This window comes from Sus scrofa, chromosome 14 (genome assembly GCF_054392235.1).
Source record: "Sus scrofa isolate SSC_HxYL_T2T_F1_AM1 chromosome 14, Sscrofa_HxYL_maternal_Yorkshire_Landrace_v2.0, whole genome shotgun sequence".
Lineage (NCBI taxonomy): Eukaryota > Metazoa > Chordata > Mammalia > Artiodactyla > Suidae > Sus > Sus scrofa.
The window spans coordinates 51,932,409-52,068,003 of record NC_139396.1 but is presented as its reverse complement, the minus strand read 5'-3'; the positions used below and the strand labels follow the sequence as shown (position 1 = coordinate 52,068,003).

Genomic DNA, 135,595 nt, shown 5'->3' with positions numbered 1-135,595 from the left:
CCTAACAGGTGTGGAGTAGCTCGGTGTGGTTTTGATTTGCATTTTCCTGATGATTAGTGATGATCTGCATCTTTTCATGTACCTGTTTGCCATCTGTATGTATGTCTTCTTTGGAAGAATGTCTGGATCTTCTGCCCATTTTTCAATCAGATTATTATTATTATTGTTGTTACTTTGTTAGTGTGTTATGTGGGTTCTTTATATATTTTACTTTATTTATTTACTTTTTTCTTTATGTATTTTAGACATTAATTCTTATCAGACAGATGCTGTGTAGATATTCCCTCCCATTCAGTAGGTTGCCTTTTCACTGTGTTGATGGTTTCCTTTGCTATTCAGAAGCTTTTTATTTTTATTTTATTATTATTATTATTTTTTTTTTTTTTGTCTTTTGCTATTTCTTGGGCCGCTCCCGTGGCATATGGAGGTTCCCAGGCTAACCTCATGGTTCCTAGTCAGATTCGTTAACCACTGTGCCACGATGGGAACTCCCAGAAGCTTTTTAGTTTGATATTGTTCCTCTTGTATATTTTTGCTCTTTGGTGTCAGGAGCCTTTTTTTTTTTTTTTTCTTTTTAGGGCCGAACCCATGGCATATACTCGTTCCCAGGCTAGGAGTCAAATCGGAGCTGCAGCTGCCAGCCTATACCACAGCCACAGCAATGCTGGATCCTTAACCCACTGAAGGAGGCCAGGGATTGAACCCAGTCCTCTTGGGTACTAGTCAGGTTCATTACCACTGTGTCATGATGGGAACTCCTTGTACTGTGTTTTTAACCAAATGGGCCCATGCTGTGCTTGAGACTGTGCCTTGCTTTTTTCATTGCAATTATGAGAGTATTTCTTTATTCTCTATCTGTCCCTGGGTCAACACACTCTTTATTTTATTTTTTTGCTTTTTAGGGCTGCACCCACAGCATAGGGACATTCCCAGGCTAGGGGTTGAATCAGAGCTGTAGCTGCCTGCCTACACCACAGCAACGCAGGATCCGAACCGCTTCTGCAACCTACAACTCACCTCATAGCAATGCCAGATCCTTAACCCACTGAGCAAGGCCAGGGATGGAACCTGCATCCTCATGGATACTAGTCAGGTTTGTTACCACTGAGCCATGGATGGGAACTCCTGCCTTTTTTTTTTTTTTTTTTTTTAATACAGAAACATAGATGATCTTGGCAACTTATAACCACATCATTCAGTCTAACATTTCCACTTCTCAGATGGGAAAACTGACAAAAAGCAAGAAAGTACCTGACGCTACTCTCCACTTTCCTTGCTCTCTTCCATGTCTTTCCCTCCCGACCAGGACCCCCCCACCCGCCACCTTCCTCAGCAAAAACCTGCCAGGTACCTAGGCCACTCTCAAGTTTCCACCTCCTCCAGGAAACCTTCTTGGAACTTTCCAGCCCCAGGTCAGATGTTCAACTGCGTGGCTGCCGTGGGGCAGCTTTAGTCAAAAGCTATCTAGTTAGCAAGTGGCCAGGCAGCGCTGGAACATGAACCAGGTTATTCGAACTCCAGAGCCCCCACTTTTCATGGCTGTGCTGCCTTCTCAACAAATGGGAGATAGCAGTTTCCCCACCAGACAGGTGGGGAATCTGAGACTCAGAGAGGGCACGTGTGCCCCTAAGTTTGCAGAGCTGGTGAGAACAGAGAGCCAACCTCTGAAGCTGGACCCCCTTCCACCAGCCCACACACCTTTTTCCTTCTTTTCTCTGTCTTCTGGGCAAACCCGGAGGCAGGCTAGGTGGCCCCCGCCTTCTTATTTGGTCCCTGCTGGGCCTGTCCTCCCTCCATGTCACCTTTGGTCCCCTGGGTCTAGGTTTCCAACTCAGAAACGGGAGCGAAGGTAGCCCAGGGTGGAGTGCAGAGGGTGGAAGTTTCCAGGAGCTCAGTGCAACCCCCCATCCCCCAGATAAGAAGGAACGCCTTGTCCTCCCCTCGCTCGGAGCAGCCAATGCAAACCCCTACTCCCGGAACCTGGCCTGGCTTGTGTCCTGGGCACAAAGTCAATGTTTGCCCAATCAAGGAAGCATGTCAGCAGCAGCCTTGAGGGCCGAAGGCAAGTGTGCGACTCAGCTGCCTAGGGCTGGTGTCTTCGTCCCTCCCACCTGCTGGACTTTGCTTCTGAAACACAGTGGGTCTCAGTCATACTCCAGATACATCCTTAGGCACCTCTCCCATCTTTGGAGCCCCTGTGTCCCCTCCCAGATGCTCCAGCTCCGGCTGGGCCAGGCTGGAGAAGAGGTTAGCAGTGGCTGGGGGTGGCTGTCTCAGCTCTCTGTTCCTGAGTAGCCAGTTTCTGTCCACCCTCTGCTAAGGGCTGGGTTCCAGAGGCCTTGCTCAAGGAGCTCCCTCTTCAGGTGGGCTCATAGGACCCACCCTCCACTGTGCCCTGGTATGTGCGAAAGAATGAACACAGCAGGCTCGAGGCTGCTCTTGGTAGGAAGGCCTCCTTGCAAGGTTGAGCCTTGGTTGGCATCAAGGAACTTGGAATTCAGGAAGGTTCCCAGGATCCCCAGAAATGGGCATAAACTGTATGTACAGCGTGACCTCTGCCACACACCTGCTTTTCTCCTGGGATTTTGGTAATAGCTGTGCAGTGGGTGCCTATGTGACCAACCTCCAGTCAAAACCCTGGAGTCTTAGGCTCAGGCCTGCTTCCCTGGTAGACATTTTCATAACCTCTTGTTGGAGGAATTAAGGACATCCTGGGGGACCCACTGGGATGGGGACCCCTTGGCAGCTTGCCCCTGATTTCCTCGCACCCTACTCTTTTCCTTGGGTTGAGTTGGCTCCAGGTCCTTTTGCTGTAGTGCATCTTTTTTTTTTTTTAATTTTTAGTTGTATTTTTTGTTATTAAAGTGTAATCGATTTACATTGTTGTACCAATTTCTGCTGTACAGCAGTGACCTGGTCATACATATATACACATTCCCTTTCTCATATTATCTTCCATCATGGTCTATCCCAGGAGACTGGCTATAGTTCCCTGTGCTATATAGCAGGGACCTCATTGCTTATCCATCCTAAATGTAGCTGTGAGGCATCTTAACCATGCATATGACTATAAGCTGTGTCCTGTGAGCCCTCCCAGCACATCATCAGACCTGGAGGTGGTTTTGGGAACCCCTGACACAGGGATGGCTATGGTGGGGATTTGCCTGATGGACCCTGACTCAATGAAAGATGATGGAAGCATTGTTTGGGGAAAGGAAGGATGAATTGGCAAAGGATGTCCTTCCTAAGATGAGAATGAGGGAGTTCCCTGGCTGTGCATTGGGTTAAGGATCTGGTGTTGTCACTTTTGTGGAGTGGGCTCAATCCTTGGCCCAGGAACTTTTGCATGCTTCAGGCATGGCCAAACAAAACAGAACAAAACAAAAAACCAAAAAACCAGAACATCTAAGATGTGAATATCAGATTCCTCGCCGTATAAACACAGGCCGTCATCTTCCTTACGACCATGACCCAGTTGACCTTGGCCCTGAGCTCCTTTCTGAGGACCTTGCTGAACACTCAGTATCTTGCCCAGGGATCTTGGGGTGGCCTCCTTGGCCTCCTGGAATGGTCAGCCAACCTTTGATGCCTGGGTGGCTGTGGCGTTAGCCCTGGTGTGAGACAGCAAGCAGCTTAGCTGCAACTGTGTCTGTTGTGAGAGGTGAAAATTACTGTTGGGATTGGACAGCGGTAGATGGAGCTTCCTGGGAGTTGACAGCTGCATCCCCAGGGTTTCTGGAGCCCAATGTGGATGATGCCTTTGGTTTTTTTGTTCTCTTCTCAAGGTGGAAGGAAGAAGCCCAAGCATTTCTAAAGGTGAGCCTTAGGTGGCCCCAGATGTTGAGTTTGCATTATTCTTTCCTCTCAGTGGGAAGAAAAGTTAAATCTGTTCCCAGAGCTGGAGAAAAGCCTTTAGATAAACCAGGGAGGAAAAAAGATCAGGGGGTGCCCTAGCTGCTGCTACTGTTAGAGAACCCCCCTACCACCAGCCCTGCTGCCACTGTCAATGTTGAATTTACTGCTAAGATTTTTAAAAATTATTTTAATTTTATTATTTTAATTTTTGGCCACCCCGCAGCATATGGAGTTTCCAGGGCCAGGTATCAGATCTGAACCACAGCTGCAGTGTAAGCCACAGCTGCAGCAGTGCCCGATCCTTTAACCCACTGTGCCAGGCTGGGGATCAGACTTGTGTCCCAGTGCTGCAGAGATGCTGCTGATCCCATTGCTCCACAGCAGAAACTCCTTATTTATTTTTTTATTAAATTTTTTTTTAACTGCTAGGGGTTTAAATAAATTTGTGATAAAAATGAAAGGGGGAGGAATTTTTTTTAATGGTTTTGTATTTTGTAGCTATTACATACAGATATATGATTAATCATGTAAAATGTTATATACTTGTAATGCCATAAGATTGTCACAATTAGGGGGAGCTGGAAAAAGAAGAGGAAAAAAAGCATCAGCATCCCTGGGACACAACTTTCTTGAATTTTGCATGTGGGTGGCTTGGAATTTGAGTTCTTTGAGTATTGAAAACAGAACAGTTCTTATTATGATTTTTGAATTTTGGATCCTTCTGGGGAAAAAAGACCACAGGAAAAAGAGAGGCAATCTCTAAATGGAGAGATGCTTTTGCTAATGGGCTCCTGTGAAATTACCTGTCAGACCTTTAGAGATGATTTACTATGACTTGCATATTTTTGAGGGACTCAGCTTGTGTTCTAAGACCAATGCGACAAAAAGGCCCCTTAGGGCCCCGCCTTCGGCGTATGGAAGTTCCAGGCAGTTCCAGGGCCAGGGGGTTGAATCAGAACTGCGCTGCTTACCTACACCACAGCTCGTGGCTGGATCCTTAACCCACTGAGCAAGGCCAGGGATTGAACCCGAATCCTCACAGACGCTAGTTGGGTTCTTAACCCTGTGAGCCACACAGGAACTCGGTTTTGAAATCTTTGAGTCTGTTTCTGTTTTGTAAGTTCTATTGTATCATTTCTATTAGATTCCATATATTGGTGATCTCATATGATATTTGTCATTCTCTTTTTTTTTGTCTTTTTGTTATTTCTTTGGGCCGCTCCCGCGGCATATGGAGGTTCCCGGGCTAGGGGTCCAATCGGAGCTGTAGCTACTGGCCTACGCCAGAGCCACAGCAACGTGGGATCCGAGCTGCGTCTGCAACCTACACCACAGCTCCCGGCAACGCCGGATCATTAACCCACTGAGCAAGGGCAGGGACTGAACCCGCAACCTCATGGTTCCTAGTCGGATTCGTTAACCACTGCGCCACGACGGGAACTCCATATTTGTCATTCTCTAACTTCCCAGTTGCCTTTGAACTTGGGACATGGCTAATCTGCCTTGGTTGCAGCAGAAGAGAAGCTGCTGTCTGTGGGGTGGGGGGTGCACCCCCCAACTTTATTGAAGAGTAATTGACAAATTACTGATAAGAGAAGCCAATCAGGTCTCAACTGTACAATGTTGAGATCACTTGCTTGTCTGTGGAAGTCTGAAATTTTGCTACATTGTACCAGGCAGAGGCTTCACAAGACTTCTGAAGATGTCCATGACAAAAGAAAAAAAAAAAAGCTTAAGATCTCATGCTATAGATAATACCCATGTGAATCTCCACCCTCATTTATATGTCACTTCATTTTTCTTGGTACATCTACTATGGTAGAAAATATTGTAAACAACCTAAATGTCCATCAGCAGGGGATTGGTTCGATACAAGGAAACATTAAATAACTATTCAAAAGAATGAAGAAACTTTCTATCTGGTGATGGGGAAAGAGCTCCAAGATAAACCGTTAAGTTAAAAAAAAAAAAAGGCAAGCTGCCTCGTTAGCACAGTAGGTAGCGCATCAGTCTCAAAAAAAAAAAAAAAAAAAAAAAAGGCAAGGCACAGAACAATGTTTATAAGCTACTATCTGTATTTAAAAAATTACAGTTAATAGGAGTTCCTTCTGTGGTGCAGTGGGTTAAGAATCCAAATGCAGCAACTTGGGCTGCTGTGGTGGCTAGGGTTCAATTCCCAGCCCAACTCAGTGGGTTAAAGGATCAGCTCGTGTTGCTGCTGCAGCTTGGATTCAGGAACTTTCATATGCCCCAGGTGCAGCCATAAAAAACAAAAACAAAAACAAACCTGTTAATGAATCTTTTAAAAGTTTGTCTTTGTAGTTTTGCAATAAGTTTGCAGAATGTATTTGAATTTTCCACAGTGCAGAACACGTCCTTGGTTGTCAGCCACTGAATGGAGTTTAAAGAGAACCACTTCAGCCTTGCCACTTGAAATCTTCTTTTGAGAGCACCCCAGGCTATAGCGACCAAAGAGTTTATTTCCTTCTTTTCCTGTCAAATTGCCCTTCCAGTTCTGCAGCAAATAATATTTGCATGATTTACACAATTTGGAAATTTGTAAATAGAGCTTTTTGAGTGTCATCGAAGTGTGATTTATATAGAGTGACATTCACCCCTTTCAGCATCCAGTTCTATTGAGTTTTGAAAACATATACAGTCGTGTAGCTATCACCACAATCAAGATATAAAACAATTTCTTCCCCGGAGTTCCTGTTGTGGCTCAGTGGTTAATGAATCCAACTAGGAACCATGAGGTTTTGGGTTTGATCCCTGGCCCTGCTCAGTGGGTTAAGGATCCGGCGTTGCTGTGAGCTATGGCGTAGGTAGCAGACGAGGCTTGGATCTGGCGTTGCTGTGGCTGTGGTGTAGGCCGGAAGCTACAGCTCCCTTTAGATCCCTAGTCTGGGAACCTGCATATGCTGCGGGTGGGCCCTAAAAAGACAAAAGAGAAAACAAAAAAACCCAATTTCTTTCTTCTTATAGCCGCATCTGTGTCATATGGAAGTTCCCAGGCTAGGGGTTGAATTGGAGCTGCAGCTGAGGCCTGTGCCACAGCCACGCAACACCAGATCCAAGCCACATCTGCTAGCGACACTGCAACTTGCGGGAACCTGGGATCCTTAACCCAATAAGTGAGGCCAGGATTGAACCCACATCCTCAGGGACACTGTGTCAGGGTCTTAACCCCTGAGCCACAATGGGAACTCCCTAAAGCAATTTCCATTATCCAAAAACATACCCGCCCATCCACTCATCCACCACTGTGTACCTTTGCAATCAGTCTCTCCCTACCCCAGTCCCTGACAACCACTGATCTATTGTCTGTCCATATAGTTTTGCCTTTCTGACATGTTGTATAAATGAATCAGGCAGTATACAGCCTTCTGAGTGTGGCTTCTTTCACTCAATATAATGCATTCAAAGGTCTCCCATATTGGTGCCTGTATGTGGACTGTGTTGCTTTTTTTTTTTTTTTTCTTGCTTTTTATGGCACACCTGCAGCATGTGGAGTTCCCAGGCTAGTGGTCAAATTGGAGCTACAGCTACTGGCCTACACAATAGCCACAGCAATGCCAGATCTGATCTGCATCTTTGCCCTACATCATAGCTTACCGCAACTCCGGATCCTTAATCCATCGAACTCACATCCTCATGGATCCTAGTTGGGTTGGTTGACCACCGAGCCACGAAGGGAATTCCTATGTTGCTTTTCATTGCTGATCAGTTTCACGTCATTTGTCTACCAGAGTTTGTTAACACTTCTTAATTTACTCTTTAAAATCAACAGATTGACAAACCAAAGAAAACTTGAGTCTTGGTTATAATATAAAAGTGAGGCTGGGAGACATATTCTTTCATGTTACAAAGAGGAACGTTTATACCATGTTCTCTAAAGACGATGTCTCAAGAAACAAGTTTTACTGGGTCACTTTTCTGTACAGCAGAAATTGACAAAACATTGTAAATCAAATATGATTAAAAAATTAAAAGAGAGTTCCCACTGTGGCGCAGTGGAAATGAACCCAGCTAGTATCCATAAGGATGCAGGTTCAACCCCTGGCCTTGCTCAGTGGGTTAAGGATCCGGTGTTGCCATGAGCTATGGTGTGGGTCACAGATGCAGCTCCAGTGCTGTGTTGCTGTGGCTGTGGCGTAGTCTGGCAACTACAGCTCCGATTCGACCCCTAGCCTGGGAACCTATATATGCCTCAGGTGCGGCCCTAAAAAGGCAAAAAAAAAAAAGTTTTAGAATTGTATTTAAAGCAATAAAGAAAAGCAATCAAAACTAACTAAAATAAGCTGTGTGGAAGCAGGTAGTGGGAAGAAGCAAAGCTGGTGTGACAAAATCCTTTTTCTTTAAAAATAATTCTTTGGAGTTCCCTGGTGGTGCAGTGGGTTAAAAAAAAAAGTCTTTGTTTTTCATAATGAATTGCTAATGAGTAGGTAAGTCCAGCAAAATGAGAAAGTCCCAAATGGTGTGTTCTCTAAGAAGAGGAAGGGGGTTTATGGAAGCAGGGAGGAAAGCTGTTCCTAGTTTTTAAAATTCCTTTAGAGAACAGTGATCACAAGGGTTACAGTGAGGGTTTCTGTGGTGCTGGTCATGTTAGGTATGAAGTGTATTCACTTTGTGGAAATGGAGTTCCCGTTGTGGTTCAGCAGATTATGAACCCGACTAGTATACATGAGGTTGTGGGTTTGATCCCTGACCTCGCTCAGTGGGTTAAGGATCCAGCATTGCCGTGAGCTGTGGTGTAGGTCGCAGATGTGGCTCGGATCCTGCTGTGGCTGTAGTGTAGGCTGGTGGCTACAGCCCCTATTAGACCCCTAGCCTGGCAACCTCCATGTGCCATGGGTGTGGCTCTAGAAAAGGCAGAAAAACAAAAAACAAACAAAAAGATTTGTTTAAGTTTATTGTAGTACAATACACATAATGTGAAATTTGCTATTAATGACATTTAGCATATTCACAATGTTATCCAAGCACCACACTATACTTCCACAATGTTCTTATTACCCCCGAAAGAACTCCTGCACCCCTTCGTGGTCACTCCCCAGTTTCCCTGTCCCTGAGCCCTAGTCAACCACTAATCCGTTTTCCATCTGGACGGATTTGCCTTCTTTGGAAATTTTCTGTAAATGGACTCATGCAGTATGTGGTCCTATGGATCGGGCTTCTTTCACTCAGCACAGCATTTTCAAAGTTCATCCAGTTCATTCCTTTTATGGCTGACTCTTCAATCATATGCATGTATTACATTTTATTTATCCATTATCATCAGTCGGTAAGTTGTTTTCCACTCTTGGCTATAATGAAAAATGCTATGAATGTTAGCATACAAATTTTTGTGTGGACATGTATTCTCATTTCTCTTGGCTACATACCTAGGACGGGAATTACCAGGTCATATGGTAACTGTGTTTAACATTTTGAGGAATTGCCAGACTGTTTTCCAAAGCAGCTGCACCATTTTACATTCCCACCAGCAATGTACAAGGGCTCCAGTTTTCTCCACGTCCTCACTAACAGTTGTTCTCTCTCTTTCTCTTTCTGGCTGCACCTGCAGCATATGGAAGTTCCTGGGCCAGGGCCAGGAAATGAACCCATGCCACAGCAGCAACCCAAGTTGCTGCAATGACAGCGCCGGATCCTTAACCTGCTGAGCCACCAAAGAATGCCTGTCATCTCTCTTTTTTATTCTAGCCATCCCATCTCGTATTGCCATGATAGGTCATTGTGGGTTTGATTTGCATTTCCCTAATGGCTAGTGAAGTTGATTTTTATGCACTTATTGTCAGTGTGCATATCTTTGGAGAAATATCTACTCATATTCTCTGCCTACATTTTAATTGTATTATATGTCTTTTTATTTTTGAGCTCTAGTGGTTCTTCATATAGTCTCTTATCAGGAATCATGTCCCTTATTAGATAGGTGAGTTGCAAATATTTTTTCCCATTCCGTGGGTAGTCTTTTCACTTTCTGGATGGTGTCATGGGGAGCACAAAATTTTTAAATTTTGATGAAGTCCAGCTTATTTATTTTGTCTTTTGTCATTTGTGCTTTTGGTGTTGTATCTAAGAAGGAGGGCTGATTTTTTAACTTAAAAGATCTTCAGCTAGAGAAGTGTGATCTGTCTCAAGTTGTCACCTTTGGAGGCAAATTGCTTTTTCAAAGTAATAATAATAATAATAATGGAAGCAACAACAATAAAAACGGATTTTCTGGTCATTTTGTGTGCCAGGCATTGTGCTAAAGACACTAGATCCTATGTCCTTCTTTTTTCTTTTTTATTCTCTTTTTTGGCTGCCCCACAGCATATGGAGTTCCCGAGCCAGGGATCAGATCCGAGCTGCAGTTGTGACCTAAGCTGCAGCTACAGCCAAGCCGGATCCTTAATCCACTGTGCTGGGCCCGGAATCGAACCTGTGTCCCAGTGCTCCCAAAATGCCACTGATCTCTTTGCAGGATAGCGGGAACTCCCCTATACCCTTTAATGATTAAATCTTCAAACAATCCTGTGAGGTACTATCATTCCTGTTTTACAGGCTGGAAAATGGAGGCTTAGAGGGGCGTCCAGAGAACACAGCTGAGAAGTGACAGAACTGAGAATTAAAACCAAGCCCAGGAGTTCCCGTCATGGCGCAGTCGTTAACGAATCCGACTAGGTTGCAGGTTCGGTCCCTGCCCTTGCTCAGTGGGTTAAGGATCCTGTGTTGCCGTGAGCTGTGGTGTAGGTTGCAGACTCGGCTCGGATCCCGCGTTGCTGTGGCTCTGGTGTAGGCCGGTGGCTACAGCTCCGATTGGACCCCTAGCCTGGGAGCCTCCATATGCCGTGGGAGTGGCCAAAGAAATAGCAAAAAAAAAAAGCCAAGCCCAACTGTCTCCAAAATCTATATGCTAGCCACTTCCAGCCGTGCTGTCATCACTTTTGGAAAATGCTTTGGAAATGACCCCCAAGCCCATTTTCAAGCAGCAGGAAAAAACCAGCCCCCTGGCTTTCTCACTAAGACCCTGGAGAAGCTTCCTCTTCCTTTGGCCTGTGACTGAGTGGTAAGGGTTGGCTTGGCAGGGGTGCAGGGTGGGCAAAGGAGGAAGGCAGGAACATTGCAGGCATGCAGGGGGCTCTTTGAAAGAGCTAGAGAGGAGCAAAGCCCTTGGGTAGGTGGGAGGTGGGGGCGGTGACGCTCCTGCTGAGCAACCTTGAACAAGTCACTTCATCTCTCTGAGCCTCAATTTCTCTAAAATGGGAATTTTAGTAGTACCTCCCTCATAGAGTTGTTATGGGGATCATCTGAGCTAAAGTATATAGAGTGCTTTGCTTGATGCCTGGCACATGATGGACTCAATTGTAACTGATTATGCTCTTTTTTTCTTTTTTGGCACCCTCAGCATGTGGAAGTTCCTGGGCCAGGGATCGAATCTGAGCTGCAGTTTCGACCTATGCCACAGCTGTGGCAATGCCAGATCCTTAACCTGCTATGCCACACTAGGAACCCCTCTGCTCTTTTTTATTTTATTTTATTTTATTGCTTTTTTAGGGCCGCACCTGCGGCATATGGATGTTCCCAGGCTAGGGGCTGAATCAGAGCTATAGCTGCCAGCCTACGCCACAGCCACAGCAACGCAGGATCCGAGTTGTGTCTGCAACCTATACCACAGCTCATGGTAACGCCGGATTCTTAACCCACTGAGCAATGCCAGGGATTGAACCTTCAGACTCACGGATGCTAGTCAGGTTCGTTAACCACTGAGCCATGACGGGAACTCCCCTATGCTCTTTATTATAAGGAATGTGGGAAGGTCTTGGATTTCAGGTTAGGGGGTTTGGACTTTACCTTTGAAGCAGTGGGGAGTTGCTGAAGGTTTTGCAGCAGAGTTGCAACATTATCAGGACTCAAAAGGCTTCTCTGCTCAAGGTCAACATAGGGGAAAGCTGAGCCAGGAAACCTACCTGTCGATAGCTGCCGTGCTGGGATTGGAGTGGCTCAGTGGCTTCTTTGTGATTCTTTATTACATTTGGGGAACATAAATAAACTAACCAAAAAATAAAAGTAAATAAACCAAGAGAATTTTGTTATATTTTAATACTGGACTCCAAAACCATCAAAGAGTCCTGTGCCCTGCTTCCTAGAATCTACAACTACAGACCCCCAATCAGACAGAACTAATGAGGATTCAGAGGTGTAAGCCCATGGATAGTACTTCCCATCCTCTGCCAGGCCCTACAGATCCCCCAGCAAGGGTGGAAATAGCAGTTAGGGAACTAGGGTGTGAGGGCTGGCTAAGGTGCCCAGCTATTATCAGGGCTAGGGCAGCTGGGCAGGGTCAGCTGGGTGGGACTGCTCTTTATCTCCTAGGGCACAGAGCCCATGTGCCTGAGCTTTGGGGTGACAGGCAGCTATATCACCAGGCATCAGTGATGGCCTGGGTCGGGGGTCGGGGGTCCAGAAAGTTGATGGCCTGGGATACAGGAACCCTGAGCTCTGGAGACCATGTGATCTTAGGCCACTTCCGGTTCCTCTCTGAGCCTCAGTGTCCCGAACTGTGTAAGCAGTGGGTGCCCAGGATCTTTGTGTCCAGGACAGAAGGCTGTCGTCTGTGCTTGGCTTTGAGGCATCGAGGAGTTGTTTTTGCCTCTCCAGCATCCATTCCTCCTCTAACCACAGCATTTACTTTTCCTTGGGGGAACATCCCTTCCCCTTCTTTCTCTGTCCCTGTAGTTTGGGGCCATGTGAGGCAGGACTGGCTGATGAGAATCCCTGTGATTGGTTCGAGTTTGGGTGCCTGACCAGAGCCGGCCAGAGCGGATTTGCCCTGGGACTCTTGCTTGAGAAAGAGCCTCTCTGAGCTCTGGGTTTGCTGAGCTAACTGAATGGTGCTGCGGTGCTCGTGTGTGACTCCACGGAGGGCAGACTTGCCTTTGTGTGAGGCAAGGCCCAGCACAGAGAAAGCCGGGATGAGAGGAGATAGATTCCTGATATCTGAGTAACCTATTCCAGGCATGCTTCGTGGTGAGCCAAAATTGCCCCTCTTTTGCTTAAAGCTACGTTGAGTTGAATTACTGGTATTTAGTCGCTCATCCTGACTAACACAAAGCCAATAAGAGCAAGAATAATAGCAGCAGCAACAACAACAATCTCCATGAGCACTTACTCACTATTGGGCAGTGGGTGGTGTCTGTTCAGCAAGTGGCACTGACACTGTTTAGATTTGCTGGCACAAAATGATAAAGTCAATAGGCTTTTAGCACTTTTTGTTATCATTTAAACATTCTCTGTGGTGGCCCTGGGGGTATGCTGCTCCATTTCCCTGCTGCCTGTGTGTGTGTGGTGGGGGGCGGGGAGGGAGTGGCTGGCGGACAGCTCCTGTGGGATCTCCTGGCTGCACAGACTTGGCCCCAGGCTGCCTCTTCCTGAGGCAGTCCCTGTGTGGTGGCTGAGTATGACAGGGGTAGAGGGTGGCCATTTCAGCCCAGTGGGGAACAGCTCTGACCTGCAGGGTTGTCTCCAGAGCCCCTGGTGGGGGTTGGCCAAGACCTGTTGGGCCTCCATCACTGATTGCCCCTTCTCCCCTTCATTTCACTGATGTGGAGCCCTAAACACATCTTGCACCCCAAGCTCTGCGCCAGCCTCTGCTTCTGGATTACCCATTCCGTGACAATCCTTACTACCTGCACCTGGGCTGGACAGCACCACTTGCCTCTTCCCACTCAGTGTGCCACTCCCATGCCCTGTGCCTGTTTTATCTTTTCAACTCACTAGTATTTCTCCCATTTTGCAGATGAGGAAACAGACTCGGGAAGATGAAGACTTGCTTAAAAAATTTCCACTGTGGTTAGAAAATGCCGAAACAGGGAGTTCCCATTTGTGGCTCAGCAGGTTAAGAGCCCAAGTAGCATCCATGAGGAAGGATGTGGGTTCAATCCCTGGCCTCACTCAGTGGGTTAAGGATTCTGTGTTGCTGCAACCTGCAGCGTAGGTGGCAGATGCTGCTTGGATCCAGCATTGCTGTGGCTGTGGCATAGGCCGGCAGCTACAGCTCCAATTTGACCCCTAGGCTGGGAACTTCCATATGCCATGGGGTGAGGCCCTAAAAATAAAAACCAAAACAGAACACTGCACCAGAACATGGATCCAGACCACATTTATATAACTGTGCTTATTGCTGTCCAGATATAAAATCCGTCCCTTGTTTCAAGCTTTCAAGGAGTTTAGCACCCACTGGGGGAACATGTATGCGAAGGCTGTGATCTGAACTTTACTTTTTTTTTTTTGCTTTTGAGGGTTGCACCTGCGGCATATGGAAGTTCCCAGGCTCGGGGTCAAATGAGAGCTACAGCTACCAGCCTACACCACAGACATAGCCAGATCTGAGCCACATCTATGACCTACACCACAGCTTGTGGCAACGGCGGATCCTTAACCCACTGAGAGAGGGCAGGGATCAAACCCACATCCTCCTGTATACTGGTCGTGTTTGTGATCCCCTGAGCCACAACAGGAACTCCCTGAACTTTACCATTTTAAAAGTCTAAAACAGGTCTGGGCTGGTATTTTCTGTAAAGAGCTAGATAATAAATATTTCAGGCTTCGAGGCACATGGCCTCTGTTGAAACTATTCAACTCTACAATTGTAGTATAAAAGCAGAACTGTGTGCATGGTTGTATGCCAGTAAAACTTTATTTACAAAAACTATTTGTGGAGTTCCCATCGTGGCTCAGTGGTTAACGAATCCGACTAGGAACCATGAGGTTGCTGGTTCAATCCCTGGCCTTGCTCAGTGGCTACAGCTCTGATTAGACCCCTACCCTGGGAACCTCCATATGCCGCGGGAATGGCTCAAGAGAAGGCAAAAAGACAAAAAATAAATAAATAAATAAATAAATAAATAAATAACTATTTGCAAAAATGGGTGGTGAGCAAAAAATAAAAAATAAAAAAATAAGCATCTATATTTGCATCAAAAGCCCATAGTTTGTCCACCCCTGTGCTAGACAATCAATAAAACAATTAAGCCTTAGTTTGTAGCAGTTGCTGAATTCTGTGGTATAAATACTCCCTATGACCAATTTCAAAACTACCATAGTAACGTCACTGAGCTTGGGTTTAAGAATGGTATGGGCAGTAACATATCACACCGATATAATAAATAAAAGCCTAGGTAGTACTAAAATGCAATAAAATAATTAGGAAGTGATGAGATTTGAGTATTTGTTACCTTTGTTTTCATTATAGCTTACTTTGAAATGTGTATTATTTTTTGCTGCTTTTTAAATATAATTTTAAATATGCATAATTTAAGTAACCTGATGTTAAAAAAAAAAAACCAAACCGGTTCACAAACTTCCAGAAGAAGTCACAAAGGGCTCTCCTAGCATGTAGGAATTGCTCCACTGCTGGTTGCCTGAGGATGGGGGGTGGGGGTGGGAGGCCCCCCATGGTGGGGACTGGGCAGAGGAGATGAGTGGCCCTGGAGGAGGAGCAGCTGCTATGATGTCAAGGCCTGGGCACATCAAAGCGTTTTCTCTTTCCTCTCAGGTCAAACTGCTATCATGTCAGTGGCGTCAGTGCCTCCATTACTTGCATAAGTCAAGGATGAGGTTACTCAAGATCAACCATTGACCCCTTCCAGGCTGAACCTGCATCCCCACCAAAGTTCCTAAACTTTCAAACATCTGCCAGCCTTCAGTTTGGAGCACTGATGTTCATTTTTCATAATGGTGACAGGGAGTTAGCTTTGGCCTCTGATTTGCTGTGTTGCCTTCCACACATTGCTTAACTTCTCTGAACCTCCTTTTTCCACATCTGAATATTAAGGAGAGATGTTATGAGTACTCTGATACCTACAGGGATAAGGGTAACAATGTGTCCAATGCTTTCTATTTAATATAACCACCTTAGGAGGTAGGCACTATTATTGTACCCATTTTACAGTTAAGAAAACTGAGGCTCACAGAAGCTGAGTGGTTCATACTAGTAAGCGATGGAGTTCAGATTTATTCACCCTACTCTGGGTCCAATTTTCTCATTTTTTGCTGGTGTGTCTCCCTGCCTCTAGATGTCTTCAAGAATTTTACAAACAATAGGGGTCTGAGAAGTCATTAGGGACTTGAGACCTAAATGCCCCAGAAGCCAGGAGAGTGACATAGAATAGAGAAGATCTGTGTAGGATCGTGAAGTTCTACCCTCACACTTGGTCAAGGGCCATGATTACTCAGCTCCAAACAGTTATCGCCCATGTGATGTGGGCATAGTGTGGCCAGATTTTGTTCAAGGGAAGCTAGAAATGTGAATTTTTATGTGAAATCCATTGACTTAAAATTAGTTTGGGGGAGTTCCCATCGTAGCACAGTGATTAAGGAATCCGACTAGGAACCATGAGGTTGCAGGTTTGATTCCTGGCCTTGCTCAGTGGGTTAAGGGTCCGGCATTACGGTGAGCTGTGGTGTGGGTCGCAGACACAGCTCGGATCTGGAGTTGCTGTGGCTCTGGTGTAGGCCGGTGGCTACAGCTCCGATTCAACCCCTAGCCCGGGAACCTCCATATGCCACGGGAACAGCTCAAGAAAAGGCAAAAAAATAAAAAATAAAAAATAAAAAAAAATAAAAAAATAAAATAAAATTTGTTTTGGGTCCTGCTGTATAGCACAAAGAACTATATCCAATCACTTGTGATGGAACATGATGGAAGATAATATGAGAAAAGGAATGCATATATATATATATATATATATATATATATATAAAACTAGGTCACTCTGCTATACATTGAAAGTTGACAGAACATTGTAAATCGACTGTAATACAAATTTTTAAAAATAATTTTTTAATGCCATTCATAGGAAATAACCAGGCTGAGAGGAGGAAGGAATGAGGAGTGAGTTCTAGTAGGTACAGGTATTCTTTTTGGGCTGATGAAGTGTTTTAGAGCTAGGTAGAGGTGGTGCTTGCACAACATTGTGAATGTACTAAATGAATTGTTCACTTAAAAATGGTTAATTTTGGAGTTGCTGTTGTGGCTCAGTGGAAACAAACCCGACTAGTGTCCATGAGGATGCAGGTTCTATCCATGGCCCTGCTCAGTGGGTTAAGGATCTGGTATTGCTGTAGCTGTGGTGTAGGCTGGCAGTTGCCGCTCCCATTGGACCCCTAGCCTGGGAACTTCCATATGCCACAGGTGCAACCCTAAAAACCAAAAAAAAGTAGCATACTCTATGTTGCTGTCTGCATCTTACTTGTCCAGGTATTAAATAATAGCATCAGTGCTGGACAGCCTGTGTGTCCTTCCAACATTCTTCCTCTCTGTCCTACTTTATGCCCCGAGAGATGAGAGGAGAGAGAGGGGGCTCCCCTCTGCCAGATGTTGTTTTAGCAGCAGCTCTGTTCCTCTACTGAAGACCACAGTCCTATGGGTGGCTACCACCCTCTCTAGGATCCCCAACTGCTCTGTCCCCTTGCCCCTTTACATCTGGGGTGATATTCGACCCCCATGGTTGCCAGTCCTAAATGATTTCATTACCCCTTGTTTGCTCCCTTAAACTTGCCCGTGACCCTGTAAATAGCCCTTTCATTAAACATCCCTTAAATAGCCTTCTGAGCAGGTAGGCTGTTTTGTGATAGACACTTGTCCTAATTTAACATTCTTAAAAACTCTCAGTGAACCAACTCATACAAAACCTGCCACAATTTAGACCTTGGAGGCCAGCCTCTTGGTTTATAGATGCAGGTACTGAGATTAAGTGACTTCCCAGTTTGCCCAGCTCCAAGGAGGCTGGGGCAGAGGAAAAATATGGAAAATTTTCAGAGTCCTGGAGGCCAGCAGTATGATAGTGACCACCCAGGTCTTGCAGGGAGCTCTTGCCCCCTGGCCCTACTTTCCAATTCCTTATCTCTTGGCCTCCTTCTTGTTCCAAAAGAAAAATATGTGGATGTTTGGAAGAGGCAAACAATGTAAATTCTTCCAGATATTAGCAGCTATGTTGGCTACCTGTGGCCATTGGAGGTAAACTGAACCAAAGCAGCTGGAATGGGGAAGGCACAGATTTTTCTGTTCTCTTAGAGTTTTGTTTGTTTGTTTTTGGTCTTTTTAGGGCTGCACTCATGGCGTATAGAAGTTCCCAGGCTAGGCGTAGAATCGGAACCGCACCTGCTGGCCTATGCCACAGCCACAGCCATGCCAGATCCTAGCCACAACACCGGGTCCTTAACTCACTGCGTGAGGCCAGGGATCAAACCTGAATCTTCATGGATACTAGTTGGTTTCATTACCGCTGAGCCACAATGGGAACTCCCCCTTAGAATCTTTGATTAAACACTCACCTAGTCAAACATCTGAAGCTGAGCCTCAGTCCACACCCTCTGAGTCCTCAGTGCCTGGGACACACAGGTCAGTGTGCATTTAGGATCCCGGATGAAAAGGGCCGTGGATAGTGCAGTTTTGGGGCAGGTCAGAGAATGATTCCCAGGAGAGGTAATGTTTGAACTGGGCAGATCTTGAAGGGGCACTAAAACCAGCCTGGCCTGAGATGGTGTCCTAGAGAAGGGGTAAGCAGGTGTGCTAAGACTCATTGCCAGAAACTGCTAGAAATTCAGTGTGACTGGAAATGATGTGTTTGTTGGGGAGTTGGGGTGTGCTCAAAAGGTGAGCAGGGGAGTTCCCGTAGTGGCGCAGTGGTTAACGAATCCAACTGGGAACCATGAGGTTGCTGGTTCGATCCCTGCCCTTGCTCAGTGGGTTAAAGATCCGGTGTTGCCGCGAGCTGTGGCGTAGGTCTCAGATGCGGCTCGGGTCCCCCGTTGCTGTGGCTGTGGTGTAGGCTGGCAGCTACAGCTCCAATTAGACCGCTAGCCTGGGAACCTCCATATGCCGTGGGAGCGGCCCAAGAAATGGCAAAAAGACAAAAAAACAAAACAAAACAAAACAAAACACACACACACACACACACACAAAAAGGCGAGCAGGGATCAGAAGAGTCTTGAAGGATAAGAGAAGGTGCTGGGAGTTCCCGTTGTGGCTCAGTGGGTTAAGAATCTAACTAATATCCATGAAGATGTGAGTTCAATCCCTGGCCTTGCTCAGTGGGTTAAGGATCTGGCATTGCCGAAAGCTGCAGTGTAGGTTATAGATTTGGCTTGGATCTGATGTTGCTGTGGCTGTGGCATGGGCCTCTAGTTGTAGCTCTGATTTGACCCCTAGCCAGGGAACTTCCACATGCTGCAATGCAGCCCTAAAAAGGAGAGAGAGAGAGAGAGAGAGAGAAAGGTGCTGGAAGGTTCCATTGCAAGCTTTTAAGCAGCAAAGTGAGAGTGTTAGTCTTTGGGTAGGTTATTCTGGCTGCTGTGTGGAGAATGGATAAAGGAGTAGCTAGGACCTGAGACAAGTTCTGAGGTCTCTGAAGTCTGGTGGGGTAAGAGTAGAGGTGGAGGTGATGGAGTGGCTTTGAGTGCTATGAAGGCAGTAGAAGGGACAGGATCTAGGTTCATTATAATAATAACATTGACAGTAACAACATAATCTAGTGACTTAAACAATAACTCTGGTTTCTGACTGTATAGGTGAGAATCTTCTCTTTTTATCTGGAAAAAGAGTCTTTTCTTTATATCTGGAAAAATTTCAAACCTCAAAAGTGTTGCAATATAGTTTCCATGAGCACCCATACACCCTCACTGAGTTTTAACTCTTTTTACATTTTGCTTCTTTTTTTTCCCTCCTCTATTTTTTATATGTGTGTGTATATAGCTTTTTTCCTGAACTACTTACAAATTTGTTTCATACATCCTGACATTGCAGCTCTAAACAGTTCAGCATTTGTCTTCTTTGAATAAGGAGTTTTCCTTATATAATCACAATACTATTATCTTACTGAGGAAAGTTAACGTCGATACACTATAATAAAAAGTTCATATTCAAACTTTAGCACTTGTCCCCATAATGTGTTTTAAAGCTGCTACTTTTTCTCCCCCTTTTTTTGGCCTCGGTGGCATGCAGAAGTTCCCAGGTCATGGATGGAACCTCATCCTTAACTGCTAGGCCACCAGGGAACTCCTAAAGCTGATACTTTTTATTAAAAATTCAATCAAGGGAGTTCCCGTCATGGCGCAGTGGTTAACAAATCTGACTAGGAACCATGAGGTTGCGGGTTCGGTCCCTGCCCTTGCTCAGTGGGTTAACGATCCGGCGTTGCCATGAGCTGTGGTGTAGGTTGCAGACGCGGCTCGGGATCCCACGTTGCTGTGGCTCTGGCGTAGGCCGGTGGCTACAGCTCCGATTCGACCCCTAGCCTGGGAACCTCCATATGCTGTGGGAGTGGCCCAAAGAAATAGCAGAAAGACAAAAAAAAAAAAATTCAATCAAGGATCATGCATTGCATTTATTTATTGTGTCTTTTTGTTTCTTTTTTTTTGGTGTCAATGTTAGAAATTTTAGTTTATATAAAAGAGATAATTGAACAAAATATAAGAGGCCTAATGTAATCAGTGCTATTTTTTTGTGTGTGTAAAGATTATTTTAGCAACTTTTTATTTTGAAATAATTTCAAATTTACAGAAAAGTTGCAATGATAGTACAAAGAATGTTCCTCTATGTTTCACCCGGAGACACCAATTATTTACACTGTCATATTTACATTTTCATTCTCTTGTCTGCAAATATATGTATGGACTTTTTTCCAAACCATTTGAAAGTAAGTTGCTTCTTTTGCCCCTAAATACTACAGAGGTCATTCTAAGGACATCATCTTAAATAACTACAGGTATCAAAATCAGGAAATTTAACTTTGGTACTATATTATCCATATTCAAATTTCCCCAGTTGTCCCAAAGATGTCTTTTATAGTTTGTTTTTTTTTTTTGAGGGAACCAGGATCCAATCAAGGATCACATGTTGCATTTAATTAGTTAATTGTTATGTCTCTTTAGTCTTTTGTTTTGTTTTTTGTGAACAATGGCATTCAGAAGTTCCTGGGCAAGGGATAAAACCCGAGCTACAGCAGTGACAACACTGGATCCTTAACCCATTGAGCCACCAGGGAACTCCTCTTTAGTCTTTAATCTAGGCAATTGCCTAACTTCTGTGTGGAAATTTCACAATAACGACCTTTTTGAAGAGCTTAGGTCAGTTGTTTGGAATGTCTCTCAAATTGGGTTTGTCTGTTTTTCATGATTGGATTCAGGACAAACATGTTTGACTGCTACATAGTGATGCTGTGTCCTATTCAGGGCAACATATTAGGAGGCACATGTTAAGATGTCACCGTTTGGGAGTTCCCGTCGTGGCGCAGTGGTTAACGAATCCGACTAGGAACCATGAGGTTGCGGGTTCGGTCCCTGGCCTTGCTCAGTGGGTTAAGGATCCAGCATTGCCGTGAGCTGTGGTGTAGGTTGCAGACGCGGCTCGGATCCCGCGTTGCTGTGGCTCTGGCGTAGGCCAGTGGCTACAGCTCTGATTAGACCCCTAGCCTGGGAACCTCCATATGCTGCGGGAGCGGCCAAAGAAATAGCAACAACAACAACAAAAGACAAAAAAAAAAAAAAAAAAAAAAAAAAAGATGTCACCGTTTGATTAAGCTGGGTTCAAATTTGGGCTGCTTATTTTGCTAGTTGGGCAAGTGGGTTATTGAGATAGTTTTTTCAGCTGTCAAATGAGGGTAATAATAATAATCCTGGTTTTATGAGTTTGTTGATTAATACATATGGACAGTGTGTGATGCATTATGAGTATTTGATAAATTATTATTATTATTGTAGCACCTGCAGCATCTGTAAGTCCTGGGGCTAGGGGCTGAATTGGAGCTGCAGCTGCTGACATATACCACAGCCACCAGTCATACCCACACTCCACTAGTCACCACAGTACCAAGTGTTCCAGCAGGGTGTGGCTTCCGGTGGCACCGCCCTCTGACAAGCCACGCCCCTCTTTTCCTGGCGCCTGCGAATGGCGGTGGTGTTTTGGCCCGCCGGTGGAGCCGTAGCTACAGTCTCCTCGGGCGTCCGCAGCCGGAAAACCGGCTGTCCAGGATCCCGGACCGAGGTCCACAATGTCGGAGCAGGAGGCTAGGCAGAGCGGAGGTTCCCCGGAGGCCAGCGGGGTGACTGTAAGCGACATTCAGGCGCTGATACGGCGCAAGGAGGAGATCGAGGCGCAGATCAAAGCCAATTATGACGTGCTGGAGAGCGTGAGTGTGGGCACGGGGCTCCCGGGCGGGCGTGGGAGGCGCCCCAAGGCCTCCTGACGCGGTCCTGGGAACTGGGAGGCCTGGGAGGCCTGGGAGCTCAAGCGGTCGGTCCCTGCTTGAGCTCTCATGTGTGGATCTGGTTCTGCTTGGGAGGCTCAAGGCGCTGCAAGTGCGGCCTCTGTCGGTAGCAGGCAGTGAGGCAAATAACGTGAATAACTGGGACAATTAGTATTGACGTTCTAGCAAGCATTTATGGAGCCCTTGCTGGGTTCTGGGCGCTGTGTTAAGCGCTAAACATTGGTTAACTCGTTTAGTCCTCCCAGCGATCCTTTGGAAGGCAGCTGTGCTCACCACTATACCACCAACGCCACTGCCAACAATCCTTTGAAATGTGTTCTGCTGTTTACCCCATTTTAGGGTTGGGGAAACAGAGGCATTTCTTAAACCTGCCTCAGGTCACAGAGCTAATTAGTTTGCACAGGCAAGGTGATAATCACCTCTATCAGCCCTTGTTGTGTCCTGAGCTTTTTTAATCACTTTATGTTGGAGCTTCTTAAACTTTAATGTGTGTACGAATCACCTGGAGACATTGTTAAAATTCCGATTCTAATGGGGAGACAGTGTGCGGAAGCAGCTATGCATTTTTAGCAAATTCCCAGTGATGCTAACGGCGCTGGTCTCATGACAGAGCTTTGAGCGACAGGAAGTTCTCGTTATCCTTATGGTATAAGGAGGAAAGTGAGGCCTAGAGTCATGCATGTAGGAAGTGGCAGTGGTGAGGCTAGTTCCCAGGTCTCTCTGGCTCCAAAGCCACTTAATGTAAAACCACAAATCAGTTTGCAGAGGAAGAATAAATTAATCACATCTTATAAGGGGCAAATGGAATGCATTTTAGGTGATGGGAGTAAGGTGAAGTATCATATGGAGGCTGGGGTACTGTATGCTGAGTATTTACCTGAAGGGTGCTGGTTTATGTGTTATGTCATGGAATCCTCTCAGCTACTTTGTGAAGTTGGTATGTTACCCTTAGGCTCAGAAAGGGGAAGTCACTTGCTCAAATTCACAAAGTGGGATTCAGATCTGATGCTTATTGAATCCAGAATCAGTGCTTTTAAGTTGTGCCAGCAATTTCTCACACCTTAGATATTTTTTTTTACTTCAGGTGTATCTGTAAACCACCTGTACTATTATTCCCTTGATATTTTTCTTTGAGTTGACCCACCTTTTTTTTTTCCCTCAGGGGCCAGGGATTAGATCTGAACCACAGTTGCAAAGTAAGTCGCACCTGTGACAATGCCAGAACGTTCCACTGTGCCGGGCCTTGGATTGAACCTGTGCCCTAGCACTCCCAAGTGTGCCACAGTGGGAACTCCAAGTTGACTCTTTTTTTTAAAGATCATATGTCAGATTGTGGCATTGTGTGCTTTTTTTGTTTGATTTTTTTTTTTTTTCCCTTTTGGTTTTTAGGGCCACACCCGAGGCATATGGAAGTTCCCAGACTCTGGACTGAATCAGAGCTATAGCTGCCAGCCTATACCACAGCCACAGCAACTTGGGATCTGAGCTGTGTCTTCTACCTACACCACAGCTCATGGCAACGCTGAATCCCCGACCCACTGAATAAGGCCAGGGATTGAACCTACATCCCCATGGATCCTAGTTGGGTTCGTTTCTGCTGAGCCAGAACGGAACTCTCTGACCCTCCTTTTTTTTTTTTGGTCTTTTTGTCTTTTCTAGGGCCGCACCCTCGGCATATGGAGATTCCCAGGCTAGGGGTCTAATTGGAGCTGTAGGTGCCAGCCTATGCCATAGCCACAGCAATGCAGGATCCGAGCTGTGTCTGAGACCTACACCACACACAGCTCATGGCAACGCCGGATCCTTAACCCACTGAGCAAGGCCAGGAATCGAACCCACAATCTCATGGTTCCTAGGTGAATCCGTTAACCACTGAGCCACGATGGGAACTCCTGACCCACTTTTTTACTTAGATAATTTTATTTTAAAAGGAAATTTTGCAACTCAACAGCATATAAAAAAATGAGAATCTCTTCTCTTAAACATAAGGTGAAAGTGTATATCAAGGTGATCCATCCAAATATCTGTCAACTGATGAATAAATAAATAAAATGTGGTCTAACCATACAGTGGGATATTATTCAGTAAAAAGGAATGAAGTGCTAACACATGTTGCAGTGTGCATGAACCGTGAACATTTTGCTAAGCAGAAGAAGTTCATCACAAAAGACTACATATTTTGTGATTCCATTGATTGATTGACTGTGCCCGAGGCATGTATGTGCAAGTTCCTGGGCCAGGGATGGAATAAGAGCCACAACAGTGACAGTGCTGGATCCTTAAACTTTCTAGACCACCAGGGAACTCCTGTGATTCCATTTTTTTTTTTTTTTTTTTTTTTTGGTCTTTTTAGGGCTGCACCCATGGCATATGGAAGTTTCCAGGCTAGGGGTTGAATCGAAGCTCCAGCCGTTGGCCTGTGCTACAGCGACAGCAATGTGGGATCCCAGCTGCATTTGCAGCCTACACCACAGCTCACAGAAATACCTGATCCTTAACCCATTGAGTGAGGCCAGGGATCGAACCTGCATCCTCATGGATACTAGTCGAGTTCATTACCCCTGAGCCAGGATGGGAATTCCCTATGATTTCATTTATGTGAGATATCCAGAATAGGCAAATCCATAGACAGAAGATTGATTAATGGCTACTAGGGCTTGAGAGGAAGGGGGAATGAGAATGACTCCTAATGGGTTTGGGGTTTCTTTGGAAATGTTATAAAATTGATTATTGTGGAGTTCCCGTCGTGGCGCAGTGGTTAACGAATCCGACTAGGAACCATGAGGCTGCAGGTTCGGTCCCTGCCCTTGCTCAGTGGGTTAACGATCCGGCGTTGCTGTGAGCTGTGGTGTAGGTTGCAGACGCAGCTCGGATCCCGCGTTGCTGTGGCTCTGGCGTAGGCCGGTGGCTACAGCTCCAATTGGACCCCTAGCCTGGGAACCTCCATATGCCGCGGGAGCGGCCCAAGAAATAGCAACAATAACAACAACAACAATAAGACAAAAGACAAAAAAAAAAAAAAATTGATTATTGTGATGGTTTCATGACTCTGTGAATATACTGAAAAGCTTTTGAATTGTACACTTCTTTTTTGGCCACGTCTGAGGCATGTGATGCTTCCTGGCCAGGCATCAAACCCACACCACAGCAGTGACAATGCTGGATCCTTAACCTGCTGAGCTACCAGGGAACTCCGAATTGTACATTTTAAATGGGTGCATTATATGGTATGTAAATTACTTCTCAATAAAGCCGTTAAAAACAGAACAAAGGGGGAGTTCCTGTTGTGGTGTTGTGGTGCAGTGGAAACGAATCTGACTAGTATCCATGAGGATGCGGGTTCTATCCCTGACCTCGCTCAGTGGGTAGGGGATCTGGTATTGCCCTGAGCTGTGGTGTAGGTCGAAGATGTGGCTTGGATCCTTTGTTGCTGTGGCTGTGGTGTAGGCTGGCAGTTGTACCTCTGATTCAACCCCTAGCCTGGGAGCTTCCATATGCCTCCAGTGCATCCCTAAAGAGCAAAAAAACAAAACAAAACAAAAAAACCCAAAAAACAGAACAAAACGAAACAAAAATGGAGGGAGTTCCCGCTGTGGCACAATCAGATTGGCAGTGTGACTGAGTGCTGGGACTTAAGTTTGATCCCTGTCCAGACAAAATGGGTTAAAGGATCTGGCCTTGCTACAGCTGAGGCATAGATCTCAACTGCTGCTCAGATCTGATCCCTGGCTCAGGAATTCCTCGTTCTGTGGGGTAACCAAAAAAGAATAAAACAACAACAATAAAACAAATAGGAGTTCCCTGCTGACTCAGCAGGTTAAGGGTCTAGCATTGTCACAGCTGTGGCTCACGTTCAGTCCCTGGCCAGGGAACTTCTGCATGCTGTGGCCATGGCCAAAAAAAAAAAAAAAGAAAAGAAAAGGAAAGGCCCTGAGTTAACATGTCATCTGGAGGTGATATAAAGCACAAAATGGGGACTTTCTCCTTGATTATTGAAGGGTTGAAGATAACTAAAAGGGCACTTTATTTTTATTTTTTTGCCTTTTTAGGGCCTCCCCTGTGGCATATGGAGGTTCCCAGGCTAAGGGTTGAATTAGAGCTGCAGCTGCCAGCCTACACCACAGCCACAGCAATGCCAGATCCGAGCTGTACCACAGCTCGTGGCAGCACCAATTCATATGCTTCAGGTGCAACCATTAAAAAAAAGAAAAGGGGAAAAAAAAGATTCAGTGTCTACAAAAGGATATAAAATGGAAAGTCTCTCTCCCTCCCTTGTCCCCCAGCCACCCAGTTCCTCTCCCCAGATGGCAGCTGGTGATATCTGGCGATATCAGTGTAGCCTGCCAGGGATGAAAAGCCTGTTTGAAGTCCCCTTTAGATCTCTCTTTATTTTCAGAAGATCCAAAGTCCTGCCTCAGCTCGGTGTTCTTTGGGGTTATCACCCCCTTCCCCCCAGGTTCCAAGGCCACCAGCCAGGTGTCAGCTGCCCATAGGAAGGAGGATTTGGAGGAGTGGAGGAGAGGCTGGCCTTGGGGATGGTGCTCAAAGAAATCCTTAGTTTTATCTGCACTGCATTAACTTCAGAAAAGGAGAGTGGCTTCATGCTTTGCTTGTGTTATTAGAAGTCAGTTAAAAAATAGTGCCCACTTCAGAGGGCAGATGGGAGAGGGTGTGGAAACATACCTCGTTGGCGCACATTGAGTAGTACCTGGCAGTGTCATTACTGTCACCTTTATTAGGAGTTCAGAGGAAGAGTGTCTGGGGAAAGAGGGCTGGAGGACTGCACACTTGTGAATCTTTCTGACCTTGTTTCTCTTCTCCAGCAAAAAGGCGTGGGGATGAACGAGCCGCTAGTGGACTGCGAGGGCTACCCCCGGTCAGATGTGGACCTGTACCAAGTCCGAACAGCAAGGCACAACATCGTCTGTGAGTGGCCCTCGCTGGGGACCTTCTCCCACCTTGTAGCCGGAGATGCTTAGGGCACACAGAGAAAGCACCAGTGCTCCACATTATCCTCTCCCCTCACTTTGGCCTTGATGGGATTACCTCATCTGTCCCCATTGAGAGCCTGCGGACTAAGGGAATGGGTTAGACTCCAGGGCTCTGTGTCCATGGTTTCATTTTTCTTTTTCTTTCTTTTTTTTTTTTTTTTTGTCTTTTCTAGGGTTGCACCCACAGCATATGGAGGTTCCCAGGCTAGGGGTCTCATCAGAGCTGTTGTTGCCGGCCTACACCAGCCGAAGCAACACCAGATCTGAGCTGTGTCTTCGACCTACACCACAGCAATGCTGGATCCTTAACCCACTGAGTGAGGCCAGGGATCGAACCCTCAACCTCATGGTTCCTAGTCGGATTCGTTTCCAATGTGCCATGACAGGAACTCCATGGTTTCATTTTTTTTTTTTTTGTCTTTTTGTCTTTTTGTCTTTTTTGTTATTGTTGTTGTTGCTATTTCTTGGGCAGCTCCCGCGGCATATGGAGGTTCCCAGGCTAGGGGTCGAATCGGAGCTGTAGCCACCGGCCTACGCCAGAGCCACAGCAACGCGGGATCCGAGCCGCGTCTGCAACCTACACCACAGCTCACGGCAACGCCGGATCGTTAACCCACTGAGCAAGGGCAGGAACCGAACCCGCAGCCTCATGGTTCCTAGTCGGATTCGTTAACCACTGCGCCACGACGGGAACTCCATGGTTTCATTTTTCATTTTGTTTTTAGGAACTTTACCGTGGAAACTTTATCACAATAACAATAGAAACCCAAGTCAAATATCGCTTACAGTCCTAATCAGATCAGTTAGAGTTAGGAAACAGGTTTAGTCGTTAATGACAGTGCCCTCAGCACGGCCACTCAAACGGAAAGGAGTTCAGTTCCTCGGTAAAGACATCTGGAGGACGGAGTCCCGGGCCGGTCATCAGAAACCCAGGCTCTGCCATCCTTAGGAAGTGTCATCTATCTTGAGGTGGGGTCACCATGTCCCTGTGCCAGGCAGGAAGGACAAAAGCTCCTAGGCCAGCTGGCACCCCTCCGTTAAGGATCTGTCCTGCAAATCCCACCCCCACCCCTGCCATAGTTTCTGCTTTCCTCTCATAGGCTCCTCTGCCTGGAAGAAACGTTGGAGAATGTGCCCCATGGTGCATGTTGCTGTCCTAAATAAAATCCCCTATTTCTGTATGTGTATATGTCTGTCTCTCTGTCTGTATTGATATTCAAGGAACAAACAGCAAGAGTAGAGGTTGGGTGGTATATTAGTTTTCTGTTTCTGCTGGCTTAGTGTCTTAAAACGTCCCAGATTTATTATTTTACAGTTTTGGAGGTAAGACGTCCAAGTGGGTCTCAGTGGCTTAAGGTCAAGGTGTCAGCTGGGCTGGGTCCCTTCTGGAAGCTCTGGAGAAGAACCTATTTCCTTATCTTTTCCGGCTTCTGGGAACTGCCCACATGCCTTGGCTTGCAGCCTGTCCCATCTTCACAGCCAGAAGTCAGGTTTCTCCAACTTTTGATTCTGTCATCATGTCTGTTTTCCTCCCTCTTTGATTTATAAAGACCGTTGTGGTTGCACACCCCCACAACCTGGATAATCCAGGATAGACTTTCCACTTTATGGCCTTTAACCTAATCAATCCACAAAGTCCCCTTTGCCATGTGAAGTAGTAGATTCACAGGTTCTGGGGATTAGGATGTGAACATCTTTGGGGCCATTTTTCACGCTGCTGTAGGTGAGCAACCAGCCCACAAAGGGATGTAGAATAGAATTTATCATCCACATTTCCCCCTTAATGACTTCTGTTTTACCCTTTTTTTTTTCTTTTTTTTTTTTTTTTCTTTTTTCTTTTTTTTTAACCTCTTTTGGCTGCTCCATGGCATATGGATGTCCTGGGCCAGGAATCAGATCTGACCTGAAGTTACAACCTATGCTGCAGCTGCAGCAATGCCAGATCCGTAACCCACTGTGCTGGGCCAGAGATTGAACCTTCATCCTGCCGATCCTACTGCACTACAGGAGGAACTCCTGTTTTATGTATTTGAATCTTGACTTCATCTGCAGGGTGCTTTGGTATAAGACCAGGCTTCTCAATGAGGGTATAGGTAACCCTGGGGTGGGACACAGCCTCAGATGCCAAAAGTTCCTCTAAGTATGATCACAGAACTTCTTTGAGCATCACTTTTCCTTGAAGATTTTGGGAGAAGAAGCATGCCACTTTATTACTAAAACAAATAGGAAGATACAGAGTAGGGAATAATTAGGACAATTAAGACTGGAGGGAAATTTAGGGCTTTAGGCTAAACCCTTAGGCTCCTCAGGGAAGCAGCCCATTTGCTTCCCAGTTAGGTGGGTTTGGGGGAAATTTGAGAAGCTGTAGCCCTCGGTGTGAAAGGCGGGCAGTGACATATTTTTTTCCCCACAGGGTTGGCCTGGTGTTCCAGCTCCATTTATTAGTCTATTCTTTCTCTATTAATTTGAAATGCTATCAGCATTACATGTTAAATCTTTAGATGTGTTTACATGTCTTTCTGGGCTTTTTGCATCCGTCTTTCTGGGGTGCTGATATCACTCCATCTTAATGACTTTAACATATGTAAGAGTCTGGCTGAGCCCTTCTTATAGGTCTTTTTTTTTTGAAAAACTATTCTTGCAAGTTTTTTTTCTTTTCATTTTTTTAAATTTTCTTTTTTCTTTTTTTTTTCTTTTATAATGATTTGTATTTCTTCCATTATAGCTGTTTTACAGTGTTCTGTTAATTTTCTATTGTACAGCAAGGTGACCCAGTTACACATATATGTATACATTCTTTTTTCTCACATTATCATGCTCCATCATAAGTGACTAGATATAGTTCCCAGTGCTATACAGCAGGATCCAATTGCTTATCCATTCCAAAGGCAATAGTTTGCATCTATTAACCCCAAATACCCAATCCATCCCACTCCCTCCCCCCATTTTCTTTACAGAAATACACTTTTTTTTGGGTCTTTTTAAGGTTGCAGGTGCGACATATGGAAGTTCACAGGCTAGGGGTTGAGTCAGAGCTGGAGCTGCCAGCCTACGATACAGCCACTGCAATGCCAGATCTGAGCCTCGTCTATGACCTACACCATAGCTGATGGCAATGTTGAATCCTTAACCCACTGAGTGAGGCCAGGGATCGAACCTGCGTCCTCATGGATACAAGTTGGGTTTGTTACCTCTGAGCCCGATGGGAACTCCAAATAGACTTAATTTTTAAAGAAGAGTTTTAGATTTTTCTATAAATCTAAATAACCTAGGAAGAATAACCCAGAGAGGCCCCATATATTCTATACCCAGTTTCCCCTATTATTAACATCTTATATTAGTATGCTGCATTTGTTATCATTGCAAGTTTGGGTTTTTTTAGATTGATTTTTTTTTTTTTTTCTTTTTAGGGCAGCACCCACAGCATATGGAAGTTCCCAGGCTAGGGTTCAAATTGGAGCTACAGCTGTGGGCCTCTGCCACAGCCGTAGCAACTCGGGGTCCAAGCCGAGTCTGTGATTGACACCACAGCTCACGGCAACGCTGGATCCTTAACCCACTGAGCGAGGCCAGGGATCGAACCTGCATCCTCATGGATCCTAGTCAGATTCATTTCTGATGAGCCTCAACGAGAATTCAGATTGTCTATTCTCTCTCTCTCTCTCTCTTTTTTTTTTGCCTTTTCTGGGGCCGATCCCAGGCTAGGGGTTTAATCAGAGCTGTTGCTGCCGGCCTGCACCACAGCCACTGCAACGCTAGATCCGAGCTGTGTCTGTGACCTATACCACAGCTCACGGCAATGCCAGATCCTTAACCCACTGATCGAACCTGCAACCTCAAGGTTCCAAGTTGGATTTGTTTCCACTGCGCCACGACAGGAACTCCTACTTTCTTTTTTTAATATTTTTTCTATCATGTTATATCCCAGGAGATTGGTTATAGTTACCTGTGCTGTACAGTAGGATCTTGTTTATCCGTTCTAAATGTAATAGTTTGCATCTCCTAACCCCACACTCCCAGTCCATGCCACTGCAAGTTTGTGTTTTTAAATGCACTTTGGAAACATTTTGTCCAAGGAAAACATGTTTTTTAGATTCCGATTAGAATTGCAGTTTATGGTAAATAAAATCATTCATTCTCTTACCCAGCAGCTATAGCTGGAGACTTACTGTTGCCGGCCTTGCTGAAGGCTCAGGGGTCCTCGTGGAACTTACTGCCTGGAGGATCCTTACTAGTTCGAGAGTGACCGTGTATTATACACTGACACCATTTTAAGTCTTCCTTCCCAGGTTTATGTCTCCACTTATTCAAATCTAGTCTCTTGTGTCTGCTCCTGTGGGTTCAGTGCAGGAGGCCTCTGATGTCCAAGGGCCTCACCGAAGCAACAGGAGTGGAGGAGCCAGGTCAGGTTGGTGGCCAAAAAAAAAAAAAAAAAAGTTAAAATCCCAGCCATTCTGCTGGACTGGACTGCAGAGTTGACTTACTGTACTGGCACAGTAGTTCACCACATTTTGAGTGAGCCATCAGTACTGAAAAAACTCAGAGGATTTTATCCCCAAACTCATAATTTCCAGCTTTTCTTTCTGTTGCCTCTCCTGGACTGAACCTCACCAGACATGTGTTCATAGACATGGCATCATGTTTTCTTCTAGCGGTGTCAGGAGAAAAATGAACTTCCTACCCCCAGCCTGCCTCACTTGTTTGTCTGGTTCTTGAGCTTGCCCTTGTGTGCCTGTGAGTTTGTGGCCAGTGGTTCAGCTGGACTGCTCCTTCCTCCTGCTCACCTTTCAGGTCTAGGCTGAAACAGCGCTGCCTCTGGGAAGCCTTCCCTGATTTCCTGGACCAGCACGGTCAGGTCCCCCGGCTGTGTTGGTCCTCATCACAGTCATCATATGTCACTTTAATGATTTGTCCTGCAGCTGCCTTCCTTGCCAGACTGTAAGCTTCATGAGGGCAACCCCTCTGTCTTGTTCTCAGAGGCGTCTTCAGCCTCTAGCACAATATCTGGCATCTAATAAACACTCATTAAATATTCAGAGAATGAATAGGGGTGGGGGTTGCATGTCCTCAGCTGTCTTCCTTGGCCCCTGATATGGTGCTCTCCGCCCAGGCTTGCAGAACGATCACAAGGCAGTGATGAAGCAGGTGGAGGAGGCCCTGCACCAGCTGCATGCCCGAGACAAGGAGAAGCAGGCCCGGGACCTGGCTGAGGCCCACAGGGAGGCCCTGAGCCTTGGCCTGGGCCAGAGCCAGGGCCTCAGCCTCCCTCAGGCCTTCGCCAAAGTGAACAGCATCAGCCCCGGCTCCCCCGCCAGCATCGCGGTAAGCCAGGCTCCGCCACCCAAGTCCACACCAAGAGGGCGCCTTGGGGTTTGGTGGGGGACTTTGGGCAGAGGGACCCACCCTCTCTCCATGCTGCAGCTTCACTTCCTGTGCGGCAGACACTGAGGGTGACCCCTGGCAGCCCATCCAGAGTCACCTCTGCTGCTCCAACCAGTTGGGGAGACCCCGGGACACAGGGTAGAAGGTGATAAATGTCCCAAGAGAAGGAAAGAGGATCTTCTGGTTTTAGCTAAGCATTGAATAATGGATATGAGAGTGATAACAAGAGCTGCCACTTAGGAGCCCTTGCTTTGCACCACATGTCCTGCCAAGTGAGTTATATACCTCATCTGCTGTGTGTTTTTAAAAGTTTTAATAGCTTTATTGGGGTATTATTCACATACCATAATTTTCACCCATTTAAAGTACACATATAGACATTCCTGCTGTGGCACAATGGGATCGGTGGAGTCTTGGGAATACCGGGACACAGGTTTGATCCCCATTCTGGCACAGTGGGTTGAGGAACCAGTGTTGCTGCAGCTGTGGCTTGGATCTGATCCCTGGCCTGGGAGCTCTGTATGCAAGGGGTGGCCAAAAATTGGAAAAAAACCCCAAAAAGTACATATGTGGGAGTTCCTTATGTGGCTCAGCAGTAATGAACTCAACTAGTATCCATCAGGTCACAGGTTCGATCCCTAGCCTTAGTCAGTGGGTTAAGGATCCAGTGTTGCTGTCAGCTGTGGTGTAGGTTACAGACACAGCTTGGATCTGGCGTTGCTGTGGCTGTGGTGTAAGCCGGTGGCTGTCGCTCCAGTTCTTCCCCTAGCCTGGGAACTTCCATATACCATAGGTGCGGCCCTTTAAAAAAAAAAAAAAAAAGTACATATATGACTCAGTAGCTTTTAGTGTATTCACAATAAATTTTAGGATATTTTCATTATCCTAAAAGGAAGCCGTGTACCAATTAATCGTTATGCCTCAAGCCCACATCTGCTTTCTGTCTCTGAATTTGCCTGTTAGGGACATTTCATGTATATGGAAATGGAATTATACAATACGTGGTCCTTTGTGTCCGGCTTCTTCCTCTTAGTGTCATGTTTTCAAGGTCATCAGTGTTGGAGAGTGTTTCTCTCCTTCTTTCCTTTCTGCCGCTGAGTATGATGTGCTGGGTGGATAGGCCTCATTTTGTTGTCTGTTCACCAGCATCCAGTTTTTGACTGTCAACTAATAACACTCTGTGAACATCATGTACAAGTTTTCATGTGGAGCTGCATTTAATATTTAATCCCACAGCCACCATCTGGGGTAGTACTAACCTACCCCCTTCCACCCATGAGGAAAAGCCTTAAAGACCTGAAGTACCCTGTGCCAGGACACGTAGCTTCTAGGTGAAACTGGGTCATCACCTGGTGGTCTTTAGTGATCATAGGACTGTTACACATAAGCTTTGTTGTGTTCCCTGCTGTATGCATTGCAACTAGCACAGGGCTGTCCTCGGCCCATGACAGATATTTGTCAAAGGGATGAATGGATTCTGATCTGTGTTCTTAGAACGAAAGGGTCCTACGGTCCTGGGTCAGCATCGTGCCTGTGGCTGCTTGCTTGGGGCTTTGAGGGAAAATGCATCAAAGTTCTGACTCCCTTACAAAATAGGCCAGACTGGCCTGCCTCTTCTTGCCCCAGGACCTGGGTCAGGACCCCAGAGAGCTTTTTGCCTCAGGGCCTCCTCAACCACCAGCTTTTATTAGGCACTAGGTGGACCTGGCGGCCTTTTCCTTGCTCTGTCCCTGGAGGAACTTCTGGAGGGGGTGGTCCCATATCCACCGCCCCTTCCTGCCCAGGCTATCTAAATCCCAACCTCTTTGCTTCATCCCTGCCATTCTCCGAAACAGAGAACATGCTCTTGACCTTGACATTCAATTGGGAGTGTATGAGAGGGTAAACGAACACCAGAAGCACATTTAACTTCTAGTCTGGTTTTCTGTTTCTCTTTTTAGGGTCTGCAAGTGGATGACGAGATTGTGGAGTTTGGCTCTGTAAATACCCAAAACTTCCAGTCACTGCAGAATATTGGCAGCGTGGTCCAGCACAGTGAGGGGGTGAGTTGGAGGTTACTTTGGCATCTGGCCAGTAACCCTGGAATCTCCAGGGCCTTTGACTGCTGCCCTCAAAAGTGCTGTTACTCAGGCCCAGTCCCCGCTCAGAGCCTTTGCCTTTGCTATTCCCTCACCTAGAATGCTTGTCCACTCCCTTAGTTCCTTCATCTTCTTCCCTTATCCCCTCATCTTCCTTCCTTCCCCCACTCCTCTTAGAGAAATGCCACCTTCTCAGTGAGGCCTTTCTAGCTGCTCTAAGGTCCCCCTGTTCTGCTCTCCATTCTCGCTTTCATTAACAAGATTTCTTGGAGATCTTTTCATTTGGGCACATACTTTGCTCTTTGTACTGCTGCATAGTCCTCTGTGGTATGAATGGATGGCAGTTTGTCCATCTGCTGCCTGATTAGTAGACTTGGTCATTTCCAATTTCATGCCGGTGTGAACAGTTGTGTATACTTTTTTTTTTTGTCTTTTTGCCATTTTCTTGGGCTGCTCCCGCGGCATATAGAGGTTCCCAGGCTAGGGGTCGAATCAGAGCTGTAGCCACTGGCCTCCACCAGAGCCACAGCAACACGGGATCAGAGCCGCATCTGCGACCTATACCACAGCTCATGGCAATGCCGGATCCTTAACCCACTGAGCAAGGCCAGGGATCGAACCCGCAATCTCATGGTTCCTAGTCGGATTTGTCAACCACTGCACCACGACAGGAACTCCCAGTTGTGTATACTTGTTCACAACTGTGCATACAGGCAAGTAGAATTACAGGCTCTAAGTGAATGCACAATTAAGGCTTTAATAAGGTAATTTGAAAAAGTCAGGGAGTTCCCATTGTGGCTCAGTGGTTAATGAATCCGACTTGGAACCATCAGGTTACAGGTTTGATCCCTGGCCTTGCTCAGGGGGTTAAGGATCCGTGTTGCTGTGAGCTGTGGTGTAGGCTGCAGACACGGCTCAGATCCTGCATTGCTGTGGCTCTGGTTGTGGCTCTGGTGTAGGCCTGTGGCTACAGCTCCAATTTGACCCCTAGCCTGGGAACCTCCATATGCCGCGGGAGCAGCCCAAGAAAATGGCAAAAAGACAAAAAAAAGAAAAAAAAAAAAAGAGAAAAAGTCATACGAATTTGCAGTATGTGAGTCCAGTCATCCCTTGTTATCCGCAGGGGCTTGGTTCAAGGACCAGCACACAAACCAAAATCTGCGAGTGCTCAAGTCCCATGGTTTTAGCCCTTGGTATTCGCAGTTCTGCATCCGAGGGTTCAACCAGCTGTGGATCATGCAGTCCTGTATTTATTGAGAAGAAAATTCATGTATAAAGTGAACCAAAGCAGTTCAAACCCATGTTGTTCAATGGTGAACTGTATATCTATATCACATCATCTGTATTATTGATCTCTTAATAACTTTGCTAAAATGGTATCTTATTTTAATCTGTATTTTCCTGATAACCAGTAAGGTTGAGTATGTTTTTTCTTCTGTTCATTAATACTCATATTTTCATTTCTATTAATTTTCTATTAATCTTTTTTCCCATTTTTTTTCCTATTGGGTTATTTGTCCTTTTTAAAAATTGATATATAGGTACCCTTTTTATAGTCTAGATATTAAACCTTTGCCTGTTTACATGTTACGTATGTTTCTTCTGATTAGCTCCTTTACTTTTAACTTTATTTATGGTAACTTTGATTACTTGAGTGTTTTTTAAAAATTCACTTAGATATCCATTTTGTTGAATTTATTGACATTATAGGGTTCTTCACTGCCAAAACCATACATGAGAATTTAAATAAGGAAATACGGTGCTGGAGTTCCTGTCATGTTTCAGTGGTAATGAACCCAACTAGTATCCATGAGGACACAGGTTCAATTCCTGGCCTTGCTCAGTGGGTTAAGGGTCTGGCATTGCTGTGGCCTGTGGTGTAGGTTGCAGATGTGGCTTGAATCTGGTGTTGCTATGGCTGTGATGAAGTCAGGCAGCTGTAGCTCCAATTAGACCCCTAGCCTGGGAACCTCCATATGCCACGGGTGTGGCCCTAAAAAGTGAAAAACAAACAAAAAACCCCCCAAACATTTCTGAAGTTCCCTTCGTGATTCAGTGGGTTAAGAACCCAACAGTGTCTTTGAGGATGTGTGTTCAATTGCTGGCCTTGTTCAGTGGGTTAAGGATCCAGCATTGCCATGAGTTGTGGTGTAGGTCACAGATGTGGCTCGGATCCTGCGTTGCTGTGGCTGTTGCGTAGGCCGGCAGCTGCAGCTCTGATTCAGCCCCTAGCCTGGGAACTTCCATGTGCTGTAGGTGTGACAGTAAAAATAATTAAAAAAAAAAAAATTTCCACCTAATCATCTCAGCTTGTTTCTCAGTAATGTAACCCCAACAGAACTTTTTTTTTTTTGGCAAAGATCCATACTTTGCAGAAGAAACTTGGGGCTCAAAGTCCAGAGAAATTACTAAACTTTTTGGTTCCCAAATGAAATCTTCAGTTCAGCCAACAGTTCCTGGTTTGTCTTGTGCCCACTCAGGCCCTGCTTGGCCACACTGCTCATCCATGTGTAACTTATCAGAAGGCAGGCCTCCGGCCAAGACATATTTGGCTGGTGTTTGCACCCCTGCTAGAGGTCAGGCCCTCATTTCTGCACAGGCTGACACCTTCATCAAGTTTGCACTGGTGTAGAAGTTTAAATTTTTGATTTTTGTCAAATTCATCACTTTTTGTGTTATAACTTTGGCATTTTGTGGCTGCTTAAAAAAATTCTTCTAGTACTTAAAAGAAATTTTTTTTTTGCCACACTCATGGTGTGTCAAAGTTCCTAGGCCATGAAACCACGCCACAGCAGTGACCTGAACCACAGCAGTGACAATGCTGGATCCTTAACCCGATAGGCCACCAGGGAACTCCTCTTCCAGTACTTTTTTTTTTTTTTTTTGTCTTTTTAGGGCTGCACCCGCGGCATGTAGAGGTTTCCAGGCTGGGGTCTAATTGGAGCTGTTGCTGCTGGCCTATGCCAGAGCCACAGCAATACCAGATCCAAGCCATGTCTGCAGCCTACACCACAGCTCACAGCAAAGCCAGATCCTTAACCCACTGAGCAAGGGCAGTGATTGAACCCGCAGCCTCATAGTTCCTAGTCTGACTCATTTTTGCTGTGCCACGATAGGAACTCCCTCTTCTGGTACTTTTATTGTTTTGTCTTTAGCTTTTCTTTACTCCATCTGGAATGTATCTTTTATTATTATTATTGTTATTATTATTATTATTATTGCTTTTTAGGCCCATACCTGCAGCATATGGTTCTCAGGCTAGGGGTCAAATCGGAGCTATAGCTACTGGCTTATACCACAGCCAGAGCAACTCGGGATATGAGCTGAGTCTTCGACCTACACCACAGTCCATGGTAACACTGGATCTTTAACCCACTGAGCAGGGCCAGGGATCGAACCTGCATCCTCATGGATACCGGTTGGGTTGGTTACCACTGAGCCATAATGGGAACTCCTCTTTTATTATTTTTTTAGAACAATTAGTTATGGTATAATTCACATACCTTACAGTTCACCTATTTAAAATGCCTAATTCAGTAGTTTTAGTATTTTCATAGAGTTGTGTATCCATTATCACAATCAATTTTAGAACATTTTCATCACCTCAAAGAGAAGCCTTGTATTCATTAGCAGTCACTCCCCGTTCTCCCTGTATACGCCAACTGCGGCAACCACTAAGCTGCTTTCTGTCTCTATGGACTTGTTTACTTTGTACATTTTGTGTAAATGGGATCATACAATATGACTATTTTATGACTATTTTCCCTTAACATAGTATTTTCAAGGTTCAACCATGTTGTAGCATGTGTCAGTGCTTCATTCCTTTTTATGACTAAATAATATTCCATTGTATGGGAGTTCCTGTCATGGCTCAGGGGTTAACAAACCCAACTAGCATCCATGAGGACTGGGGTTTGATCCCTGGCCTTGCTCATTGGGTTAAGGATCCAGCGTTGCCATGAGCTGTGGTATAGGTTGCAGTTGCCGCTTGGATCCAGCATTGCTGTGGCTGTGGTGTAGGCTGGCAGCTACAGCTTCTATTCCACTGCTAGCCTGGGAACCTCCATGTGCCACGGGTGTGGCCCTAAAAAGCCAAAAAAAAAAAGAAAAAATTCCATTGTATGGATATGCCATGTTTTCTCTATCTACTCATCCGTTGATGAGTATTGGGGTTGTTTTCACCTTTTGACTATTATTATAGAGTAGTACTTCGTGAATGTTCTGTATAAGTTTTTATGTGGACTTAAGTTTTCATTTCTCTTTAGTTCTTAGCTCATCTAAAATTAATTTTTGTGACTAAGATAGGGCACCAAACTTTATTATTTTTTTTCCCTAAATGGGTAGTAGCTGTCCCAGTGCCATTTAGTACTTTACACACTGATTTATATTGCCACTGCTGTTATAAAATTCTTATATGTTGGATTTTTTATTGTTTGCCTTGGTCTATTTGTTTGGAGCCTTTCTGGGGTTCCCTGGAATAAATCTGTTAGTTCCTGCTCTTTTTCTCTTTAACTCCTTGCCATAAAGGGTGTATTATTTGTCTATTGGTGAGTGAAAACTCACCCCAAAACTTTAGCAGCTTAAAACACCAAACACTTATTATTGCTTCCAGTTGCTGAGGTCAGGCATCTAGGAGTTGTGTGGCTGGGTGGTTTTGGCCCAGGGTCTCTCATGAGGTTGTGGTCAAGATGTTAGCAGAGACTGCAGCATCTGAGGACTTGACTGAGGTTAGAAAATCAGCTTCGGGAGTTCCCGTCGTGGCGCAGTGGTTAACGAATCCGACTAGGAACCATGAGGTTGCGGGTTCAATCCCTGCCCTTGCTCAGTGGGTTAACGATCCGGCGTTGCCGTGAGCTGTGGTGTAGGTTGCAGACGCGGCTCGGATCCTGCGTTGCTGTGGCTCTGGCGTAGGCCGGCGGCTACAGCTCCGATTAGACCCCTAGCCTGGGAACCTCCATATGCCGAGGAAGTGGCCCAAGGGAATAGCAAAAAGACAAAAAAAAAACAAAAAAAAACAAAAAGAAAATCAGCTTCGAACTGCCTCACTCACATGGTGTTGTTAGGCGGCTTTAGTTCCTCATCACAGGGGCCTCTCCACAGTGCTGCTTGAGTGTCCTCACAACATGGCAGCTGTCCCCCAGAGTGGAGAGAAGTGAGAGCAGAGAGGAGGCGGCAGCGTCTTCTCTGACTGGGTCCCTGAAGATGCACACTATCACTTCTTCCACTCTCTGTTCATTAGAAGTGACTCACTAAGTCCAGCCCATGCTCAGAGGGAGGGGAATTAGGCTTTTTTTTTTCGTTTTTTTTTTTTTTTTTTCTTTCCTAGGGCTGCCCCCATGGCATATGGAGGTTCCCAGGCTAGGGGTCTAATCGGAACTATAGCCACTGGCCTACTCCAGAGCCACAGCAACTCGGGATCTGAGCCGCGTCTGCGACCTACACCACAGCTCACGGCAACGCTGGATTCTTAACCCACTGAGCAAGGCCAGGGATCGAACCCCAGTCCTCATGGATGCTAGTTGGGTTCGTTAACCCCTGAGCCACAACGGGAACTCCAGAGGGAAATTAGGCTTTAACTCTTGAAGGAAGGACTATCAAAGAATGTATTTATCCTTGTGGCATTATACCTTTGTTACCTCTTTACTGTCCAATCATCATTTTAGTGAGGTTTCTAGAGGTGGTGCAGATGTAGGTTCAATCTGGTGTGTTTTCCCAAAGTCTCTACTTTTCAGCCCTCAGTCCCTTGCTGCACATACTTTTAAACTTTGTAGTTGTCTAGGCTCATTGTTACTGGCTTGTTTTGTAAATATTTCTTTACTTTTTTCCTGTAAGAGGCAATATATATACATGGTTAAAAACAGAACCAAAGAACATATAATGAAAAATCTCCTTCTTCAAGTCTACTTCTTCTCCTCCAAAAGCAGCTACTTTCCAACCACATGTCCTTCCAGGGGCAGTCTGTTCAAACATCAGCACACAGAGCTATGGGTTGCTTTTTATTAAGATATAGCTCACCAATGGCAAAATTCACCCTTTGCAGTGTACAGTACTTTGAATTTTTTGTTTGTTTTTTCTTTTTTGGCTGCCCCAAGGTGTATGGAATTCCCAGGGCAGGCATCACATCCCAGCCACAGTTGTGACCTAGCTGCAGCTGCAATAGTGCTGGATCCTCCACCCAGTGTGCCAGGCCGGGGATCCAGCCTGAGTCCTAGCGCTCCAGAGATGCTGCCAATCCCGTTGCACCACAGCATGAATTCCAGTACTGTGAATTTTGACAGCTGTATGTAGTTGTGTAAATGTCACCAAAGATACAGAGCAGTTCTACAATCCCACATAGCCTCATTCTTCTGTAGTTAACCACTCCCTGCACCTCAGGCCTAGGAAACCGCTGGTCTTTGTTCCATTTCTATAGCTTTGCCTTTTCCAGAATATCATGTAAGTGGAAGAGCACAGTGTAAAGCCCTTTAAGTCTGAATTCTTTCACCCAGCATCATATATCTGAGGTTATTCCATGTTGTCATGTGCATCTCTATTCTATCCCTTTTCACTGCTGAGTAGTGCTCCACTATGTAATGAACCCCACATTGGTCATCCATTTACCAGTGAGCGGCATTTAGGTTGTTTCTAGTTGTTGATTACTCATTATAGCTATTGGTTTTTAAGCTGTCTTTTCTAGTTAAATAGATTCTTAGGCTCTTTATACACCTATAAATCCATTTTTTAAAAAATTGAGATAGGAATTCCCGTCGTGGTGCAGTGGTTAACGAATCCGACTAGGAACCATGAGGTTGCGGGTTCAATCCCTGCCCTTGCTCAGTGGGTTGAGGATCCGGCGTTGCCGTGAGCTGTGGTGTAGGTTGCAGACGCGGCTCGGATCCCTCGTTGCTGTGGCTCTGGCGTAGGCCGGTGGCTACAGCTCCGATTCGACCCCTAGCCTGGGAACCTCCACATGCTGCAGGAGCGGCCCAAGAAATAGCAAAAAGACAAAAAAAAAAAAAAAATTGAGATATAATTGACATATAACATTATATTAGTTTCAGCTATACAACATAATTGTTCAATATTTGCATAGATTGTGAAATGATTGCCGCAATAAATCTAGGTCACATCTGTCACCATCCATAGTTACAAATTTTTTTTCTTGTGATGAGCACTTTTAAGATTTACTCTCTTAGTGACTTTCAAATATGCAGTAGAATATTATTATATACTATAATGTACAGGATGGTGGTTGTAGTTAACAATAGTGTATATGTGGAGTTCCCATTGTGGCTCAGCGGGTTAAGAACCCAGGGTTGACTCTGAGGATTTGGGTTTGATCCCTGGCCTCACTCACTGGGTTGAGGAGGATCCAGTGTTGCCGCAAGCTGCAGCGTAGACCACAGATGTGGCTTGAATCTGGTGTTGCCGTGGTTGTGGCATAGGCTGAAACTGCAGCTCTGCTTCAACTCCTGACCTGGGAACTTCCATGTGCCACAGGTTTGGCTGTAAAAAGGAAAAAAAATACTCTGTAAGTCATCTTTACAAAAGTAGTTATTGAGCATTTTTTTTAGCAACAGAACCTTTTCTTCAAATGAAATTTCCTGGGGAATTCCATTATATCAAGCAATTAAAGTTGAGCTGTTGAGCTGGGCTAGAGGAGGTTGGGGGAAGAGGGACCTCACTCCCTCAGGGCCCAGCCCTGGGTCTTCCTGGAACCAGAGCCCAGCTTGAGAATCAGGGATTTGGATTTCCATAGTCTGCTTTGTGAATTAAAAAAAAAAAAAAAAGTTTTAAAAAATTTCTTAGACATTTTGGTAGTTTCCAATTTTATGGTAACCTAGAAATTAACACTCTTGTAGACAAATCTCTTTGTCTTTAGATAACTTTCTAAAGGTGAGTTTCTGGATGAAATTCATGTATTTTAAAAGAAGAAAGTCTTTTTTTTTTCTTTTTTCTTTTGTCTTTTTGTAGGGCAGTATCCTCAGCATATGGAGGTTCCCAGGCTAGGGGTTGATTTGGAGCTGTAGCTGCCAGCTTTCACCACAGCCACAGCAACACAGGATGCGAGCTGTATCTGCAGCCTCAACCACAGCTCATGGCAATGCCAGATCCTTAACCCAAAGAGTGAGGCTGGGGGTCGAACCTGGGTCCTCATGGATGTTAGATTCATTTCTGCTGAGCCACAAGGGGAACTCCTAAAAGAAGTCTTAAATTAAAAAAATTTTGGTATAAATGGAGCTCCCTTCATGGCTCAGTGGTTAATGAACCTGACTAGCATCCACGAGGACGAGGGTTCGATCCCTGGCCTTGCTTAAGGTTAAGGATCTGACGTTGCCATGAGCTGTAGTGTAGGTCACAGACATGGCTCAGATCTGGAGTTGCTGTGGCTGTGGCGTAGGCCGGAGGCTACAGCTCCGATTAGACCCCTAGCCTGGGAACCTCCATATGCTGTGGGTACGGCCCTAAAAGACAAAAAAAAAAAAAAAAAAAATTTTTTTTTGTATGAAAATAATGCATTTTTAAAAAATGGCTGCCCCTGCTGCATATGAAAGTCTCAGGCCAGGGACTGAACCTGCACCTCCGAGTGACCCTAGCTGCTACAGTTGAATTCTTAACCCACTGTGTTACAGCAGGAACCCAAATAAAGCATATTTTATTCAGCCATAAAAAGGAATGGTGTACGGATACACTATAATGTTAACAAACCTTGAAAGGATTTGTACTAAGTGAAAGAAGCCAGACACAAAGGGCCACAGATTTTAGAAGTTCATTTACATAAAATGTCTAGAATAGTGAAATCCAAAGACAGAAAGCAGATTGGTGGTTGCCAGGGGCTGGGGGAAGAGGGAATGGGAGGGATTACTGATGGGTACAAGATTGCATTTTGGGTGATGGAAATTCTCTGAGATTAGTGGTGAGGGTTGGGCAGATCTCTGAATTATACTAAAACCCACTGAATCATATACTTTAAAGTCGTATGTTTTATTGTATATGAATTACATTTCAGTGATAAAAATAATGTTTTTGGAGTTCCCGTCATGGTGCAGTGGAAATGAATCTGACTAGGAACCATGAGGTTGAGGGTTTGATCCCTGACCTCGCTCAGTAGGTTGAGGATCTGGCATTGCTGTGAACTCTGGTGTAGGTCACAGAGGTGGCTTGGATCCCGCTTTACTGTGGCTGTGATGTAGGCCGGCAGCTGTAGCTCCAATTTGACCCCTAGCCTAGCAACCTCCATATGCCGCAGGTGCGGCCCTAAAAAGCAAACAAACAAAATGCGTTTTTATTGTGAAAAAAAAAATCACACAGTGTGAAAACATTTAAAGTAAGAATAAAGTCCTGGATCTCTCTGTCCCCTAGTATCTTCCCTACTCAATTTGAGTCCTGGGCAAGGTTCAGGTGCTACAGCAGGGGACAAAACAGGTAATAGGGTCTGTGGGAGCATTTTGGTGGGAGATGAGCATTAATCAAATCACAGGGGTTCCCTGGCAGTTTATTGTGTTAAGGATCGGCATTGTCACTGCTGTGGCAAGGGTCACTGATATGGCAAGGGTTTGATCCTTGGCCCAGAAACTTCTGCATGCCAAGAGTGTGGCCAAAAAAAAAAAAAAAAAAAAAAAGAATCACAGGTACATAGTTGTACACTCCTCTCAGTGCTATGAAGGAAAAGTTTAAGGGGGCTATGAGAGCAAATATTGGGATTTTGATGTCGTTTGGGGTTGAGGGTGCATGTTCCTGAAGACGTGGCCTGTAAACGTATAGAAGTTTATCAAGGCAGGCAGACCAACCAGGAGAGGAAACTTGCACTGAGGTCAGGGCCCTGCAGTGGGAGGACTGGGGAAGGCTGGCTGGGGCCCAGAGTAGCAGAGAGTGGGCAGAGGGGAGGAGGGGAGGAGGGCGCCCTGAGAGGTCAGCAGGGCCCAGGCAAAGATTTTGTTCTTTTTGCCTGAGCAGCAATAGAGAGCCTTGCACACCTCCACGCTGGAGAATGATAGATGTGAGCAGCTCACTGTCGTGAAAAGATTTCTCCCGATGTTAGGTAGAGACCTGATTGGAGGACTGACAGAACTTTAGCAGCCTGGTAAAGAGATGCTGGGGGCCATGAGAAATGTGCTGGAGATGGAAGGATGTGGGCAATTCAGAGAGACATTTAGGCTGTGAAATCGATAGGCTTGAATATCATGGTGGGTGTCACGGATGCTCTCTGGGTTTCTGGCTCGCCCAGGGCCGTCCTTTCTGGAACATCTATGTAGATCTCACATATTTTTTGGGTGTGGGTGTGTATGTCTAGAGTGATAGCTTTTCTTTTTTAATTTTTAAATTTTTATTTTTTTTTGCTTTTTAGGGCCAAGGGTGCAGCATATGGAAGTTCTCAGGAGTCAAATCAGAGCTGCAGCTGCTGGCCTATGCCACAGCCACTGCAACGTGGGACCTGAGCAATGCAGATCCTTAACCCACTGAGCGAGGCCAGAGACTGAACCAGCATCCTCATGGATACTAGTTGAGTTCGTTTCCACTGAGCCACAATGGGAACTCCTAGAGTGATAGCTTTTTGAAAAAGAAGTCACAGGACCTACTCTGCCTACTGTTCTGGATGCTTTCCCCTTTGAAGGGATTTCCACATTGATGTCCATATGTACCGTCACCATATTCCATGGCTTGTCTTGCCATTGTTCACTTAAGCATAGCTGACACTTAGGCTGTTTCTAGTATTTGGCCATCACAAACAGTGGTGTAGCGAATATTCTTGTCTTACATGAGGAATTTCTAGAAGTGGGATTACTGGGTTACAGATTTGCCAGCTGTTGTCATGGTGTCCTCCCAAAGGCTCACCTTAGTTTACAGGCTTGGCCGTGCTGTGTGTGAGTGCCTGTTTCTTGACCCCTCCCCATCTGTGTTATTGTCAGTCTTTGATTCTATGGCAGTCTAGGTGAAAAATGGCATCTTTTTGGATTTTCGACATGCTTTATTTTTTTCAGATTCAGAGCTTACATCGATAGATCTGCCTTAATTTTTAAAAATTGTTGTAAAATAAACATAACACAAAATTTACCATTTTAACCATTTTTAAGTGTACAGTTCTGTGTACACTGTTCTTCAACCATCTCCACCATCCATCTCCAGAACTTCTTCATCTTCCCAAACTGACAGTCTGCCCATTCCCATCTCCCCCAGCCTCTGGCAATCACTTACCCGCTTTCTGTCTCTGACTGTGGCTGCTTTGTTTACCTCCTCTAAGTGGAATCAGAACACTATTTGTTCTTTTATAACTGATGAATTTCGCTTAGCATAGTGTCTTCATGGTCCATTCAGGTTGTTACATGCATCAGAATTTCCTTTTTAAGGCTGAATAATAATCTGTTGTGTGTATACACCACATTTTGTTTATCCATTAATCCATTGATGGCCATTTGGGTTGTTTCCACCTCTTGGCTGGGAAGCTTCTCATGATGCTGCTGTTAACATGGGTGTACAAATACTTGTTCAAGTTCCAGGTTTCCGTTCTTTGAATATATGCCCAGATGTTTAATTGCAGGTTTATGTGGTTTTCCTGTTTTATTTATTTATTTATTTATTTATTTTTGTCTTTTTGTCTTTTTAGGGCCGCACCCATGGCATATGGAGGATCCCAGAATCAGAGCTGTAGCCACCAGCCTATACCTCAGCCACAGCAATACCAAATCCGAGCATCGTCTGTGACCCACATAACAACTCATGGCACCACCAGGTTCCCAACCCACCTAGCGAGGCCAGGGATTGAACCCTTATCCTCATGGACACCAGTCAGATTCCTTACTATTGAACCACAATGAGAACTCCTTTTGCTTTTTTTTTTTTTTTTTGTCTTTTTGCCTTTTCCAGGGCCGCTCCTGTGGCATATTGAGGTTCCCAGGCTAGGGGTCCAATCGGAGCTGTAGCCGCCGGCCTACGCCAGAGCCACAGCAACACCAGATCTGAGCTGCCTCTGCAACCTACACCATAGCTCACAGCAACGCCAGGTCCTTAACCCGCTGAGCGAGGCCTGGGATTGAACCCACAACCTCATGGTTCCTAGTCGGAACCATGTGCCATGATAGGAACTCCCCTTTGCTCATTTTTTTAATCAGGTTGTTGTTGTTGTTGTTGTTGAGTTGTAGGAGTTCTTTTTTTTTTGGCCATGCCTGTGGTATGCGGAAGTTCCCAGGCCAGGGGTCAAACCCATGCCATAGTAGTGACCTGAGCCACAGCAGTGACAACACCACATCCTTAACTCACTGAACCACCAGGGAACTCCTATAGTTCTTAGTATATTCTGGATATTAATATCTTATCAGCTATATGATTTGCAAATATTTTCTCCCATTCTGCGGGTCGATTTTTTACTCTGTTGACAGTTCTTTGATATATAAAGGCTTTTATGTTTGGTGAATCTTGTTTTAATTTGTAAATTTTTTTTGGTATATATTTTACCCACTTTAATTTCTTTGTTAAAGCAATGCACACATGGTAAAAAAAAATTCTATAGTATAGAAAGATATAAAAGTAAATGTGTCCCTCTCTTACTCCAAACTGCTAGTGCTTCTTTCTGGAAGTAACCACTGTTAACAGTTTATCTTCCAGAAAATGTTGTATGCACCAGACAACACATATGGCTATTTATTTATTGAATTTTTAGAGCTTTTGTTCTTTTTATTTATTTTAAAATTATTTTTAAAAATTGAAGTATACTTTATTTACAACAATATGTCCTTTTAGGATATAGATTCAAATGGGTTCATGGTTTATTTTGTTTTAATTAAAACTACTTATTCACTGTACTGTATTGAATTTACTGAGAGATTTTCTGGGTGTTTTTAGTTTTTGAATTTATAAACTGTTCTGGGATGAACACTTTGTTCAGATATCATCCTGTACTTTTGCATAATATATCTTGTATGCATTATTTATTTATTTATTTTTGTCTTTTTGTCAATTCTTGGGCCGCTCCTGTGGCATATGGAGGTTCCCAGGCTAGGGGTCGAATCAGAGCTGTAGCTGCCAGCCATAGCCACAGCCACAGCCACGCTGGATCTGAGCTGCGTCTGTGACCTACACTATAGCTCATGGCAACGCCGGATCCTTAACCCACTGAGCAAGGCCAGAGATTAAACCCGCAACCTCATGGTTCCTAGTCGGATTCGTTAACTACTGTGCCATGACGGGAACTCCTGTATGCATCTTTTAAAGATTTGTTGTTGTTGTTGGGGGGATGTGTTTTTCCAGGAAGATGGTACTAATCTCTAGCCCCACTGGCTGCCCGAGAGTGTCACGTCCCCCACCTTCTTGACAGGTTGTAGGACTTATGCTTAAAATGAGCACCTTGGAGCTCCCATCATGGCTAACTCAACTAGCATCCATGAAGTCTCGAGTTCCATCCCTGGTCTTGCTCAATGGGTTAAAGATCTGGCATTGCCGTGAGCTGTGGTGTAGGTCACAGACATGTCTTGGATCCAGTGTTGCTATGGCTCTGGCGTAGGCTGGCAGCTATAGCTCTGACTGGACCTCAAGCCTAGGAACCTCCATATGCCATGGGTGCAGCCCTAAAAAGACAAAAAGACCAAAAAAAAAAAAAAAAAAAAAAGAGCATCCTTACCACCTCGTGGGCAAAAAACAATATCTCAGCATTGTAGCCTGAATCTTTGAGTACTAAGGAGGTGGAACGTAAAATGAGCTTGCTTCCCTTTCAGAAGCCCCTGAATGTGACAGTGATCCGAAGAGGGGAGAAACACCAGCTTAGACTCGTCCCAACACGCTGGGCAGGAAAAGGATTGCTGGGGTAAAGTATCTGCATCCTTTCATTCACACTGCAGCGTCCACTGCATGTTTGTTAGATGTAAGGCTGTGGAGTAGGGGTGGGTCTTTGGGAGATGAAGGCAATTTCCAGATGGCCGTAGAAATCATGAGAAATGCTGTGGTGGGAATGAGATTGCAGGTATGGAGGAGGAGGGAGCCCTGGTCGGTCTGGTTCTTTTGTTAACTGGGCATTTACTTTAAAAGAATGAAACTTACCACGTTCCTTTTCTTTTTTCCTTCCAGCTGCAACATTATTCCTTTGCAAAGATGATTGTCCCTGGGGAACAGAAACAGGAAAGCATCTTCCGTTGCCCAGACTTGGTCTAGTGGGCATTTCCTCCTCTTCTTCTTTCCCTGAAGCTTAAGGATCTGGAAGAGACTGGAAGCCTGAACTAGGTGGTGGAAATGCTGTGGCCTCCCAATGAAACCTCTCAGGATTAAGGCATTGTTAAAAACTTGATTTGTATTTAGCATCTTTTGCAAATCAGGCCATGCCCCTAAATAAGAGTCCTCTGGATTGTGAGCAAGTGGGCTGGAGTTATCCTGGCAGGTGCTGATATGATTTTATTCTTATAGAAATTTTGGTTTTTTTTCTCAAATAAACACCATTTTACAGTACTGATATGACCATGTTATCACCTCAGCTGAATTGTCTTTGGACCTCTCAAGTCAAAGCTCAGATGAAAGTTAGGTTATCTTCATAGCAAGTTGGGCAGAACAAACCAACAGTTGTGCTAAAGTCAGGATTTGACCAACGACATCTCAGAAACACCATCCTTTAGGGAATGGGATTTCCAGACAGGCTGCACTGTGTCTGAGTTTGCATTGTACCATTGCTACTCTGGATACAGATATTGCATCCTCAGCAGTTGGGCTTCCAGGGTCACAACTGCTCCCTTTAATAATAGGGAAAGCTAGGAGTTCCCATGTGGCTTAGTGGGTTAAGCATCTGGTGTTGTCACTTCTGTGGCTTGAGTCATTGCTGTGGCCAAAAAAAAAAAAAAAAAAAAAAAAAAAAAAAAAAAAAAAAAAAAAATTAAAAAAAGAATAGAGAGGAGTTCCCATTGTGGCGCAGTAGAAACGAATACAACTAGGATCTATGAGGTTTCGGGTTCGATCCCTGGCCTCGCTCAGTTGGTCAAGGATCCGGCATTGCTGTGAGCTGTGGTGCAGGTCACAGACGTGGCTCAGATCTGATGTTGCTGTGGCCGTGGTGTAGGCCAGCAGTTGTATCTCTAATTGGACCCCTAGCCTAGGAACCTTCATATGTCACAGGTGCTGCCCTAAAAAGCACACGCACACGCACACGCACACACACACCAGGATGCACCCCTGGTAGCCCAGGACGGTGTTAGCTTCTTCTTCTGTAACCCACCAGAGGGCAGCAAACTCCTTCCACTTCTGGAATAAAAGACCAGGCAAGTTTGCTTCTAATTTGACTTTCTGTACTTGAACCTCCTTGGCCACACTCAGCACTGTTTTGTAGACTGCTGAGGTCCATTGACACTGCTGATGGGAACCAGCAGTGCATGCTGACCTGTATTCTTGAAAACTCTTAATTCCTCCTTCCTTTTATTTTCTCTCTTTAACGCGGCAAAATGAGTTTCCGTGATTCCTAGTGACACCCTGTCTTACTTTCTCTCTGCACTGTATCACAGTGTTTATTTCCACAGTTCTTGGAGATCACTTTCTGTTTTCAGGGGGCATCTGACCTATTCTGCTGAGGCATGCCTGGGTTCCCTGTGACTGGATTTGCTTGGGTTGGACACAGATACCAGCTTGCCCTGACAGGAGTCAGTACTGGGCTGTACTAGCTGTGGGTACTCATGCCCAACTGGAAAGCCTTCCTGTTGAGTGTATTCCTCCCAGCTGTGTACTCCAGTCAAACATCCATGTCTATACCCCCTTTGTAGCCATAGATGTGCTGTGTTGACCAATGTTTGCTGTTTAAATTGTTCTAATTCCAAGTGTTTTCAAACCGATTTTTCTAAGCCCTAGACTATAATAAACACAACTTGTCGCATCCAGTAATCCTTTTTGCTTTTTGAGATGTATGCAAATGAATCAACCCAGCATTGGGGTACGGAGGTGGGAAGGGGAGAATCATTCATATCCTAAGATGCTAGCAGCACAGCATTTTGCATCAGTGCTTTTGGATGGTTTCCTACGTCTCCCTTCGGAAATCACAGAATGGCTACGCAGGTGGGCTGACTTTGTGAGATTCTAGTGGAGTCAATCTGCGGTGGAATCATCCTAATAGATTTAACCACACTAGTTTGGCAGAAACCCTTTGTGATAAAAACCGCAAGCCAATGTAACCTGTGTAGTATTTAATCCCAACCAACTGTAATTTTCTACACAGCGTGTAGTTCCCCGGGTGAAGCGGTGTTGGACAGATGGGTGCCGCATCTATGAGACCGGGAAATTTAGTTTGTTTTTGACAAGAGAATTCTACCAAACAGTTCGTACTTAATTTTGTCAAGCCTTCAGAAAGGCAGAATTGCTAGGATTGGCCGCTGCGGCGTCTCGGCGGGGGCGGCGGGGGGCACCATGGGAAAAACTGGAGAGAATGGGAGGGGAGGAAAGGCAGCCAATTTTCACGCCGAAGTCGCGGCGGCGCCTGTCTCTGCGGGGACCGGCAGGCGGCGTGCGGACCCGCTCTCGCCGCTTTCCGGACACGTGACCACTGTCCAGCCCTCTCGCTTTACGGCCCGTCGCCCGCGGCGGCGGCGGCGGCGGCGGCGGCGGTCACCATGGGGACGGGGCTTGGGTGGCAACCGTAACTAGGGAGCACGTGGAGGAGAAAGCAGCTGCCCCTAGGGGCCGGGAGGTGGACGAATTGTCCAGGCCGCGGAAGACTTCGGCTTTTGAGGAACAGGGTCGCGGCACTCGGTGAGTCTAGAGCGGGGCCTCCGTGGGAATACGGGGGGCTCTCACTCAACCTGCGCCGGGCCTGGGGCATTTCCAGGGAGACTTGAGCTGGAGGAAGAGCCACCCTCCCTCTAGCCCACCTCTGCCGCCTCCGCCACCCCTTCAGCAAGAGTCATTGGCAGAGTTTGACAGTCGAAAGAGTCTGTGCTAAGAGCCCTGGACTTGAAATCATAGCAATAATTTTTCAAATGGCTGAACTGAGCGTGGGAGAGGTTTGCTCATAGCTGTTTGATCTTGGGTAAGTCACCTCCCAGAGCTTGGCTCAAATTTGCTGTAAGGAGTAAACGAGAGGATGTGTTAGAAGTCTTTTAAACTTTCTAAGCAATTGCTGGCATTTCTTTAGCACTCTGTGTTGCAGCGGTGTTGAGCATTTTGCACATGTCATCTCTCTCATCTTCACAGCAACCCCAGAACTCAGGGTTATCGTTTTTATTTTTCCTGTGAGAAAATTGAAACTCCGAGGGCTAAAGTGACTTGCTTGTGGTCACAGAGCAGCTGAGTGATGGAGCTGGGATTCAGTGCTAGGAGAGGCTGACTGGAAAGCCCACACTTTTACCCCCTAAGCTACCTGCTTCTTCCCTTATTCATAGTATTCGGTTTGTTGCTAATGCCTGGGCTATCATTTTGCTGCTTGTGGAAATATGAATATATTTAAAATGATTTAGCTGGCTTTAAAGTTGTTCCTAGAAAGACGAGGCCCCGGCAATTATTATTATTACTATTTTTTTGTCTTTTTGGGGCCACACCCGTGGCATATGGAAGCTCCCAGGCTAGGGGTCGAATCAGAGCTGTAGCAGCTGACCTACGCCAGAGCCACGCCAGATCTGAGCCGTGTCTGTGACCTATACCACAGCTCACCGTAACACTGGATACTTAACCCACTGAGTGAGCCCAGGGATCGAACCTGCAACCTCATGGTCCCTAGTCAGATTCGTTTTCACTGCACCATGAAGGGAACTCCGCATTTTTTTTTTTTAAATGGCCTTACCCATGGTATATGGAAGCTCCTGGGCCAGGGATTGAATCTGAGCCTCAGCTGTGGCAATGCCGAGTTCTTAACCAAGTGCACCTGGCCTGGGATTGAACCTGTACCTCCGCAGTGACCTGAGTTGCTGCTGTCAAATTCTTAATCCACTGTGTCACGGTAGAAATTCTCTGGGGTCAGTATTCTGAAAGATTTGGGATAGGCTTTCCCAGGAATATGGCATTCTTTTCATTCCTGTGGAAAGGAACAGTGCTGATGTTGTATGTTCCATTGATAGATTTGTGCACCAGGGAATCCAAATGGGAAACAGAGGGCCTTGCTGATTATTCTCAAAATTTCTCTAGAAACTCCACAGAGAAGAATGTCAGATGCGGAGGAAAACCCACTGGTGGAAACAGAAGAATATGGAGAAATAGAAATGGAAGAAGGAGAAGATGGAGGAGGAGGAGAAGAAGATCCATATTATAAAGAGCTAGAAAATATGCAAGAAGAATCCAAAGAAGATAACACATTAGCCTGGAGAGAGTCTCAGGGGGAGGAGGAGGAGGAGGGGGAGGAAGGAGAGGAGGGGGAGAAGGAAAAAGGGATGGAGGAGGAAAAGGGAGAAGAGGAGAAAGAAGGGGAAGAGGAGAAGAGAGTGGAGGAGGAAGGCGAGGAAGAAGAGGAGGAGGAAGAAGTTGGGAAGGAGGAGGAGGCTCTTAGGGAAGAAGTGGAGGAAGAGGCTTCAGGAGCCCAGGAGGAAACTGCAGTAAAGCCCCAAGAAGCCACCAAGTCCAGGAACAATTTGGATAGACTTACACCAACTGATTCCCAGTCAATCTTGTTAGGAACACTCCCAGTAAGTAGCAATTGTAACTCAGTCATTCATTCCTAATTGAACTCTCCACTTACCTGCCAGGCTATGGAGATATAAAACCAAATAAGACACAGTCCGTTCTCTTAAGGAGCTTTAAGATGTGTCAGGAGACAGACCCATAACCAAAGGCCAAACATTATAAAACTCAATGCAGTGACTGAGAAATACATAGGAGAGATATAGGAATGTAAAAGCTGACCTGACCCAGCTTGGAGGATGGTCAGGAGGTGGAGCTTGGACCAGTACTGACTTAAAGGCTAGGGGTTACTGGAGTGTACTTGTTTAAACAGACTCAGCCTGTAGAACTCAACTCTGGTACAAGGAGAAGTGACTCTGTGACTCTGTGATAGTTTTGGAGGCCACCAGTGCCACTTCGCAGAATGATTTTGCAGTTGTGGGTCTGTTAGGAGGCAGAAAAAAACCTGACACACCCATGATGCATGTTATTTGAGCACAAAATGTCCCAGGCTCCTTGTTAAAGCGCTTTTATGATTTCTTTTGTTTTTAGGGCCACCCCTGCGTCACATGGAAGTTCCCAGCCTAGGGGTAGAATCAGAGCTGCAGCTGATAGCCTACACTACAGCCACAGCAACACCAGATTTGAACTGCATCTGTGACCTACACCAACGCTGGTGGTGATGCTGGATCCTTAACCCACTGAGCGAGGTCAGGGATGGAACCCACATCTTCATGGATACTAGTCAGGTTCTGAACCTGCTGAGCCACAACAGGAACTCCAGGCGCTTCATAATTTCCATATGAGGCTAACACTATAACTGGCTGACTAGGAATAGACAGGAAATGAAATGAGTTCATGTAGCTGCCTGTACTGTATTTGAAATCATAATCTTTTTATCCCCCCCCTTTTTTAAAAGAAAACCTCTAGTAGTGGCAAGTCAAAGCAGTCATTACAATCAGAGCTTTCCGAAACATCTGAGCCTCCAAGAGACCTGAGCTCACAATTAGATTTTCTTGATGTGGATCCAACCACTTATAGGGAACAACGGATTAGTTCCTCTGAAAGGCAGCCCTCAGGTGAGCCTGGGGAGCAAACTGACCAGACGCCCCAAGATGAACTGGAACAAGAAAGGAGAGACTCGGAGCCAGAAAGAGGAGACTTGGAGCCGGAAACGAGAGAAAGCAGAAAAGATAAAAGAGTGTCCTATATAAGTGAGAAAAGCGAAAAAGCATTCCAGCCCAAAGGAAGGACCCCGAAGGACTCACTGGTGTCCACCGCCACTGAGGACATTTTGTTCCAAAAAGATGACAGTGCCAATGTGTACCCCTTGGTAAGTGTTACAGGTGTTTTAACTTCTCCCTGTGCTTTGAGAGTGTTGTGAAAAAGGAATTTTATGCATATGGGGAGAAGACGACCACCAGCAAGATCTCTTTTTTTTTTATTTTCCCACTGTACAGCAAGGGGGTCAGGTTATCCTTACATGTATACATTACAATTACAGTTTTTCCCCCACCCTTTCTTCTGTTGCAACATGAGTATCTAGACATAGTTCTCAATGCTATTCAGCAGGATCTCCTTGTAAATCTATTCTAAGTTGTGTCTGATAAGCCCAAGCTCCCGATCCCTCCCACTCCCTCCCCCTCCCATCAGGCAACCACAAGTCTCTTCTCCAAGTCCATGATTTTCTTTTCTGAGGAGATGTTCATTTGTGCTGGATATTAGATTCCAGTTATAAGTGATATCATATGGTATTTGTCTTTGTCTTTCTGGCTCATTTTACTCAGTATGAGATTCTCTAGTTCCATCCATGTTGCTGCAAATGGCATTATGTCATTCTTTTTTATGGCTGAGTAGTATTCCATTGTGTATATATACCACAAGCAAGATCCTTTTTAAGCTAACAATAGGCTTCCATCTTTTTAAAGTTCAGTTCAGAGCTCTGGCTGGACATATGTGACAGAATGTGGACACCAATGCTGCATCTGAGTTCAGTCGTGATGCCCAGCAGGCAGGAAATGCCTCACGTGGTTTATCTGTTGCATGGGGTGCTGTTTTCTTGTGGGAGACTCAAAACCATCCCTCCTCTTTCCCCTCTCCCCCGCCTCTCCATCTCTCTCTCTCTGTCTGTCTCTCTTTCTTCTCCCTCACCATCTCTCTCTCTCATTGTAATACTCCTCAATTCTGCCAATTCCTTCCCTTTTCCTCCTCTCCTCACCTCCTCTGCCTTCACTGGCTTGATCCCTTGACAAACGCCTAAAACCACAACCGGTTCCTAAAACTGCCTATCCCAAGATGGGTCAGTAAGTGAAAGGTCTGGAAAAAGTGCGAGCCGCTGAGAAAAGCACCAGGCGGTCCAAAGGAATTTGCCTTTGCTGCCACCGACAGTATTCCAGGGAGGCGCCATCTGTGAAAAATAAAAATATTATCCTTTGCCAAGAGAAGAAAGAGGAGGATTTTTCCCCCTCTTCCCTCCATCTGCTACTTTCTGAAAACTGTTTCCTAGGATTCACCCCCACTCCCCGCCCCGCGCACACTGTAGATTCATGCCTTTGGAGGATTTGTAAGTGATTGAGTGTGTGCACATAATGTGGTTCCCAGTGCAGATTGAGCCCTTGACAGGTGTTAGCAACTAGGTGGTGATGATGTTGCTGCTGGTGGTGGTGATGGAAAGATGCCTTGGGGAAATGCTGATAACTGACAGCCTCCTTTCTGTAGATCTGGCCTGTTTTGAGCCGTGGAGTTAAAGGTTGGAGCTTGTGATTGCTCCTAAAAGAAAGAATAATTCAGTTTCAGAGCCCATGAAGACATCATTTAGCCAACTAGGCAGAGATCAAGTAATGTCACTAGGGAGAGCACATGATCTTTGTGTCAGGATCCCTGCCCCCTGCTACCTGGACTTGAGAAGAGCTGCTGCCCAGGTCTGGGCCCTCTGTTAGCCTTGGGCTCACTGCAGAACCCAGATTTTCCTGGGCGATCTCCCTTTGCAGATTTGTTTAGCTCCTTGCCTTTTTCCTTTCCTTTTGCCTTGTTTCTTCTTTTTGTTAAAATTAATAAGTGCTCATTATAAAAAAAAAAAAAACAACAATTACACACAGGCAAAGATCTCTATTCTGGAACACGCCCCCCACTCCACTCCCATTTCCCTGAGGTGACTACAGTTGCAGTTTGGTATAACTGTGTATCTTTCCAGACCTTTTCTGTGCATATACAAGCATGTATCTGGGCACATTATCTGGGCACCAGTATCCAAGAAAGTGATGGCTTTTATGATGTAAATTTTCTTAGGACAAGGCATGGAGGTTAATTTAGGGTGATATAAGTAGAGTATTTGGACATGAGTGGATTCCTTCTAGCTGCTCAGTGTGATAAAAAACTGATATTGAGGGAGTTGCTGTTGTGGCTCAGTGGGTTAAGAACCTGACTAGTATTCATGAGGATGCAGGTTCAGTCCCTGGCCTTGCTCAGTGAGTTAAGGATCCGGTGTTGCCATGAGCTGTGGTGTAGATCACCGATGCAGCTCAGATCTCGTGTGGCTGTGGTGTAGGCCGGCAGCTGCAGCTCCGATTGGACCCCTAGCCTGGGAACTTCCATATGCCCTACATTTGGCCCTACAAAGAAAATAATTCAGCTGTTCCCCTGTTGATGGCTATATGTGCTGTTTCTAATTTCTTGGCATCACTGAAGGTGCCTCAGTGAGTGAGCTTCTCCATCTCTGGGCCTGCAGCATCCTCCTTTTCCTTTGGGGTCCCCTGCCTTATCCCAAAGGCCTGTGTGATAACTCCCGGTGCTCATGGTAGATAATCATAACCATGGATACCATCCCCAGTCAAGAAGCAAGGTACCACAGGTTTATGAGAAGGAATCATGTGACCATCAAATATGGTGAAATCTGGTTTTAACAAAGTTTGGTTTTCTGGATCACCATGTTTTAGAAAGAGGTTGATGTAAGGGGTGGCTGTCTCCATGATCACTTGCCATGAATGTTAAAACCAGCGCAAAATGCGATGACTGTCAATACTTTGTGATTTCATTTGATATGAGTGCTGCTTGAGTAAGGAAATTCTGTTCATACAGAGTGAGGTCAGCTGAATTTTTCCCTTGAAAGAGTTGTTTTACCTGGAGGCAGGAGTCTGGTTAAGAATGTTTGCTTTTGCAGTGTTCCCTGGTGGCTCAGTGGGTTAAGGATCTGGTGTTGTCACTTCTGTGGTGCAGGTTCAGTTCCTGGCCTGGGAACTTTTGCATGCTGTGGGTACAGCCAAAAAAAAAAAAAAAAAAGTAAAAAGAATGTTTTTTCTTTTGTTAAATTGCAAAATAAATTTCCAGGATGGATATAATGCCTTTTAGAATGAGCAGGTTTCCTGAAGAACCATCCCATTTGAAGAAATTGGCTTTTAAGAACCAGCTAAATATCATACAGTTCCGTTCCTAGAAGTTTCAGCTTGAGACAATTATGATTCCATAATCCTACCGCTCATGACCACGCAATGAAAAGACCTAAATATAAATATAAATTACAGAGAGTGAGCAGATGGAAGCAGAAGAGAATGGGGAATGAAGCGTGTAGGAGAGAGATGTTGGCCACGTTGCCCACTATGTCTGTCTCGGGAGAAATATATGGAATATGAATTTAACCTTAAGTACTGTTCAAAGGTCAGAAAGGAAATTCACCAGATTTCTCTGCTCCAATATAATTCACTGATTTTTATTTATTTATTTATTTATTTATTTTAGCAACTAATCACTTAGCCATTACTTTAAACCAAATGGGCCTTGGTTAATTTTTAAAATAGACTTATTTTGGGGGGCAGTTTTTGGTTTACAGAAAAATTGAGTGAAAAGTACATAGTTCCCATGCATTCCCTTGTGCCTACTCCACCTCGGTCTCCCCTCTCTCTCTCTCTCTCTTTTTTTTTTTTTGTCTTTTTGCTATTTCTTGGGCTGCTCCCGCAGCATATGGAGGTTCCAAGGCTAGGGGTTGAATCGGAGCTGTAGCCACCGGCCTACGCCAGAGCCACAGCAACACGGGATCCGAGCCGCATCTGCCACCTACACCACAGCTCCCGGCAACGCCGGATCGTTAACCCACTGAGCGAGGGCAAGGACCGAACCCACAACCTCATGGTTCCTAGTCGGATTCGTTAACCACTGCGCCACCATGGGAACTCCTCTCTCTCTCTTTTATTCTCGGTTGCACCAGTGGCATGAGGAAGTTCCCGGGACCAGGGATCAAACCCATGCCACAGCTGCAACTTGAGCTGCTACAGTGGTAATACCGGATTCTTAACCTGATGGGCCACTAGGGAACTCCCTGGTCTTCTCTCTTACTGACACCGTGCATTAGGGAAGTACGTGAGCCAATATGGATGTATTAATATTACCTAAAGCCCATAGTTTACCCCAGGGTTCACTCTTTGTGTTGTACTTTCTCTAGGTTGTTGCATATAGAGTGGGTTCAATGCCCTAAAAATCCCCTGTGTCCCAACTGTTTATCCACCCCCTTTCTCGCCCCCCTTAACCCTGGCAACCACTAACTTTTTTATTGTCTTTATAGTTTTGCCTTTTCCACAATGTCATGTAGTTGGAACCATACAGTATGTAGTCTTTTCAAGCTGGCTTCTTCTTCCCCTTTTTTTTTTCTTTTTTGGATAGAAGTTCCCAGGCTAGGGGATCAGATCCCAGCCCCACTTGCAACCTAGGCTGCAGCTGCAGCAATGCCAGATCCTGGCAATGTGGAGTTTTTTAATCCTCTTAAGAGAATTTTGTCTCTTTATACTTTATCCTTCCAGGGATAAATACCCAGGCTGAATCATCGCCTTTCTTATAAAGTTACCTAGTGACGTAACTTGTCCATTCAATATACTCTTGTTAAAGAAACTGAATTTCACAACATTAAATGCTCACTGTGTGTCTGGTCCAGCTGGGTCCAGGTCCTAGGGTGTGGATGAATAGGAATTTGTTTCCATTTGCTATGGAAGACTGTCCTTTCCTTTTTTTGGGGGGTGGGGTGGGGGATGCACTCACAATATGTGAAAATTCCTGGGCCAGGGATCAAACCTGCATCGCAGCTGTAACCAGAGCCATGGCAGTGACAACGCCGGATCCATAACCCACTGAGACACGAGGGAACGCTTCCTTTTTTTTTAAGAAAATATTTTTATTGAAATATATAAACAGAGTGTGCACACTCAAGTGTAGAACTCATTGAATTCTTACGTAGTAAACACATCTGTGTAAGCACCAAACAGCTTTGCGTTTCTTTTTTTGTTGTTGTTGTTGTTATTGTTGTTGTTGTTGCTATTTCTTGGGCCGCTCCCTCGGCATATGGAGGTTCCCAGGCTAGGGGTTGAATCGGAGCTGTAGCCACCGGCCTACGCCAGAGCCACAGCAACGCGGGATCTGAGCCAGGTCTGCAACCTACACCACAGCTCATGGCAACGCCAGATCGTTAACCCACTGAGCAAGGGCAGGGACCGAACCCGCAACCTCATGGTTCCTAGTTGGATTCGTTAACCACTGCGCCACGACGGGAACTCCCCTGCGTTTTTTTAATGGAGATGTAATCCACACACCATACAAATCACCCTCTTAAATTTTTTTAAAAATTGTGCTAAAAGGCACATAACAGAAAACTTACCATCGTAACCATTTTTACATGTGAACACTCAGCGGTATTAACTACATTCACACTGTTGTGCCACTATCATCATCATCCATCCCCGTAACTCTTTTCGTCCTGTACCACATTCACTGTCCCTATGGTACATTCCCCAAGCCCAGTCCTTGGCTGCCACCCTCCTACTTTCTGTCTCTCGGAATCTGACTGCTCTAGGGACCTCATATAAATGGAACCATTCAGTTCATACTTGCTTTTTTGTGACTGGTATATTTTCCTTACATAATGTCCTCAAGGTTCATGCATGTAGGAACATGTGTCAGAATCTCTTTTCTCTTTGGGGGCTGAATAACATTCACATTCTGTTTATCCATTCTTCTGCTGATGGGCACTCGGCTTGCTTCCACCTTTCGGCTATTGTGACTAATGCTGCTATGAGCATGGGTGTACAAATATCTCTTTGAGACCCTGTTTTCAGTTCTTTTGGGTATGCAGCCAGACATGTAATTGCTGGATTTATATGGTAATTGTATTTTCAATTTTCTAAGGAACCTCTATACTGTCTTCCACAGCAGCTGCACCATTTCACATTCCCGCCAATAATACACAAGAGTCCCAGTTTCTCCACATCCTCAAAAAATTTACCCTTAAAGTTAAACGTTTTTTATATTTTGTTGAAGTATAGCTGATTGACAGTGTTGTGTTAGTTTCAGGTGTACAGCGAAGTGATTCTATTATATGTGTGTGTGTGTGTATTCTTTATTAGATTCTTTTCCATTATAGGTTATTACAAGATAATGAGTAGAGTTCCCTGTGCGATACAGTAGGTCCTTCTTGGTTATCTCTTTTATAGATAGTCGTGTGTATATATTAATTCCAGCCTTCTAATTTATCCTTTTCACCATCCTACCCCCTTGCCCCTTTTTGTAATCATAAGTTTGTTTTCTATGTCTGTGAAAATTTATCCTTTTTTGGGGGGGCCATGCCTATAGCAAGTTCCTGGGCCAGGGTTGAACTCGTGCCATAGCAGTGACCCAACTGACACTGCGACAACACTGGATCCTTAACCCACTGTGCCACAAGGGAACTCCTTAAATTTACCCTTTTAAAATGTATCATTGTTTGGTTTTTAGCCCATTGACAAGGTTAAGCAACCCTGGCCACTGTCTAATTCCAGAACATTTCCATCGCCCCCAGAAGAAGCTTGCACGTAGTAAGCAGTCATTCCCCTCTCCACCTCTGCTCAGCCCAGGGCAACCACCGATCTACTTTCTGTCTCCGTATATTTGTCTTCCAGACATTTTACAAAGACAGGATTGTATATGTGGTCCTTTGCAGCTGGCCCTTCTCACTGAGCATGAGTTTTCAGGGGTCGTCCATGTGTGTTGAGGACCCCTCAGGGTCGCTCCTCTTTATTGGCTGCCACGAGTGCCCGGGTGTCCCAGCTCCGGGCTGCTCACCGTCTCGTCTTGCTGGTTTTACCTTTGTCTTCCAGACCATGACCTGGACATTTGGATGGAACAGTTCCCTTCCCGTGTACTACATTCGAGACGAAAACCACAGAGTTCTCCTGTACGCCAGCGCTCACACCGCGGTTATCTATAACGTCTTCAAGAATAACCAGCACCATCTCCAGGTCTACAGGGGTTTCTTACTTCAAGTGAGGGAGGTTGCCTTTACCTCAAATACAGCACTTTTTTTTGGTTTTTAGGGCCACACCCATGGCATATGTTGGTTCCCAGGCTGGGGGGTCCAGTTGGATCTATAGCCGCCGGCCTACACCACTGCTCACAGCAATGCCAGATCCTTAACCCACTGAGCAAGGCCTGGGGTCAAACCTGCAACCTCATGGTTCCTAGTTGGATTCATTTCCACTGTGCCACGACAGGAACTCTGACAGCACTTTGGTTTTCATGTCAGGGGCCAACTTTATTCTATCACAGTCTCGTTTCCCTACCTCCCTTCTGAACATAGCAGATACTGTCCTTAGAAACACATTTCATTGTTGTCTCTCTGATTCTAGTCAGAATCAATTTACATAGCAGCAGACTTTAATTTTATGGTAACCAGAATCCAAAACGTCTATATTTTTTCACATTTCCATAAAAATGTGGTCAGGAGAGAACCACGTCTCCAGAGAACTGCAGTAAAAGGCAGAGGACGGCTCTTCAGCCGGGATTCGGATCTAATTAACACTTAGACTCCTTTCCAGGGCTTTGATCCTCCTAGTCATGCTGAGGAGTGGGTGTGAACGTCCCCATTTCACAGGAGAAGAAACTGAGGCTCAGAGTGATTGAGCTGACTTGCCCAGGGCTACACCAGTGGATGGTGAAGCCAGGTCTTAAAACCATGTCTCCTTACTTCAAAGCATTAAGTAGAACAGTTGTCCCCTCTCTTTGTCTTTATTTACACTGCGCTCTGTACCTCCCTGAATGTCCTGCATGCCTGTCCTCCCCACACTGCTCTACTTCCTCTATTGTGCACATTTTTGACCCTTTTTCTTTTAGTCATTTTCTTATCCACCTGTCACATTTGCCTGCTGTCTGCCTTACCACTAGTTAATCTGGTAAACAGTTCCACAGTAACCCGTTTCAATTTACATGTATTTTAATAAGGACCTTCCTTAGTCAATGTCTAGATCAAAAACTTCACCAGGTATTTGCCAAGAGCTCAGCCAATACTCAGCATCGTGCCAGGGATCCAAGACACGTGGGTGCAGCTTTAAGGGATTTGCGTTCTGGAAGTCCGTAAATACACAGTCAGCAAGCAGCCCTCCTTGGAGCTAAGTTGAATGTGTAGCACTGAGCACAGGGGTAACGGCAGGGGGAGAGGAACACTGTGTGGGGGGCAGGCTCAGGTCAGGAGAGGCGGGCCAGGCAGCTAGGCGTCCAGCCTCCCCAGAGTTGGGTGGATGGGAATGGCCTTAGCCATTCATTCATCCATCCATTGCATGTGTATTTATCGTGACCACTGTGTTTCAGATGACAGGTCTGTGGTCATGAACAAAACAGACCTAACCTCCCCCCACTAGGTGGAGCTTATAGTCTGGGGGCGAGGCAGACATTAAACAAATGAAAAAAAGAAGACAAAAAGAAAAAAAAATTGGAATTCTCTTGTGGTGTAACAGGTTAAGGGTCTGGTATTGTCACTGAAGCTGCTTGGATCATTACAGTGGTGGGGGTTTGGTCCCTGGCCTGGGAACTTCCACATGCTGCTAGTATCCATGAGGATTCAGGTTTGATCCCTGACCTCGCTCAGTGGGGTTAAGGATCCAGTGTTGCCCTGAGCTGTGGTGTAGGTTGCAGACGAGGCCCAAATCTGGCATTGCTGTGATTGTGGCCGTAGGCTGGCAGCTGCAGCTTTGATTTTATCCCTAGCCTGGGAACTTCCATATGCCACTGGTGTGGCCCTAAAAAAAAAAAAAAAAAAAAAAAAAAGGCGCATAAATATATAATTAAAAATTACAACAATTGCTTGAAAGGAAGTGTGAAAATGCCCTAAGACAGAAAACCCAGGGTGAAGGGAGACTTCCTCTGGATTGGTGGGCAGGGAGTGAAAGATGTGCTGTTTATGCTGAGACTAAGAAAGAGCCATCCAGGGATAGTTTAGGGGGAAGACCATCCCAGACAGAAAGAGCTTCAAGTTTTCAGGCCTCGTGTGTGGGGCCCAGAGAGGAGGCCAGAGTGAGCGAGGGGAGATGTGGAAAGAGGGAGACAGGGGCTCTTTCCTGCCTCTCATCTTGCCTGTGATTCTCTATGTGGGGAGGACTGTAGGAGGCTAAGAGGGAAAGCACAGGCCGGTGAGGAGGCTTTGGTCCCAAGGCTGCTCGGTGACCTGTGTGAACACAGTTTTAGGGAGATGAGGCAGCAGGGAGGTTCAAGGGGGCAAGGGGATGCACCCAGACATTTATTTTCAACCTTAGCTCAGAGTTGGGACGTGCCTAGACCCCTAGGAAGCCACTGTTCCTGTGGGAAGTGTCGCTTATCCTGCCAGTGTTTTGAGGGGAGGCGGGTGGGAAGAGGGTTTTCAGCCAGTGGCATCTGGCAGGGGAGCCCAGGTCTCTCTCTGGGGCCCCACCTTTCCTGTCTCAGAGCTGCTTCTCTCCGGGTCTCTAGGGCCACCCCAACGTGATCTCCTGCCTCTGCGTCAGCGAAGACCGGCGGTGGGTCGCCACGGCCGACAAAGGGCCCGACTGCCTGATAATCATATGGGACTCTTTCACAGGGTAGGCTTGCGCTGCCACCCCCACCCCATCTCTGCTGCCCACTGTGACCAGCAGAGACGAGTGATGCTGGTCTGGGGGTACAGAAGCCAGTAGTGGCATGTGGGGTGATGGGAGAGGCTGCCCGGGAGGTCATCTTACTGCCTGGAGGCCTGTGGGAGTGACATTACTTGGGTGAACCTTCCATGTACGATTCTTGGCCCTTCAAGGCTGGAAACTGGGTTTGTCAGTGGCCCCCTGGGTGCACTGGGCTGAGGGTGGCCAAGTCACACTCACCAAGCTGGGAGGCCCAGAGACGCCACGTGACTTTCACCAGCTAAAAAAAAAAAAAAAAAAATGTCTAATCACACTCATGATTCTTGTTTCCCAAGGCTGCTATAAGATATTGCCCCAAACTGGGTGGCTCAAAAATCTGTGGAACTTATTCTCTCACAGTTTACAAGGCCAGAAGTCTGAAATCAGGATGTCTGCAGGGAGCTCCTGGGGCCCTGAGAGAGAACCTGTCCCACGCTCCCCTCCAGTTGCCTGTGCCCTCGGTGGTCCTTGACCCATAGATGTTTCATTCCAGCCTCTGCTTCCATCTTCCTATGGCGTTTTCCCTCTTCTATAGGGATATCAGTTGCTGGGTTTAGGGTCCACCCTAAACCAGCACAACCTCACCCTAACTAATTACATCTGCCAAGACTCTCTTTCCTTATAAGGTCACATTCTGAGGTTCTGGGTGGATGTGAATTTCGAGGGGGCCACTATTGGATCTACTCTCCTTACCTTCCAGGATTGTTAGGAAGACCTAGACAATGACGGCTGCTCCCAGATGTGTCCTTTCTTAATTCCTGGCTCTAGAGGCGGAGCACAGTGCTGTATTCATTGACAAGACTATAAGGTCTTATCTGGTGTGCAGGAGGGTGGGGCGGAGTGAGGTGGGGGTGGGCAAGTCCAGGCAGACAAGAAGGTTAGGAAGAAGTTATGTTGAAAGTTCTAGGACACGGAGTTCCTGTCGTGGCTCAGTGGTTAACGTATCGGACTGGGAACCAGTTCAGTTGTGGGTTCGATCCCTGGCCTCGCTCAGGGGGTTAAGGATCTGGTGTTGCTGTGAGCTGTGGAGTAGGCCGCAGATGTGGCTCCAATTGGACCCCTAGCCTGGGAACCTCCACGTGCCACAGGTGTGGACCTAGAAAAGACAAAAAAAAAAAAAAAAGTTCTAGGACACGAGAACCGTTCTCCCCCTGGTAACCAGTGGCCTCCATAGGGCCATGTTACCTAATCCTGGTCCTCATCTGACTTGACCTCTGTGGATTTATTCTTCATTCTCCTTGGTTTCTCTGATACCCTGTCACCCTGGTTCTCATCCTGCTTGCTGTCTGTCCCCTCTCAGCCTCTCGTCAGCCTCATCCTTGTCTCGCCATTCTTTAGCTGTGGCCTAGATGATGAGGAGGCTGTTGGTGATGCTCTTCAACCAGGAAGGAGCAGATCCAGGGTTTGAAACCGCGAAGTCTTACTCTCAATAACGACCTTTGTGTTTCTCTGCTGATGGGGAAGCTGCTAGAGACCTTCCACCTGCATGTCCCATGGGCGTCTCCTGCTAAAATGTACAAAATCCTGTGCTTCTACCTCCAAACAGCTTCTGAACCCACCCCAACCACCTCTGTCCACACCCATCTTTTCCTGGCTGGGCCATTGAAACAGCCCTCCTGACTAATCTCCCTTCCTGCAGTTCCATTCTTCAACCTGGCTTCTGTGACACTGGACCACTTTTTTTTTTTTTGGCTGCTCCAGCGTCATACTGAAGTTCTGAGGCCAGGGATCAAACCCACGCCACAGCACTGACCTGAGCTGCTGCAGTGACAGCACTGGATCCTTAACCCACTGCACTGCCAGGGAACTCCTGAACCACTTTTAAGCATGTAATTCATTGGCATTAATTGCTTTCACAATGTTGTGCAACCATTACCTCTATTTCCGGAACACTTTAACTACCCAACCAGAAAATCTGAAGGGATAAACTCCCCATTCCCCCTCCCCTCAACCTCTGTTAGCCTCTGATGGGCTTTCTGTCTCTATAGATTTGCTTGTTCTGGACATCTCATGTCAATGGAATCATGCAACCTGTGGCTTTTGTGTTTGGCTTCTTTCACATAGCAAAACATTTTCAAAATTCTTCCCTGCTGTGGCATGAATCAGTCCTCTATTCCCTGTTATAGCTATTTACGATCTCATTGCATGGATATACAGCATCTTGTTTATCCCTTCACCTGTTGCTTTTTTGTTGTTGTTGTCTTTTTTATTTTTTAATTATTGTTTTTTTTTTTTTTGTCTTTTTGCCTTTTCTAGGGCTGCTCCTGCTGCATATGGAGGTTCCCAGGCTAGGGGTCCAATCAGAGCTGTAGCTGCTGGCCTACGCCAGAGCCACAGCAACTCGGGATCTGAGCCGCATCTGCGACCTACACCACAGCTCATGGCAACGCCAGATCCTTAACCCACTGAGCAAGGTCTGGGATCCAACCCACAACCTCATGGTTCCTAGTCGGATTCGTTAACCACTGAGCCATGATGGGAACTCCCACCTGTTGCTTTTTTAAAAAATCATTTTAATACATTTTTTTTTCCCGCTGTACAGCATGGGGACCAAGTTACACACACATGTATACATAGTTTTTCTTCCCATTGTCATGTTGCGATGTAAGTATCTAGACATAGTTCCAAATGCTACACAGCAGGATCTCATTGTAAATCCATTCCAAGAGCAATAGATTGCATCCGTTAACCCCAAGCTCCCGTTCCCTCCCGCTCCCTCCCTCTCCCCCTGGACAGCCACAAGTCTGTTCTCCAAGTCCATGATTTTCTTTTCTGTGGAATCATTTTAATACATTTTAGTTGAATGCACAGGTCTCCTTTGGCCACCATCTCTAATCCTAGTCCTCTGTGTAGTAGGTTTGGTGTGTTTCCTCACAGAACACTTGCTGTTGATTTACATACACATAGGTGGCCATGATCATGTCTCATCAGATGGTGTCTCTCCATGACATTCTAGGTGTGACCTTTTCCCCAATGCAAAATATGCCCTTTTTTTTTTTTTTTTTGGTAGGGCTGTACTCACGGCATATGGAGGTTCCCAGGCTAGGGGTTGAATTGGAGCTGTAGCCACCAGCCCACACCAGAGCCACAGCAATGTGGGATCCAAGTTGTGTCTGTGACCTACACCACAGTTCACATACACTGGATCCTTCACCTATCGAGTGAGGCCAGGGATTGAACCTGCGTCCTCATGGATACTAGTCAGATGAGTTTCTGCTGAACCAGGACGGGAACTCCTCCCCAACACAATCGGATTGTGTTGCTCCCCTGCTTAAAACCCTCTGGAGGCTGCCCATTGCTAGCTCAGCCCTTGTTACAAGGAGTCTGTATCTTATATCAGAGTCATGCAAACACTTCCTCCACAAATGAAAGGCCCTGTCTGCATGCCCACCCAGCATCTCTAGCCCTCACAGGGGCTGCAAGTCATGGGACATCCAGCTGACACACGGGGCAGGTTACCTCCTGCATCAGGAACTCCAAAGGCAGGAACAGTGGGTCCTGCAGGTGGATCTCTTCTCTCATGCCCTTGCTGGCAGTCCCTTGCTCCAGGCAGAGCTGGCCTCCTTTCAAACAGTGTTTATTTTTTGCTTTTTTCTTGTTTAATAAAGCCATCTTCTCCACTAGACTGGGGGTGGCTCTGGCAGTAATTTTTAAAAATTACAAAGTTAAGCATATCTGTGGTTAACAATTTGAATGATATGTCAATATGAGTTTTATGATATTGCAAATGATGACCTTGGGAACCCAGAAGGGATTTTTTTTTTTTAGAATTAATAGTCACTTTGTTAAAGTGATAAACTATACTTCTTTTTTAAGATACTAGTTCAAAAAAGAAAAGAAGAGTAAGTTCAACTTAAATCTTCTTCTATAAATTTAACACATTTAAGTTCAACTTAAATCTTCTATGACTCTAACATATTTTTTTCAGTTGCCTATTAGGGGGCTTTGATTAATGTTTGGTCCCACTTACAGATTTTATTATTACATCCTTTTAAACATTGCAAACTGAATTCAGAAATTAAATGTATTCTATTTGATCTTTAAGTTCTTTATCAGTCTGATTAACAAATAAATCCTTCACTAGTATTTAAGTAATTCTTGTAAATCTAATAAAGTAGACATAAATATGGCAAATCTTAAATTCTGTTAAATGTTCTAATATTGTTTATAAACCTAATATGATTAGAATTTAAAATCACAAGTCTAAATCAACTACAGACTTTAAATTAGAATCACAAATCTAATCTGTTAGAGACTCTGATATGTTAAATTCTCTTAAACCTCATTCCTTAAAAAATAAATTCTTTTATCTCAAATATGTTAATAGTACAGGTTCAACTGAGAGTTCCTATTGTTGCTCAGTGGGTTAAGAATCTGATGGCAGCAGCTCAAGTTGCTGCGGAGGTGCAGGTTTGATTCCCAGCCCAGCACAGTGAGTTAAAGGGTCTGGCATTGCTGTAGCTGCAGCTCAGATTCAATCCCTGGCCCTCATTAAAAAAAAAAAAAAAAAAAAAAAATTGTGGCGTTCCCGTTGTGGCACAGTGGAAACAAATCCAACTAGGAACCATGAGGTTGCGGGTTCGATCCTTGGCCTTGCTCAGTAGGTTAAGGATCTGGCGTTGCCGTGAGCTGTGGTGTACGTTGCAGACGCAGCTCAGATCCCGAGTTGCTGTGGCTCTAGTGTAGGCTGGTGGCTACAGCTCCAGTTTGACCCCTAGCCTAGAAACCTCCATATGCCGGGGGTGCGGCCCTAAAAAGACAAAAGACAAAAAATAAATTATTATAGTTGATTTACAATGTTCTGTCAACTTCTGCTGTACAGCAAAGTGACCCAATCATACATACATATACATTCTTTTTCTCATATCCTATCCTGTTCTATCACAAGTGATTGGATATAATTCCCTGTGCTGTATAGTAGGACCTTATTCCTTGTCCATTCTAAATGAAATAGCTTGCATCTATTAACCCCAAACTCCTAGTCCATCCTACTCCTTCCCCCGACCCCTTGGCAACCACAAGTCTGTTATCCATGTCTGTGAGTCTGTTTATGTTCTGTAGATAGGTTCATTTATGCCATATTTTAATTTTATTATTATTTTTAGCATTGCTCCTGTGGCACATGGAGGTTCCCAGGCTAGGGGTTGAATTAGAGCTGCAGCTGCCAGCCTACACCACAGCCATAGCAACACAGGATCCTTACCCACTGATGGAGGCCAGGGATTGAACCCGCATCCTCATGGATCCTAGTCAGGTTCGTTAACCACTGAGCCACAAAGGGAATGCCAACTTTGTGCCATATTTTAGATTCCACATATAAGTGATACCATATGCTATTTGTCTTTCTGATTTACTTCACTAAGTATGAGAATCTCTAGTTCCATCCATCTTTCTGCAAATGGTACTATTTTGTTCTTTTATATGGCTGAGTAATATTCATTGTATATATGGATATCATCTTAATCCATTCATTTGTCGGTAGACATTTAGGTTGTTTTCGTGTCTTGTCTATTGTGAACAGTGCTATTATGAATATAGGGGTGCATGCATTTTTTTTTTTTTTTGCCTTTTTGCCTTCACTAGGGCCACTCCCGCAGCATATGGAGGTTCCCAGGCTAGGGGTTGAATTGGAGCCCCAGCCGCTGGCCTACGCCATAGCCACAGCAACTCGAGATCTGAGCCACATCTGCAACCTACACCACAGCTCACAGCAACACCAGATCCTTAACCCACTGAGCAAGGGCAGGGATCAAACCCACAACCTCATGCTTCCTAGTCAGATTCATTAACACTGCGCCATGACGGGAACTCCAGGGGTGCATGTATCTTTCTGAATGAAAGTTTTATCCAGATATATGCCCAGGAGAGGGATTGCTGGATCATACGGTTGTTCTATATTTAGTTTTCTGAGGAACCTCCATACTGTTCTCCATGGTGGTTGTACCAATTTATATTCCCACCAACAGTGTTTAACAGGGTTCCCTTTTCTCCATACCCTCTCCAGCATTTGTTTTTTTGTTGACTTGTTGATGGCCATAATGACCGGTGTGAGGTGGTACCTCATTGTAGTTTGCTTTTTTTTTTTGTCTTTTTAGGGCCGCACCTCCAGGGTAGGGGTCCAATTGGAGCTGTAGCCAACGTCCTATGCCACAGCCACCGCAATGCAGGATCTGAGCCACATCTGCAACCTACAACGTGTTCTCAGCAACACCAGATCCTTAACCCATTGAGCAAGGCCAGGGATCGAACCCACATCCTTATGGGTACTAGTCAGATTCGTTAACCGCTGAGCCATGACGGAACTCCCCCTCATTGTAGTTTTGATTTGCATTTCTCTAATACTTAGTGATGTTGAGCATTTTTTCATGTGCCTGTTGGCTATCTGTATGTCTTCTTTAGAGAAATGTCTATTTAGGTCTTCTGCCCATTTTTTGATTGAGTTGTTTGTTTTTTTTCTGTTGAGTTGTATGAGTTGTTTATATATTTTGGAGATTAAGCCCTTGTTGGTTGGATCATTTGCAACTATTTTCTCCTACTCCTTAGGTTGTATTTTTTTTTTCAGGTTTACACCTCATTCTTTTTTTTTTTTTTTTTTTTTTTTTGTCTTTTTGCTATTTCTTGGGCCGCTTCTGCGGCATATGGAGATTTCCAGGCTAGGGGTCTAATCGGAGCTGTAGCCACCGGTCTACACCAGAGCCACAGCAACGCGGGATCCGAGCCGCGTGTGCAACCTACACCACAGCTTACAGCAACACCAGATCCTTAACCCACTGAGCAAGGGCAGGGACCGAACCCGCAACCTCATGGTTCCTAGTCGGATTCATTAACCACTGCGCCACGACGGGAACTCCGCACCTCATTCTTTTTGAAGGTGGCATACTTTTTCATTATATGGCTATACTATGGTATTTTTAAAACAATTACTATGTTAATAGGCATTTGTGTTTCCAGATTTTTTGCCATTAAAGCAGTGCCACAATAAACATGAATTGGCATTTATTCTGTCTACTTTTGCTATTATTTTGCTAGGAAAAAAGTTGTAGAAGTGGAATTGGGTCATAGGGTATGCACATTTGAGGTTTTGATAGATGCAGCTATGTTGCTCTGGAGAAAGCCTGTGCCTGTTTATATTGCTCCTTATGGAGGAGAATGCCAGTTCTCCTGAGAGCAAGAATGGTGTCCTAGGCATCTTTTTTCACATTCTCATCCTTCATGCCTGCCACAGAATCAGCACTTGATAATGAAGGAAAGACTAGAGCTCACAAGGAGAACAAATAGCATGTTTACAGGCTGCCTTGAGTTTGTTGTTGTTGTTTTAAATTGAGGTAAAGTTCTCATAAAATAGAAGTAACCATTTTAAAGCTTACATTTCAGTGGCATTTAGTATATTCACAATGTTGTGCAACCACCACCTCTATCTAGTTCCAAAATACTTTCTTTGCCCCAAAAGAAAACCCTAAAACACATTAGCAATCACATCCCATTCCCTCCCCATCACCTGTGCCCCTGAAAAACACTCATCTGCTCTCTGTCTATTTGGATTTGCCTTTTCTGGAATTTGATATAAATGAATTCATAAAACATGTAGCCTTTTATATCTGGCTTCTCACTCAGTATCATGTTTTCAAGGTTCATCCATATATTGTAGCCTGTGTCAGTGTTTCACTCCTTTTAATGGCTGAGTCATATTCCATTGTGTGGATAGACCACATTTGTTTGTTCACAGTGTTTTGTTTTGTTGCTGTACTCGTGGCACATGGAAGTTCCTAGGCCAGGGATTGTGTCCAAGCCACAGCTGCCAGATCCTTAACTCACTGTGCCACAGCAGGAACTCCCACAGTGGTAATGTTTTTGAAGCAGGTGTCCCCCTGCCCTGTTTTGCAGGATCCCTGTGCACACGATATTTGACAGCTGCCCAGAAGGTAATGGCATCAGGGCCATGGCTATCACCCGTGACGCCAAGTACCTGGCAACGATCTCAGATGCTGAAATCCAGGTACAGGGCCCTTTGGGGCAGCCTCAGCTGGCTGGCCAATCTGACAGGAGTGTTGCTGTGAGCAGCTCTGCTCAAGCTGTGTGGCATCTGCGATTCTCTGGGTGGAGGGTGGTGACCAGTCTCTGGTCAGGGGTTCACTGTGCTTTGCTGAGTTCGCGGAAGCTTCTGGATTACCACGAGAGGTGTAGGTTACTTCAGCAGCCTTCAGAAACCTTCTCCTTCTTCCCTGTCTGCTGTCACTTACAGAGAGTTTGCATCTGGAGGTGGACTTTAGCGGTGGAAACGCCCGCATGCACACTTGACCTTCCCAAAGAGTATGGTTTTCAGGTGAGTTCAGTTTGAGCTTGTAAAGATCCATCTAAAGTTACACAGAAGCCAGGTCAAAACTGCTTTTTGTTTTACTGGAGCTTCATGATGGTGCACAAACAGGAGCTTTTTAAAAATTCCTATCCATGGAGTTCCCTGGTGGCTCAGCCATTTCAGCATCCTGCATTGCTGTGGCTCTGATTACTGCTGTGGTGAGGGTTCGAGCCTCAGTCTGGGAACTTATGCATGCCACAGTGCTGCCAAAAAATAAAAAAAATTCTATCCGTGATCTGATTTTATTTTTGGTGATAATAGCTAATTTTTGGAGCATTTATTATGTGCTGGTTCTGCTAAATTCTTTGATACAGTATCTTATGTAATCCATGCAGACTATTAAATGATTTGTCTAAAGTCAACCAGCTGGCTGCCTTTCTCATTCTAGAAGCATGCTCTGAACTGCTCTTCATGTAGGGAAGTTTTTATTATTCTCGATTTTCATGAGACGACTTCCCAAGGCCACCCAGAGTGTTGACTCTGCTCCTCTGCATCATGTCATTCATCCTTGCAGCCTTTGCTCACCTGCATTCATTGAGTGCCTACTGTGTGCCAGCCACTCTGGTAGGAATGCATGTGACTTGCCGAAACCAGGAGCCCCAACAGGGGGTCTGTGTGGCTGGACTCAGCAAGGTGTATATTGTTATCAGCTTTATGCCCATTTTCTCTACTTCTTTCCTACCCTGTGTTCTTCATGCTCCAGGAAAAAAATATGCTTACTTCTTAAGCCACCAGCCATACTGAGGTGCTCAGGATGGGTTTTACTTTTGCTACCAAAAAATGTTTTTGCTGTTTCCTTAGAGCTTTCACTGAATCACTTTGGATAGTATTGTCATCTTTTTTTTTTTTTTTTTTTGTCTTTTTAGGGCCACACCTGTGGCATATGGAGGTTCCCAGGCTATGGGTCAAATCGGAGCTATAGCTGCTGGCCTATGCCAGAGCCACAGCAATGCCAGATCCAAGCCACAGCTGCAACCTACACTACAGCTCATGGCAACACCGGATCCTTAACCCGCTGAGTGAGGCCAGGGATCGAACCTGTGTCCTCATGGATGCTAGTCAGATTCATTTCCACTGAGCCACTATGGAAACTCCCAGTATTGTCATCTTAATAACATTGCCTTCCAATCCACAAACATGAGATGCCTTTCCATTTATTTATGTCTTCTTTAATTTCTTTCAGCAGTGTTTTATAGTTTTCACTATACAGATCTTTTACCTCCTTGGTTAAATTTTATTCCAGTATTTATTTATTTTTTTTATGGGCTCAACCATGGCATATGTAAGTTCCAAGGCCCGGGATTGAATCCAAGCAGCAGCTTAGACCTGTGCCACAGCTGTGGCAATGCTGGATCCTTTAATCCACTGCATCATAGGGGAACTCCTCTACTTTACATATAGTAGCATGTATATGTTACTCCCACACTCCTAATTTATCCCTCCCCCCTTTGGTAACCATAAATTTATTTTCTTTGGCTCTGAGTCTGATTTGTTTTGTAAATAAGTTCATTTCTATCATATATTTAGATTCTACATATACGCAATATCATATATTTATTTTTCTCTTACTTCACTTAGTATGATAATCTCTAGTTCCATCCATGTTGCTGCAAATGGCATTATTTCATTCCTTTCTATGGCTGAGTAGTATTCCATTGTGTATATGTACCACATCTTATTTATCCATTCCTCTGTCAGTGAATGTTTAAGTTGTTTTCATGTCTTGGCTATTGTGAATAGTGCTGCTTTGAACATTGGGGTGCGTGTATCTTTTCTTTCTTTCTTTTTTTTTGTCTTTTTTTTTTAGGGCTGCACCCATGGCATATCGAAGTTCCCAGGCTAGGGGTTGAATGGGAGCCACAGCCTCTGGCCTATGCCACCCATAGCAACACCCTTAGCCTGGGAACCTCCATATGCCGCAGGAGCAGCCAAAGAAATGGCAAAAAAGACCAAAAAAATTAAATTAAAATATAGTTGATTTACAATGTTTTGTCAATTTCTGCTGTACAGCAAAGTGACTCAGTCATATATATTTTTTCTTTTCTCTTTCTCTCTTTCCTTCCTTTCATTCTTTCGTTCTTTCTTTCTTCCACTTTTTAGGACTGTACCCGCAGCATACAGAAGTTCCTAGGCTGGGGTTGAATTGGAACTACAGCTGCTGGCCTACACCACAGCCACAGCAATGCCGAATCCAAGCCACGTCTGCAACATACACCACAGCTCACAGCAACGCCAGATCCCTGACCCACTGAGTGAGGCCAGGGATTGAACCCACATCCTCATGGATCCTAGTTGGGGATTGTTGGGTTTGTTACTACTGTGCCACAATAGAAACTCCCTATACTTTCTTTTTTTGATATTTTTTTCCTTCATGTTCTATCCGAGGAGAGTGGTTATTGTTCCCTGTGCTGTACAGCAGAACCTCATTGCTTATCCACTCTAAATGTAATCGTTTGTGTCTCTTAACCCTAAACTCCCTGTCCATTCCACTCCCTCCCCCTTGACAACCACAAGTCTGTTCTCCATGCCTGTGAGTCTGCTTCTATAGGTAGGCTCAAAAAAATATGGAACACTTCACCCATTTGCATGTCATCCTTGCACAAGGGCCATTCTTGTCTTCTCTGTATCATTCCAATTTTAGTATAGGTGCTGCTGAAGTGAGCACAAAGTTTATTATTTTTTACTGCTGAATAGTTGTATATTGAATGGATATGTCACCATTTGTTTCTCTCTTCATTGAATAGATAACTGAAGGACTTGTGGGTTTCCTATTTGTGGCTACTGAAAATAAAGCTGCCTGAACATTCTTGTACAAGTCTTTGTAGAGATATATGCTCTCATTTCTCTTGGTAACTTGTTTTTGAAGGGTATTTCCAAAGTACAGAATTCTAGGTTGGTGGTTATTTTCTCTCAGTACCTTGATGGTACAGGTATTATTCCATTGTCTTCAGACTTAAATCATTTCTGTTGAGAAGCCAACTATCGATCTTACTGCTACCTTTTTTGAAAGTTATGCATCTTTTTTTCCCACTCTGGCTGCTTTTAAGATTTTCTCTTGGGAGTTCCCATTGTGGCTCAGCAGTAACGAACCTGACTAGTATCCATGAGGACGTGGGTTCGATGCCTGGCCTTGCTTTGTGGGTTAAGGATCTGGCATTGCTGAGAGCTGTGGTGTAGGTCACAGATGTGGTTTAGATCCTGTGTTGCTGTGGCTGTGGTGTAGGCCAGCAGTGGTAGCTCCTATTTGACCCTGTGGCCCTAAAAAAGCTTGGTTTTTCTCTTGGTTTTTCAATGATGCATCTGTGTGTACATGGACATGTTGATTTAAAAAAAAATCAACTTCTCCTTTGGGGTTTTTGAACTTGAGATGTTATGTCTTTCCTTAGTTTTGGAAAATTCTATCCATTGTCTCTTGAAAGGTTATTTCCACCACATTCTTTGTTTCCTCTCCTCTGGGACTCCAATTACATGTTAGTTAGACCCTTTCAACTTGTCCTGTAGGTCTTTTATTCTCTTTTCTATTCTTTTCTCTCTTTATGCTTCAGTCTGGGTATTTTCTCTTGTAATATATCTTCCTTTTCTACTAACTAATCATTCCTTTGGCTGTATTTAATTTTCTGTTAAATCATCCTTTGAGTTTTGTAAAGCATTTTTTTCAGATCTAAAAGTTCCATTTTGGAATTCCCATTGTGGCACAGCAGAAATGAATCTGACTAGTATCCATTAGGATGTGGGTTTAATTCCTGGCCTCACTTAAGTGGATTGGCAATCTGGCATTGCCATGAGCTGTGATGTAGGCCACAGACACGGCTTGGATCCCCCATTCCTGTGGTTGTGATGTAGGCTGGCAGCTGTAGCTCTGATTTGACCCCTAGCCTGGGAACATCCATGTGCAGCCTTAAAAAACAAAATAAAACAAAAAACCCAGAAAAAAACCTTCCGTTTGATTCTTTTAAACAATAGAATTGTCTGCTGAGATTATCCATCTTATCCTCTACTTTCACATACATGTTAATCACAGTTATTGTCCAGTCTGGGTGATGACTCTCCTTGGGGGGGGGTCTCTTTCTGTTGATTACTTTTCTCCTTCTTTTTTTTTTTTTTTCAATTATTTGAGTGTGTCTCTTTTATAGGCCTGGTTATTTTTCATTGAATACCTGATGTTGTGCTTAAAAAGTATAAGACAGGTTTGATCCCTGCCCCAAGAACTTACACATGACATGGGTGCAGCCAAAAAAAAAAAAAAAAAAAAAAAAAAAAGGATAGGAATAATTTGAGGCTCAGGATGATAACTTCTTCCAAGGAAGATTTGCTTTTACTCCTTCAGGCCTTTGGCAAAGTAGTCACTTGATCTAAGCAGAGATTGAGAAGATTTGAGGCTAATTTTCAGCCTTTATGAGGCCTTGTCCATGCATGTGCTTTCATCATCTTCACTCCACCAGACCTTTGTGCTGTCCTGAAATTGATCCTCAGACATGGGCATTGTAGTTTACATTCCTGAAGTGCCCCAGCAAGCAATAGGCAAGGAATGTGAGATGGAGTGGAAAGGGCTGGAGTAGAGTTGAAAAAGCATTTCTTGGGAGTTCCCTCATGGCTCGGTGGGTTAAGAATCTGACGTCACTGCTGTAGCTCTGGTTACAGCTGTGGCATGAGTTCGATCCCTGGGAACTTCCACATGCTGTAGGTGTGACAAAGAAAAAAAAAAAAGCATTTCTGGAGTGACTGTCGTGGCTCAGCGGTTAGCAAATCCTACTGTCATCCATGAGAATGTGAGTTTGATCCCTGACCTTGCTCAGCAGGTTAAAGATCTGGCGTTGCTGTGAGCTGTGGTGTAGGTTACAGACACAGCTCACTCCCATGTTGCTCTGGCTCTGAGCTTAGGCTGGTGGCTATAGTTCCGATTGGACCCCTAGCCTTGTAACCGCCGTATGCTGTGGGTGAGGCCCAAAAAGACCAAAAAAAAAAAAGATGGTTAAGGATCAGGTGTTGTTACTATGGCTTGAGTCACTGCTGTGGCATGGATTCAGCCTGTAGCTAGGGAACTTCTACACACCATGGGTGCAACCAAAAGAAAAAAAAAAACATTTCTCGAGCCCATCACTCAAAGCTGCCTCCCGTAGCCCTTCATTCATCTCAGGCTACTTCCCACCTCCCACGCACATACCATTTCAAGACCTATGCCTTACACCCCCCTGGGGATTTCTCACTTTGTTGTTGTTATTTATTTTCTGCATTTCATGTTTCTTCCACATCTGTAGTGTCTGCAGGGTTAAATTTTGGAAAGGGATCCAGGCAACCCATGCTGCTCACCATCTTGGCAGGAATCAGAACCCCCTTCCAGTATTTTGCATTCATTCCAGTTTAGCTTGTGACCTTGTCAAATTTAGAATTGATTTTGCAGCCTTCTTTGTCTGAAAGGACACAGAATAAAGGTTATTGGTGAATAGTGGTTTACTATTGCTTGTTCCAGTTTATAGGTGATGAATTAAAATAAGAATAAGAAAGGAAACACATTTGAGACCATTAATTTTAACACTCTGTATTTAAATTATATTTCTGTTGCTTACAAAATGCCGTTTCCTTTCTGTGTTTTACTCCTACCTGGTTATGTATTTTAATAAAAAATATCTAATTTTAATATTTAACTTAATCATAGAGAAAGAGAAAATTTATTATTATGTAATGTATTTCCATATTTTATATTTCAGAACTACCTTACGTTTAATCCAACAAATAATAAAGAATTGGTGAGCAATAGTAAAACACAAGCAATATATTATATGTGGGTAAGTAGAAATTTTTTTTTTTTTTTTGGTCTTTTTGCCATTTCTTGAGCCGCTCCTGCGGCATATGGAGGTTCCCAGGCCAGGGGTCGAATCGGAGCTATAGCCGCCGGCCTACACCACAGCCACAGCAACGCGGGATCAGGGCAGCGTCTGCGACCTACACCACAGCTCATGGCAATGCCAGATCCTTAACCCACTGAGCAAGGCAGGGATTGAACCCACAACCTCATGGTTCCTGGTCAGATTTGTTAACTGCTGAGCCACGATGGGAATTCCTCATTTGTTTTAAATGTATGGACAAGTGTATGTTCATTCTTTGAGTACAGATGTTTTGGTAATGTAATGATGTAGTATTTACTTAGAAAGCAATAAACATATAATGTTTTGATTTAATTATAGTATTTATTTTAGTCTCATTGGAAATTAGCAACCTAAATCAGAAGCAGATAATTTAAATTTCATTTAATTTGTTAAAGTAATGAGTCAGATATTTATCTGAATCTATTTAAGGTCTAAAATGTAGGGTTTTTCAAGATCTTGGTTTTTTATTCCCTTTTAGAAAGGAATTAGCAAACAGATAGCTGATATGCACAAAAACATGAGATTTAAAAAAACATCAAAAGTTAACATAAGATCACTATATGACCCAGAGTTCCCACTGTGCAGAGCAATGGAATTGGTGGGGTCTCATGAGCGCTGGGACGCAGTTCAATCCCCAGCCCAGCACAGTGGGTTAAGGATCCAGCATTGCCACAGCTATGGCTTAGGTGGCAGCTTCAGCTCGGATCTGATCCCTGGCCCGGGAACTCCAGGGGTGGCCAAAAAAGAAAAAGAAGAAAGATTACCATATGACCCACCAATTCCTAGATGTATACCCAGAAGAACTAAAAACAGCCACTCAAATACTTATACATAAATGTTCATAGCAGCAGCATTACTCTTAATAACCAAAAGGTAGCAACAGACCAAATGTTCATCAACAATGAATAGAGGAAGTTCCCATTGTGGCTCAGAAGTAATGAACCCAACTAGTATCCATCAGGATGCGGGTTCGATCCCTGGCCTTGCTCAATGGGTTAAGGATCCAGCATTGTTGGGAGCTGCTGTGTTGTTGTGGCTGTGGTATAGGCTGGCAGCTATAGCTCTGATTCTACCCCTAACCTGAGAACTTTCATACACTGTGGGTATGGCCCTAAAACGACAAACAAAACAAAAGACAACCAACCCCAAACCCCAAAACAAAAGAAACAGTGAATGGATCAACAAAATGTGGTCCATCTGTATAATGGAATATTGAGCCATTAAAAATAGGAATGAGGTACTGACACAGGCTACAATGTGGATGAATCTTGAGAGCATTATGCTGAATGAAAGCAGCCAAACACAAAAAAGCCACAGATTGTATGATTCCACTGATATGAAATGTGCTGAATAGGTTAATCCATAGAGACAGAAAGCAGAATGGTATGATTCAGGGGCTGGAGGAAGGGGGATTGGAGGGTGACTGCCTAATAGAGAGGGGGCCTCCTTTTGGGGTGATGAGAGTGTCCTGGAGCCAGATGGAATGATGGCTACACAGCATTGTGAATATACTCAATGCCACTGAACTGTACACTTTAAAATGGTTAATTTTTTTTTTTCATACAGAGGTTCCCAGCCTAGGGGTCAAATCGGAGTTATAGCTGCTGGCCTACACCACAGCTAACAACACAGGATCTGAGCTGCTTCTGCCCTCTACACCACAGCTCATGGCAATGCCAGATCCTTAACCCACTGAGTGAGGCCAGAGACCGAAACTGCAACCTCATGGTTCCTAGTGGGATTCATTTCTGCTGCACCACGTCGGGAACTCCTAAAATGGTTAATTTTATGTTGCATGAATTTTACCTCAATAAAGATGCAAAACACCAACACATTGAATTGCTGATATTCAGTGATACTCATTACCTCAGGTATTAATTATACCTTTAAAGCCTTATAAACATAGAATTCAGATTTGCATTAACTGCCACCTAAAGCCACAATTGTTTGTGGCGTTTTAAACTTATTTCCTTTCCTTTCAGAATGTTTTTAGATGTTCCTAGAGACAGCAGGTTCTCCTACCTGTAGAAATTGCAAAGCTCTGACCCTGCTTATATGCATTTGTTTTGATTTTGCTGTTATGTAGTTCTTCTTTTGGAGACCAGGTCTTTTTTTAGTAGTGATTATTTATTTTTCTGTACTTATCAGTATGAAGACGGAGATATACTTGCTCATAGTGCCCCACTTCTAACAGAAAAAGTGAGTACACCTGTTGTGCTCTTATATATCTGACTTTGTGGAGAATAAATATGTGTGAGCTTAGTCACTTTGGGTTATTCTTTGTATTTTTTTTTCATTTTTATGGCTGCACCTGCTGCATATGGACATTCCTGGACCAGGGGTTGAATCAGAGTGGCAGTTTGCCGGCTTACACCACAGCCAAGGCAACACTGGATCTGAGCACATCTACAGCCTGTGATGCAGCTTGTGCCAACACCAGATCCTCAACCCACTGAGTGAGGCCAGGGATCCGACCTTCATCCTTAGGATACTAGTCAGGTCCTTAACCTGTTGAGCCACAATGGGAACTCCTACTTTTTGTATGTTTTGATATTAAACCATTGGGAAATAATTTGTAATTTTTACTTAGGTTCTTTGCCAGTCAGTTGAAAATGATGGTGGTATTGTTAAAAATAATATGGAATATGAGTTCCTGTTGTGGGTCAGTGGACTAATAAGGACCTGACATTGTCTCTGTGAAGATGGGGGTTCGATCCCTGGCCATGCTCAGTGGATTAAGGATCCGGTGTTGCTATGGCTGTGGCATCGGCTGAAAGCTGCAGCTCTGATTCAACCCCTAGCACAGGAACTTCCATATGCTGCAGGTGCAGCTGTAAAAAAAATAATAATAACAATAGTAATAATATCGATTAAAAATAAATGGAAAAGAAAGTTTCCTATCATGAGAAAATATCCAAGGAAGTGATGGTCTTTATAATGGGTGTATGACAAAGGATAAAGGTTAATTTGAGGTAAAGTACGTAGGGTAGTTGGACATGAGTGGATCCCTTTTAGCTCAGTTTTCAGTGTGCTAAAAAATGATACTGGATTTTTTTTTTTTGTCGTTTTAGGCCCCCCCTCACCCCATAACATATGGAGGTTCCCAGGCTAGGGGTCAAATTGGAGTTGCAGCTGCTGGCCTAGGCCACAACCTTAGCCACACCAGATCCGAGCCGAATCTGTGACCTGCACCACAGCTTGCGGCAATGCCGGATCCTTAACCCACAGATTGAGGGCAGGGGTCGAACCTGCATCTTCATGGATGCTTGTTAGATTCGTTTCCACTGAGCAACGAAGGGAACTTCTCTTGTTGCGTATTTAGATATTTAAGAGGCACTAGAAAGATAGTGAGCCAGGTGTTGCAGGAAACATTTCATTTCGCCTGCTTTCCTCAAGCTATTGCACCTGAGGTGGAAATGCCCTGTCTCATGCAGCCTTTCCTGCATTTGATACTCCCCCAGTAACCTGCTCTCTGTGTGCACTTCATGATTATTTTTCTACTTTCACTCTTGGTTTGATCTATAAAACTCTATTTTTCAAGAGGGCATACCAAAAGGAAGAAAAAAAAAAGATGAGACAGTGGACACAAAGCAAGATTATTCTGTCTACAAACTCTATCTTTCATAAATCAGAGTATCAAAAAATAAATACAGTTAGCTCTTATTATTTGCAGCAGTTATGTTGCATAAGGTCTCAGTAGACCTGAGTTAGGGCATGCTGAATCGTTGCTCCAGGGAGAAATATATGAATAGGTTCCTGCAGGGCTAGGGTCACAACACTTTCATCAGCTGACAGATACATGACCGTGTTTTATGCATGTTTCTCTTTAATGACATCGAATTTAATATATAACATTGGTCCCTGATCATTGGACTCATGTTCAACAGCACTAGAACTCATGTCTGAATGATGCTTACCTTTCTTACACAGGTGTATTCTCCATAAGGCACAGCACAGCCTTCTTGTGCCTGGGAGCACTAGGCAGCATTTCAGTACCATGCTTGGGAGCCAATTTAAGTACCAAAATCACCAACAAAAAGCAGGAAAAAAATGCAAACATCAAGGCACTAATCGGACCAGGAAAGGGACACTTGTTTCCCATCTGAGAGCAGAAACAAGAAGGCAGAGTTGTCTTGTTTGACCTCAGCTGGAAACATCAAGTTTTTCATAGCTTGGCACCTGTATGCATGTGCAAAGGATGGTGAAAGCGCCATAAGCACTTGCTTTTGAGGTTACAAATAAATTTTAGTGAGTAGGTAAAATTGCAAATATGGAATCCACAAATAATGAGGATCGGCTGCAGTTTGAAATGATAAAAATGCCTTGTGTTAAAACAGGGCTTCTCTAAGAAAGTGATGCCGTTGCTTGACCAGTTGTGGTTCTGTTGACCCTCTTGTGTTTGAGTCAGAGAGGCACACCTAGGATCTTCTCTGCCCAGTTAGAGTCAGGTGGCAGAATTACTGTGTCATAGGAATTTATTCATTCGCTAACTATTCTTTGAGGGGCTTCCCTCACTGCAAAACTGGGTTCTTTCTATACTTGTCTAAACTCTAAGAAAGATGCCTAGTGCCTTACCCTGCATAGCACACATTTAACAAGGACTCTTGGGGCCATTTCTAGGTACAGCACTTAATTTCCACTGATGGGAAAATAATTTATCATCAAAAGGAGCCTGGAAGCATTGGCTTTTGATATTTCACAGCTGGAACATGTTTTTGTTCAGGACTGACATTAGCCTCTGAAACCTCAGTAAGCGAAGTTGAACAGGTGTGAACCGTAATTAACCACTCTTTCATTTGCTTTAAGCAAACAGTTTAACCCAGTTCATAACCCTTCACTCGCTTTTAGCAAACCTGCAGAGGTTCAGAACTGCCTGGGCCGTGGCATTCCATAGGGGAGGGGTGGGTTTTTTTTAGTGATTTTTTTAAAGACTTTTTTTCCCCTGTTTTTTTTTTTTTTTTTTTTTTTCCGGTCAGGCCTGTGGCTTATTGAAGTTCCTGGGCCAGGCATCGTATCCAAACCACTTCTGCGATAGCCGTGGGAACACCAGATCCTTTAACCCACTACACCAGGCTGGGGATTGGACCATCGATGCAACAGAGACAAGCAGAACCATCAACCAGTGCGCCACAGCAGAAATTCATATTTTTTCTCACTATATTTAGGTATAATATAAAACGCCGTGATGATAAATGCTTTGTTTGGAGTTCCCATTGTGGCTTAGGGGGTTAAGAACCCCACGAATATCCATGAGGATGCAGGTTCAATCCCTGGCCTCGATCAGTGGGTTAAGATCCTGTGTTGCTGAGAGATATGGTGTGTGTCACAGATGCGGCTCAGAGCCGGCAGTGCTGTGGCTGTGGTGTAGGCTGGCAGCTGCAGCTCCCATTTGACCCCTAGCCTGGGAACTGCCACAGGTGTGCCCGTAAAAAAAAGAAAAAAATAAATGCTTTGTTTTATATTTATTACCAACAGTAGCAAATAACCTGTGTCTTGAAATGCAGACATTCAACAAGCTCGTGGGAAAATTTAGCCAGTCCGTCTTTCATTTGAATTTAACTCAAATACTGTCTGCGACAATGGAAGGGAAACTAGTTGTCTGGGACATTTGCCGCCCAACATCATCTGCCTCCATCTCTTCAGGCTTTCCCCACATCAAACCCTGTAAACTGGTTCATTTGCAGAAGGAGGGGATCACTGTGCTTACTACAGTTGACAGGTAATTCAATAATTAAAAAGCTATGGATGATTATAAAAGTATTTAATTAATTTATTGGCCATTCCCTCGGCATGTGGAGATACCCAGGCCAGGGGTCAAACCCAAGCCGCAGCAGTGACCCAAGCTGCTACAGTGACAATGGCAGATCCTTAACCCCCTGCACCAGAAGGGAACTCCTCTAAGAGTATTTATAAACCTTTTGGAGGTATACATGTAATTTGTATATGCAGAGATTATTTCTGGGGAGAGCCAATTAACTGGGAACATTGGTTGCCTCTAAGGAAAAGAACAGAGAGCTAGGATCAAGGATGGGGGTGGATTTACTTCTTTTTATAGTCTCATTTGTACTAATTGGTTTGCTTTTTTCAAAAAAAAATTATGGGCATGTATTACTTTTAAAAGTCCTTTTGTGTTGGTGAAACAAAAACTACCTGATTTTTTCTGCACTAAATAGACTTATTTTGCATCCTAAATTGTGCATATTTTAAATTTGATGACATGACATAAATGGCTATATATATTTTTCTGGTTATAAAATAACATTTACCCATCATGAAAAGATGAAATAGGAGTTCCCATCGTGGCACAGTGGAAACAAATCTGTCTAAGAACTATGAAGTTTCGGGTTCGATCCCTGGCCTCGCTCAGTGGGTTAAGGAACTGGCGTTGCCACGGGCTGAGGTGTAGGTCGAAGATGCGGCTTGGATCCTGCATTGCTGTGGCTGTGGTGTAGGCCAGCAGCTGTAGCTCTGATTTGACCCCTAGCCTGGGACTCTCCATATGCCATGGGTGTGGCTCTAAAAAGCAAGGAAAAAAGAAAGGATGAAATACAGCAGAAAGTTTTGTTACTCTAGAGTTCCCTGGTGGCCTAACGCTTGGGTTCGATCACAGGCCCAGGAACTTCTGCATGCTGGGGGTGTGGCAAAAAAAAAAGTTCCGTAACTCTGATTTTGAGAGGCTGTCAGGGCATGTAGGTGATCATTAGACTGGTGAGCCTCAGGTGTAAAGGGGTTTACATGCCAGATGCATCCCTTCGTTGGAGTGAACTTGGGCAAGGGACGTAACTTTGCTGTGCCTCCATTTTTCCATCTGTAAAATGGGCATAATGATACCATCCCTCTCTGGGAGACTTTGTCATGTTTTAGTGAGATGAGGCATGTGAAATTGTTAGAGCACAGGGGAGCTCTAGGTAAAATAGCCATTATCAGAGTGCTAGAGAACTTCCCCAAAGTGCTGCAGACGGTTGCTTTATGACAAGGACCCTGCTCATATGGTCGGAGTCACTGTGCCATCTGTTTTCCAAAAGCCCATTGCTTTCCTTTCCCTTTCTGTAATACAGAGGAACAGTGAGGTCCTGGCATGGCTTTACAAATAACAATGTGAATTGGCATCCTTCCTTAGTTGGTGTGTAAAGGCAGTAGTAGAGTTGAGGTGATGAAGCAATCAGCTTTTCATTATTGGGGGTTAGGACTCAGGGAAGACCAGACCTGGGTTCCCTTCTCTCCATGTTAAAAAACCCAGCCAGGAAGGGCTCCGAAAACACTTGGCTTGTTTTGCCGTTTCTTTCCAGCAGAGGGCAGTGAATGATGTTCTAGCCAATTACTCTGCCCACCTGCCTTGCTTATTAATCAGAAACCCCATTTAGTCACTTTGCATGTGTAAGAGGAAATTCATCCCCTTACTCCTCCCACCCCCTGTGATTAGAATTATGTCAGAGGCTTAAAAAAACAAGTGCATTTGGGATGGCTCTGAGGACTGGAAATAAAAGCCGTTTTGTCACGCAGCACTGCCTTTGGCTATGATGACCGGATTGAGTTTTCCGATTGCTCTCATAGCATCGTCTTTCTGTAAAGCGGCTTGTGTCCCATTGCCAGCCTGTGAGATTTCAGAGGAATGGTAGATGGACTCTGTTGTCATCTGTAGTCTTATGGCGGAGAATGTAAATCATGGCCCACCGCCATTGCACAGGGCTCATTTCAGAGGGCCAGGAATAGTGGAGCAGAGAGTAAGGGCTTTGCATTAGATATGCCTAAATCCCTGCATAGTCCAGCCACGTGGCCCTGATGGGGTTGCCAGGTTTAGTACAAGTATATCCCATGCAGTACTGGGGACATATTTGTACTAGGAGATTACTCATTGTTTATCAGAAATTCAAATTTAACTGGGCATCCTGCTTTTTTTTTTTTTTTTTTTTTAGGGCAGCACCTGTAGCATATGGAAGTTCCCAGGCTAGGGGCTGAATTGGAGCTGCAGCTGTGGGAACTCCTTTTTTCCCAGGGCATATCCGGCATTTTTATGTGCAAAATCTGGCAACCCCAGGCCTTGAGCTTTAGATCCCTACATGTAAAGTGGGATGGCAGTAAAATCAGCCACAGAGGGCAGTATTAGGCGACGTTTTCACAACACCCTGGGGTCCAGAGGCTGACATGTGATTAGGTGTTCAATAGGTAGTACTTGTTACCATCATTTAACAAACTGAGGTTATTCTCCATTTCAGCTACATTGTCACAGGTGACATTCGGGGTAACATCAAGTTCTATGATCGCACTCTGTCCATTGTTAACTGGTACAGCCACTTCAAACTGAGCTGCATAAGAAGCCTGTCTTTCTCAAAGACACCGGCAACTCCTCCAACGGAAGATACAAACTACCCTCCAGATTGCACTTTAAAAGGTGACCTTTTTGTTGTAAGGTAAGTTGTTAATGAATCTTGTCATTTGTTGTATTTTATTGTATTTGTTTGCTTTTTAGGGTTGCACCTGTGGTATATGAATGTTCCCAGGCTAGGGATCAAATGGGAACTACAGCTGCCGGCCTACCCCACAGCTATGGCAACGAGGGATCTGAGCTTCATCTGCAACCTATACCACAGCTCACAGCAACGCCGGATCCTTAACCCACTGAGCAAGGCCAGGGATCGAACCCACGTCCTCATGGATACTTGTCAGATTTGTTACTGCTGAGCCACAGTGGGAACTCCTAGTTAGTTTTAAAAATGAAACATCCTTCTCCTGTTAAGAATGTTTAGTGACAGGAAGCTGAAAAGGGCTCATCCCTGGGCTCTAATCTCTGTTGCCTCAGGAGTCCTTTGCTGTAGGTTGATCTCTTTTCTAGAAGCTGAGTTTGTCCTAGCACTACCGGTTAGCGGGACTGGATAGTTAATAGCCGTAACATTTCAAGATTGAATTATCTGTGAGTCTGCTTAATTACCCTTGCAGTATTTGTAGGCACATCTGTATGTGTGCACCAAACTCCATATTTGCATACACAAATGAATATTTGCATGTGCAGATTAGCTAATTGTACAACTGACTGTCCATCTGCATACTTAATGACTCAATTTACATGTCGAAATGTGGGCTTTTTCACTTGCAAATGGAAGCTGTTGGGTATTGGTGGTGTATTTTTGGAGCTGTCGGGTTAATAATGTCACTAAATTACAGACGACAGAGGCGGTTCATGTGCAATTAGAGGCAGAATAGCTAGCGTGCCCCGTTCCCTGCAAACACTGACACTGTCTGGTCTCTCCTTGGCAAACAGGAATTTTATCATTGGAACATCAGATGCATCGGTGTACCACTTAACAGCGGACGGGACCAAACTCGAGAAGTTATTTGTAGAGCCCAAGGATGCCATTCGTGCCATCTCCTGCCACCCCTATCAGCCCCTCATCGCCATTGGGAGTTTCTGTGGGATGATCAAAGTGTGGGATTATGAAAAGAAAAAGTACCTCTTCAGCAGGGTCTTTGAGAAGGGGCTTGGAGTCCAGAGCCTGACCTACAACCCTGAAGGTATTTTCATTTTTATCAACCTGCCTCAGGTTCTGAATTGAAAACAGACCCTAGGGGTCTGTGTCCTTGGCTGTCACAGCTCCAGGAAGGGTATTGAACCTGCTCCCCGCTCCAGGCCAGGTGGGACCCTGCAGGACCATACTACCTGGGTGCTCCTCCCACGATGCCCCGCTTCTCACAGGAACCTCGTCTGTCCTGTTCACTGCTGTCTCCTTGGCACCTGGGACAAGGCCCGCATGGAGTTGATGTTTCTAGAGTGAATGAAGTCCTTTTTGATCATTGTTCCCTGGCTTGTAATTTCAGGAGCTCTCCTTGGAGCTGGCTTCACAGAGGGGACCGTTTACATTCTTGATGCAATGTCCTTAGAAAGTGAAATCCCAGAGCCTTTCAAATATTCCAGAACCAGCGTGACTCACATCAGCTTCTCCCACGACTCACAGTATATGGCGACTGCCGTGAGTATTCTCACTGAGCGCCATGTGTGCAGTGGTTTAACGACCTCATTTAAAGCCACAAGAGAAGAGGGATGCGGAGTGTCTGCCCAAGGGTCCAGGATTTTTTCTGGGGTGATGAAAATGCTCCAAATCCATGGTGATGGATGCACAACTCTGAACACGCTAAAGCCCACTGAACTGTCTACTTTCAATGAGTGGTTTGTGTGGGATATGAATTCTGCCCCCATAAAGCTGGTATGAAAAGAGAAAGAGGTAGAGGAAGTGGGGGGACTTGTGCCTGAACACAAGACCAGGGTCTCAGAACCTCCGGACTTGGATTCTGCTGCTCTGACAGCTTGGTTTTGGTTTGTTAGTTCTTTGGAGTCCTCTCTCTGCTTCCAGGCTTTCATCTTGGCCTTTGATTTTCGACAAGATGACATTCACATTTATCTCCAAGGAACGTCATCAGGCGTTTTGGATTCTGTTCCTTCCCTCTTTGAGCAAGGCTCTTAAGCTCAGTAGAGATTTCCCCAGACCCCAACCCCTCCCTTCCTGCCGGTTCTCTTGGTCCGAGCTCATCTCGCCTTACATGGGGGGTTAAAGGGGGCGCTGGGCAGCCGCCAGCCTCACCTAAACTATGGTCCCTTACAGTGCCCTCCCGTCTCTGCATGGGGTGTCCCCTCTTCTGTTCTATGTACAGAACACTTTAAAGGCCCAAACTGTCACTCAGCTTCCCACCACCACACTGACTTAGGCGTCCAATGCTCAGGGACCTTCAGGTTGCTCCTGCCCACTGTCCAGCCCCTTTCACTCTCAGCCATCATACTTTTCTTTTTTTTTTAAGTATACCTTTTCAAAATTTTGTGTTAGATTCCACATATAAGTGATACCATATGATATTTGTCTTTGTCTGACTTATACTTTTCTTAATATGATAATCTCTGGGGCCATCCATGTTGCTGCAAAGGGCATTATTTCATTTTTTATGGCTGAGTAATATTCCATTGTGTATATGTACCACATCTTATTTATCCATTCCTCTATTGATGGACATTTATGTTGCTTCCACATCTTGGCTATTGTGAATAGCGCTGCTGTAAACATTGGGGTTTGTGGATCTTTTCCAGTTATAGTTTTCTCTGGATATATGCCCAAGAGTGGGATTGCTGGATCATACAGTTGTTCTATATTTAGTTTTTTGAGGAACCTCCATACTCTTCTCCACAGTGGTTGTACCAATTTACATTCCTACCAGCAGTGTGAGAGGGTTCCCTTTTCTCCACACCCTCTCCAGCATTTATAGTTTGTAGACTCTTTGATGATGGCCATTCTGACTGGTGTGAGGTGATACCTCATTGTAGTTTTGACTTTTATTTCTCTAGTAATTAGTGATGTTGAGCATCTTTTCATGTGCTTTTTGGCCATCTGTCTGCCTGTCTTTGGAGTAATATCTGTTTAGATCTTCTGCCCATTTTTGATTAGGTTGTTTGTTTTTTTGATACTGAGCTGCATGAGCTATTTATATATTTTGGAGATTGATCCCTTGTTGGTCACTTTGTTTGCAAATATTTTCTCCCATTCTGTGGGTTGTCTTTTTAATGATACAAATGAACTTATTTAAAAACAGAAACAGACTAGTTAGGGATTAACGTATACACATTACCTCATATAAAATAGATAACTAACAAGGACTTACTATATAATAGCACAGGGAACTCTGCTCAATATTCTGTAATAACCTATTTGGGAAAAGAATCTGAAAAAGAGTGGATATATGTATGTGCAACTGATTGGCTTTGCTGTACATCTGAAACTAACACAACATTCTAAGTCAACTATACTCCAATACAATTTTACAAATAATAAAATGTGTCCTGTTAAAATACATAAATAAATTAAAGTTTGTGTAGTTGGAGAAGGGAGGACAAAAGCAAAAAGAGTCAGGGTTTCAGTTTCCAACAGAGAGTAAGGGGGGACCAGAATGGAGAGTGAGACCAGAGTGACGGAATACAGTTCCCACCCCCGCTCCTTACTTTGAACCTTGATTTTCTCATCTGTAAAGTGGGTGTCATCTTACTACTTGTTCCTATAGATGAAGATTTTCTTTTGGGGTAAAATATTCTAAAAGCAGAGTTTGGATGAAAAACAAAGTGATGATTCTTAAGTTACAGACTCTGAAAAGGGGTAACTTGTGCTCTTTTTGCTCCTATTCAGGATGTCAGTTTCACTGTGGCTGTTTACATGGTGAGAGTCAGAAATGGACGAAGGGTCTGGGAATATCTGGCGAGGCTTCGTTCTCATCGCAAGAGCATTCGAAGTGTCCTATTTGGGGTTCACCTGGACAGCAATGAGCCCAGACTGCTGAGCCTCGGGAGAGACAGACTCTTGGTGAGCTGTTCTGTTTGCCTCTGCCTGGTCACCAGCACCAGGTCACATTCTTCTTACTTCCCTGGCATCTGGCATGGAACCAGGCCCACAGTATGTGTGTTCGTTGGAGAATGAATGTACCTCTCAGAGTTGACACTCAGCATTAACACGGCCCTGACACCACACAGGGATTCATGTCCTAAGTTGAGGGGGTGGGGAGGGGGTGCTGGGAAGTGGCCTGTTGACAGTGGGAGTTGGTACTCACAGCTCAGGCCACCCTCGCCTCAGTGTCCATTTCAGAAGCCAACACTTACACTCTCTGTGTGCTCAGGGGTCAGGGCCAGGCTGTCAGTGTGACAACTCAGAGACAATCAGAGGGCAAGGTAGCGACAACGGCAAATGCGATATTACATGATGGATTCACAATCAGTTGATCGGTTTATCTGTGCATCCATCTTAACTTCATTCCTTCCCTCCCCTTACTTCCTTTATTCTGTCCATTTTTCCATGCATGCATCATCTCTCCATTCTTCCTTCCATCCATCCTGTCCTGGTCAAACAAGATCTACCTGTGGGTGAAATTCAGCATTTGTGACTATCAAGTGCTGAGATTAAGATATGGATTAGTTCCCACCCTCAAAAAGTTCCCAAGATAATGATAAGTAAAGGAGTGCTATGTAACTGTAAGAGTTCAGGCTTTGGAGTTAGTTGGACCTAGATTTGAATTCTCATCCTCCCACTTCTTAGCTGTGTGACCTTGGGCACAGCACTGAACCTCTCTGAACATCTGTTTTCTCATCTGCAACAGAGCTGCTTTGCAGGGGCATCCTGAGTATTAAATGGCATGACGTTTTTAGAGAACTTAGACCATCATCTTGCTCATAATGAATACTCCATAGTGGAAGCTTACTAGGTGTAGAAGTTTAAGCAAGTCTCCTCTTAGAAGGCCTGGTCCTGTCTTCCACCAGAATAGGACTGTTGGCTTCTTTCTTTCTCCTCACATGTGTCCATCTGGGCTTCTCTGCAGATTGAGTATAATCTTCTCAAGAGCTACAAAGACCACCTGGAGGTCCTGGACATTCACCGAACTGACCAGGGCAGCTACCCCACCTGTATGGTCTGGTACCCGCCACTCATCAAGGAGCTCTTCCTGCTTATTTGCAACAGTGGATACAAAGTGAAACTCTTTAATTCTACCACAAAAATGTGCAGGTAAGCACAGGAGCTGCTCACTAACTACTCGGAAATCAATTTCTCAGTCCCCGGCTAATTTCAAGTCCCACCTTTAATACCTTTGAGCAGTGTAGCTGCCATTTCTTTCCTTCTTACTTTGCAGAGGAGGAAATCTACCCACAGATAAGGTAACTGGCTCTCATCTGAGGTGAGATGGCTAGAAAGTGCCAGGGGCAGGATTCAGACCCAGAGCCCTTGCTTCTGAGACCAGCCCTGTCCCAGGGTAAGGTACCCAGAGCTCAGAGCCCCAGCCTCAACGAAGACCCCGGGGCCTGGAAAAGTTGCTGATGTGCTATCAAATTTCCTACCCTCATGGATAAAAGCAGATAGTTTCACATGAATTCTACCAGTTGTCTGATGTTTCTCTTTTTTTTTTTTTTTTTTTTTTTTTTGTCTTTTTGTTGTTGTTGTTATTTCTTGGGCCGCTCCCGCGGCATATGGAGATTCCCAGGCTAGGGGTTGAATCGGAGCTGTAGCCACCGGCCTATGCCAGAGCCACAGCAACGCGGGATCCGAGCCGCGTCTGCAACCTACACCACAGCTCACGGCAACGCCGGATCATTAACCCACTGAGCAAGGGCAGGGACCGAACCCGCAACCTCATGGTTCCTAGTCGGATTCGTTAACCACTGCGCCACGACGGGAACTCCTGATGTTTCTTATTCTTGGTTCTTAAAGAACTTTTGTGGGGGTTTTTTGCCTTTTTTTTTTTTTTTTTTTTTTAAAGGGCCACACCTGAGGCACATGGAGCTTCCCAGGCTAGGAGTCTAATCAGGGCTACAGCTGCCAGCTTAGCACGGCCACAGCCACACCAGATCTGAGCCACATCTGTGACCTACCACACAGCTCACAGCAACGCCAGATCCTTAACTCACAGAACGAGGCCAGGGGTTGAACCGGCAGCCTCATGGTTCCTAGTTGGATTCATTTCTGCTGCGCCACAACAGGAATTCCTTAAAGAAGTTTTAAGTACAACTGATGGCATTCCTTTGTTCACTCAGTATTTACTGAGCCCCTAGCTGTGCCAGGTCCTGTTCTAGGTGCTGATGGCCAGGATGAAAATTAAACAGTATTTCTGCCATCACGAAATTGGCATTCATGTTGGAGGCTGGGCTCGAGATCTGCATTTGAGGTCACGTGCAGCCATGAGCTTAGCATCTTAGAGCAGCAGTTCCTCCTCTTGAAATAGGTATGGACCTGTGGTTGGCCCCTTGTGCTGCCAGGCCTGTGGGTCAGTACTGATTAAGGTGTACGTCTGTGCGTCAGGGCCGTGCATCTATCTTCAGCAGCCCTCCAAAGGACTGTGCCACCGACATTTGGAGAGGCGATAAAACTTGCTCAAAGTCGGAGTTCCTGTCATGCTGCCGCAGAAACGAATCCGACTAGGAGCCATGAGCTTCCGGGTTCGATCCCTGGCCTCGCTCTGTAGGTTAAGGATCTGGTATTTCCATGAGCTGTGGTGTAGGTTGCAGATGAGGCTTGGATCTGGTGTTGCTGTGGCTCTGATGTAGGCCAGCAGCTACAGTTCTGATTAGACCCCTAGCCTGGGAACCTCGAGGGCAGCCTCTTTGTGCCTGTGCTTTGGCTGCCTTGTGGGTCTGGCCAGAAAGAGCAGAGGCAGGAGAGACTGGAGGTTTAGTGCTCTAGTGACCCCATGGAAGAGGAGGAAGGTAGAAAAGGCCAGCAGCTTCTGGCCCCGTGCTCGGGGAAGACCTTTTCTGTGGAAATACCTCTCAGAAAAGGAGGTCCTCAAAAGGCCAGGAACACCCAGGATCTTTTTTTTCTCCCCCCCAACAGTTCTTTTTAGAAGGGCACAAGGGAAAAATTACTGAGAAATGCCATGTCATGTGTCAGGGACAGGAGAGAAATCCAGTGCCCTGTTTAAAAAACTATTAAAACACTAGGAAGGAGACATTTGAAAGATACGTGTAAAAAGGAGTTTTAGGGAGTTCCCTGGTGACCTCATGGTAAGGATTCAGCATTGTCACTGTGTGGCTCAGGTTCTATCCCTGGCCCTGGGAATTTTCACATGCTGCAGGCCAGCCAAAAAAAAAAAAAAAAAAAAGGGAGTTTTGGGAAGATTTCAGAATCTTTGTCCATCATATTTAATGGACATGAGCTTTTTGAACAAAGAACATCCCATAGATATGCGCAGTCCTGAGAACCTCTGAGTGGGCTGAGCAGGTGCCTGGGGGTGGAATAGCCCAGGCTCCGAGTTCTTGCTGACAGTTCATAGGAGGGACCCAGAGCTGAGCAGCTGGAAACTTCTGCCATTGAAGATCAATTCAAAATTAGCATAAAGCATCTTTCTTTCTTTTTAAGTTTCCATCTTTTTTTTTTTTTTCATCTTTTTAGGACCACACCCAAGACATAAGGAGGTTCCTAGGCTAGGGGTTGAATTGGAGCTGCAGCTGCCAGCCTATGCCACAGCCACAGCAACATCAGATCCGAGCCATGTCTGCGACCTACACCACAGCTCACGGCAACACCAGATCCTTAAGCCACTGAACAGGGTCAGGGATTGAACGCATCCTTATGGATATTAGATAGGTTTGTTGCCGCTGAACTGCAACGGGATCTCCCATACATTTCTTTTATTGTTGCTATTATTTTTTTCTTCTGATTTTATTGAGATATAGTTGACCTAGAGCACTGTATAGGCTTAAGGTGTACGGCATGATGAGACTGACTGACATCATGAAATGATTATCACAGTTGTGTGAACATCCAGCATCTCATGTAGACGCAGTTTTTTTTTTTTTTAGGTCCAAATCTAAGGCATATGGAAGTCCCCAAGCTAGGGATCGAATTGGAGCTGCAGCCACTGGCCTACACCGCAGCCACTGGCCTACAGCACAGCCACAGCAGCACAGGATCTGAGCCTCGTCAGCGACCTACACCACAGCTCATGGCAATGCTGGATCCCTAACCCACTGATCGAGGCCAGGGATGGAACCTGCGTCCTCATGGGTGCTAGTCAGATTTGTTTCCGCTGAGTCACAACAGGAACTCCCTAGAAACAAAATTTAAGAAACAGAAAGAAATTTTTTTTTCCTTGTGATGAGAACCCTTAGGATTTACTCTCTTAACAACTTTCACCTATAACACGAGCAGTGTTCATTGTGTTTATCATGTTGTACATTACATTCCTAGTACTTTATCCCACCACTGGAAGTTTTTACCTTTTCTTGGCCTTCATCCAGTTCCCCTCCTCCGACCACCCTGCTGGTAACCACAAATCTGGTCTCTTTTTCTATGTGTTTAACTTTGTTTTTGAAGTATAACTGATCTACAACACTATGTTAGTTCTTGCTACGCAACATAGTGATTCTATACATTTATACATAATTTCTCTGTATTTCAAAATGTCACTAAGACAGGTCTCCATACAAATATATTACGTATTTATAGAGTATGTTTCCCACACTGTACATTTCATACCTGTGACTGGAAGTTTGTACCTATTAATTTCCCTCACCTCGTCCTTTCCTCCCCCATTCTCCTCCCATCCGACAGCCATCTATTTATTTGTTCTATGTATCTATAACTCTGTTTTTTTATTTTGTTATATTTGTTCATTTGTTTTGTTTTTAGATTCCACCTATACGTGAAATCATATAATATTTGTCCTTCTTTGATTTATTTCACTTAGCGTAAAATCCTCTAGGACCGCCCGTGTTGTCACAAATAACAAGATTTCATTCTTTTTCTTTTTTTTTGCCACACTCCTGGCCTGTGGAAGTTCCCAGGCCGTGGGTTGAACCCATACCACAGCAGCGACCCAAGCTACTGTGTGACAATGCTGGGTCCTTAACCCCCTGAGCTACCAGGGAACTCCAAGATTCCATTCTTTTTTATGGCTGGAATGTGTTCTGTTGTGTTTGTGTGTGTATTTTCTATATATATATATATATACACACACACACACCATATCTTCTTTATCCATTCATCTGTTGTTGGGCATGTAGGTCATTTCCATATCTTAGCTATTATAGGTAATGCTGCAGTGAATGAATTTAGGGGTGAACATATCTTTTCAAATTAATGTTTTCATTTAGAGCCATGAAGTTAGGATTTTCTGCCATTGAAGATGAATTGGAAATTAGTATTAGGCATCTTTCTTAAAAAGTAGTTTATTGAGGAGATTCCCTTGTGGTGCAGCAGGTTAAGGATCTGGCATTGATGCATCTTTTTTTTTTTTTTTTTTTTTGTATTTTTGCCATTTCTGGGGCTGCTTCTGCGGCATATGGAGATTCCCAGGCTAGGGGTCTAATCGGAGCTGTAGCCGCCGGCCTACACCAGAGCCACAGCAACACGGGATCCGAGCCGCGTCTGCAACCTACACCACAGCTCAGGGCAACGCCGGATCCTTAACCCACTGAGCGAGGCCAGGGATCGAACCCACAACCTCATGGTTCCTAGTCGGATTCGTTAACCACTGAGACATGACGGGAACTCCAAGGATCTAGCATTGATGCATCTGTGGTGTGGGTTTGATCCCTGGCCGGGGAACTTCTGCATGCTGTGAGTGTGGCCAAAAAAAAAAAAAAAGAGTAGTTTATTGAGGTGAGATTCACATAACATAAAACTAACCATTTTTAAATGAACGGTTCAGGAGTTACCATTGTGGCACAGAAGAAACGAATCTAACTAATATCCTTGAGGATGTGGGTTTGATCCCTGGCCTTGCTCAGTGGGTTAAAGATCCAACGTTGCCATGAGCTGTGGTATAGGTTGAAGGCAAGGCTTGGATCCTGTGTTGCTGCGGCTGTGGTGTAGGCCAGCGGCTATAGCTTGGATTCGACTGCTAGTCTGGGAATTTCCATATGCCGTAGGCATGGTCCTAAAAAACAAAACAAAACAAAACAAAATAAACAAACAAAAAAGTCTTTTCACAATTTTGTGCCACTATCATCTCTATCTAGTTCTAAAATGTTTGCATCATTCCCAAGTAAAGCCTCTTTTAAATTGTAGGAATAATAAAGCCCCATAACCACAACTTAATTGGGAAGGAATTGTCTTTTGATAATAAATCCAAAAGAATTTAAAACTGCATTTAAAAAATATTTGAAAGATTGTGAAGAGGCAGTTCAGAGAAAAAGGCCCATAAACCTCTGAGCAGATGCTCACCAGTACATCAAAGATGCAAATGAAAACAAGACATCATTTTTCACAAATCAGATTAGCAAAGATAAAAATGATCGATAGCTCCGGGTGTTGGCAAGGGTGTGAGGGAGCCAGCTCTCTCATGGTGCACTGGCGGGCGGGGATGGCGGGGGGGGGGGGGCGGGAGGGTTTGAGTTGGGACAACCTTTGGGGAGAGAAATTTGTTGCCATTATTAAATTATAGCCCATCTTCTGACTTCTAGGAATGCAGCCCACAGAAGTACTAGCACAGGATGCCAAGACAGAAGTAAAAGGATGCCTTGTTTGAAAATATTTTTTAAAATGGAAACAATCCAAATGTCCATTAATAGGGGATTAGTTAAATGATGGCTTGTCTGTACTCTGAAACATGATGTTGCTTTTGGAAAAGAAGAAAAATAGAAAGAGAAGATAGCTCCTTGCCTCATAACATGGAAATATCCCCAAGGCATAATATGAGATAAAGCAAATTTTCCAAATAAGCACAAATATATTTTCATATAAAATCATATCTGTGTAACTTAGATATTTTCGTCTAGAATTCTGTGGGCTAGAATACATACAGAAAAGAAATTCTCGCGTCACACACACCAAGCTCTTACCTGTGATTATCTTGGGATAAATGGTGCAGTGCTGCAATGTACAGTTATGGGTAGACTGTCTACTTTATGTCTAAATATTTGAAGATGTTCACAATGAATATGTAAAATGTTTTCAGTCAGAAGAAAAAGATAATAACCTGATGAAATTGTTAGGAATTTTGACGTTACAGTTACATAGCTCTCACTCCATGCCAGGAACTGTTCTGAGTGCTTTATGTATATTAACTTGCTTGATGCTCACCACAGTATAATGGGGTAAATACTGTCGTTATCTCTATCTTTCTTTCTTTCTTTCTTTCCTTCTTTCTTTCTTTTTTTTTTTTGTCTTTTTTTTTTTTTTTTTGTCTTTTTGTCTTTTTAGTGCCGTACCCATGGCATATGGAGGTTCCCAGGCTAGGGGTCTAATTGGAGCTACAGCTGCAGGCCTACAACACAGCCATAGCAACATCAGATCTGCGCCATCTCTGCGACCTAAACCACAGCTCACGGCAACGCTGGCTCCTTAACCCACTGGGCGAGCCCAGGGATCGAACACGCAACCTCATGGCTCCTAATTGGATTTGTTTCTGCTGCGCCATGATGGGAACTCTCATTATCTCTATTTTTCCAGTAAGAAACTTGAAACACCTTTGACCTCCTGTTGAATAGTTTGACTTTTTAAAAAAATTTATAATTTAAATTAAGATATAATTCACATACCATAAAATTTACCATTTCAGTGTTCTTTTTTTTTTTTTAACTGTATCCAGAGTTGTGCAACCATCACCACTGTTTAATTCAAGAACATTTTCATCGCCCCCAAAGAAACCCCATACCCATTAGCAGTCACTCCCTGTTCCCTTCCTTTCTCCCCTGACCTCCCACTGTCTCACCCCTGGCAATGAGCAGTCTACTTTCTGTCTCTATGGATTTGTCTCTTACGGACATTTCCTAAAAATGGAATCATATAATATGTGACTTTTGGTGCCTGGTTTCTTAAGCATCATGTTTTCAAGGTTCAACCTTGTAGTCTGCGTTAATACTTCATTCCTTTTAATGGCTAGATAATATTCCGCCCTGCAGATAGACGACATTTTTGTTTATGCATCCATCAGTTATCATTTGGGTTGTCTCTACTTTTGGGCTAATAATGAACATTTGTGCATAGATTTCTATGTAGACATAAGTCTCTCTTGGATACAGACCTAGGAGTGGAATTGCTGGATCACATGGTAGCTATATATTTAACCATTTGTGGAACCACTAGACAGTTTTCCAGGGTACCACTTTCCATTCTCGCCAGCAATAGATGAAGGTTCCAGTATCTCTACAACTTGCTCCTAATTTTTTAGGGTCAGAGATGGGATTCAAACCAGTCTGTGCTCTTAACCATCCTCTTCCCTGCCTCTGCTCACTTAGTGATTTTGCGGAAGGGCCTTAAACACTTCTGTTTGAGTGATTAGATGTGGGTGACTTATAACTAGCTGATGCACTGTCTACCATCTGGTCATTTTAGTGTTTTTAAACATCTCACCCAATTCTCCGTGCATGTAAACCTTGAACATGGCTCATCCAGTCTGACATGCTTCTGCATCCTGCAGCCCGGCGGTCGCAGCCACATCTGCCTTCAGAGCTGCCCCTGCTCCCTTCCTTGGTGTCAGCCCCCTCCACCCCAACTCCCTTCCCGTTCTTGCAGTTTTCAAGCAGTAGGCCCCACATCCCATACCTTTGACCTCCTGCTCCCACTGCCTGTGTTCCATCACCTCCATAGTTTTCTCTGTCTTTCCAGGCTCAGCTCTGGTGTCTTTTGAGCGCTCTTCCCCCTTCTCTGCGCAGGCCCTCCCCTCACCGTGCTTCTGCCTCTCTCTTCCCTGCAGGGCCGTGAGCTCAGTGGCAGCAACCAAGTCTCAGTCATTTCTTTCTGAGTCCCGAGCCTCTCACATAGCGCCTGGCACAGAGAGGTGCTCAAGAAAGACACGAGGGGCTGGGTGCAGGGGCCACAGGGAGAAAACACATCCTTGAAATGTCGTAAGATGAAGTAACTCCCAGCCTCACCAGGGCAGACCCAGGTTTTGTGGGGTGTGAAGTGCATTCAGCTCCTCTCTCTCTCTCTCTCTTTTAAAGATATGTAATGAAGAATAAAAACAGCTAGGGCTCCTCCTTCAGAAGGTGCCTGTGTGTGTGTGTGTTGGGTGTGCTCCTGAAACTCATGTTCTGCCAGCTTCTTGGAAAATCCAGCTCCAGGATGGAGGTCACGAGTGGCAGCTTCCCCCCAGATCCGATTCTTAATTAGTGTAAGAGTCTGAATTCAGAGGTCTGACAGTCATGGGGACATGATTTATTACTGTTGGAGTCACAGATGGTTTTTCAGGGGGAACCCGTGTGTTGCTCTCAGACCCAGTGTCGGATGGCTGGACACCGGACGGTGTCCTGTCCTCATGACCTGGTGCTATGGGATCGGGGTGTTTTCCTGCCCGTGCCTGGCTCTTTCTAACAGTCTTCCCATCCCTTGTTCACGGGCATGTTTGTGAGGCATGAGGAGTCAGAGCTGTGGCCTCAAGAAGTGTTCCTCACAAGCAGTTTCCCCAGAGCCTTTGCTGTTTGGAGCTGTTGCTCCTTATTTATGGCCATTGTTAGCAGCTGAGAGAGATTCCTGTGATGGGCTTGCTGAGTGGCAAGACAGGAAATTCAGAATTTAAAACATAGAGGGCAGAAATTCCCATTGTGGCTCAGCAGGTTAAGAACCCAACAGAGTGTCCATGAGGATGTGGGTTTGATCCCTGGCCTCACTCAGTGGATTAAGGATCCGGTGTTGCTGTGAGCTGTGGTGTAGGTTGCAGATGTGACTCAGATCCCATGTGGCTGTGACTGTGTTGTAGGCCGGCAGTGACAGCTCCAAATCGACCCCTAGTCCGGGAACTTCTGTATGCCTCAGGGGGCCCTAAAAAGAAAAAAATAAATAAATAAAACATTTTTAATTAAAAAAATTAAAAAATATAGGGCATCATGAAAGGGGGTAACTCTTAAAACCTGCATTCAGGTTTGTGGAATTTAAAAAATGTTTCTCTTTTCTCTTTTAGAAAGACACTTCTTGGACCAGTGTACGGCTCTCCCATCGAGCAGATACAGATCCTCCCGGTGAAAACCGCTACAGAGCTGCAGAAATGCTACCTGGTGTTTATTAACAGGGACAAGGTACCAGCCCTCTGCTCTCAACCTCTGTGAGATGGCTCTGTGTTTGGAGCAGTGGCCAGTCCTGGGTGTTACAAGACTCATTAGTGCTTGCTTTCACAGCCAAGCCTGCCACTCCCACCCTGGTCCTTGGTGGTAATGAAAATGGCCATAAATGCGTAAGAATGACTCTCAGGAGGTATTTCCAATCAGAGCTACCTTATTTTCTGTACTCCCCAAAGACCCATGGTTCACCAAAGGATTTTTCCTTTCTGATTTCTTTACAAGGAAAGACCTTATTCAGACATACAAGGAGTTCCCATCATGGCTCAGCAGTAACAAACCTGACTAGGATCCACGAGGAAGTGGGTTTGATCCCTGGCCTTATTCAGTGGGTTAAGGATCTGGCGTTGCCATGTGGTGTGGTGTAGGTCAAAGATGTGGCTCAGATCCCAAGTGGCTGTGGTGTAGGCCGGCAGCTACTGCTCCAATTTGACCCCTAGCCTCGGAACTTTCATATGCCATAGGTGTGGCCATAAATTAAAAAAAAAAATAGAAAATAAAGACATTAAAGTTAGTTACATTTAGTTGCACACTTAGTGAGTAGTCTATATTGAAAAGCGTGGAGTTCCTATTGTGGCACAGTGGTTAACGAATCCGACTAGGAACCATGGGGTTGTGGGCCAATCCCTGGCCTTGCTCAGTGGGTTAAGGATCCAGCATTGCCATGAATTGTGGTGTAGGCTGTACATGCAGCTTGGATCTGGTGTTACTGTGGCTGTGGTATAGGCCAGCAGCTGCAGCTCTGATTAGACCCCTAGCCTGGGAACTTCCATATGCTGCGGGTGCGGCCCTAGAAAAGACCAAAAAAAAAAAAAAAAAAAAAGAAAAAAGAAAAAAAAGAAAAGCGTAAAATTATCCTGGAAAAGCCTGGTCATCTGACCATGAAGATCGGAGGAGGAGTTCCCACTGTGGCTCAGTGGGTTAAGAACCCAGTGTGTATCCATGAAGTTGTGGGTTTGATCCTTGTCCTCACTTGGTGGATTAAGGATCCTGTATTGCTGCAAGCTGCCATGTAGGTTGCAAATGTGGCTTGGATTCAGGGTTGCTGTGGCTGTGGCATAGGCCAGCAGCTGCAGCTCCTATTTGACCCACACACCTGGGATTTCCCATATGCTGCAAGTGTAGCTGTTTTTAAAATAAAAATCAGAGGAAAGCTTCCTTTCTGTGTTCCTAGTGTCCCTCTCCCAGGGGACCAGCCTGTAGGGGTCAGTGTGTGTGGACCCCTAGCCACGTGAAATTTGGCTCCCACACTGAGAAGGCTGGTTCCAGAAACAGGTCCTTCCCATAAGCAGATCTGGAGGTGACAGGTGACCATGCCAAGCCCAGCCTGGGGCCCAATTATCTGAGACTGAATATCGAGTTCCATCTTCCTTCCTAGGTTGGACTTCAGATCTTACCAGTTGATGGCAATCCACACAAGACATCTGCTCTTATATGCCACCCGAGTGGCGTGGCTGGGCTGACCCTCTCCTACGATGGCCGCTATGCCTTCACAGCAGGGGGGCTGGACCGGTCGGTGGTGCAGTGGGAAATCAACTTAAGGTAGGTGACGTGGTGAGTGGCTTGACCCCAAAAGGAAGACATCCAGTGTAGACCCCCCTTCTTTAACTCAGCAACAGCAGACAGATGTTAATTCCCATGACATGCCCAGCCCTGTGCCTGCGGTTACAGAGACAGCCCAGACTCAGGTGCTCCTGGAGACACCTGTGCATGTCGTGTGCAGACAGAGGTCACCCTTCCATCTCAGGGGCTGGCAGTATTTGCAGGTGAAGCAGTGTGATGCCAGCACGGGCACCCATGCCCCTGAAACACTTCTCATTCTGTCACCTGCAAACCCGCACCAGCTAGAAAGATCTAGCCCCAATTCCCAAAGTATGTATTACAGAAATGGTATTATTTGAAGAGTGTATTTTCAGTCTGCTCTTCTCAGACCTACCCCCACCGCCCCAGCTGAGAATCTCTGCCCAGGGGAGGCTGGAGACTCCACAGTTGAGCATCAGAGAGACACAAGCTTTGAGGTCAAAGAGACATGGGTTCGAATCTAAAGCCTACTCCCTGCTGGCTCTGGGTCCTAGGACAGGTTTCTTAGCATCTCTGATCTTTAGAGTCCTTGGCCGTGAAATGGGGATATATGGGGTAGTAGTAGGGACTTTTATAGGATCAGGTAGGTTAATATATGTAAAGCACACAGGACAGGACTCAGTAAATTAACAATTTCCTGGGAGTTCCTGTTACGGCTCAGTGGGTTAAGACCCATATCCATGAGGATGCAGGTTCAGTCCCTGGTTTCACTCAGTGGGTTAAGGATCCAGTGTTGCCATGAGCTCTGGTATAGGTTGCAAACTCGGCTTGGATCTGGCATTGCTGTGGCTGTGGCTGTGGTGTAAGCCGGCATCAACGGCTCCAATTTGACCCCTAGCCTGGGAACTTACATATGCTGTGGGGGTGGCCCTGAAAAAAGATTAAAAAGGAGGGGACCACTATGGTGATCCACTCATATCTCCAGATTTAGTACTCAGCCACGGGGCGGATCCAGTTCCTTACCCTGACCATCTCCAAGCCCCTCCCTCTCAGACAGCCCCCTCGAGGAGCTGGGGCAGAACAGCTCCTTCCTTCCTAAGGAGCAGAGGCACTTTCCTTCCTAAGAGCAAACTTGATTCATGGCTCTACTCTCTGCCAAGCGCACATCTTTCTTTTATGGCGGACATCGCAGCTTCTCCCCTTAACCTGAGCAGGAGCAGGGACAGCCAGGTAAATCCGCTTTGGAACCATGGTGGTTTGAGATTGTAGTTGCAACTGTGACCTTCACCTGTGCCTTCACCCAAGAGGGCAGATCTCGGGAATTTAGAAGCTGGAGGTGAGCTCTCCCCTTGATGAGAACCACTGATTGTGTCCACGGAATGAGCTACTTAACACTAGCCTGTCACCTAGACTGATGGGGTCAGGCAACACCCTGGTGGGAGAACAGAATCTTCCTTTTTAAATTTTTGTCCTCTTCTCAATCATTTTGGGATCTGTAATGGTAGAGATTAAAAAAAAAAAAAGAAAGAAAGAAAAAAGAAAAAGGAGCCACTTTGCAATAGCTTTCCTGTGCCTGGCCAGAGTCCAGGCGCCTGAGAATTTCAATTTAATCTGTTGTGGGGACAAAGAATCATTATAAACTAATTAGCACTTCATTGCTGCTTCTGGTGTTTTAATATGTTCAGTGCTTCTCTAATGGGAAGAAATGTAAAAACCCTAAACAAGTAAACAAACAAAATCCCCTACCAGATCTACGGATGTCAGGTTGCAGGGTGAGATAAAGAGGATAAATCCTCTCGCGTTCACATCGTCTTAATCAGCGCACTCTTGGGCCTCCGGACTATCATCGCAGCATCTCCAGCTTCCCCGGGAGACCCCCTCCCTTCGCCTTTCCCCCAGAGTCCCCCTGCACGTACGCTCCCTTCCCCCCATCTTGGCTGGCAGGCCACCCTTTTTCTCTCCTTGCCTGGCATTTGTTTTAAAACCCCCACTTTTATGCTCCACCTCAAACCCACCTGTGCTCCTGGTGCCTTGCAGGAAGACCTGGATTCAAATCCCACCCCTCCTACGACGTGCTGTCTGACCTGAGGTGGGTCCCTTTCCTTCCCTGAGCCTCAGTTTCTCCATCTTTTTTTTTTTCTTTAGAGCCACACCCGAGGCATATGGAGGTTCCCAGGCTAGGGGTCGAATTGGAGCTGTAGCCCCTGGCCTACACCACAGCCACAGCAACGCCAGATCTGAGCCTCATCTGCAACCTACACCACAGCTCATGGCAACACTGGATCCTTAACCCACTGAGCAAGGCCAGGGATCGAACCCACATCCTCATGGATACTAGTCGGGTTTCATTTCCGCTGAGCCACAACGGGAACTTCTTCTCCATCTGTTAAACGGGGATATCTTCACTGTGTTTGGAGCTATTTTGAGGATAGTGATTTCTGTCATTGCTGTTTCTCCTCTCTCCTCCGCCTCCTTCTCCTCTCCTTCCTCCTCCTCCCCCTCCCTCTCCTCTTCCTCAGGAAGCAGTTACTGAGCACTTGCTATGTGCTGGTTGCAGCTCTGCTTCCAAAATTCCTCAAAGTACTGAATATATTCAGTACACATACTAGATGGACACATAGTAGGTTTTCAATAAATATACTTCTCTCTTATGCCCCAGAGACTTTTTTTTTTTTTTTTTGGTCTTTTTAGGGCCTCACCTTTGGCCTGTGAAAGTTCCCAAGCTAAGGGCTGAACTGGAGCTGCGGCTGCCAGCCTACACCACAACCACAGCAACACCAGATCCGAGCCATGTCTGTGACCTACACTGTAGCTCATGGCAAGGCCAGATCCTTAACCCACTGAGCAAGGCCAGGGACTGAACTTGTGTCCTCATGGATACTAGTTGGGTCAGTTACCACTGAGCTACAATGGGAACTCCTCCAGTGACCTCCTTTTTGTGGCAAGTGTTAGAACCCAATTTAGGTAGAAAGGGGGAGTTATGAGTGGGTCCCTGGGAGCCCAGGCTCTGCCTTCACTCTTTGCTCACCTCTGCTGTCGCCTGCATCTTCTGCAGAGCTGGATTTACACACTAGCAGGAACATAGGCCCTGACGGTCCCCAGATTTCACACCACAGAGAGGGAGGCTTCCCCCTGCCCCGTCCTGTCCTGTCCTCCTGGCTCTCTCAGGTCAGCTGACAGTGGCCAGGAAGTAGGGAACGTAGTGCAGTCCTGACCACAGAGGGCGGTTCCCCAAGAATCCCAGAGCTCTGCCAGCCTGTCCCTTGGGGGCGTTCCTGCTGGTGACAAGCTCCTCCTTGTCATTTCTGGCCATTACCTTGTCCTACTCCAGAACCCCATGGCCAACAGTGGCCTCACTGCCCACAGGGCCTGTCTGGATTGGGCCTGGGCCTGGCCCAGAGGCTACAGAGAGGGCTCCTCCTCAGCCAGGCACCTGCCTCGGTGGCTGATGTCAGCAACAAAACCAGGTGAAGGCTCCCCCTGCTGGAGACGGGTCTCAGGCCCCCTGGATGCCAGGCCCAGAAAGTAACCAGCCCCTCGGACCTCAGGCAGCCTGCCTGGGTGGGGCTCGTGCAGGGCCCTGGCAAGAGGACTGAGGCTGCCTCTTGCAGGAGAGGTGTGGGTGCACGTCAGTACCCAGTTCGACAGGAACGGTAACCCTGGGCCAGGGCCTGAGCCTAGTGCTGTCTGTGCAGCCATCCTGTGACGGGGGCGGGGGAGACTGTTGGTTTCCCCTTGTACAGATCTGGAAACTAGCTCCAAGGGGTTCAGTGACCCGCCTCAGCAATGCAATAAGGTGGTGGGGTCAGGATTCACATCTGGGTCTTTCTGATTCAACCCCATACCTCAGCAAAGATTCATCACAGGAGAAAAATAAAGGGCTTCATGTCAGATCCTTTATGTACATTCACTTATTTAATTTTCACCACAACCCTTAGAGGCAGACCCTGTAATTATTCCCACTTTACATATGAGGAAACTAAGGCCCAGAATGGTTAGGTCACTTGCCCGCCATCACACCACCTGCAAGTGGCAGAGCCAGGGACTCGCACGCATGTCTCTGATTCCAGATTCTGAGTGTGTAACCACTTCTCCGCCGACGTCTACACAGAGGGTCTTAGTAACCGTACAAAGAGGCTAATCGTCTCATTAGCAGAAATCCAGTTAGTGGATTATTAAAATGATTTCGTACCATTAGCATTTGGTATGAGGCAAAGTCAGTGTTGTACAAAAAGTAGGTTTTCTTACTATTGAAAGGGCCTATTTTTGGAAGATCTGACCCTGTGTTAGAGAGCAGAGGGTTATTTTTATCTGACTGGCATGGATCCCTTGCGGCCTCCTGAGTTTTGATGGAGGCAATTAGTGCTGGCCGTCCACCTGTGCTGAATCCCGTTCTGGCTCCGGTCACACGTGGATCTAGAGTTATGGCAGAGCCGCTCTTTAGGGGGAGGTGGAGGTGTGTGCGTGTGTGGAGGGGTGCTGTGGGTTCAGCACACAGGAGCCCATTCCCTCTCGAGAGAGGCTTTCCTGAAAGATTGCAGACCAACTGCTAAGCGCCTGCCCTGCCCCTGCGGGAGAATGTCACCACCATTAAGGTGGGCGCCCTGTACTGCCAGGTGCCACATGTGAAATTGAAATTTCCATTTTCTGCTTCATTTTGGAGGGAATATGCCTAACAAGTTTACCAAGACCCTAATTGCATCCAGGCTGTCAGACCCTTCAGAGGCCCGCAGCCCCCAACTCCCGCCTGAGCGCTTCCTAATCGTGGTGTTTCTGTTATCTTCCCAGTGCCCTGGAGGCTGCAGTTTCTCTTGGGGGTGAAGACCTGACCCCGTTCTATGGTCTGGTGGCTGGTGGCAGGGAAGGAAAATTCTACAGGGTAATTGTCCTCCGAGTAAACACTTCCCGGTAACGTCTAGTAAACGTCTAGTTAAATTTGTGAAACAAATGTGCCCCGAAGTTAACCTTCTTACTTTTCTTCAAAGCTCTTTTCCCCACTGAGCTCAAAATGGACTTTCTAGAAAATGTCCTTGAGGTCTTAATGGCTGCTTCAGAGTTAAGCCAAAACGTGTGCTGTCCTTCCGCTTTCTTTCCACGTAGGAGCTGGAAGACTATTTCTACTATTCTCAGCTCCGTAGTCAAGGTATCGATACAATGGAGACCAGAAAGGTGTCGGAACACATTTGCCTGTCCGAGCTTCCTTTTGTCATGAGAGCAATTGGCTTTTACCCATCGGAAGAGAAGGTAGGGAGAACAAAAACAAGAACAGCAGTGGGATGTGTTATTTATTAAAAAAAAAAAAATGACCTCTGGGAGCAATCATTATAAGTTGAAGTAAAAATTTAACATTATTCTTACACAAATGCATCAGAAAGGAGGCTTCTGGGCCTAGCAGATGCATGCCTTAGAATCAGACTTATTGTCAGGATATTCCTAAAAGACAAATTCATTATCAGAGTTTAATGTTGGTGAGAGCATGGGTTCTGAATTAGACAGCCCCTCCCTGGGCAAGGACCAACCTCATTTGTTTCAAAAAGGAGATGCCTGGGAATTCCTGTCGTGGCTCAGGGGTTAACAAACTCGACTAGGATCCATGAGGTTGCTGGTTCAATCCCTGGCCTCGCTCAGGGGGTTAAGGATCCGGTGTTCCCATGAGCTGTGGTGTAGGTCGCAGACGCGGCTTGGATCCGGCATTGCTGTGGCTGCAGCTCCAACTTAACCCCTAGCCCAGAAATTTCCATATGCTGCAGGTGTGGCCCTAAAAAGAAAAAAAAAAAGTGATGCCCACAAATTGCTTGGCACAGAACAGGGCAGGTAGGAAGAGCTCAGTAAACACTTGCTGTTAGGATTATTTCCCTGAGTCACTCCTATTTACGTGGATTGTGTGAAAAGGCTGTCTTTGTGTGGTGGTGCCCATCCTGGGCTGTGGGGCTCAGGGGCCGCAGCCACGCAATCCTCAGTGCCCCATAGAACATCCCCAACTCTTAAGGGGCTCCAAATAGGAACCAGAGGAAATGGTCCTCTCGGAAAGTGTGGCTTAAAATGAAGCTGATTGGGTTTTCTTTCTGACCTGAAATGCTACCACATCCTCATTGTAGAAAGTTTAGAAAAGATACAGAAGTGGAATGAAGGAAATAATTACTCATAATCCCACTATGCAGACTCAACAATCTTTCTGGATTTATATGTGTGTGTGTGTGTGTGTGTGTGTGTGTACATATATATATACACACACACACATATATTTAATCTTTAAATAATGGGTACCATATTGAGTATATATTTTTATCCTATGTTTTCACTTGATACTATATCATGCGCATTTCCCGTTTCATTAACAAGTCTCTGAAAACTTGATTTATAAAGGTTCTATCTTAGTTTTATAACTTTGATTTAAAAAATAGACCTGTAAAGAAGACAATAGTAATTACTCAGAGTTATTCATTATTAACATTTTGGTGGACTTCCTTCTATTGTTTCATATATGCATAAAGATATGTATTTTTAAGCAAAGAGTTATTGTTTTATGGTGTATGTAGGTATATATCAGTATATATCTCAACATTTTACAGTGTGTGTATGTACATGTATGTGCACGTAGCAACATTCTCAGTAACTTGTTTTGTGAGCATTTGGTGAAAATTCCTTGATAATAGGCTTTTTTCCCCCCAGCTTTGTTGTGTACAGTAATATTATATACATTTAAGTATTCAATATAGTGATTTTATATGTATATATCGCAAAATGATTTCCACGGTAGGGTTAGTTAACATATCTGTCACATCACAGATGTTACAATTTTGTGTATATAGTGAGAACTTTAATAATCTACTATCTTAGGAACCTTCAGAAATACAGTACTATGTTGTTAACTAGAGTCCCCAGGACTTGTTTATCTTATAACTAGGAGTTTGTACCCTTTGACCACTTTTCACCCTCTTCTCCCACTCCCCGTGCCCTGCCTCTGGCAACCTGTTTTCTGAGTTTGATTTTTTTAGATTCTACATACAAGTGAGATCACACAATATTTGCCTTTTTCTGACTTGTCTCACTTAGCATAATGCCCTCAGGTTTCATCCTTGTCAGAAATGGCAGAATTTCCTTCTTTATGGCTGAAAACTATTCCGATATTATTCCATTATTCCATTAGACACAACTTACATTTTCTTTATCAATTCCCACCAACAAGGCACAAGAGGGATTTCCCATCTTGGTGCAGCAGAAACAAAGCTGACCATGAGGTCGTGGGTTCAATCCCTGGGTTGGCTCAGTGAGTTAGAGATCTGCGTTGTCATGAGCTGTGGTGTAGGTCACAGACTCAGCTCAGACCTGACGTTGCTGTGGCTGTGGCATAGGCCGGGACCTGTGGCTCTGGTTGGACCTCTAGCCTGGGAACCTCCAAATGCCGCAAGTGCAGCCCTAAAAAGCCAAAAAAAAAAAAAAAGTGAGTTCTATATATTAAAAAACAAACAAACAAAAAACAAGGCACAGGAATTCTCTTTTCTTTTTTGCTTTTTTTGCTTTTTAGGGCCACACCCATGGCACAGTCGGGTTCATTACTGCTGAGCCATAATGGGAACTCCAAGAATTCCCTTTTCTTGGACTCCTTGTGAGTAGTTGTTTTCTCTTATTTGTTGAATAAAAGCTATTCTGGCAGGTGTTGAGGCGATAGCTCACTGTGGTTTTGATTTGCATTCCCCTGATGGTTAATGACGTTGAGCATCTTTTCATGTACTTGTCAGTCATTTGAAGACCTTCTTGAGAAAAATGTCTATTCAGGTCTTTTTTGCCCATTCTAAAGGGGTTATTTGGTTTTTTTTTTTTGCTACTGATTGTGAGTTCCTTATATATTTTGGATATTAACCGTGTTTCAGATATGTGGTTTGCAAATTTTCCCCCATGCCCTAGGTTGCTTTTTCATTTTGTTGATTGTTTCTCTTGCTGTGCAGAAGCTTTTTAGTTTGATGTAGACAACATGCTTTCTAAAGGCCGTATGTTTAATTGAACCATCTCTAGTTGTCGGACATGTAGGTTGTTATCTCGTCTGTCAGGGACATGGCTGTGATGAGCATCTCTCCATATGGTTTTTGTGTACTTCTCTGATTATTTTCCTGGGGGTAGAGTCCTAGAAATAGAAATACTGGGTCAGAGAATATGAACTTTAGGGCCCTGTTGCAAAATAGCTTTCCAAAAATGTCATATTTTACAGCTCACCATCAAACATACATTACTCCTTGAAACCCAGTTAAGACTTGATATTCAGGAGTTCCCTGGCAGCCTAGCCGATAAAGACTTGGCATTGTCCCTGCTATGGCTTGGGTTCAGTCCCTGGCCCATGGAACTTCTGCATGTCACAGGTGCAGCCAAAAAGCAAGAAAAAATTTGATGTTTACATCATGTATCTGAGCACATTCTAGTGATATGAGCTGTGGTCTCAGTCCTTTCTCTGAAATCAGTCACTGGAGAGTGGACGACCCAGAATCACCTTGTTTTGGTGCTCTGAGTATGACTGGAAGGTGAATTTTATTTTCCACATAGCATATGAAGAAATGAGGTCTCAGAGCCCATCAACCCATGCTGAGTCTTGAGTGGGAACCTTAAAACACCAGGGAGGAGTTCCTGCTATGGCACAATGGGCTTGGCAGCATCTCTGCAGCGCCAGGATGCAAGTTTGGAACTCCATATGCCACAAGGTGGCCAAAAAACAAGCAAACAAAAAAGCCTACCAGGGATACATTTAACTCCCCAAAAGATCTTGCGGCCAATGTGCGTTTTGTAAAAGTACATGGTAAGAAATGGAAGCAACTATTGAGAGAGTTTGTGCAACCCATGTAAAAGTGTTCCTCAGAGGTGTATTTCTAAAGTGTGTTCCTTAGAACATTGTTTCCCAAACTGGCAAGCTACATCAGAATTACCTAGAGCATTTGCTGAAAAAATCAGATTCTTGGAGTTCCCGTTGTGGCGCAGTGATTAATGAATCTGACTAGGAACCATGAGGTTGCGGGTTCGATCCCTGGCCTTGCTCATTGGGTTAAGGATCTGGCGTTGCTGTGAGCTGTGGTGTAGGTTGCAGACTCGGCTCGGATCCTGCATTGCTGTGGCTCTGGCTTAGGCCGGTGGCTACAGCTCTGATTCAACGATGCCTAGCCTGGGAACCTCCATATGCCGTGGGAGCGGCCCTAGAAAAGACAAAAAAAAAAAAATCAGATTCCTGGGATCTCCCTTGTGGCTCAGTGGGTTAAGGAGCCAACGTTGTCACTGCAGTGTATGATCCCTGGCCCTGGGAACTTCCACATGCCATGGGTATGGCCAAAAACAAAAAAGCAAAGAAAAAAAATCAGATTCCGGTTCCTGGACCCAATCCCAGATCTAGTTAATCAGAATTTCCAAGCATAGGGCCTGAGAATCTGCATTTTCCATTTTGCCCCTTACCTGGTAATCCAGCCAGGGGAAGATGCTCCTCCATGATGCCACACAGACTCATTGACCCTGTGGTACCTGAGGATCACATCCATATGAAAGCCACCAAAATGCCATCAAGGGCCACATATCTCACATCTCCTGTATGCATTCAGGAGCCTCTCCAATGGCTGCAGATCCAAGCCATCCTACGAGGAGGCAGCACCAGGTAGCAGCTGGCAGCATAGGCTCCTGGGTCAGGTGGCCCTGGGCTTGGCTCCTGACTGTAACTACCTGCCAGCTGTTGAGGCTTGGTCAGGTTTCTGAATCTCTCCAAGTCTCAGTTTCCTCATCTATAAAATGAAAATAATACTAGTGCCCCCTCCTGGAATGATGGTGAAAATTAAATGAGTATCTGGAGTTCCTGTCGTGGTTCAGCAGAAATGAACCCCAATAGTATCCATGAAGATGTGGGTTCGATCCCTGGCCTGCTCAGTGGGTTAAGGATCCTGCAGCTCTGATTTGACCCCTAGTCTGGGAACTTCTATATGCCGTGGCGCGGCCCTAAAAAAAAAAAAATTTTTTTTGGAGTTCCTGTCATGGCGCAGCGGAAACAAATCTGACTAGGAATCATGTGGTTGAGGGTTCAATCCCTGGCCTCCCTCAGTGGGTTAAGGATCCGGCGTTGCCGTGAGCTCTGGTGTAGGTCGTAGACATGGCTTGGATCTGGCGTTGCTGTGGCTGTGGTGTAGGCTGGTGGCTACAGCTCCGATGAGACCCCTAGCCTGGGAACCTCCATATACCGTGGGTGCGGCCCTAAAAAAAAAGAGAAAAGACCAAAAATTTTTTTTTTTAATTTTTAAATTGAGTATCTGCAGAGTTCCTGTCATGGCTCAGTGGTTAACCTGACTAGCATCCATGAAGATGCAGATTTGATCCCTGGCCTCGCTCAGTGGATCTGGTACAGTTGCTATGAGCTGTGGTGTAGGCTGACAGCTACAGCTCCCATTCGACCCCTAGCCTGGGAACTTCCATATGCCACCGGTGCGACCCTTAAAAAAAAAAAAAATTGAGTATCTGCTTAGTACAATACATGGCACATATTAAATGTCTGAAAAACACCATCCAGTATTATTCTCTCCTTCACCCTATCCCCATCTCTGGATGTGTGATTATAAAAGGCCTTTAGATGAATATTCCTCTGATCCCATGCATCTTGTTTACAGCACCCTTTCTAAAATCAGTTTTTTATTTTCTTGATTCATCTGCTAAAGATACTTCATGTAAATGGCTGAAAACCATCAAACTGATGGCATTCAGGATTATTTATTTTTTTTCAATCTTTTAAAATTTTTTGGATTTTCATTTTTAATATAATTTTACTTTATCCTGGATTATGGTTGATGCTAGTTTCAGGTGTACAGCAAAGGGACTCCGTTATACACATACACATATCCATTCTTTTTCAGATTATTTTCCTCTATAGGTTATCATAGAGTTCCCTGTGCTATATAGTAGGTCCTTGTGGCCTATTTGATGCATAGTACTGTGTATCTGTTAATCCCAAGCTCCTAATTTATCCCTCCCCCCAGGATTCTTGATTTTAAACCCTGGGTTCATGTAAATGTGTCTTCTGCTATCCTGCTTTGTTGATAAGGGAATTCTGGGTGTTTAGTCTTTGTGACCGTCACCCATCTGCCACATGAAGTGCTGAAGAAGGAGGGTGGCACAGAGTGAGTGGGGTTTTTCTGCCTCCTGTAGAAGTAAGGAAGTATAATCATTGAAAGCAGACCCTGTGGTCCAATCATTGGCAAAAAAAATAATAAAGCTTAACTACCTATCAAAATTTTGCTGGAGTTCCCTGGTGGCACAGCAGGGTAAGGATCCAGTGTTGTCACTGCTGTTCTTGGGTCACTGCTGTGGTGAGGGTTCAATCTCTGGCCGGGAAACGCCAGGTGCCATGAGTGTAGACAAAAAAAAAAAAAAAAAAAAAAAAAAAAAATTCTTGCTGTTGAGTAAAAAGTGCCCAGTAAAAAAAAGTTAGTCTGCAATAAATGTTATCAAGTGATATTGAATATTATTTACCCACATAAAAACAAAAAGAGATTCAAATGGTTATGGCAGTGTTCTCACTCGCCTTGTGCGCATCTCCCTCCAACTGCAGAAAAGGAGAGTTTCAGTGCCCCACTCATTGTCTTCATAAATCCCATGGACTCCAGGGTTTTTAACCCGCTTTAAAAATACATTTACTCTTTCGAGATGTTTTCTGAAGGCCCCTGATCCAGATGTGGCCACATCCATGTGCAAACATTGTTCTTTGATGAGTTAGTTTATATCTCACGCTCCATGGGGAGAACTTTTTGATCTCTTGTTTTCATCAGATTTATAGCAGTTTTCATTAAAAACGTTTTTGGGGCTTTGAAACTTTTAAACCCAGGCTCTGTCGTGCTTAGTGAAACATTTCCTATTAAGATGCAGCTGTTCCCCCTCCCCCACGAAGTTGCATGAAGAAGTATGCCTGGCTAATAGAGTATTTTAACACTTGGTGACATAAAAGATTTAGAAACAGAGATTCAAATCAGCTCCCTCAAGACTCTACTTTATTTATATTTTTCTTACGTCATTTTAACTGCCTTGGGGATTTGAATCTAGTCGGTGTGGTAAATTGGAGCCAAATTATACAGGAATATAACCCTCCCCAAAGAATTCGTAACCACTCCTGCCTTTTGCAGAGAGCTGCACTTGGGCAGAACACAGCCCAAGTGGTCAGGGTGGGCTGCTCTCACAAATCTTCGTTTTTATTTATTTATTTTTTTTATTTTTTATTTTTTTGTCTTTTTTTTTTGCTATTTCTTGGGCCGCTCCCGCGGCATATGGAGTTTCCCAGGCTAGGGGTCTAATCGGAGCCGTAGCCACCAGCCTACGCCAGAGCCACAGCAACGCGGGATCCGAGCCGCGTCTGCAACCTACACCACAGCTCACGGCAATGCCGGATCGTTAACCCACTGAGCAAGGGCAGGGACCGAACCCGCAACCTCATGGTTCCTAGTCGGATTCGTTAACCGCTGCGCCACGACGGGAACTCCATCTTCGTTTTTAAAAGAAAGATCTGCAGGGCTCCTAATGTTATAGAAGGAACCCAAACCTAGGTGTCATGGTTTCTATAGCTGATTTCACGTGTGAGAGAGGTCTGCCTATATAAATGTAGTTTTTCCCTCCAGGACTTTGGAACATCTTGTTGGGGCGGGGCCCGTGTGTCACACATGTTCCTGGGTCACTTGTGGCTACATCGCTGTTTAGCTTTGCAGAGTGTTATAAGTTCGTGGCAATTTCCTTCAATGAATGAGCTGCAGCGAGACCGCTTAGTTCTGTAAATTAAGGCCATTCCTGGCAGAGAGGTGTGTGAGTGCCCAGCAAGAGCGCACACAATGGCTACTCAGCAAGTCTGGGTAACCGAATACATGAGTGAATGCAGGATGCCCACCCGGTACATCTGACTGCAAAGACAATGAGGACGAGAAGGTAGGTCCCTGACCCTGTTACTTGACCTCAGCGTAGTTAATAGCAAGTAGCCCTGAGCATTTGGTATATTCAGCAACTTGAGCATTGTTTAGGAAGGTTTGGAGAAGAAATAAATAATCATTTAACTTTTGTATTTATTTTTTATTAAGATATAGTTGATTTACAATGTTGTGCTAATTTCTATTGTACAGCAAAGTGGCTTAGTTATACACATATATACAATCTTCTTCTTTTTTTTTGGCTGTGCCCAAGGCAAATGGAAGTTCCAGGGCCCTGGATTGAACCTGAACTACAGCAGCAACCCAGGCCACTGCAGTGACAATGCCAGATCCTTAACCCACTGAGCCACAAGGGAACTTCTTACATTCCTTTCCATCCTGGTCTATCCTAGGAGCTTGGATATAGTTCCCTGTGCTAAACAGTTAGGACCATGTTGTCTATCCATGCTAAACACTTAACTTTCTAAACACATGTATCTTGGGATCCCACAAATCTGCTTTTAGGAGTGTATCCTACAGAAAAACTCAGACAAGTGTTCGGTGACATACAGTCACTGCAGGATAGTTTATAGTAGTGAGAAAAATGAAAATCACCTTAGCATCCATTGATAGGAGATAGGATAAAGTCAGGTACACCTACACTTGGTAGCTATTAAACAGTGAAATTGACCTATGATTCTTGACTCAGAAAGAATGTGCTGGTTTTGTTGTTGCAAGACAAAAGGCAAGTTGCAAAACAGTGTATCAAGCATGGCCTCACTTCATGAACAGTAACATACAGATCTGGTAGATGCCAAGCAAAACTGAAAGAACTGTACCCTCAATGACAGCGATGTCTGAGGCATGGGATTCCGAGCACTTTTACCCTCTACTCTCTACATATCACCTCCCGTCAGCTGGGGCCTCTGGTACCCACAGGAACCCAACCCTGGGCCCAGGGGAGTTTAGGGCTGCCCTGGGGGCTCCTGCTCTTCTGACCTTGCAGCTGCCCTCATGCCTGTGTCCCTCAGCACCTCCCTCCCTTTCTGCAAAAACAGAAAACCCATCCACGCAAGACGACTCTCTTTAAAACATCACCAGAAAAGTTCATCTACAAGCACATTTCACAGCAGTTTACAGAAAACTGCTTATTTAGACCTTCTTCCCAGCCCTGCCACCTGCCACCATGGGGCTTCATTGCTGGCCTTGCCACATGCAGTCCTGGGCACTCTGCTCCCCCCTCTTCCTTGCCTCCAGCGCCTCTCCTCTCCCTTTGCCAGCCACACCCAGTCACCGCTTATCTTCTGACCCCCAACTTGCACCCTAAGCCCATCTCCAGGGTCTGTCCATGAAAAGACTTTCTGGTTAGTCGCATCCACCCTCCTTAGACAGCTACTGTGGTTGTAAATTGCCCTGGAGAAGGGAGGATCACACATACAATTCTGTAGAATTTAATTTTTCTTAACTACAAGCAGGAGCTTGTATTGCTTTTGTATTCAGAACAAAACCCAGAAAGATAAATGAACAAATCCTCCCAAAGCCTCGTGTGCTAATCTTTGTGGCTAAACCACGTCCCAGCTGGGATGCAGGGAGTGGAGCCAAGCGGTACTGCCGCCACTGCCACCGCCCCCACATGCGAGGAGGGGAAATTTGAGCCAATGGCCTCGGGCTTGGTTTCTGCTCTGATAAAGACCCTGTGGGAATTTGGAAAATCGCACTTGGAAGAGAGGTCCTCAGTGTGGTGAATTTGCTCAGCAATGTAAATATCGGGAGGTGTTTCCAACCCCGAAGGTGAGAGAAACAGCCCACTGTAGTTGGGAGGCCTTCCCCCTCCCATCCGCTGAGAACCCTCAGTCTGGGCCCCTATGCCAGGGAGCCCTGCGCCTTTCCACAGAGATCGGGGCCAGACAAACTGATTTCTGTTTGTCACACCTACGGCACCTAAAGAAAAATCCTGAAATGCTGTGCGGCCACTAAAAAAGAAAGCACGCAGCTGATGATATAGTAACACCAGTCATGGCAACAGCGGCCAGGCTTCTCTCGCTTGCGTGCCAGCCAAGTGTCAAGAACCACACCAGCCTCTCTGTCCTTTGGTCCTCACCGCAAGAAGATGCTTTCCTCGTCTCTGTTTTACTGTCGGGGAAGGTGAGGCTTCGTGGATGAGGAAGCTTTTGCAGTGATTCAGCTGCTGAGAGCAGGGCCAGGGTTTGGGACCCCAGCCACCTGGCCCCTGACCCCATGTGCACCGAAGTGCAAACAAGGGAGAAATCCTCAAGGTCATCACATGGAACACTGCTTATTGCTGAGGGAGGGGGAAGGACAAAGCATATTACTTCCATCCTTTACATCCCCAGTGTTCAGCTTTTTTAATAATAAGCATGTATTAATCTTTACTGATTTTATGATTATAAAAGACCAGAGTTGGGGCGAAATAGATTTTTTAATTTTTCAAATTTTTATTTTTTCCTTTTTAGGGCTATACCTACTCCATATAGAAGTTCCCAGGTGAGGGGTCTAGTTGGCCCTGCAGCCACTGACCTGTGCCACAGCCGTAGCAATGTAGGATCCTTAGCCCACTGAGCGAGGCCAGGGATCGAACCCATATCCTCATGGATACTAGTCAGGTTTGTAACCCACTGAGCCCCAACAGGAACCCTGAAAAATAGATTTGTAAAAATAGTGATGTTATTTGCTTTGTTACCTGCCTTTGCCCTGGTTTCACCTCCATATTATTTTTCTTCCCTTTTAAACAGCTTTATTGAGAGAGGTCCCATACCAGACCGTTCACCCATTTAAAGCGTACAAGTCAGTGGCTTTTAGTATGTTCACAGAATTGTGCACCCATCACTACTATCTCATCCTATTAGAACATGTTTATCACCCAAAAGAGAAGCCCCAGACCCATTAGCAGTCACACCCCTTCCCCCCTCCTCAGACCCTGGAAACCACTCATCTACTTCCCGTCTCTGTGGATTTGCCTCTTCTGGACATTTCATATAGATGGAACCATGTCATGTGTGGTCTTTTACATCTGGCTTCTGTGACTGTTTCCAAGGTGCATCCATGTAGCTTAATCAGTTCTTCATTCCTTCTTCTAGATGAGTAATAGTCTCTTTCCTCATTTTTCTATTCACCAGCTGATGGACTTGGAGTTGTTTCCACATTTTGGCTGTTGCGAATATTTGTATACAAGTTTTTGTGTAGAGGGGTGTGTGTGTGGGTGTGTGTGTGTGCGCGTTTATGCCCAGGAGTAGAATTGCCTCGTCAAATGGTAACTCCATGTTTAACTGAGGAGCTGCCAGCATCTTTACCATTCATACTGTTTCTCACTTGAACCAGGACCCATCTGATGCTCCTGGGCACAGCTCCCAAGCAGGATCAGGATCTTGGAGAGCTGTGGGCACTTGACCCTCAATTGTGGGTTTTAGACAAGGTGACGGACTTGTCATTCAGATTTTAAACTCTAAAAGCCCTCACCCAGGGAATTCCCTGGTGGCTTAGCAGTCAAGGATTTCGTATTGTCACTGCTATGGTGTGGGTTTGATCCCTGGCCCGGAGGGGTGGGAGGTGGGGATTCACCCAGGGTGGGAAAGAGTCACTGGAGGTGCTGGAGACCTGGGTTCTGTGAGGGGCTGGGTGAAGGTCACCATAAAGGGCCCATAAATGGTGGCATTATCATCTCTGAGCAGCCTCGCTGCAGACAGCAGGGAAAGAGCACTGGGCCCAGCAGCCTTCTCCTGTGACGGCATCCAGCGGGCAGGGCCTGACTGTGGCATGTCCTATTCTTGGAGACAGAGGCAGCTGCTGCCCAGATACAGTGGAGGAGGCAGGGGCAGTTATGCATCAGTAGCAGTGAAGCTGCACAGCCCTGAGCCCTGCGGCCCAGCCCCCTTCTTCCTGTCCTCTGTCGGCCCAGATGGGCCGCAAGGAGGGTATGGGGGGAAGATGATACTGTGCCCAGAGACTGTCTCCTCATTTGTTGAGCGCTGTCTAGAGAGAACTAGGCGGGTGTCAGGAGGAGGAAGAGGAGTCCTCCCAGCCTGCAAGTCTATGGCACCCTGGGGTTGAGGGTTCCCAGGATGTGGCTGAGAATGAGGGGCATGGAATCTAGGTGGGCAACTCTCTGTGGTCCCACAGACCCCTCTGAGGATGGGGTCGCCAGAGGGGCCCCCTACAGTCCATGGCGCAGGGAGGGGAACCCAACCCGCACCAGGAACCCCTTTATAAACACATTTATAAAAGTGGCCCCCGTTCAAATGTATCATGTTCATCTCCATTTAGCAGAGAGGTTAGAAAACTGAATTATAAAACATAATGCTGGGAGTTCCTGTTGTGGTTCATCGATAATGAACCCAAGTAGTATCCAGGAGGATTCGGGTTCCATCCCTGGCCTCGCCCAGTGGGTTAAGGATCTGGCGTTGCCATGAGCTGCGGTGTAGGTCACAGATGTGACTCAAATCTGGCATTGCTGGGGCTGTGATGTGGCCAGCGGCTACAGCTCTGATTCAACCCCTAGCCTGGGAACTTCCATATGCCCCACAGGTGTAGCCAAAAAAAACAAAAAACAAAAAAACCCCATAATTTCTAAGGCAATTGAGGGCTTCCTGCAGCTGACAGTGGTTTCACAAGCCCAGAGGCCTAAGTGGCAAATGCAGGAGTAAAGCAGTCCTGGGCGAGGGGACCCTAGCCCTGGGAAAATAGGCTACCCCCACATCGCAGGGCCTGGGCAGCAGGGCCATCAGAGGTCTGGGGGCTGTTGGGTCTTCTGATACACTTGCTGGTGGTTGGGGAAGGATGGGATCTTTTGATAGACTTGCTGGTTGGTTGGGGGCGTATGTTGCCCCTATAGGGGTGGCGTGAGGAGTGAGCTACATATCTTTCCTATTAGGGGGCAGGAAGGAGCAGGCCAGGTTGCTGGGGTGGGAGGGTCCTTGGGAACATTGTAACACAATGAGACAGGTGGGATGAGAAGGGTCTGGTAATTCTCCTCTTGGCCAGAGGCTTTTTGAGTTTTATCCCCTTGGAGAGGCCTTGAAGTCCCACAGGCACCCTGGGGTTGAGGGTTCCCAGGATGTGGCTGAGAATGAGGGGCATGGAATCTAGGTGGGCAACTCTCTGTGGTCCCACAGACCCCTCTGAGGATGGGGTCGCCAGAGGGGCCCCCTACAGTCCATGGCACAGGGAGGGGACCCTCTCTTGCTGGATATCATGTTGTCACTGCCAGAGTACACATTTCTCTAGAGGGGACCACTTCTTTTATGGCACCTCCCATAGCATCCAGGAGTTCTGGGCTTGGGGATCAAACACATGCCACAGCAGTGACAGTGCCTGATCCTTAATCCACTAAGCACCCAGCGAAGTCCCTAAACTCCTCTGATTTTTTAAGAGAAGTCTGAAATCCAGACTATAGTCTGCATCCTTTGACGGACAGATAGGCTCTTGATGCCTTGACCAGCTCCCCCCCACCCAGCTCTCCTTCTGAGGCCTTCTCAGCTCAGACGGGAGGTGTGGCAGGCCGAATAATGGCCCCCAAAGGTTGCTGCAGCCTGGTAATCTCTGCAGCCTATGAACGTGTTACCTTACGTGGCCAAAGGGATTTCACAAGTATGATTAAATTAGGGGTCTTGAGATGAGATTATCCAGGATTACCCAATGTAATCACAAGGGTCTTTATAAGAAGGAGGCAGGGGAATTCTCGCTGTGGCACAGCAGGTCAAAGGTCTGGCTACGGGACTGCAGTGGCTAGGGTCGCAGGTGTGGCTGAGATTCAGTTCCTGGCCTGGAAACTTCCACATGCTGCAGGCATAGCCAGAAGAAAAAAGAGGGAAGCAGGAGGGTGGAGTCAGAGGAGGAGCAGTGATGACAGAAGAAGAGGTCTGAAAGAGTGATGAGGTCGCAGCCTCTGAAGACAGCAGGGGCCAGGAGCCAAGGAGCGTGGGCAGCCTCTAGAAGCTGGAAAAGGCAGTGAAGACAGTTCTCCACTAGAGCTTCCAGAATGAATGCAGCCCTATGAACACCTTGATTTTGGCCTTTCAAACCCATTTCAACCTCCACCTTGAGAACTGTGAGATCTGTTTGTGTGCTTGAAGCCCCGAGTTGCATAGTCCCTCGTGAAAGCAGTGAGGGGAGACATCCAGAGGTGCTTCGGCAGTTTCCCAGGCACCCCTCCCTTGCGTCCCCCTCTTCACACCTGCCAGCCTGGAGTGCCTTCCCCTCATCTCCTACTGCTGGATCCTCGCTGGCCCACCTCTTCCACGAAGCCTTCCCAAGCCTACCTTGCTGCAAGCTCCTCTGGCCCTAGACATCAGTCTCCCCCTTTTCGACACTGAATCTGTTTGAGTCTTGGTGTCCAACCATGTTAAAATCACCTGGGGACACTTAAAAAACACTGAGACCTAGGCTCACCCCCAACCTGTTGAACCTCAGGGTGGAGCTTGGGCCTGGATAGTTTTTAAAAGCCCCCAAGTGTTTCTCGTGGGCACAAGGCTGAGCACCCGGTGATGAAGGCTTTCTTAGTTCGTGTGTGTGTGTGTGTGTGTGTGTGTGTGTGTGTGTGTGTGTGTGTGTGGTTTCTCGAGTGTCTCTTCCCAGGGCCCAGATCAGGGCCTGGCACTTAGGTGCTTAATAGATATCTGCTGACTGTATATTTTTGGGATGCGGAGCTGTCCTAGTAATAATTATGCAACTTGCCTTTCATTTGCCCAGCACTAAAGCAAATACTCAGTAACTTCTAGTGAATCAAATTAAGTTAATCAGCTTAGGAGGCCGTTACTCTAAGTAAGTCTTGGAGTTCCTTCATGGTGCAGTAGGTAAAGATCTGGCGTTGTCAGTGCAGTGGCCCAGGTTGCTGCTGTGGCACAGGTTGGATCCCTGGCCCAGGAACTTCCACATGCCGTGGGTGCAGCCAATAAATAAATGAAATAGAAACCTTTTGTGAATTTGTTTGTTTGGGGGGAGCCGCACCCACGGCATATATAAGTTCCCAGGCCAGGAGTTGAATTGGAGCTACAGCTGCTGGCCTACGCCACAGCCACAGCAATACCAGATCCGACCTGCATCTGCGACCTATACCACAGCTCACAGCAACGCCAGATCTGCAACCCACTGAGTGAGGCCTGGGATCGAACCTGCATCCTCATGGATCCTAGCCGGGTTCGTTTCTGCTGCACCACAACAGGAACTCACCTTTTGTGAGTTTTAAGAGAACTTCTTCCATGGCTTCACTGTGCCCATGGTATTTCATTCATGCATGCATGCATGCATGCATTCATTCAGCAAACATTTCTCTGGGCCCCTGCAATGTGCAAGGCTCTGAATGAAGCTGCTGTGGAAATAGAGATGAAAGCTATCACTGCAGCTTAATGGAGGAGACAGATGTGGGCCCAAAGAATTAGAACATGCATCACAGCTGCCACCCATCATGACTCTCTAATGAAAATCACCAGCCTAGTGCTGATTTTTTCTGGCACAAGCATCACCCCCATTAACCACTGCCATGTGAGGGCTGTGATTCTCTAAGCTGTGGCCTCCAACCCAGATGCTTGAGCCTCACCTGGGGATCTGTAAGCAGAGCAGATTCTCTGCCCCCATCCCAGGCTCACACATCAGAAAATATGGGAGTGGGGCCAGCAGTCTGTGTTTTAACAGGCCCTGTGTTTTGATGCCTGATAAAGTCTGAGATCCCTTGCCTTCAAGCCATACTTGTCAACCCTGGCCACACATTCAAACACCCCGCCCCCACCCCGGGAGCTTTTAAAAACTGTGACTGCTCAGACTCCACCCCACACCAATTAAATCAAGATCTCTTGGAATGGGGCCTGGGCCTCAGAATGTTTAAAGCTCCCCAGGTGAATCAAATGAACCACTGCCTTAGAAGATGATGGGCCAACTTGAGAAAGCCAATGAAAGGCCCCGCTGAAGCTGGTGAGGGCGCCCTGGGCATCCGCAGGGCCCCCGGAAGGTGCTTGGTGTTCCGTGCCATCTCCAAGGTTCCTTTCCCAAGCGTGAACCTCGTTCAGAAGTGTAGAAGAACCTGCCTTTTCCACTAACACTTGCAAAGTAGGCTCAGGAAAGAAAGGTGATGCTGAAGCTGCCAGCACCATGCTTGTTGAACAGATATTTGATCAGTCATTTGGGAAAAGGGAGTGAGAGGTGAATCACCTGCCGAGAATATCCACCGAGCTCTTTGGAACGCTTTGGGTGTGAGTAACTCCAGGCACTTTCGGGATCCTTCTTGTCACCTTTCAGTTGGTCTCCTATTTCTGAATTGAGTTTAAATCATATAATGTGTTTATAATGTACATATATCATTTGCATTATAATTTATAAAGTATAATTCATATTATGTTGTAATTACATGTATTGTAATTAGCAAGGGCAGAGAAAGTACCATAATCACAAGTTACTGCCTGTTGAGTGCTGTGTGTTGGGCATCACATCAGCACTTAGGTATATGGTCACCGAATACCTCAAAACAGCCCACTGCACATGGGTTACAGTATTACCTCCTTTTTGAGATGAGGAAACTGAGGGTAAGGAATGTGAAGTTACTCACCCAAGGCCTCAGAAAATGCAGAACCAGGGTTTGTCATCAAAGATCATAGTTTTGGAGTTCTCTTGTGGCACCGGGGGTTAAGGACCCAGTGTCACTGCAGTGGCTTGGGTTGCTGCCGTGGTATGGGCTCTATCCTTGGCCTGGGAACTCCCACTTACCATGAGTGTGGCTGGAAGAAAAAAAAAGATCATAGTTTAATCCCCGTCTCTACTGCAGTTAGTATGTGGTAGCACATGCATAACTAATATTAAAATTGTAGGAGTTCCCATCGTGGCGCAGTGGTTAACGAATCCGACTAGGAACCATGAGGTTGCGGGTTTGGTCCCTGCCCTGGCTCAGTGGGTTAAGGATCCAGTGTTGCCGTGAGCTGTGGTGTAGGTTGCAGACGCGGCTCGGATCCCGCATTGCTGTGGCTCTGGCTTAGGCTGGCAGTTACAGCTCCAATTAGACCCCTAGCCTGGGAACCTCCATATGCCGTGGTAGCGGCCCAAGAAATGGCAAAAAGACAAAAAAAAAAAAAAAATATATATATATATATATATATAGTATACTATGTAAGTATGCTATTGGATAGTTTTATTTATACATAAAACTGCATAATTTCACATGCAGTTGTGCCTAATATAAACTTAACAAATGCTAGATATAAAAAGGTTACCAACTAGAGCAACTTAACATAGTACCAGTTATGATTCATTTGTATCATCCTAACCAGTGATGTTATATCCAAAGACATTGCTGGAATGTCGCATTTAGAATATATGGCTTCTTGGAGTTCCTGTCGTGGCTCAGTGGTTAACGAATCCGACGAGGAACCATGAGATTGTGAGTTCGATCCCTGCCCTTGCTCAGTGGGTTAAGGATCCGGCGTTGCCATGAGCTGTGGTGTAGGTTGCAGATGTAGCTCGGATATGGCATGGCTGTGGCAGTGGCATAGGCCAATGTTTACAGCTCCAATTGGACCCCTAGCCTGGAAACCTCCATATGCTGCAGGAGCGGCCCAGAAAAAAGAATATATGGCTTCTCTGAAGATGTTAGGTGATTACTAAGTTACAGTGTAAAAAGGGGGAAAACAGACAAAGATATACACACATACCAGTTTTACAAAAAATATAGACACATATATTTTATATGCCTGGGGAAAAGTGAAAAGAAGTTACCTCAGATCTTTCACAGAAATTATGATCAGATAGTTGGACTGCAAGAGGTTTGTATTTTCTTCTTCTTCTTCTTTTTTTTTTTTTTTTTTTTGTCTTTTAGGGCTGCACCCTTGGCATATTAGCATATGGAGGTTCCCAGGTTAGGGGTCCAATTGGAGCTGTAAACATTGGCCTATGCCACTGCCACAGCAAAGCCATATCCAAGCTGCATCTGCAACCTACACCACAGCTCACGGCAACGCTGGATCCTTAACTCACTGAGCAAGGCCAGGGATCGAACCTGCATCCTCACAGATACTTGTCAGATTTGTTTCCACTGAGCCACGACGGGAACTCCTATTTTCTTCTTGATAGTTGAGGCAAAACTAAGATACTAGGATGCTCCAGATAGGCTGATACTTGGAGTTGCTTCAAACTGGTGCTCTTTCAATTTTTTTTTTTTTTTTTTTTTGTCTTTTGTCTTGTTGTTGTTGTTGTTGTTGTTGTTGTTGTTGCTATTTCTTGGGCCGCTCCCGCGGCATATGGAGGTTCCCAGGCTAGGGGTCTAATTGGAGCTGTAACTGCCAGCCTAAGCCAGAGCCACAGCAACGTGGGATCCGAGCCGCGTCTGCAACCTACACCACAGCTCACGGCAACACCGGATCGTTAACCCACTGAGCAAGGGCAGGGACCGAACCCGCAACCTCATGGTTCCTAGTCGGATTCGTTAACCACTGCGCCACGATGGGAACTCCCCTCTTTCAATTTTTATTCTATGTTTATTTAGTAGACAGGGAGAAATCGGTTATGTGGTTATAAATATTGATATTCAAATACAGATTCTTTTCATGACTCTTTCCTATAGACCAAGTAGAGTTCGGGTTCTGGGGGAAAAAGTTATTTCCCACTTTTCTGTGGCTCTTATTCATTCTCTCTCTTCCTTTCTCTCTCTCTCTCTCTACCCCCACCCCCCAAGTTTCTCTGTAAAATTCAAAACCCCACAACTTGGTGGTGGGGGAGACATATTAGTTTAAAATGTAGGCACTGAAATAAATTACTTGTTTTTAGCCTACTGTTAGGCAGAGTTCAGGTTTCCAAATTTCAGCCAGCCGCATTGTTCATGGTACAAAAATACTGCACAGAGAAGGCTGATGGGTGTGAGGAGTGGTTTTGTTTCTGCATTCTATTTCTCTTCTCCTTGTGTTCTGCTGGCTACATAAGGAGCCCCGTGTGGAGACTTGGATTAACTGGCAGCACATTTCCGTCTGAATCCACAGACATGTCAGCACTCTGCTCATTCTAGAAAATTCAGAAAATACACAAAGACTTTTCAAATCAGAAGCAGGCCTCAGAATGAATTGGGAAGTGTTCCCTTTTCTTCTGTTTTGGGGAGAGTTTGCATATAATTGGTATTCTTCTTTAAATGTTTGGTAGAATTCACCAATGGAGCCATTTGGTCCTTGGCTTTTCTTTGTGGAATTTGGAAGATTACTAATTATTTACTTATTACAGGTCTATTCAGATTTTCTATTTCTTCTTGAGTAAGTTTTGATCAATGGTATCTTTCCAGGAATTTGTCCATCTCACCCAAGTTACCTGATTTGTTGCCTCACAGTTGCTCATACTCCTTTGCCTTTCTGTAGGATTGGTACTGGTGTCCGCTCTTTCAATTCTTATTTTTTTTTTTTTTGTCTTTTCTAGGGCCACACCCATGGCATATGGAGGTTCCCAGGCTAGGGGTCTAATTGGAGCTATAGCTTCTGGCCTGTGCTAGAGCCACAGCAATGCCAGATCCAAGCCGCATCTGCAACCTACACCACAGCTCACGGCAATGCTGGATCCTTAACCCACTGAGTAAGGCCAGGGATCGAACCCACAACCTCATGGCTCCTAGTCAGATTCGTTAACCACTGAGCCACGACAGGAACTCCCTGAACATTTATCTGTTACTCGCTAGTTCTTAGAAATCTAGCAAAGTGTCTTTTCCGCTTACCATGACCTTTTTTTTTTTTTCCACCCCTTTCCCAGATTGAAGATATGTTTAATGAAATCAGATTTAGCGAGTACGTGGACACTGGAAAGCTAATTGACAAAATCAACTTACCAGATTTCTTCAAAGTTTACCTCAATCACAGGCCACCCTTCGGTAACACCATGACTGGCATCCAGCAGAGCTTTGACATTCTTGGTTTCACCAACTCCAAAGGAGAGAAGGTTATTCGAAGAGAGGATTTTCTGAAACTGCTTCTAACTAAAGGTAAATCCATAAATAGGTCTACCTCGTGACACACCTGGGCCATTCCCACCAGAGAGAACTGCACTGGGGAGACAGAGCTCTCTCCCCGCCACCAACATCTCTTAACTTGATGGGACTTCAGCCATGAGGATGCCACTTACTGACACATGTGGCTGGGAAACATTGGGTAAAGGGAAGGATGCCAGCCAGAAGGATGCAGTTTATTTATTTATTTTTTGGGGGGTTTTTTGGTCTTTTTTTGCTATTTCTTGAGCTGCTCCTGCAGCATATGGAGGTTCCCAGGCTAGGGGTCGAATCGGAGCTGCAGCCACCCGCCTACGCCAGAGCCACAGCAACGCGGGATCCGAGCCGCGTCTGCAACCTACACCACAGCTCACGGCAACGCCGGATCATTAACCCACTGAGCAAGGACAGGGACCGAACCCGCAACCTCATGGTTCTTAGTCGGATTCGTTAACCACTGCGCCACGACGGGAACTCCAGGATGCAGTTTATGTCCCAACTTCTGGAAACTGCGAGATTCGGTGTCCTCCTTGTAAAGCAGGAATACAAGTGCCGGCCATCAATCTTCCAGGGCTATTACTAGACTGGGTTGCATTTGTGAATAAAAGCACACCAAAGTAAAATTTTTCATTTTTACCTACTGTTTTCCCCATCATTTTATGTGAGGAAGTCAAGTAGCCTTTCGGAGAAAGGTGATCATTTCATCTCAGCCAAACTGGTGCTTCTAATGTGAGGGAATTTGAAATGAGGCTGAGCACAGTCTTTATCAGAAAGCTGTCTTTTCTCTCTGCACAAGCCCTGACGCAGTTCCCAGGGTTGGAGCATTTTTTTTTTTTTTTTTTTTTTTGGCTGCACCTGTGGCATGTGGTAGTTCCCGGGCCAGGAACCAAATCCGCACCACAGCTGTAACCAGAGCCACAGCTGCAGCAACACTGGACCCTTAACCCACAGAGCCACCGGGGAACACCTGGAGTAACTTTTTCTTTTTTTTGCCTTTTTGTCTTTTTCAGGGCCGCACCTGCAGTATATGGAGGTTCCCAGGCTAGGGGTCCAATTGAAGCTGTGGCTACCAGCCTACACCAGAGCCACAGCAACACAGGATCCGAGCCAAGTCTGTAACCTACACCACAGCTCTCAGCAACGCCAGATCCTTGACCCGCTGAGCAAGGCCAGGGATTGAACCCAAGTCCTCTCGGATGCTTGTCGGGTTCATTAACCACTGAGCCATGACAGGAATTCCATAGAGTACCATTTTTAACACCACAGAAAGAAGTGGGAGTTTCCCCTGGTGGCTCAGCAGGTTAAGGATCTGGTGTTTTCACTGCTGTGGCTTTGGTTACAGCTGTGGCACGGGTTCAATCCCTGGCCCTGGAACTTCTGCATGCCACGGGGGTGGCCAAAAAAAGTATAGGTGACAGTAACATGGGATTCCCTAGGTTGTTTTTACATCTCCAGGAAAGGAAACAGTGGAATAATTCTCTTGAAGACCTTGGGTATTGATACTAAACTCTGAGCTTAGTCTCACAAGCTGAACCGCCTCCCTCTTCCTTCACATGGCCCAGGTGAGCACATGACGGAAGAGGAGATGTCTGACTGCTTTGCCACACTGTTCGGCCTGAATCCCGAGGGCTGGAAATCAGAGCCCGCAGCCTCCTCCGTCAAAGGTACCACGGCGGCTCTGTCTGGGCGTGTAGCCGGGTGCACTGATTTACTGTAGACTTAGGTGCATTTATTTCTCCTGTCTGGTGCAAGCCACTCTCCTCAATACCATGCACACAACAAAGCCAGTCTGCTGGGAACCCAACACGAATAAGTTATGAAAGGACCAGGGGAGCGGTGGTCACGTGTAAGAGATGAAAGCTTTTGTCCCCGTGCTCTGTCCGTCCTTTGTATCTCCTGGCCTGGTTTTTCCCTTCATTCCCCTGATCCAGTCCTCATCTTCTCATCTCGGGCAGGCGAAGAGGGGCCGCTAGTAGACGACTGAGTTCGGAAGCTGTTTCAGGACAGGGACCGTCAAGAGCGCCTGGGATGATGAGAGTCGGCGCCTTGGCAGGCAGGTCTGAGCCTGACCTGAGGCTGCCTGAACTTGAGCATCTGCAGAGATCCCCCTCCTCTCCTTTCCTGCCAGAGGAGCTCCCACCTCCTCCTTCGGTCCCCTGGAGACAGGAATATGGCCCTGACATTAGAGTTGCGAATTCAAGCCTGGGGGGAACCAACCCACACAGCCCCTCCCCCAGGCCAGCTTGTGCTGAATGGTGTCCATGGACAAGCCCCGGGCCCTGCCCCGGCCCAGTGGCCCATGGTCCTCAGCGCCCACCACCACCGTTATGAGACCAGAGCAGAGAGCAGGGACTCCTCCCCAGGCTTCCCTCTCCCTCTCCTTGTGTTGTCTACTCCCAATTTCACATTGAACACGGTTCCTAACTCAGAAAATTCCAGACACCAGTATCTGCTCAGTCATTTCCCACCTGCAAGCTCCCTCTCCTATTCCTCGTGTAGTTGGCATCTCAGAATGTAACCTTCCCAGTTGTCTTACACATGTACACACAGAGTGTTCCTAGGTGTCTCAAAACAGTAAAATCAGCAATGCCTTGTGGTCGAGGCTTTCCAGAGAAGCAGAGATTTGAGTAACGGTGCTCCAAACCCAAACCCTAAAGGAGGGATTTTAACCAGTTTCCCCAAGGGTTTTCAAAGAGTTGGAACTAAATCCCAGCCCGAATCACCCCTTACTTTTGTTTAGTATCATTTCCTTGTATTTTTGGAAAATGTTTCTGAGTTAGAAACCTAATCATTATGAAGACATTTGTTTTCTTGTTTGGCTAGGTTCAGAAATTTGCTTTGAAAAGGAACTTCCAGACGAAATCACTGCAGAAATATTCACAACTGAAATTCTTGGCTTAACCATTTCCCAAGATTCTGGACAAGATCCTACGGTCAGTGAGGTTGGGAGGAATGTCTGAAGCACAAAGGACTTTGTGTGTGTGTATGTGTGAGTGTATGTGTGGTTTTTCTTTTTTTTTCCAAGAGGCACTGCTTTTCCCCCACTTCCCTACCCCCACTCTAGTCTTCAGAATGCTTAGACATTAAAAGCAAATTTCTGTTAAGCAATGGAATTCACAGAGTTGGACATTCCAGTTTCTGAAATAGAAAAGTGGGTGGAGGCAAGAAAAACACTGGCAGCTGAATGGAAAGGGTAGCTGGAGACCCCGGCTGCCATTCTCATTCCTCATCCAGGGCAGTGCTGCCTGGGAGGGATTTGGGCAGGACATGGAGATGGCCGGGTCCCCAAGGGGGGAAGAGAGGGCCTTAGCCAGCAGCAGGCCTGTCTCGTGACACACATGGCCTTATTCCCATCCCTTCGAGTGCCACCTGGACCCTTGGCCTAATGTGACCTGATAGGGATCATCCCAGATGGCTGTTAGGCTGGGGCGGGCATGTGGGGTGCTCTGGGCTCCCGAGAGCCCTGGCTTGTGGCTTCTTATCAGCAAAACACCCAGGCAGTTTTGTGCAGCCGTTATGAAGGGCATGACTGGCCATGCTTAGCCCTGGCAGCAGCTGCCAGAGAGGATGCAAAAAAGCACCCCCGCAGCCCTGTGTGCACTGCACCTGGCCCAGAAACCACACACTGGCCCCCCTCCAACCCCCACAGAACTCCCCAAGTCTGTGAGCCTGCCTCACATCACCCCCCACACACACACATACACACAAACCAATGTGGTTGACTCGCCGCCTCAAACTCCTCTGCACTTCAGAGCATGTAGTAGGCAAAAATGCGGACCAGTTCCCTGGCCCAGGGGGTGTTAGGGAAGGTGGTGTTGTGACCTTGAAAACAGTATCCCCTCATCATATAAACCAATGAAAGTGATGGTCTGATTCTAAGTTTCATCCCTTAGGAGATCTCGCTGGGGCAAAAGTGCCCAGGGTCATTCTCCACACATGTTCAGTCCAGCCCACCCGCACCAGCTCCTTCCCCAGAAAAACCAGCCTTGAGATGATGTTTCTGACCTTCGGAAAGGTCCCTTCTCCTCAGCAGCAGAGGTCTGTGGGAGAGAAACACGATGGCTGCGGCATCTTCCTCCAGTCACAGAGCCTCCTCCCCTCTATCCCCCCACTTGGCATCCACTCGGAATGCTGGCTCTGTGAGTCCTCGGAACACCCAGAACACAGAATGGAGCTGTCTACCCCAGCCAGGCTGTGTCACCGAGACCTTGGCACAGATGGTGTGAGCCAGGGTTTTGCGGGCTTCAGATTGTGTCACCAGGGCTTTGCAACCTGGTTTACATTTCATTCTTTTAAAAAAAAAACCCACAAAAAGAAAAGCAAGCTTTATGAATCAACTTTGCAGCGGCTAAGGGCTTAGGAGAGATAGATGACCAAGCCAGTTAAAAAGTTCTTGGGGATGTTTTAGGGAACAGAAAACTCTCAAATGACTTGTTCTCTTCAAAAAATAACTCAGAACACTCCCAACACCCACCAGGGGCCTCTTTCATTAAATCGGCTCACTCTCTTTGGTTCTTATGGACAACAGATAATTGGAGTGATTGCCTGGAGCAGAAACAGCCAGTGACCCGTCTGAACCTATGTGGCTGGGCCGGTGAGCAGGAACCACTGTCAGACCCAGGCTGAACTGCCCCATCTGAGCTGAGTCGGCTTCTCGCATCTGTCTCTAAGTCAGTGTGGGGGAGGGGGAGTTTCATCCAGGAAGGCCCAGACAGCAAGGGACAGCAGGATCCGTGTCCACAGCGTTCCCACCCTGCCCTCAGCCCAGCCTGGCCAGGGGGCCTCCTTCTCACCTTTTCTGCAGCTGCTTTTGTTGGGGGGGTATCTCAGCTTGTCTGACCCAAAGAGCTGCTTGTGGGTGCCTTCCAGCCCCAGGAGGGTGTCTTCACTTCTGTCCTGGGTGGGCCTGCTTAGTTGCCACCCAGGTGGGAGAGGCTGGGCACCAGCCAGTCCAGTGGAGGAGGCAGAGGGTGGCCTTCCTGCCAAGTGAGTGGGGAACTCAGGCTCTCCCAACAGTGTGGGTGGCGTAGCGGCAATACCAGAAATTGAGGAATAAGAGACCAAAGACAGATATCTGGGCTTAGACAAAACATAGGGACCCACTGCTAAACACCAAAAAGCACCATGTGGTGGTCTTTTGAAAGAAGAATGCTATTGCAGGGGACCTCTGGCTGCCAACCTGTACATCCTGGCCTGTTTCTAGAGTTCAGGACCACCTGGAATAGCAGCGGTCATCCAGGAACCACCCAGAGCCTCCTCCAACCCCCAGTCTCTCCTCCAGAATGGGCCCTCCCGTGCGGGCAGTCGTCTTGTTGGCACAGCACCGGCTCTGGAAGGCTGCGGGCAGGGCTGGGCTCGAGTCCTGCCCCTGTTATTTAGTAGCCTCTGTGCTCTTGGGTGTGTCTAATCTCTTAAACCTCAGTTTCCTTCTGGAACAACTCCTGGGTGGTAGTGAGGATTAAAAGAGATACGGCAAATAAAGCGTTCCTGGCATAAGGTAGTGCTCAAAATAGGACAGCAGCTATTATTACTGCAGGCAGGAACTGTGCCTAAGAGTCGGGAAGACGTCTGATGAGAATGAGTCTCTTCCAGCTCCAGGGTGTGAGCATCAGTTAACACTTGCTCAAACAGGGGCCTCTGCTAGATTGGACAAAGGGCCCTCGATACGTATTTGTGGAATTGATTGAATGAGTGAATGGGAAGCTTCAGTGCTCTTTTAATAGCTGACTTAGCTTTTGAATCGAAATGAATCCAGCCCTCACAGACCATCTACAACAGGGTCAGCAGACGCTCTGGAAAGGGCCAGAGGGTAAACACTGGGCTCTGTGGGCAGAGTGGGCTGTCACGACACCTCAGCTTGGCTGCCAGAGCATGAACATGGCCACAGACTCTGCTCCAGAAAAGAATAAAGATGGCACCATTCCAGTCGAACTATACTTATTGATGATGAAATTAATTTGGAGTTCATGATAATTTCCACCTGTCATGAAATCTCCTTTCACTTTTTTTCCCAACCATTTAAAAATATTAAAAACGGAGTTCCTGTGGTGGCTCAGCAGTAATGAACCCAACTAGTATCCATGAGGATGTGAGTTCAATCCCTGGCCTTGCTCACTGGGTTAAGGTTACAGCATTGCTGTGAGCTGTGGTTGTAGGTCACAGATGCGGCTCATATCCCATATTGCTGTGGCTGTAGTATAGGCTGGCAGGTACAGCTCCAATTTGACCCCTAGCCTGGGAACTTCCATATGCTGTGTTTATGGCCCTAAAAATAAATAAATAAAAATATGAAAAACTATTCTTAGCTTGCAGACCACACGAAAATGGCAGCCTGGATCCATCCCACAGGCTGGAGTTTGCTCCACCTCATAGGCTGGGGTGACTCTTTCCAATGGATTTTTACAAATACAGTGACTGTACAAAACACCTGACTAGGACTCCTCAAAAATGCCTACATCCCAGGAGTTCCCTAGTAGCTCAGCAGGTTAAGGATCTGGCATTGTCACTGCTGTGGTTCAGGTTTGATTCCTGGCCCTGGAACTTCCACATGCTGCGAGCAGGGCCAAAAAAAAAAAAAAAAAAAAAAAAAAAAAAGAGTTCCTGTCATGGCACAGCGGAAACGAATCTGACTAGGAACTGTGAGGTCGTGGGTTCGATCCCTGGCCTCAATCAGTGGGTTAGGGATCTGGCGTTTCCGAGAGCTATGATGTAGGTCGCAGACATGGCTCAGATCTTGAGTTGCTGTGGCTGTGGCATAGGCCAGCAGCTGTAGCTCCAATTAGACCCCTAGCCTGGGAACCTCCATATGCCACGAGTGCGGCCTTAAAAATCCAAAAAAAAAAAAAAAAAAAAAAAAAAAAAAGGCCAAATTCATGACAAAGAAGAAAAGACTGAAAAAATTGAAGTATAGTGAATTTACAATGTTATGTTAGCTTTAGGTGTACTTTGTTGAGAATTTTTATCATAAATTGATGTTAAATTTTGTCCAAAAAAAAAAAAAAAAAAAGGCTGAGAACCTGTCACAGGTTGGAGGAGACTAAGAGGACACAATGACTAAATGCATACTGAATCCTGGGTTTCTGGCACAGAAGAAAGACACTTGGAAGAACCAGTGAAACCCAGAGGAAGTCTGTGGTTTAGTTGATATCGTTGCACCAAACTTAATTTCTTAGTTTCGATCACTGTATCTTGGTCGCATAAATGTGCACACAAGGGAAGTTGGGCAAAGGGTCTGTGGGACTCTCTGTGCTACCTTTGCAGTCCTCCTGCAAATCTAAACTATTTCAAGATCAAAACTATATTTAAAAATGAAACCTGTACCACCTTTCTGACTCAGTCACCCCTGAATTGTTTCCGTGATCTGCCTCCGCTGCTTTGCTCTCCGGCAAATGCTCCTGAAGCCAGTCAGGGCCTCTGCCCTTGGGTTACCCCACATGCCATTCATCCTCTGTGAGCCTGACACTCTGCTGTGCTTCACAGCAATTCAGGCAAAATGGGTCTTTAAACAATGATTCAAAAAGACACATGCACTCCTATGTTCGTAGCAGCATTATTTACAGCAGTCAAGACAGGGAAACAACTGAAATGTCCATCAACAGAGGAATTGATAAGGAAGATGAAGTATATATACACAATGGAATACTACTCAGCCACAAAAAAGAATGAAATACTGCCATTTGCAGCAACATGGATGCAACTAGAGATTCTCACACTAATTGAAGTAAGTCAAAGAGAAAGAAAAATACAATATGATTGTCACTTATATGTGGAATCTAAAATGTGGCACAAATGAACCTATCTACAAAACAGAAACAGACTCACAGGCACAGAGACCAGAGTCGTGTTTGCCAAGGGGGAGGGGAGAGGAAGGGTTATGGACTGGGAGTGTGGGGTTAACAGATATAAGTTATATAGAGAATGAATAAACAACAAGGTCCTATTGGATAGCACAGGGAACTATATTCAGTATCCTGTGATAAACCATAATAGCAAAGAATATGAAAAAGAATGTATATATATGTATGTATATCTGAAGCACTTTTCTGTACAGCAGAAATCAACACAATATTGTCTTTTTTTTGTTTGTTTTGTTTTGTTTTTGTTTTTGTTTTTGTTGGTTTTTTTTGTTTTTTTTGTTTTTGTTTTTGTTTTTGTTTTTTTTTTGAGAAATCAACACAATATTGTAAATCAACTCTACTTCAGTTTAAAAAAAAAGCCACAAAGAAAAAGTTGTATCCTTCAGCCATGGCTGCCCTGGAGACTGGGGTTCTCAGCCTGACCATGTTCTTGAGGGATTTGGCCAGTAGAGCTTCCACTGCAGGCAGCTGCTCAGTATTGACTGAGGGAGTTCCCGCTGTGGCTCAGTGGGTTAAGGACCCAACACAGTGTCCATTAGGATTCTGGTTTGATCCCTGGCCTTGCTCAGTGGGTTAAAGATCCAGTGTTGCCACAAGCTGTGATGGAGGTTGCAGATGCAGCTCGGATCTGGTGTTGCTGTGGTTGT

The 135,595-nt window shown here is 45.5% G+C and overlaps 2 protein-coding genes and 1 non-coding gene across 11 annotated transcripts; 2 read left to right on the top strand and 1 right to left on the bottom strand.

Annotated features, from left to right (window-relative positions):
• Window positions 1–21,851: 21,851 nt before the first annotated feature.
• Window positions 21,852–50,382, top strand: PSMD9 (proteasome 26S subunit, non-ATPase 9). 3 transcript variants are annotated; one of them, XM_003132874.6, is made up of 6 exons: window positions 21,852–22,028; window positions 26,930–27,032; window positions 32,208–32,419; window positions 34,420–34,521; window positions 48,246–48,334; window positions 48,595–50,382. In XM_003132874.6, exons 1-6 carry the CDS (start codon window positions 21,891–21,893, stop codon window positions 48,620–48,622), a joined length of 672 nt encoding a protein of 223 aa, XP_003132922.2. In that variant the 5' UTR covers window positions 21,852–21,890; the 3' UTR covers window positions 48,623–50,382. The 3 variants fall into 3 exon arrangements, with proteins under 3 accessions (XP_003132922.2, XP_084852456.1, XP_084852457.1); XM_084996330.1 differs by lacking the exon at window positions 26,930–27,032 and having other exon boundaries at window positions 21,852–23,845; window positions 30,888–32,419; XM_084996331.1 differs by lacking the exons at window positions 21,852–22,028; window positions 26,930–27,032 and adding an exon at window positions 29,743–30,627 and having other exon boundaries at window positions 30,888–32,419.
• Window positions 50,383–51,126: 744 nt separating this feature from the next.
• Window positions 51,127–133,019, top strand: CFAP251 (cilia and flagella associated protein 251). 7 transcript variants are annotated; one of them, XM_013982831.3, is made up of 23 exons: window positions 51,127–51,243; window positions 52,612–53,105; window positions 53,999–54,412; window positions 61,191–61,331; window positions 63,811–63,920; window positions 71,877–71,988; window positions 72,235–72,315; window positions 78,057–78,134; window positions 80,364–80,414; window positions 83,720–83,934; window positions 86,432–86,626; window positions 87,475–87,725; window positions 88,029–88,180; window positions 90,374–90,547; window positions 91,554–91,738; window positions 100,566–100,680; window positions 102,098–102,261; window positions 107,029–107,119; window positions 107,341–107,484; window positions 126,861–127,089; window positions 128,655–128,756; window positions 129,916–130,025; window positions 130,986–133,019. In XM_013982831.3, the coding sequence occupies exons 2-23, from the start codon at window positions 52,629–52,631 to the stop codon at window positions 131,085–131,087; spliced, it is 3,693 nt and encodes a 1,230-aa protein (XP_013838285.3). In that variant the 5' UTR covers window positions 51,127–51,243; window positions 52,612–52,628; the 3' UTR covers window positions 131,088–133,019. The 7 variants fall into 7 exon arrangements, with proteins under 7 accessions (XP_013838285.3, XP_084852262.1, XP_020929906.2 ...); XM_084996136.1 differs by lacking the exon at window positions 130,986–133,019 and having other exon boundaries at window positions 129,916–130,205; XM_021074247.2 differs by lacking the exons at window positions 129,916–130,025; window positions 130,986–133,019 and adding an exon at window positions 129,048–129,204.
• On the bottom strand, window positions 74,907–75,013 carry LOC146396553 (U6 spliceosomal RNA). Its single transcript, XR_014828626.1, has one exon. It is a non-coding gene; the product is annotated as a U6 spliceosomal RNA (small nuclear RNA).
• Window positions 133,020–135,595: the final 2,576 nt, after the last annotated feature.

What these genes read in the sequence shown, in the direction of transcription:
- PSMD9 (XM_003132874.6), top strand. Translation starts at nt 21,891, where the DNA reads ATGTCGGAGCAGGAGGCTAGGCAGAGCGGAGGTTCCCCGGAGGCCAGC. An exon ending in ATTATGACGTGCTGGAGAGC is followed by an intron (nt 22,029 to 26,929) that starts GTGAGTGTGGGC and finishes TCTCTTCTCCAG; the next exon opens with CAAAAAGGCGTGGGGATGAA. An exon ending in GCTCCCCCGCCAGCATCGCG is followed by an intron (nt 32,420 to 34,419) that starts GTAAGCCAGGCT and finishes TTCTCTTTTTAG; the next exon opens with GGTCTGCAAGTGGATGACGA.
- CFAP251 (XM_013982831.3), top strand. Translation starts at nt 52,629, where the DNA reads ATGTCAGATGCGGAGGAAAACCCACTGGTGGAAACAGAAGAATATGGA. An exon ending in ATATGGGACTCTTTCACAGG is followed by an intron (nt 63,921 to 71,876) that starts GTAGGCTTGCGC and finishes CCTGTTTTGCAG; the next exon opens with GATCCCTGTGCACACGATAT. An exon ending in ATTCTGGACAAGATCCTACG is followed by an intron (nt 130,026 to 130,985) that starts GTCAGTGAGGTT and finishes TTCATCCCTTAG; the next exon opens with GAGATCTCGCTGGGGCAAAA.